At 41.8% G+C, this 144,179-nt stretch overlaps 2 protein-coding genes and 1 long non-coding RNA gene across 6 annotated transcripts; 1 reads left to right on the top strand and 2 right to left on the bottom strand.

Moving 5' to 3' along the window:
* Positions 1 to 26,729: 26,729 nt before the first annotated feature.
* PCGF5 (polycomb group ring finger 5) lies at positions 26,730 to 137,395 on the bottom strand. 4 transcript variants are annotated; one of them, XM_054728958.1, is made up of 10 exons: positions 137,359 to 137,395; positions 84,365 to 84,659; positions 60,894 to 60,990; positions 57,419 to 57,474; positions 57,245 to 57,304; positions 54,845 to 54,993; positions 48,529 to 48,627; positions 45,803 to 45,892; positions 39,436 to 39,495; positions 26,730 to 32,379 (listed from the first exon to the last, which is right to left on the bottom strand). In XM_054728958.1, the coding sequence occupies exons 2-10, from the start codon at positions 84,474 to 84,476 to the stop codon at positions 32,332 to 32,334; spliced, it is 771 nt and encodes a 256-aa protein (XP_054584933.1). In that variant the 5' UTR covers positions 84,477 to 84,659; positions 137,359 to 137,395; the 3' UTR covers positions 26,730 to 32,331. The 4 variants fall into 4 exon arrangements, with proteins under 4 accessions (XP_054584933.1, XP_054584932.1, XP_054584936.1 ...); XM_054728957.1 differs by lacking the exon at positions 137,359 to 137,395 and adding an exon at positions 87,550 to 87,702; XM_054728961.1 differs by lacking the exons at positions 48,529 to 48,627; positions 137,359 to 137,395 and adding an exon at positions 87,550 to 87,704.
* Positions 55,639 to 61,501, top strand: LOC129152020 (uncharacterized). The gene is made up of 2 exons (XR_008558735.1): positions 55,639 to 55,710; positions 61,318 to 61,501. It is a non-coding gene; the product is annotated as an uncharacterized LOC129152020 (long non-coding RNA).
* LOC103300072 (transformer-2 protein homolog beta-like) lies at positions 96,761 to 118,979 on the bottom strand. The gene is given in 2 exon segments (XM_054729367.1): positions 96,761 to 98,334; positions 118,910 to 118,979. Coding segments are annotated over 2 exon segments (1,224 nt in total). The 3' UTR covers positions 96,761 to 97,180.
* Positions 137,396 to 144,179: the final 6,784 nt, after the last annotated feature.

Here is a 144,179-nt window from a genome sequence, read left to right as displayed (position 1 = left end):
TCAGGTGTTTACCTATGCCACCATCTTAGTTTCCTCCAAGAATGCTGTAAGTTGTTATTCTTTAAACCACAGTATAGGTAATGTGATATTTTCACACTGTGGGTCATATTCATTTAATGCGTTGTGAAATTAATGGGCAACAAGAAGCTTTTTTAATAAACTAGACTAGATGAGAATGGAATGGAATGGAATGGAATCGACATATTAAAGTGAATCACACATAGTAAGAGGAAATATATTTTCTGTTGGACTTTTAGTTTTGGGAGTCTGTGTGTGTGTGTGTGTGTGTGTGTGTGCTTGTGCTCACTATGCCACAATGTAAAACTAATATCTTACTGTGGTCATTGCCAAAAAAGTTTGAAAACCCCTAGGTAATGAATTTATATATACAATAATCAAATAACAAAAAGATTAAAGAGGGGAAAAAAAACCCCAAGATTATGTTGAATGAAAATTTCTTTCTAATCAAATTCCCAATAACTGGTCACCTGAATAGAGAACTAAAGCTAAACCATGCTGACCAGTCAGAAATCAGAAATCACTGGGCAGAAGAAACAGGTTACTAGGTGTCATCTGATTTGTCAATGTTTTTTTGTGTGTATGTGGTTCTGCTCCCTATGTTTTCCTGTTAATTTTAAAAGGCCCCATGCATGTTTGTAACTGCCGTTTCCAGACTGGGATTTGTCTGTCTCTAGATGCAGCTGCTGCAATATCAGCTGACAGCAGGAGGATTTATAAGCCTGGGTAGTTTTGCAGTTGGTCCACCAAGAGCCCACATGAAGAATTCTATCTCTCTCCCCACCTACCCCTGAGTTTAGGTTATGGTAAAAACAAAGTAAGATGACATGAGTCACTCAACCACAGACAGAAGCTGCAAGAAGGATGCTCCTACAAGGTTGGCTATATGCCAAGGCCATATTTGGCCAAAGAATGTATGCCCTTTGAAATCCCAGCAGGCACATACCTACAAATTCTCAGCTGATGAAAGGCTCATCTCTTCTAACAGCCCTAGGGTAGAGAAAAAAATTTACCCCTTGCCAAATTTTTTTTAATATAAAATTTTACATAAGAACTGAGTTTCCATAATGCTCACATGCTGGGAATTTTTCATTCAAATCCTCTACAACTCCGTGGCACTAAGAGCCTCTCACTGTTGTTTGAGAGTCACTGCAGACTAGGTGTGCAGGTTTCCATCCCAGAAGGGGTAAGTCCTGTTCAAATACAGAGCACAACTAACACGGGCTGACCCCCAAGGGAAGGAAGGGCCCAGCGAGAGGGCATAACTTATCTCAGGATGGTCTGATCATTCAGAAGATGAAATGTTCAAATCCTGCCTGACTGCTGGGGTCGGGTCAGGAGGAAGCAAGTCCTAAAGTCAAAAAGGGGGTGTGGGAGTGGGGCACACATTTGGATAGGAAAGGATGGAAATGTGTTTATCGGGTGGTTTCCCAATGTGATCTCATTGGTGGTTTGTCTCTGGGCACAAAGGAAGCCCAGCCTACTGTATTGAAAGCGGGATGGCTGGGGGTGGCACGGCTCTGTGAGCAGTCACCAGTGACTCATCTGGAGGCACAGCTGGGCCCCAGCGGTGGGGAGAGAGTGCAGTCAGAGCGAGCACTGTGGTTCTGGGACCACAGGGACCCACAGCGCCAGCTCAACTCTGAGGCAGACCGGGGCATGGCCAGCCCACCCCTTCCCAGGGAACAGAGTCTGCTCAGGTTCATGTTCTTGCCTAATTGCAAATTTCAAATGAGTGATGAAGTGACTTCTGTCACATTTCCCGGCAGAGAGGGCATTTAGCCCCTCCTGCTCCTAGACCTTGCTCTCTTTTTCATCTGTTTCACCAAGGAGCCTGGCAATAGAGTGAGGCCAACCTGGTTCAAGTCCAGCCTCCCCACATGCCTGTTAGGTGGCAAGTCAATGACCTTCTCTAAGCCCCAGTTTCCTCAACAGTGACAGGGAGATATAATAATAATGTTTACCTCATTGGATTGTGTGAGGATTGAAATAATATACATGAAATGGTTTCCAACTATTCAACACTCAAGGTCAGGGTTTCGCAACCTTAGGAACTTTTGACATTTTGGGCGATAATTCTTTGCTGTGGGGGCTGTACGGTGCATTTTGAGATGTTTAGCAGCATCCCTGGTCTCCACAAACTAGATGCCAGTAGTACCCACCCCCACTCCTTACCCCCCTAAGCTGTGACTTTCATCTTGCTTTCACTTCTCTCTCTCTCTCTCTCTCTCTCTCTCTCTCTCTCTCTCTCTCTCTCTCTCTCTCTCTGCCCCCCCCTTCCTTCCCTCCTTCAGTTTTGGGAAAGCAAACTGCCTTGTTAGAAATAACCCAAGTGGCAAGGAGCTAATGTTTCCAGCAAATAGCCAGAGGAACCTGGCCCCAGCCTGCAGCCAAGGCAGTGAACTTGAAAGAGGATCATCCCCCAGTTGGTCCTTGAGATGACTGCAGCCCCAGGCAATCCCTTGATTGCAGCCCAGTGAGTCACCCTGAGTGAAAGGCGCCCAGCTAAGCCATGCCCAGGTTCCTGCCCCATAGAAACTCTGAGGGACTAAACCGTGTTCTCTTAAGGGGCTAGGACCAACAGTGCATCAGTAACATATGGGTGCTGCTTTGGGGAGCAGGGGGGTGAGTTGGAGCCTCTGCTCCCAAAGGTGTAATCCAGATGCAGCCCCACAGAGCAGACCCTGAAGGTGTTTTGTTTTGTTTTGTTTTGTTAATCCTCACCCGAGGATATTTTTCCATTGATTTTTAGAGAGTGGAAAGGAAGGGGAGAGACACAGAGAGAAACATCTATGCGAGAAACTTTGATTGGTTGCTTCCTGCACACGCCCTGAACAGGGCAGGGGATCGAGCCTGCAACCAAGGTATGTGCCCTTGATTGGAATCAAACCCAGGACTCTTGTGTCCTTGGGCTGATGCTCTATCCACTGAGCCAAACAGGCTAGGGCCTAAGGTCTTATTGGTTTTCTTTTTCCTTCCTTCCTTCCTTCCTTCCTTCCTTCCTTCCTTCCTTCCTTCCTTCCTTCCTTCCTCCCTCCCTCCCTCCCTCCCTCCCTCCCTCCCTCCCTCCCTCCCTCCCTTCCTTCCTTCCTTCCTTCCTTCCTTCCTTCCTTCCTTCCATCCTTCCTTCCTTCCTCCCTTCCTCCCTCCCTCCCTCCCTCCCTCCCTCCCACACTCCCTCCCTCCCACACTCACTCCCTTCCTCCCTCCCTTCCTCCTTCCCTCTCTCCTTTCCTTCCTCCCTCCCTCCCTCCCTCCTTCCCTCCCTCCCTCCCTCCCTCCCTCCCTCCCTTCCTTTCTTTCTTCCTTCCTCCCTCTCTCTCTTCCTTCTCCCCCTCCCCACTCCCCCGCCCATCTCTCTTGTACATTCATATCCACTTCATTTGGTCCATCCCACAGGTATCACTTGACTGTCCTGTACACACTTAGTGTTTTCTCTGTACATGACTTATTCGAACATCTTAGAATTAATTATTTATTTAGCTCTTTGTAGTGTTGGGGTTTACCTTTTAAAAAATGTATTAAGAATTTAAGCAACTTTACATGGAAAGGGGGCATAGAGAACGTTAAACTAAATGTTCATTATTTTAAATTCATTTCCCAATCTTATTTAATATATAGTCATCTTTTTTTTTTTTTTTTGCTATCATCAGTGCTATACTATTTTATGTTCTCCTTTTCCTAAATGTGTTTTATTGACAAGGTAACAAATGGTATAAAGATATTAAAATATAAGGCATAAAGAAAAAGTATGTCATTTACCAGAATTAACCACCATTAACAATTTTGTGTGTAGCTTTCCAGATATTTTTTGTGAGATACAATTGTACCCCATAAATACATATATTTTTTAGATTCTTTGTTTCAAGGGATAGAAATAAAAGCAAACTGGCTTAAACAAAAAGAAAGGCTTAATTGGCTCATATATCCAAAATTTTGGGGGATTAAGGGTAGAATTGATCTTGGAGATGATTGAAACTGGGACTGGAGCATCATTGGAAGTCAATTTAAAAAAATATATATATATATATATTTATTGATCTCAGAGAGGAAGGGAGAGGGAGAGAGATGGAAACATCAATAATGAGAGAGAATCATTGATAGGCTGCCTCCTGCATGCCCCACGCTGGGGATGGAGCCCACAACCTGGGCATGTGCCCTGACTGGAAATCAGACTGTGACCTCCTCATTCATAGGTCGATGCTCAACCACTGAGCCACACTGGCTGGGTAGGAGTTGATCTTTTTTATCTCTCATATCAGTGTCTTTCTACATGTTGCCTTCATTTTTCCACATGGATGCTCAGGAGATGTGACCACCAGCAGCCCCCAGCTCTAGCCTTGCGACTTTGTGACCAGAGAGGAAAGAGGCATTGTTCTTCTGGCTTAAAAAATCCCAGGGAATGTTTCTCATTGGTTCAATCTGTTGATCAGTCACTCTCGACAAGGGCATGAGATAACATGAGAAGCTCAGCTGGAGTCACATAGTCAACCCATTGCTGGGGAAAGTGTTTGTAGAAAAGGTAGAGGCAGCCAAGAACAATAAGCTGCTATCACTTTTTTTTTTTTAAATCCAAGTAGGATCATAATATGCATAGTGTCCTTTAATTTGTTTTAATCACTAAATTATGCAAGGTGGGACAAAAGTATGTTTACAGTTGTTTGTATGGAAAATAATATAATAATCTATAATAATAAAATGGTAATATGCTAATCAGACTGGACGTCCTTCCAGATTTCATTCCGGACATCCTTTGGGGTGAAGCCGGAGCCGGAGCCGGAGCGAAGCCCGGGTCCCAGGTACCTGCTGGTGGCCGGAGGAGGGAGGGGGAAGGAAGGCCTACTCTCGCACGAATTTCATGCATCTGGCCTCTAGTTAATAAATAATACAAGAATAAACTGTATTTCACAAACAACTGTAAGCCTACTTTTGCCCCTCCCTGTATATTGTGGACTTCTTTCCATAACAGTACATATTGCAATTGGTTAATTAAACAGTCTACACTCAATAGAACAAAGATATGAAACTGTTTTAGTTTTCTCTCCAATCACTTCTTTCAGCCATATTCCATGGAATCTCCCTTTTTGACCCTTAATGAAATCTTGGGCATATCTCATAGTTTTCTGATCACTTTTCACTATAAAATGTTCTGATCTTTCTACAGTAGTTTAAAACTAAATCTCACACCCAATTTCATGTTCATTCTCTTCCTCAAACCTGCCAATGCAGGGCAGACTTCAGTCAGGGGCTTCAGAGTGGAGAAAGTCTGGGCTACCTTTTCACTTTTCCTGCTCTCCCTCTTCTGTGGTTGGGGTGAGGGAAGGAAGAAGAAGAGAGACAGCAGCTCTTATTTATGTGGTTGTTACCGACTGAATTATGGTCTCCTAAAATTCCTATGTTGAAGCCCTAACCCCCACCTCCTCAAGGACTGGATCAAGGACGGGAGGATCAGGAAAGAGAGTGGTCCTGATAACATTAGACAATGAGGGGTCTCTCAGCCCTGAGAATTGCTATGAGTAGAGCATTCCGTGGAGGGCAGGGGGGCCAAGGTGTGGTGTCAATGCACTGTGAACCCAAGGGCCGTCAGAAAAGGCTCATGAAGGTACCTGACGTGTTTTCCCTGGGAAGGACAGCATAGTTATGCACAGGGGCTCGGCACCCGCCTCTGATTTGAGTCCCGGATGACCCTCAATACTTTATTCATTGAATCACTCTGGTTAAGTTACTTAATCTTTTTAAGGTGTAGTTTCATTGTTTATACAACATGGATAATAAAGGTGCTTATACTACATAGTAGTGAGGATTCACCAATATGAGTGCCAAGCTCAGTAAATGTCAGCTGGCTATAAGTTTACAGAGTCCACACAAGAATGAATTTAATTTGTCAGTTCTTTAATTTTGTGGGTATCAAGGGAAAGGCTCAAAAGCAATTGCTTTTGAATTGGCAAGCTAGTCTTTAAAACAACAGTCACGTCTTGCAACCACGTGGGTGGGAGGATGTATAAACTCCCTAGTGGTCATGACGGCATAGCTGAAGAACATTTGTCACCTCAGCTCGTACAGTGTACTTACTGAGATGGTACATATTGTGAGGACATATTGCAGACCACAGAGAGCAATACTCACTGTGGCGTAATTGTGTGCAGATAAATCACAGGTCTGTTTTTTTGTGTGTTTTTTTGCAGTAGATGGTAGGACTACCATATCTCCAATATGTAATGACTCGCGGTAAATGTTTAGGAAATATGGTAAAAGAAAAGGTAGGATTCTATTGGCTGACTCCCTATATCACTGCCAGTAATTAGGAGGCACATGAATTCAGGTGCCTGCCCTTGCCTCCCTCCCAATATACTGCAGCCCACGGGCACTGGGCCTTTAAACCTGCTGACTGTCCAGTACTCTAGGTCTGGCCACGGTTTTTGCATTTGGCCGTGGTGGTCAGGTTTGCTCCCAGCTCAGTCCCTGAGCTTTGTCTCTGCCACATGTTCTCAACTCGGACTTTTGTAGTGTCTACACCTGGCATGCAGCACTGGGCCCTGAAGCCTCACGCTCCATGCTCCAGGTCTGGGATATCAGACATGTGCAGAGGACATCTGGGACATGCACCTGCTCCAGGAGACATCCAGGGAGGGTGAGGCTTGGTGGGAGGAAACTTCTGAATCAACAGGACCTGAAGTTTCTTGTCCTGAATGGGTCCAGACCACCAACTGTGTGAATGGCCACACTCCAGGACGCGACTGGAATCTGGGGCCCGGGAACCTAACCCAGCATGCCCCCCTTGGCCACCTGCTACCTGGATTTTAACTTCCCAGCCGAGCCAGTCAGTCCTACAAAGCAGATTCAGCTCTAGGCCACTTCTGAGTAACAGACATCATCACCTACTCTTGGCAGAAATGGAAGTGTGAAGTGTGAGTCAGCTGTTTTATTTCACTTCCTAGTGGAGAGAGAGAGTTTCTCATCCCATTTGAATCGAGTCATCCCGGAAGAAACTCTGTCCCAGAGAATTACTCAGTCAGCCATGGTGGCTGCTCCTAATGAGACGCAGGCGGACTCAGGAGCCCAGCTGTTCTTGGCCACCACACCAGGCTGGCCTCTTCCTCAGTGTTCTGGCACCTGTGTTTCTCCTGTTAGCAAATTATCACAATTATAATCACTACCGATTTAAATGTAGCATGACCAGTATTGGCTGTTATGCCGCCCCACCCTAACACACAAGCTAAATTCCGAGGAGGTGGGGAGGAGGTGGGGAGGAGGTGGGGAGGAGGTGGGCCCAGCCCCTGGAGGCATTTCTTTGCCAAGCCCAGAGATGCTGCCAGCGAGCAGGCTGGAGGCTGGAGGCAGAGTCGGAGGAGAGCCAAGCTGCTCGCCATGATGGGGTGGAGGTGGGGGACAGAACGAACATTCCAGGGGGACAACACCGGAAGAGGAAGACACAGACAGCGAGGCCCAGAGCTGCTTCAGCAAAGGGCAGAGGGCATCCCAGGTTAGAGACCAGACTTTTCCCAAGAGAATTTGGAAATTTCACTGCGTGTGTAACAGCGGGAACCGAACCCCTTCTTCCAGCTCCGGGGCAGCACCTGTGTTGCTCACGAGTGCTTTTGGTGCAGAACAGATTGTCTGTTTACTTATTGGAAGAAGAGAGGTACTGTGTCCTACCTCCAGGTTTCATCGTTTTATCAAGAGAGGCAGCTTGCAGGGACAGTGGCATCTGAGTGGCTTGTATAATTAGTATTCGTTTAATGTCCGTTTCTCCCCGCCTCACCTATGAGCTGCATGGGGATAGAACTGTGCCTCTTGTTAGCATATCGCCCCCCCCACCCCCCGTGCCTAGCACAATGTTGGCACATAGTAGGTGTTCAAATATTTGCTGGATGAATACACAAATGACTCCACTCAGTGGCTCCATGCAACTTCTGCTCCCAGCTGAGCAAAAGTCTAAAATGTAATGCTTCTTTGTCCCTTTGCCCGAGATCTGCAGGGCAGCTTCCAAGCAGTGCTTCCAGAAAGACACTTCGCCCTACAGGGGGTGCTGTTCAGACAGCTGGAACACCACCTGCAGGAAAAGTGCAGGCCGCCAAGATACCCACTTTATTTGCAGTGGAGGAGGCCAATCTAATTTCCCTAAGTATTATTGTCACAGCTTACGATAGGACTTTACGTGCTGTTTTATAAGGAAAAGAGAAAGCTTTGCTAGAAGAATCGCCTGTGTTCTTTCCCTCTTTACCCTCCGGGAACTTCCATTGTAAAGAGGAATTGAACTCCCAGTTGAACTCATTGTGACTTGTAGGAAGAAAATTATGTATATGTAGTTACCAAAGCCTTCAGTTTTTTCTTTAGGCTAAAGTGAAACGTATTAAATTGAGAAGGAGACTCCACGGGCTGCCATGTGTCGGCTGCCATGTGTCGCTAAAGGGGAATGGTGTTTTGAATCAGAAGATGTGGGTTGAAAGCCCAGCTCAGCCACTCCCCAGTTTTGGGAGCGGTACACTGGATGAAGGCTTGGGGCTTCAGTTTACCGTCCGGAAGACAGGAATATTACTGCGATGTGTGTACCTAGCATTTTGATGAAATAGTTTTTAAAATATATGTTTTCATTGATTACAGAGGGAGGGAGGGAGATGGAGAGTTAGAAACGTAAGTGATAAGAGAGAATCATTGATCGGCTGCCTCCTGCACACCCCACACTGGGGATCAAGCCTGAAACGTAGGCATGTGCCCTGACCAGGAATCAAACCACAACCTCCCGGTTCATGGGTCAACCCAAAACCACTGAGCAACACTAGCCGGGCAGAAATAGTTTTGATGTAGCTGCTTTGGCTTACCGAATTTCATGTGGCCTGCAGATACAGTAAATCCTTCACACTTTTGAGGGTTTTTTAAAGCCATGTGTGTATGAGAATCCCTATCTCATTCATGTGTTCCACTCCACACCTGGCCCAGCATGGAAAATTAGGAGGCAAAGATGAATTAAAAGCCATGGTAACTACTACAAGTAGAACTTGATAATTAAGTGAGGAAAAATAATTGTTTCTGGCCCAGCCAGTGTGGCTCAGTGGTTGAGCATTGACCTGTGAACCAGGAGGTCACAGTTCGAACCCAGTTGGGGCACATGCCCAGGTTGTAGGCTCAATCCCCAGTGTAGGAGCCAGCTGATCAATGATTCTCTCTCATTGATGTTTCTATCTCTCTCTCCTTCTCCCTTCCTCTCTAAAATCAATAAAAATATATTTAAAAAAAATCATTGTTTCTGGAAAAAAATAGCTACCGTATTTTCTGGCGTATAAGACCCCCGACTTTTGAGAAGATTTTCCTGGGTTAAAAGGTCGTCTTATATGCTGGAAAATTCAGTATTTATTACAAAATACCAACAGGAGCAACTTCCATATACCTAAGTAGTGACATCATTTGTATTAGGGGAGATGCTTTCTTTAGGGAAATGTTCTGAAGGCTTCTTTGGGCTTGTTCTGAAAGGAGGGAGAAAAAGAGATAAAAATACAGAGAGAGAAAAGGAAGGCTGAATTTTTCTGCAAAATAAATTAAGGAAATTGTGGGGTTTCTCAGGGGCATCTTAGAAGGGGGAAAACTGTCTTAGATTGGCGAAAAAAGAGAAATGTAGGATGGAAGGGGTGTTGGTTTTTCTAGCCATATTTCATGGGTGAGACAGCTTTTCAAAATTCTTAGGGTTTTTTTCCCTTTTTTTTTTGTCAGAAGCATGGTTCTAGTTCCCCCTTCATGTGAGCTTCCTACACACACAGGCTTTTGAAATTATCTCTCAATATAAACAAACAAACAAACCTTCACTACTATGAGGTTTGATTTGCCAGTAGTCTTCCATGGATCTCCACAATTCCCACACCTCTCCTGTTATCATAATGTGGGATTATGTCATGCAGGTAGGCCTTGGTATCCAACCTTGATGTCCATGTAAAGCTCCCTTCTATGAACTGTTTGGGAGATGCTGACCAGTGGTAGTCAGCAATGCCAAGAGCAGTCAAACTTGAATTTGCCAATGTTCAGCAGGGCAGGAAAAACCCTCTGTATGGGGAGGGAATCTGGAACCTTCCAATTCCCCTGCCCTGTGGTCGTTTCCGTTGCCACCACCAGGCTGACTTAAGGGGTGGCTGCTACTATCGATAGGTCTCTGTAGATGCACACTCTTCATTTAAAACAGGGAAGAAAAAAAAGTCAGGAACATCAAATGGGTCTAGGAATGAGCTATTACAAGAATGCATACTGAAAAACCAAGATGGCGGCATAGGTAAACACCTGAACTTGCTGCCTCGGACAACCACTTGTTCGAGGGAGCAAGTGGTTCTTTTTTATTCTGTTCATCAGAATAAAAAATCTGAGGAACAGAATAAACTAGTGAATATAATAGAATCAGGGGCATAGAAAGGGAGTGGACTGACAATTCTCTGGGGAAAGGGGTGTGGGGGGTGCTGGAAGAGACTGGACAAAAATTGTACACCTATGGATGAGGACAGTGGGGGAGGGGTAAGGGCAGAGGGTGGGGTGGGAACCGGGTGGAGGGGAGCTATGGGGGGCAAAAAGAGGAACAACTGTAATAATCTGAACAATAAAGATTTATTTAAAAAAAAAAAAGAAAAAGAATGCATACTAAAAGTCCTTAAACACTTGCTAGGGGAGGGAACTAAGTTTGTCACTAAGATTTCCAAAAGCCAATTCAAAGAGGAAAACATAATTGGTTACCCATTTCATAGCGACTAAGCAATGATAACAAATAACGTTGCTCAACGGAAGCTTGGGGTTGCCAATAAATAAGGAGAGTTCATGCGAGGGGCAAGTTGAAAGAATATTTTGCTTTGGGAGTGTTTTCTCTTCATCTTACACCCCAACTCTTCAGCTTTGTGCTCAATAGTTCAGTGAGTTTTAAATGAAAATGGTGATGACTGGCACTGATGAGTAATATATAGAATTAACTCCTGAGATTGCTCTTTGATTGTCCAGACTTGATTTTAGTTGAGTCAGAGAGAATTCTTTCTGAGTTCCTTTTAGCTCTAGGATTGCTTTCTATTCTAATGGGACATAAGGCAGAGTCACGGGTTTCGGGGTGACCATAAGATACTTCCTACATTGTTTCTGACGCCAATCTCCCATCTTCCCCAACCTCAAATGGGAAGATTCTTTCTGATGAAGTAATAGGCAATTTCCAAACACTGAAGCTTATTTACAGTCTTCTGTATCCAGAGAGCTAAAAGCTGCCGACCAATTCACTCTTGTGTAGATGATGGCTTCAAATCTTGTTTGATTAATAAAAATGTATTGTTGCCTTTAAAACGTAACCAGTAAATCAATCCAGTGAAACTTAAAATGATTCAGCTTTCTCACCACAGCATCCCATTTCTTTTGGGAGATCAGCAGCCCTAAGAAACATGCATTAAGAAATTTTCATCCTGAACTTTTCAAAAGGATTCTTCAGTTTTGTTTTACTTTCATACAGATTTACCCCGAGTTTTGGGTAAAAACATTCACTTATTGGTTTACTCTAAGATCCCTCATTCATATTGGCATGAAGACCACTAGGACTTGAGTTATCTCCAGGCCTCTCAGGTATTTTGCATCTTTAAATGAGATTGGGGTTTACCCCAATCCTGACTGGATAAAATACCTTCCCAGTTTAGAACTGGGGAAGAAGCTAAAGGCTGGGCCTTTGTCAGCACAGCAATGCAGAGGCCATTTTGCTGTTGTTCAGAATTCATTATATGCCCCCTAAGTAGGAACAATTTTCTTCAACAGAGCTCCTTGCTGGACCTACCTTCCTAATCAGGGTTATTCCATAAATCGAGAAGCCGTTGCCTCTAGAAATAAGGAAGATAATTTTCCATAGAATTCTGTTGTTGGTTAAACCCCTCAACTCTAGTTGAATCCAGAATGACTTTCCTATTAAAAAACTCAATGCAAATTATATTTGTTTGAATCTTTTAAAGAGCAACAATACATTCTACATACTCTTATAGGATCAGTTGCTTGGATCTAAGTGCATCTCTGGAATTTATCAGCTCTATGACCTTGTGGTGAGTTACTTAATCTTTTGTTTCCTTCTCTATAAGGTGGGGATTATAATAGAACAGAGTTCACAGAGGTGTGGTGAGGATGAAAAGAAGTACAGGCCCAGTCGGTGTGGCTCAGTGGTTGAGCATCAACCTATGGACCAGGAGGTCACTGTTCGATTCCTGGTCAGGGCACATTCCAGGGTGGGCTTGATCCCCAGTAGGGGGCATGCAGGAGGCAGCCAATCAATGATTCTCTCTCATCATTGATGTTTCTATTTTGTTTTTCTCTCTCTCTTTCTCTCGGAAATCAATGAAAAAAAAAAAAAAAAGAAATACAGAAAGTAAAGCAGTTAGCATACTGCATGGCACACAACTCAGTAAAAGCTCAACAAATGGTAGTGACTGTTTTCATTCCATATGGCTTTTTGTTCAAATCCATGGAGTTTTTGGAGATAAAAAAAAAAATTCTGAGCAATTCTTAGTTATAGAGAACCATCACCAAATCTTTTAAGCCTCTGCCCTTAGAAATACTGTATTTCTGTTAAGGCCTTACTGTCTACCATACAGTTGGAGTTGCTCCTTCTCCCTTGTATCCCACAGGTAAGACCCTTGTCCATTTCTCAAAACCAAATATGGCAAAACCCCACCAGCAGAAAGCTAGGAATAGGAGGTAACAAGGGAACGAGACTAAAATAAACGAAATCATCTTTGTTTCTTTTCCAAGTATTTCTGGCAACTCAAGACTAGTGTTAATATTAGTTAAATTGAGTGTATTTAGAGAGATCAGGGGACATACTTATCTTCACACTGTGTTAAGATTTGCATCTCAGTTGGGAATACACTCATTGAACACTGTGACATCAGGGTGAGCTGTTGGTACCCTTCCAGAATTAGCCTTCATGTTAAAAGAGGCTGAGGACTTGTTGTAAAAGCCTTTTTTTATCTGCAGAGATTCCAGGCAAGAAACACCCTGGGAGGGTGAATAGAAATACTCTATGACTCGGGGCAGAGAGCAAGTTTTTGTATGACTACAGAAGTGAAATGTACCAACTAAAAAGCACCCCTGGAAAATTATTCCAAAGGCTGCCCTGACAACAGATGAGTGACAAGGCTTATGTCACATGGCCCAGCAGGTGTGTGAAGTCTGTCACGTCCTAGGACAATCATCCCGGATGAAGACACCAGTGGTGACCTGCAGCTCTTACATGTTACCAGTTCTCACCAAGCAGCATTACAGCATTATTCATTTTGACTAGAATGGGATTTATCCATCCTTCACTTTGCAACAACATATCATCAACAATAACACACACACACACACACAGCTTGTCAAGTGATGGCTATGATTAAATCTGGTGAATTTTCTCTTTGGATACTTTTCCAGTGGATACTTTGCTCTTCAGTTTCTATTTTACAAAATGTTGAGAAATCAATGGTAATGTTGACTGTGACCTATGGAAATGACTAGATTTATTATTAGGGCAAATGAAAATAACAATAAAATAAAAAGATAATAAATGGTATGATTCGCAGTTGTGCAGTGAACAACATGTGCAACTGTACATTTCAGCTCTGGGTGATCTGTCTGTGAGTGAATTTGAGAGAACTGAGTATCTGTAACATAGCCTTTTCCTTCTACTTACCTATTTATTTGGGACCAGCCTTTCGACAGAGAGATTCTTTATGTTATAAATTATGCAAGAGAGCCATCCCTCCCCTAGAGGGATTTCCAGTTCTACCTGGGGGTGAGTGGTTAAGTTTAATTCTGGGACAAAGCATTGGAAAGCCTGTTGTTGCCACCAAGCTAAACCTCATTCTCCAAACAGTTTGCTCCTTTGGGCCTTTATCAATCTGATGCTTATCTTTTCCTCAATTGATCCTGAACTTTGAGAAAAAGAAAGTAATATTTACTGACCCTTAAAGCTCCAGCCTTCATCATTAATTGAGCAACTACTATGTACCAGATTCTGTGAACACATCATCTCATTCAATCCTCCCTATGCCTGTGAGTTTTGCGTCATTATCCCCATTTTACAGAAGAATTGAGATTAGAGACATTCAGTGTGGGTCCATAGGTGTTGAGCTGGGATTCAAGCTTTCAGCCTTCTGATTCCAGAGCTCTGCAGTGGTTTCCAAGTAATTTTTAGGGGCAGCATGTTTTTTCCAAAAATAAAATATTTCAAGCCAAATATGTGAAACAAAAAAGATGAGCTGCTCTGCTTGTCATGTGGGTGGGTGGCTCAGAGCTCTACTCGCCTCATTCTCCCATCTTCCATTCTCTGTGGCGACCCCTGGGTGTGTCCAGTGTAGCTTTTCAGAGCACACTTTGCAAGCAGCTGCCTCTCTGGATAGCTAAGGGATCTTTGCAAGGAGGTTGCTCAAGTTGGGGGCTGCCAATAAGTAGGTTACAGTTCTCAGTTGCCAGTCCTGGGGCCAGCTACAGGGAGCTAGCTGCTCGCTAAGCAGGGGGCATTGCTGGGAACCAAACCCCGATTTCATGTGCTCTTTTTTTTTTTTATTGAGTTATTATATGTGTACATATCTTACCATTAACCCCCCACCCCACACCCATACATGCCCTCTTCATGTGCTCTTGGCCTGGGGCTGCTCTGGCCTGCCAGGCTGCGGGGACAGATGAGGGAGAACAGCTCAGCTGTCTTTTAACTGCCCCTCAGGCCAGCTGGGCCAGTTGTTCTCCAATGTGGGGAGTGCCGAAGGGCTGAACAGAAAAGGGCGGGCAGGGAAGGGCACAGCCTCAGGAAGCCGCCGCCTCAGCTGCACGTGGATGGGGTCCGTTTCTGATGGGAAGAGGAACAAAGCGAGAAAGCACACGTGGTCACGTGTGATTCTTTCCTTTTGTGCTGGTGAAAGGTTTAATTTGCGAAGCCTGCAAACCCTCCTGACTGTGCCATATGGGAAGGTTTCCTACTGTTGCCTTGGCTGGAGAGAGTATTTGTTACATTTGCACTAATTGTCAGAGATTGGTCACGGGACTGTGTTAGGGGACGGAAGTCAGCATCGCTGCCCTACGTGGGGGCAGAGCTGGTTCAGTCACAAGATGTTTCTGTGAATGTTCCCCCCCTTCATTTCCTTTCAAAGGAGAGTAATTTTGGAGCTTTTCTAGTAACCAAGTCTTTGTTCAGTAACTAAGAGACATCACTTTGTTTAAGCCTCTAGTAATTATTCTTGTGACTCTCACCTTAGACAGGTTTTGCATTGCTTGCCTTAATTAAGCAGAGACTGCTTCTATTCCAGAATTCCTCCGTGATTTTACTTTACATTTGACGGATCCCACGTGCCCAAGCTCTGGATGTTGTTTTTATCTAGGGACAGAGACATTCACTGATAAAGTGTGTGCATCTGTGTCCCTGTGTATGCTTGCCCTGAATATGACAGATGCTACACTGCCCGCTTCAGGAATATGGGAGAAACACTCAAGGATTTATTTTTTTTAATGGTAGCAATCGCCAGAGGTGATTGGTCCAGTTATTAGTAATGTGTAACAAGTTGCCCCTGCATTCAGTGGTTTAAAGCCATCATTTAATTTTGCTTATGACTTTGGGAGTCAGATTTGGGAGCAGTTCCGCAGCTCTCACTGAGCTCTCTCTAGCTGTTGCTGGCAGATACTGGCTTGGGCTGCAGTCATCCGAAGGCTCAACCGAGCAGGGTATCCAGGTGGCTCATACACATGGCCAGCAGTTGACGCTAGCTGTTGACTGGGAACTTCGTTGGGGCTGACCAGAGGCCTACATGTGGCTGTGTGGGACCAATCACTGCAGCAGCGTCAGGCCGGACCTCACAGCCACCTGGCTCAGAACCAGGTATTTGGCCGGGGGGGGGGGGGGGGGGGGTGGGGGGGCGGGTGGGTTTGGAGGAGGAAGAACAATTTAGAAAGAGATTTGTTCTGGAAATTTTAACTTCCTGCTTTCTGCCTAGAGCTCTACCTGGAAGAAAGTATATGTTGATAGACACTATTTAACGAGAAAAGCAAGACTCAAAATGTAATGAAATGATAAACAATTTCAAATATGCAATCTGGTTTCTCCATGTCTGGCTCTGCTCCTCACTGTTAGTAAACTGTAAACAACTCAATGTGACCAGGGAACTGTTCAAAGCCAGTGCTGTTAGAGCCACTGAGTGGGCATGGCTGTTTTCATGTATTCGTCTATGCAGTAAGTATTTATTGAGCACCTACCATGTGCCAGGAATGTTAACCATAAGGAATGAACTGGTGGACATGATATACCATATCAACCTTGTTTTTGGAACATAGTTCTGTTCTGGTCAAATGTGCTGAACTTGTGTACAGAGAGCTGGTTAACATTCAACCCCACACCAAATAGGAGTAGTCACATTTGGAAGGATATTTGACTTGGCTTAAATAACATCAAAAATGGCAAACCCTTGCATGGTGACAATTATACCACCAGAACCATGTGGTGAGTCCCAGGATGTTGGTGTTAGTGCTGGGACCACCAAGACCGCCCAGCCCCACAGGGTTCAGTGTGAATTCCCTGCTTGTGCAGCGTGTTGCCTGGTTAGAATGTTGACTTTGAGCAAGAGCGCAAAGTTAGAAGGCTCAGAGGTACACGGGCACGAACCCTCCTCCCAGAGGTCCTGGAGGAAAACCAGCTGCCCGTTAGTGGAACACTGATGAGGACAGGCATCCTACCTTTAAAGAAAGTTAAGAGGGACCATCCATGATGGACAGAACTTCATGTCATGATTTCTGAAAGTAAAAATCTCAGTGAACAAAGAAATTCTTTTTTGTTTGTTTGTTAATCCTCACTCAAGGATATTTTTCCCACTGAATTTTAGAGAGAGTGGAGGGAGAGAGAGAGAGCAATATTGATGTGAGAGAGACACCTCGATTGGTTGCCTCCCACTCGTGCCTCCACCCAGGGGCTGGGGATTGAGCCTGTAACCAAGGTACGTGCCCTTGACCAGGAATAGAACCTGAGACCACTTGGTCTTCAGGCTGATGCCCTAACTACTGAGCAAAACCGGCCAGGGCAATGAAGAAATTCTTAATGTTATACTCCCCTTTGTTCTTCTGATTAAACTATGACATGCCTCCTTTTATAGGAAGGGTGTATCTTAATCTCTTTTCAGATACATATTTTACATTGTTTGCTGTGACTCACCTTGTTTTCAAAATGTGCATTGAAATCCCTTTTCAAATGCATGTTTACTTGTGAATAAAAGTGCTTCCCTTTGCTGTAGATTCTAAAACACTTTCTGGAAAGGGGGCGGCAGGCAGGGGAACTGGCGTGTACACATGGGTTCCCCTGCCTGCTGCCCCCTTCATATAAAAGTAAAACTGGTGTTTCAAGAACTGAGGTGTGATCGTTCCCGGCTTCTACTGGCGGTCAACTCCTTCATTTCCTCCTTTATGAAGCTCTTACGCATTTTGTAACAGCAAAAGCCATGTTTCAGAATTTCTGAGTCTGGCAAGTTGTCACCTGTTGGACCTCAGCTTCCTAATCATATTCCTGCAGAGACTGTACAATTGGAGATAAGGGTAGGAGAATTGGGGATATTGGCATATGCTGGTTATTTGTTGCAACTTTCCAAAGAGAGATAGTTTAAGAAGCAAGTTTAGATGAAAGTGGCCTGAATGCAGAAATGGAAGAAAATAAGAGTTTTGCAATATGGACTCTTTCTACCTATAATCTGCAATCCAAACTGATTTAAAGTTTCATAATTTGGAGATTTTCAAGGTTAGAAATGCCACATATGTACAAAGTTGATGCAAACCAAAACAGGTAGAAAAGGAAGATATTTAGCAAGAGGTGAGACTGATAGGATGGGGATAAAAGCAAATCTGCTCCCCACTTACTAGTATGTCCTCTTAATATCTCTCGTCAAACATGCTTCACGAGCAAGAGGCACAGTCTGCCTTAGATACCCTGGGAAGGCTGGGGTCCAGGCGGCTCCTCCCCGCCTCCCTCGGACCCTCTCCCACCAGGTAGCTATTGTATCACTTGCCTCAAGGTGGAGGCCATTAAACTTTGGCCTTGAGGGTGGGCAGAGCATAGAGAAGAACTGTGAGGAGATCGGAATCGTGGGACTCTCAGACCTCATTCAGACAAGATTGTTGGCCATTATGGGTCCCTGGACTCAACCAGAATTAATTCCTGTGGATAAATTAGTTTGCTTGCTTGGTAAAAAATTGGAAAAATGGTGTTGTCTTCCAGCAGTCATGATACAATTTCACTTAAGGGTTATTTATCATAAAGCCATTATTTATTATTTATCGGTAGAATGCAGTTTGCTGAAATAAACAATATGCCGCCTGATTAGGCGTGGAAGGGGTCACTTTGGAGGAGAGCTGTGCCGAGTTTTTCTTTCAGAAGCTGCGTTCTGAACAGGGAGGGGGCAGGCCATTTGTTGTTTTTCCTCCTTCCCGAGAAGGAAGCAGCCTGTGCCCTCACTTGAGCTGAGCAGTGTAATTTCTCAATAAAACTCCCAGCGTCATCAAAGCGATTTCTCCTGCTGAAAGCTCCAGGCACTCACCGTCAGGAGCCATGCATCCCCAAGAGAACGAAAGGCTGGGACCATTCAAGCCTTAAGGTGGTGCAGAGGCCATCGAATTTGTACCTGTAGGAAGTGGGCTGCTGAATCCAGAAATCATGACACAGTTAGCTCCTTCTGCTAGGTCCCCAGGACTGACTGCCAGCCTACTGTCCATAAGCAAAGATAAGATTTAAAAGACAAAGCTGGGGATATGACTCAGCAATGAGAAGGCTCTACAGCCACATGCAACGACGTGTATGCGTCTCATAAAGGAGAAAGAAGCCAGACACAAGACAGAACATGCTCTCTGATTCCTTAAGCACAGAAACGGGCAGGGAATGCTCTGATTTCATATATATATACATACGCGCGCGCACACACACACACACACACACACACACATTGATTTTTAGAGACAGAAGAAGGGAGAGGGAGATAGAAACATCGATGACAGAGAAACATCGATCAGCTGCCTTCTGCACGCCCCAACTGGGGATTGAGCCTGCAACCCAGGCATGTGCCCTTACCTGGAATTGAACCGGCAACCTCTTAGTTCATAGGTCAACACTCAACCACTGAGCAACACTGGCCGGGCTGATTCTTGATCTGGGTGTTGGTGACACAGGTATGTATTTTGTGAAAAGTTACGATTGCTCAGTGCTTTGTTTGTGTGTGTGTGTGTGTGTGGTTTTTTGTATGTTATAATTCCATAAAGTTTGCTTAAACATTACATAACTGACCCTAAAATTCATGTTTAAGGAAGACACGAGGCAGCAAAAAATGAGAATTTAGAACCATTGCTTGTTTTCTCTTTTGTTTTCAATTTAATTGCCATAAAGCTGTTCCAACACCTGCTTTGGTCAGGGCTGTGGTTATGAGGGACAGACCAGAATTCCAATGAGCTCCATGTCAAAGGGGAATTGGCTGAGTCACAAAATCTAAGGAAATGTTGAAACACCGAGCATGGGAAAGAGCAGGGATGCAGACGCATCCAGGAATAACTGAAGCCGGGCTCCCCAAGAGCAGGGAGGGCCTCGCCCTGGTCTCCTTGCTCTGCATGGCTTCGGCCGCCTTCTCTGTCCTCACAGACCGATCCCTCCACGGGGCTGGAGACGCCCACCCAACTGCTAGTACCTTCCAGCTTCAGTCACCAGAGGGAGGCTGTCAGTGTCAAATCCCAAAACCCCAAACAGAGAAGCCAGTGGCCCACCTTGGGTTGGGTGTCAACTCTGGGACAAATGAACTGTGGTGAGGCCGATGGGTCATGTGAACAAGTTACATATGTGTACCCGTTAGCCTCCTGTTCCCAAAATAAAACCCGTGCCATTCAAACTGTTGTTCCAGCGTCAGCTGTAGCTCAGCCCTCCAGGTGAATGCAATACACGTTCAGAGTTCATAACCCCTGCATTACATCCACCAAGACAAATGCAAAAATTAAGGGGCAGAGAGAAGGGCTTGGGGAGAGCCCCATCCCGATGGAGGCTGACCTGAAATTCCCATGTCAGTCCATCGCGACCAGTACTGACTGCCAAGGAGCAAAAGAAGCCCCAAGTGTTTAGGGGAGGCGCTCAGGTGAGGAAGCCAGGGAATTGCTCACTTGGGCTCATTCGGGGCAGGTGCGCGGGGAGGAGCCTTCAGTATAATTGGGAAGCTCCTGGGCCGGCGGCAGTTACTGCCCAACGGCAGTGAGGACGGAGGGCTGGCTGGGCCCAGCGCTCATTCTGGACTCTGCCAGAGCGGGGCGGCTCGGGCCGGGGACCCGAAGATGGGCCTCAAGCCTCGTGGAACTCCCTGCCCACGCCTGCAGCTCCGGGCGCCGGCGGGAGACAGCAATTGCGTTGCTTGGTAAGTGTTTTATTTTTATGTCTTTCTGTTAAGTTTCCAAATGTACTTATTTGATGAACATTTATCTCTGGTTGATGAATAATAGCCCACGTTTATGGAGCACTTAACATTTGTTGATGTATTTTTTGTGTGTTAGTTGACGTAAGCCTCTAAAAGCCAGTGGAGGAGGTGCTGTCAGTATTGCAGCTTTCCAGGAAATGGAGCTCAAGGTGGGGAATAACAGGCCCCAGGTCACGTGTTCAGCAAGTAGCAGAACCCAGATTCAGGTGCAGGTACTGGCTTTGGGGCCCTCACTACACGGACAGTGCTCACGGCAGCGGGGTCTGCAGCCGTGCGGTCTTGAGACCCTGCGAGGGGTTCTACAAATCAAAGCTATTTCGTAACAAGACTAAGATGTCATTACATTTCACTCTCATTCCCACACACACGGGAGTTTTCTGAGACTCTCTGGTGGGTGATGAGATCATTGCTTTGTATGTGTACTTGGGTATTCTTGTTTTCAGATGCTCTCTGTGTTAACTTGTCATGCTTTTAAGGGCGGTGATGGGGTTCTGAGAGCAAAAAGTTTGATACTGTTACCTCTAAGGTGACGGACATCACTCTCATGAAGTGCTGACCTGGGGAGTAGGGGAGGGGTGCGCTTGGGTGCCATCTCGCCCAGCTCCGTCGTTTCACAGATTAGGAAACTGAGGTTCAGATTTCACATGGTTTACAAAGAGTTCACAAAAGGACAACACCAGAGTTAGCACTGGGCTATTTCCATACTTTCTAATTCTGTTAAATGATCAACTGAGGCATATTAAGAAAACCTTAAGAGTTTATTTGAATAAAAATTGGCTTAAATAGGGCAGTATTACATCTAGCAAGTCGAAGGGAACTCCAAGGAGCTGTACAAAGTGAATGACTTTTATAGGCACAAGGGAGCAGAAACAAGCAAGTTATATTGGGCAAAAAAGCCAGTTGGTTATTATTTTCCTTTCAGGGATGGCAAGGGTCTATCAGACAGATGGCCTAACTCTGTGGTCGGCAAACTGCGGCTCGCGAGCCACCTGCGGCTCTTTGGCCCCTTGAGTGTGGCTCTTCCACAAAATACCACGGCCTAGGCGAGTCTATTTTGAAGAAGTGGCATTAGAAGAAGTTTAAGTTTAAAAAATTTGGCTCTCAAAAGAAATTTCAGTTGTTGTACTGTTGATATTTGGCTCTGTTGACTAATGAGTTTGCCGACCAGTGGCCTAACTCATGCTGACCAGGTGATTCCTGACTGACGGGTGTAAGATTGCATTTCTGGGAGGGCTGAAGCTGTATTTGAGTTGCCTCAGTTTGATGAAATGAGACTTAGCCTACCCAACTCCTTTTGGGGCCAGCTGTGTTGTCTTTAACAATTCCCACTAATTGGTTTGAGAGGAGGAGACCAGGGTGGTCCTTCCTCACAGGTGTTCCTAGATTATCAGGATGCTGGAAACGCCCTCTGCATCCCGTGGCACGTTCTGATATAGAAAAAAGGCTCACCCCTAGTGGTTTTGGAGTCTGGCCTGAAGGTTGGCTGTGCTCATACAGATCTCTCCTTTTTAGTAACTGTTCTTTTCTCAGAACATTTCAAATGGAATAAATACACATCAGCCAGCGTGGAGTGAAAATCGGCAATCAGCTCCCTATTCATGTGAGCGGTGACCCCGAGGCCGCGTGCCTGTGGAAGCATCCAGGGGACAGGGACACCGTGGGGGAGGCCGGCCTCGCTATGACGTGCTGTTAACAGCCTTTCAGAGTTCTTTCTCCTGGGATTCGGTTTCTCATTCATTCCAAAGTAAAGGAGGCCAGCAAAGCTAAAAGCGGGCATAAAAGAGCCTCAGCTGTCGGAGGCCAGCCGAGGTGCTTATCTCAGCCAGAGTTAATGAGAAGGAAATTCAGGCCCTCCTCTGACTTTAAACACCTCATTCTTTCCTTCTTGCTCACCCTCCCCTGAAGGTGATGGGCCGCATCTTCATCTTCGCAGTCTTCACTCTCAAGGTCCACCTGCTGCCACCTGACTTGCCCTAAAAGGCAACAGAACTATTGCAGGCTGATGGCGCCCCCTAGAGGCCAGCGTGGGGAACTGTGTGCTGTCTTGGCAACCACTTCAGCCTTCAGCCTTCTCCCAACCTTCCAGGGTCAGCTTCTCCTCTGCCTTGTGTTCTCTCTTCTCTCTCTTCTCTCTCTTCTCTCTTCTCTCCCTCTCTCTCCCTCTCTCTCCCTCTCTCTCCCTCTCTCTCTCCCTCTCTCTCCCTCTCTCTCCCTCTCTCTCCCTCTCTCTCCCCCTCTCTCTCTCTCTCCTCTCTCTCTCTCTCTCGTGTATGAATGAGATGGTAGTTGTTTTTCTCTGTCAGAATTAATTCACTTGCCATAATGCCCTCAAGGTCCACCATGTTGTCATGAAATGGCAAGGTTTCCTTTTTATGGCTAATATTCCAGTGTGCGTGTATAACATTTTCTTTACATTGATGGACACTTAGGTTGCTTCCATATATTGGCTATTGTAATTAATGTTGCAATAAGCATGGGGGTTCATCCTTTTTGAGTTAGTGTTTTCATTTTCTTTGAATAATTACCCAGAAGTGGAATTGCTAGATTCTATTGTAGTTCTATTTTTAATTTTTTGAGGATTCTCCATATTTTTTCATATTAGCTACATAAATTTACACTCCCACAAATAGTGCACAAGGGTTCCCTTTGCTCACATCCTTGCCACCACTTATTTCTGATCCTTTTGCTAATAGCCATTCTAATAGGTGTGAGGTAATATTGCCTTCTGGTTTTGATTTGCATTTCCCTGATGATTAATGATGTTGAACACTTTTTTTATATACCTATTGGCCATCTGTATGTCTTCTTTAGAAAATGTTTATTCAAAGTCTTTGCCCATTTTAAAAATGGATTGTTTTTCCATTGAGTTGTAGGAGTTCTTTGTATTTTTGGATATTAACACCTTATCAGACATATGACTTACGAGTATTTTCTCCCATTCAGTAGGTTGACGTTTTATTTTGTTGTTTTCCTTTGCTGTACAGAAACTTTAAATTTGATGTAGTTCCACTTGTTTGTTTTTGCTTTTGTTGCCTTTGTTTTTGGTTTCAAATCCAAAAAAAATTGTTACTAAGATTGATGTCAGTTAGCTTACTGCCTTTGTTTTCTTCTAGGAGTTTAATGCTTTCAGGTCTTATATTCAAGTCTTTAATCCATTTTGAGTTAATTTTTGTGTATGGTGTCAGATAGTGGTTTGGTGTCATTCTGTTGCATGTGGCTGTCCAGTTTTCTCTAAACCATTTATTGAAGACTTCTTTCCCCATTGTATATTCTAAAATACACAATCCCTATTATATATTCATTGGGTATTCTTTATAATCAATTGACCATACATGCATGGGTTTATTTCTGGGCTCTCTATTCTGTTCCATTGATCTGTGTGTCTGTTTTTTAAATATATATATCAAAACAATACTGTTTCGATTACTATTGCTTTGTAATAGAGTTTGAAATTAGGAAGTGTGATGCCGCCAGCTTTGTTCTTTTTTTCCCCTTACGATTGCTTTGTCCACTTGCAATCTTTTTTTCTTTCCATACAAATTTTAGAATCGTTTGTTTGTAAAAAAAAAAAAAAAAAGAAATGCAATTGGAATTGTAAAAGGGGTTGCATTGAATCTGTAAGTTGCTTTGGGTTAATGACTACCTTTTACTGAGTACTTTCACATACTCCTCAGGACATTGTCTTTTTATTATACTCAAATGATAAGAAAACTGAGTCTTAGGTTGATAACTTGCCCAAAGCAAATGAGAGAAACATTTGCACCCAGGTCTTTCTGATCACAAAGTCTGTGCTCTTACCCATGCATATTTGATTTGTCTTGCATATAAGCTTTTACCTTATCAAAACAACACATTGCTTGAAATTTTATAAGCATCTCTCTCCACTCCCGTCTCCCCAATTTTTCATAGTCTGTAATTTATCCCCATCCAGTTTCTTCCCTGTGGCTTAAATTTTGTTCTATGACCAAGTGCAAATGTCCCCTATAAATTTCCCAGTTTGCCAGGAGAGCGCAGACTTAAGCTGCAGTCAGACCTGGAGCTGATTCTTACGGGGGAACCAATGGAGAGAAGACACAAGCGCTGGCCGGCCCTGACGGGGCAGGGGTATGACTTCCTGAGAAAGTCCCTTAGTGCCTTATGGGGCCACGTTAGCCACAGCAGTTAGAGAAAACGATAGGTTCTATCCTTTCTGAATTCACTTTTTTTATCCCTTGGTGTTAGTATTTTCTGATTCTTGACATAAATCCAAACACTGCAGAACAGAATGGACCTAAAAGTTTCTCCTGTTCATCTACAGCCCTCCTCCTGGAGCCTTGACATTTTATCTTTCCTTTTCTGAGAAGGGCTCTTCATTTAATTTGTCACAGATAACTTTTACTGCTGTTGAATTTGCTTGATAGGTCTTAGCAGCTGAGGAGTCTGGTATGTGTGGGGCTCTCCTTTTCAGAATGATTGCCAGGAAGATCCTTTTGCATGCAGGACCCAGAAGAGTGCTGGGCATATGGCACGTGCACAGCTGTTGCTTACTAAAAGCCCTGGTAGTTAAAGACATAGGCTCTGGAATGTGATAGACCTGGGTTCAAATCCCAGCTCTGATGGTCACTAGCTCTGTGGCTTTAGGAAAATTACTTAACCTCTCTGAGCCAGTTTCCTTATCTGCAAAATGAGGACCATGATGAAACCTCATACAGTTTCTGAGGATTGACTGAGATAATACATGTAAGGGACTTAGCACAGTGCCTGACAAAATAAACACAAGAATTATAGCAGCAGTTTCTTCTGCTCTTGTATTTTCATTGGCCTTTTTTTGGTTGGATTCTTCTGGTTTTTCCAGGAAGCACTTGGAATTCCAGATTGGCAGTCTATTTGTCCTCCATTTGTGGCTGAGGGAGGAGCTTAAATGTAAAATAAGCTGACATCTTCCCGCTTTAGTTTTCTCTGTTCTCCCAAATAGCCTGTATGTATGTATCTATCACTGCTCTGAGCATACAGCATTATCACTTACTTGTCCATGTGTCTGTCAACTTTGCTGGGCAATGAAATCCTTGAAGGACTATGTATCAGCACAATATCTAGCACATAATAGGAGCTTTAACAAAAAAAGGTTTATCAAAGGCATACAGGAGTGATAGTGCATGACTAATGAAGCCGGAGCACAGAGCCACCATGCAGACACACCTCTAAAGTTGCAGGGCTTGAAGCAAGAATACAAATGGAGGCCACATGGCATGTCCCTGAATATGTTAAGTCACATGGCCATCCTCTGTTCTCACCTGGGGCCTTGCAGCCTAACCCCAGAGGATCGGACTTTCCCTGGGCAGCCTGCTGCCTGTGAGCTGGAGTCGTTTCATGGATCTGGTGGGGGGTAAGGGGCGAGCAGCAGAAGCTTGGCCTTGGCACAGGTGCCCAGGTTACCTGGTCCTTCTGGAACACACCTGAACCCAGCATGAAGACTGACTTGCCAAGATCCCCAGGGAGCCAGGATCTCCCCAAACTCTCCTACCCGAACAGAGGTGAGGGAGAGGTGCCTTGGGTGACCTGGGGTCTGTGACTTTAGCCAAGGAGCAGCCCTTTCTGTAGTCTCCCAGGCCAGGACACTCCCCCCCCCCCCCCCCCCCCCCATTATAGGGCATATTCCTCTCCCCTAGTTCCTGTTTATTTAATAGGTTGTTGAACATTTCAAAAAGTTTCTTAAAAGACTGTAAAGGAAAAGAAGAATGTGTCATGGAGCGAGCTTTGGCCAGTTCCATGTTAGGAAAGTGATGTCACGTCTTTGAGCACTTCACAGGCACCACACTCCGCGTTCTTTCCCATTTGCCCTTGAAGAGGGTAAAGCTCACTGACATGGAGAGTCAAGTCTTGCTGAGAGGATGTGCCTCTCCACCTCACTGCATTGCCTGGGGGTCCAGCCACCTCATGGCACCACTAACATAAGACAGAGCTCCAGGCACCAAGGTAACGAGGGGCTATGAACCCTGCAGGCCCTCCTGGGTGGAAGGCCCTACTGCAGCCTACGTGGGATTCCCGAGGCCCGTGTGCAGGAGGTGTTGTTACCTAACTGGCTGTGGAGAGCAGCCTTCCAATCCTCTGGGGCCTTGCTATGATACCAATTACATCCGAAAGGCTCCTTAGATTTGATTAACATAACAAAGGAAGCAACTGTACCTGTGAGCACACTCCAAGTACTACTTCAGGGACAGTCTGCCATCTTAACAGCTCAAACTCTAGAAAATGTTTATGATCTCATATACTCAACAAATGATGACAGACAATAAGTTAGGCAATCAAAATTTTAATAACAAAGATACTATTTTTAACATGGTCAAGTATACTTGGCTAAGTCCATATTTTAAAAAACACAAGTATCTAGCCCAACAGTACGACCATACAGCTTTGTACAGAACATTCCATAGATCAACAGAAAATACATTTGAGCACAAAAATAAAAAATATTTAAAGATAATCTCTAAGCAGCATTTTATTTCTGCAAAACAGACATATATCTTGTACTGATTAAATATCTACAAGTGCTTTTCCTTTACAAAAATACATATATTCTTAATAGACTAAGTCATTAACAATGACCTGGTAATCTTTCACTTCAATTTGAATGATTCATAAGCTAAATCTTACAACCACAAAAAGGTTTTTTATTTGTATTAAGATGTTACCACTTTTGACAAAAAAAAAAGCTTAAAATATCTTATATTTCAAAGGAAAATCAGCAACACAACTGTACACTGTACTCTACGATGGTTTTGTTTAACGTGAGGGCTACTCTACAACACTGGTGCTCGCTGGTGCTGCCCGACGTGAGGGCGCAGCAGGACCCGGGCTCCCTCGCGGGCGCGTGTCGTGGACCACAGCTTCATAAGGACACTTGGGCCCCCACCCCATTCTAAAAAAACACAGCAAAGGAAAACTGACCCCAAACAATATGAGGCTGATCCCATTACATTTCCAATGTGCTGAACCCCTGCTCCAGTGGACTGACGTGTGTCTGTGGATAAATAATCTGTTTACTAACTCTACTGTTGCCCAGAAACATTTAATCTTCATTTGTACTAGATTAGTTTCTTATTCAACGAAGCTCTGGAAGATGGAAGAAAACTAGACCCAACATTTAACAGACATCAGTTGCACTTGATGCTAGGTTTAAAGATAATGAACATTAAAAAGCATTGCTGAACAATGTCTCAGTGCTGGCTCCTAGGAAAAGGGGCATAACAGGTACACAGACACATTTTAATGAGCATTTAAAATTAAATTATTTTTAAGTTTAATTTCATAACTTTCTGAAAAGGAAGTGCTCAAGCATTTTAAGTGTTTGAAAGATAGTAAAAGACTAAGAAGTAAACACACTATATGTGACAACTACATTATACTGGGAAGAGAATCACTTTTAAATTATTGGGAAAATGCCATTGCTGTAGGAAAAAAATGGTGAAAACCTTGTAATGCATATTTAAGTACATTTTAATGAACTTTCAATCTCATGTTTTTCCATCAAAACACTACTGAACTAGGTCTCTCAAGACAATCAGCATTGGTTGGTTATTTTGTGCTTTCCAAGGGTTTCGGAGTCTCTAGTATATTTAATATTTTTCAACCTTTCATATGCCAGATTGGCAGACATGCTATGTTCCTTATTGAGTGTGTGTGTGTGTGTGTGTGTGTGTGTGTGTGTGTGTGATTTATAATAGCGTTTCACGTTTTTGTGGTTCTAATCCAGGTATTAAAAATTATGGCAAACACATTCACTTTTGCAATTCTCCTACAACCAACATCTTGAGTATCAAGCTTAGCCTGTGGGAAATTCCTTATGATAAATCACAGTATTTAACAGAGGCTCACGTATGGCCTATCAGAGAGACTTCAGGATGCGAGCTTTACCTTTGAGGTAGCCCACAGCCTGAGCTCCCAAGGAGAATGGTGTAAGAAGAGTGCTTAATTTGATGTATGTATGATCTAGATCTGAGACCCATTTTGCTAATTTGGCTGTGTGGCTGAATTCTAATAACAATAGAGCAATCACTGAGAAACAGGACAGGGAGGTGAAACAGGCCTTTATGAAAATTTTGCTTTTGAATATGAAAAAAGCATTTATGTATGTGAGTCCAATAGAATGTACTATTTTTTTATACAAGTAAGCATGTCAACACTTTACCCAAGTCTGTCTTTAATAAAATTTATCATATTACTAAGAATTCAGGAACCAAGTAAATGTAATTTTTGTTTCTATTTCCTTCATGAAAGAAAAAGCTTCTCAAATTAGAAGACTTTCAAAGTATGTCTTTTTCCCACTTTTCATCCAGAGGAAGGCTATTTGTTGTGTTTATCTCTTTCTCACCTTTGAGGATTTCCTACGACCTGCAAATGGTGCAGAAAAACGAGCGAATTTGAAAAAGTGTGCTCTGCTAATTATAAGAAAAAACCTCCATTTGAGTAATCTCACCATGAAATTTCAATTTAAAGTCTTTCTTTGGTGATATTTTAGCAATTAATCAAGGTTATTGCCTCATAAAATTAAATTGCAATAAAAAAATTTCCAAAGTCCAAACTGTTACAACTCTCTCTCCCCAACATGGTTGTTCCTTAGCAGTAAAGTGTCTTTGGTGATAGGTATTTTCTTATGAAAATCTTTAAAAAAGTGATCACTTTAACTTACAAGTGTCTATTTAGATATGAAATAATAAGAGACAGGTACAGATAACTCAAACTGTATGCAGTAAATCTAAAACAAATGCACAGTAGCAATGAGGCACTTTCTCTTAAATATTTCAATAAAGCTAAACAGTTCATAGTATTATATAACATACCTTTTTTCCTCTTAAAGAATCATTTAAATTTAGATTACATTTGAGCATATAACATAGTTGAGCAAACTCATTACATTTATAAAATGTGGCAATTAGTATGGGACAGGTTTTCAATGAATAAAGAAATAACACATCTTTCTAAAAGTAGTTAAAAGACATCACCCAAGGTAGCTGTACCCCAGATTGAATGAGCTAATGAGCCTTTTAGTTTCTTTTTTTGTACTTCCTGAAAGTATTTTGTCAATCTAGAGAAAAGGCCATATTCTGATTTTTTTCTATTAATGGATGTGATTACCTCAGAGTGATGTGTATAAACTATGGACCTTCAAATCCCAGGTTCCTTGACCCTTTTACTAATATAATATCTAAAGCAGAGAAAACAGATTACAAAACCTTTTATGAAAGTAAAGTTCTTTCAGGTTGTTGCTTAAGAAACAATAGACTAAATAAAAACTTAGTTTTATTTATTCTCCCAATTTTGCAGATTCAGATGATTATTCCTATAGGTTATTTATATAAAGAGTTTGTTTTACTACTACCCTAAGTTTATAAAACTAACCACAAAAGTTGTCTGCATATTTTTTCTATTTCTGGTTTCTTGCAAATTTCACAACCTAATAATTACCTGGGATTTAGTGTATTACTAGATATGAAAGTAGTCCCATACTTATAAAATCATAGTTGAATATATAAAAGAGGTTGGCTGAAGAAGTCTGTGGTTCTGTAGTAATACAGCATTACTCAGGACCATCACAAAGTGTGTACCTTGCCCCAACGACAACTTATGTCCTTCTTTATGTAAATTTTTCACATGTTTTGGCACATATTCCATTGCATTTCAATAAAAATACACAAAAACTATTCTAAATTTCATAATTGCTTCCTATGTATTTCCTTGGAAAATAATGAAATTACATATGATGAAGCAATAGGACAAATGTAAAGAGACTGTATCCATAAAACTCACTTAAGGTTGTAGGTTTTGGCTGATGCCCCCAAAATGACCAGGTCTCATTTGTGGTTTTTAAAATGTACTCTCAATGCAGTTTGCATTAAGTCAATTAAAATAAATTCCCATATGTAAAACATTATTTTAATTACTGACCTAGATGTAACAAATTTCTAACAAGTTTTAAAACCTTTTAGGGATGCCAGGAAGTTAGCTTTTAGGGCATAAAATAATTTCTGTAGCTAAGGAATAAATTCAGTTTTTTGGTTGAGTATAATGGCAATGGTCTATTCCAACCATTTTTATAGATTTTTAACAAAAGAATCTGCCTTTTAAATCTGCTTGTGAGCCCTTCCAAGCACAAACACAATTTAACAAATGAAATTAAAGTACTGCCCTAACCTTTTTCACAAGTCAGAACAGAAACAACAGAAAGCTTTAATATAGGCTATTTGACTTGAAACAAAGACATATGGAAAAAAATTATGATATTTCAGCCTTTTATATTGTGAAATGCATCAAGACTTAGTTGTATTTTGTATGTGTTTGAGTTCTACAATGTTTTATTTCTAAGAAGCATTTTGAGATTTAGAAGGCATTAATTTGTGATATAATTTACTGGAAAATGTAGCACATCTACCATGTATACAGTATAAAAACCGTGTGTGTAACACACAGATTGTGCTCATGTCAGGTTTCTAAAATAAATATTTTTCCTAACTTTCAAGGTTTTTCCTAAGTTTCAGAGGTTAACTTGTTCTGAAGCAATTAATAAAACAATTGCCAATGAAGTTTTTGGAAAACAAATACACATTTTAAAACATTTAAATGAAGTTCTTCATATAATTTAAGGTAACAAGACTTTCTTTGACTTGCAGACTAATCTCAAAATGAATGGAAGACTTAACAAAACTACAAAATCAAGGCCATTCCCATAGCTCTGACTGTAATAAACTTATGTATGAACAGTAATCCCACCCCTCTGATTGCTACAGGATCTAAAGTGAAATATCCTCAGACCACTAATTGTGGTTAGCATATTTATCTACTACACTGCATTTATTCTATTTTATGCAAATGGTTTGGAAATGTGATAGGTAACAGTTTTAACCTATAACTGTTTTGAGACTTGAAATCCATAAAATAGCTAATGTTATCTGCTCTAAAGATCCTAATATTTAAAATCATCATAACCCTCTGCATGCCACAGCAACACATACCTAAGGCCAACTTAAAAAGAGAAACAATGTACTCATTAAATGAGACCAACAATATATGATGCATCCATAAAATGGGCTACACAAAGACGGTTCACAGCAGTACCCGCTTGTCATAAGGCATTATGAGGGAAGAGGAACCTTACTTACACAGTCATTTTGTTAGAAGTAAATGTGATCAGCTGCCAACACTTTGAATGGTTGTGAATCCAGCTTCAGTTCTCCCAGAATCGCACACATTTTCAACCTGGAGGGCTAACGGGCCCTCCTTGTGCAGTTGGTAGACTACACTGACAGATGACTTAAAATGCCTACAATTACAATGTGCTCTAATGTTAAAGAATAATTGGAATTCTTCCCAAAAGATGAACTATGTTACACAGAGAAAGCTTACTGAGAATAGGACAGTGGCTCAAAAACCATTTTTATAAACATATATGCCATATAAAGTAATTTCCAGATATAATAATTACCAGTTTCTTATACAATACTCTATTTGAACAAGAGTAAAAGCGAAAGTATGTGAAAACTGTAACACCACAAAGATTGAGCCATATTACTAGTGTAACTAAACATTAGAACAGTCTTGGGACAACAAGCAAAGTATTCCAAAGGCTGCAGCAGGGATGCACACCCAGCTGACCTCAGTGTGACTTGTACACTGTGAGACAGCACACATAACTTACAGGTGGTTCAGTAGCAGAATGGCACTTGGTTTGCTCTTAATAGAAACAACATAAATGCAACTGACAATTTAGAGACAGACAATGGCCTTATTTGCATGCTGAAAATCTGGTTGTGTCCCTTTAGTCCACACACCTCTTGCTGTGCAATCTGTCCATGAGTAAACAAATAGTGCAGGATTCATCTCAGTGGGGTCCAGGCCCCTTGGTCTAACCGAAGTCAATTCTTGGTCGATACTGCAATACCATGGGATATGACTACAAATAAAAACAAATGATGAGGAAGACTTTTACATGAAAACAATATAGATCATATACCAAAGATTTTAAGGAGTTATAATTTCCAATATTTGCTGATACTAGTTATTATAACAAGGTGACGTTAAAACTATATATTTTTTAAAATTTCTTTGATTAAAAAGTATTACATATATCTTTTTTCCCCCATTGACTTCTCCTCAGCCACTCCCACCCCCCAACACATGCCCTCCCCCGCCTCCCCAGTGTCTTGTGTCCATTGGTAATGCTTATATGCATGCATACAAGTCCTTTGGTTGGTCTCTTACCGCTCCCCCTCCCTCCCGCCTTCCCTCTGAGGTTTGACAGTCAGTTTGATGCTTCTCTGTCTCTGGATCTATTTTTGTTCATCAGTTTATGTTGTTCTATATATTTTTAACTTATTGAGGTAACAACAATGGTTAATATTATGTAAATTTCAGGTGTACAATGGTATAATTTGCTATCTGTATACTCTATTGCTTGCTCACCACCCAAAATCTAGTTTCCTTCCATTACCATATATTTGAACCCCTTTATACAATTTGCCCTCCCCTACCTCACTTCCCCTTTGGTAACCACCATTCTGTTGTTTGTATCTATAAAAACTCTATTTTTAAATTGCCATAGTTTTTCTAGAATCAGTAAAGTTTTCCATAATATATGACAAAGGTCAAGTTTAAAGTCCTATAGACCTTGCACTGGTTGCACATGACTAGTACAAGTGAGGCAGGGCCTGTGGGCCCTGAAAGCTGTGATGCCTCCTTAAAGGTGTGCACCTGTGGGACTGAACAAGCCAAGGCTGTAGGCTGGGTTCCAACAGAGCTGGACTCGGTGAGAACCTACTGAGTCACAAATTAACACACACCTCCTCTTAGGAATTTATGAAAGTGGGAGAGTTTTCATAAATGACATTTTTTAAGTCAGTTCCACATTTTCTTTTCAGCTTTTAAAAAACACACCAAGTAGCTGATTTGTTACATGAAACATTTAGGTTACTGCCTCCTTTCAATAATCAGTTGATCCTATATTTCAATTTGATTCTTATGTAATTGAATGGTTCAGGTTGTCCTTCGTGTCACTATGTAGAAAAAGTGCCATACACCAGCACATGATACTAGAGAGGAAACAGCTTCCGGTAGACAAATGTATGTGGCACAGTGCTACTTTTCCATCTGCATTTACCCTGTTTTACCACATGTATAGAACCCAAGTCAGAAAGGGTCTGGAGAACCAATGGTTTTCCTTTTCTTAAAGCTGCAGATTCTTGCTTTTAAAATGAAATTTTGAGGAGCTACTTTTATGAAACCAAGAAAGGGCTGAAATGGCCCTTGACTGTTTCCCCTTCATCTCAGTGTGGGTGAATGCACAAATCCAGTACAGAGAACTGTCTTCTTTGTGCAAATCAGAGGGACAGACTGACAGTCTGTAATCCTGACAATGACCTGACAAAGGTCTCAATATTCAGCATAGCTGTGCTACACACTGAGAAAACCCAGGGGTGGATTCTCTTCTGCCATTCAGCCAGGATGGGATTGAGAGTGGGAATGGGAATTCCTAGGATCGTTCCTCCCAGCTGAATAACGTGGCACCACTACCAGTTTTCTAGGGGCTGGAGTAAAAGTCAGTCTTTCAGGGTTTCCACGGTCAAAATAATTTTTGGTCTAAATTTTGTTTGCTTGTTTTTATTTTAAAATTTATTTTGTTACCTATGAATCAGAGTATCTGGGAGTGGAGACAGAAATCTGCGTTTTATAGAACTTCCTGCGTTTTTGAAGCTCAGCCAGATTTGGAGACCTGTATACTCTATTGCTTGCTCATAGACATCCAGCTCTGACTTTATTGCTTCCCATTCTACCAACACCAGCCTACGGCCTGCCCTTCATCCCAATATGCCTCCCACCTCTGCTTCCACTCCTGATGCTGAATCTGCAAATAATTAAGTCATTTGTTCTAGAATCCACTCCTAATACACAGGAGAACCCATCACCGATTTCAGTGGCAGGAAGGTAGACAGGGAAGTAAAATGGCTTGGTTGTAAGTGGTTGGGACTTTCTCAGTTTTTGGCCAAAAATGGTTTTGCCTCAGAGTAACTATTTGTGTTTGTTTGATCTATGAAAACATATGGAGGTTAATAAATTTATTGAAATGTGTTACAATACTGGAAATTAAGATGAACTTTAAGTATTATTTGTGTTTGTTGCTTTCTTACTCTAATGAATTATGGCACATCACTCACTCCTCCCGATGTTGTTAAGTGATTGCACTGAATCAACCCAAATTTCGCAAGGTTGCTAGTCCCCAGTCTCATCAGGTACTAAAATAAAGAACAGATACTTCGAAATATATTTCAAATGTGATAATGTTAGAAAATCCTAAAATTAACTTCAATGTACTCTTTTTCTTAAAGTTTTTATTTATCATAAAAATAACTTTACTGTAGATTTGGAAAATATAGAAAAGCACCATAAAAAAAAGAAATCTGATTTAAATGCTACCATCCAAAGATAACACCATAATCATATCAGTGTATATCCTTCTAGTCTCTTAGCTTATGTACTTCGTTTTTTAAAACTGAAATCATACGACACATATTGTTCAGTAAATAATTTTGTCCATTAAAAAATTCCTTAACTTTGTTTCTACTCAACTTGATCATTTTTAAAGGCTGTATATAATGCCTTTACAGAAATGAACCCATAAGTTATCAACAAATATCTTTTTGCTATACATTTTACTTAATTCATTTTTTTCTATTACAAATTAATGCTGACCCAATGATCTATGGTCTAGTCCCTGCTTTCTACCTCACCTTCTGTCCCCCGCACCCCCCGCCCCAGGTTGGTCCTAGAAGTGGAACTGCTGGTTAAAACCGCACACACACTTTTAGAGCTTTTTGGTAAATGTTGTCACACAAGAGAGTGGCTCCAAGAAAGTTGTTCTATTTTTACATTTCCAAAAGAAATATTCCATAGCCTCATCAGTAAAGAGCACTACCCCCTTTTCCTCTTAATCTGGCAATTTAATAAGCATAAGAATATTTTATTTCTTTTCTTGGCTTCTAAAGAAGTAAACCATTTTTGTTTGCTTATTGGGCAATTTCCTTCTGTGATTTGCCTAATCATAGCTTTTGCTCATTATTCTATGGAACGCTGAACTTTGTCTTATAGATTTGTATGGATTCTTTTTTTAAAAAAATATATTTTATTGATTTTTTACAGAGAGGAAGGGAGAGAGAGAATTAGAAACATCGATGAGAGAGAAACATCCATCAGCTGCCTCCTGCACGCCCCCCACTGGGGATGTGCCCGCAACCAAGGTACATGCCCTTGACCGGAATCGAACCTGGGACCCTTCAGTGCGCAGGCCGATGCTCTATCCACTGAGCCAAACCGGTTTCGGCTGTATGGATTCTTTATGTGTTAAGGACATTAAACCTTTGTGTCATATTACTGATATCTCCTCAACTGTGGTATGTTTGTCATGTACTTTACAATATTAATAGTCAACTCAGTTTGTATTTTTTTCTTTCGCATGTACAAGGAGAAAGGTCATCCCCACTCTGAAATTCACTATTCAACTATATTTACTCCTTTAAATACTTACTGTTTTAAGCCATGAGAAACTCGGATGTGAAGTATGGATTGAATCCTGCATAATCCTACTAGATCACACCCACCCCCAACATCTATGTTCCGAGTTCACCGATTAGCCTCAAACAACCAGATAAGACCCTCTTCCAGATCTCTGCTCTGTGTTCCCTCAGCCTGGAGTGCCCTACCCCAGATACATACATAGCTATTTCTCTCACTTCTTTGTGATCAAATATCATCACCAAGAAATCTTTCCTTGGCAAGCTTATCTAATTCTATTTATTAACTTTAATTTTTATTCTAACATTATATATTTTACTTATTTATTTTTCATCTGTTACCATCATTAGACTGTAAACTCCATGAAAGAATTTTTTTTTTCATTTTTCTGTATCCCTAGGACCTAAAAGAATGCCCAATTAAGGGCTTAATATTTGTTAAATGAATCTTTTTTTCCTCCATAATTTAAAATACTCTTTATAGATTCATACAAACTACAGTCTGTTCCTAAGCTACTCTTTTTATTCATATGTCTGTGTGTAAGTTAGTCCTCTATTTTAGTTACTCCAGCTTTAAAATACATGTCAGTATGTGGCATTGCACATGTCCCCAGGTTGCTCATTTAAAAATGTGACTGATCAGAAACACTGATTTATATTTCCTGATGAACTTTAGAATGATTTTGTCAAGTTAAACAAAAAATTGGTAAAAATGTGCTTAGAACCTCTCTAAATATAATAATTTAATTATGGGGAGAACTGACATCTCTAATATTTAGTATACTAGAGGCCTGATGCACGAAATTCGTGCAAGGGGCTCGGCTCTCCCAGCCCCAGCTTCGTCCAGAAGGTTGTCCGGAAGGATGTCCGCAGGTCGTTCAGCTGTCCGGTCTAATTAGCATATTGTGCTTTTATTATTATAGATTATTTAAACTTTTTGTGAGTGTAGTGGTATTTTGGTTCTATATGAGAAGGTCTTTGATTTTAGATATTATATGCTGAAGTATTTAATAGCCTATTGTCATGATACTTGCAATTTACTTTCAAATGGTTTCACAAAGAAACAATAGGTATATGTATAAAGATTGATAAGATAAGGAGAGAGAAAGAGAGGGCAGAAAATGTAGCAAAATGTTACTTGGTAAATCTATGTGTAGGTAAAGAATATTCCTTTGTATTATTATTTCAACTTTTTTGTTTTGAAACTTCAAAATCAGAAGCTGGTAGGAAAAAGTAGGACTTTTTGTCAAATGCCTTTTCATCATCTGATGATTTTTATTTCTTTTTTTAAAAATATATCTTACTGATTTTTTACAGAGAAGAAGGGAGATGGATAGAGTTAGAAACATCGATGAGAGTGAAACATTGATCAGCTGCCTCCTGCACACGCCCTACTGAGGATGTGCCTGCAACCAAGCTACATGCCCTTGACCAAAATTGAACCTGGGACCCTTCAGTCTGTATGCCGACCCTCTATCCACTGAGACAAACCAATTAGGGCAGATTTTTATTTCTTGCATTACTGATAAGAGTTCTATTTAGTCTTGGTTTCATTCTTTTAGTATAATATTTAGTATATTATTTATCATTTTTATATTTATATTCAAAATAAGATTTGAATCCTGGCCGGGTAGCCAGCTCAGTTGGTTAGAGTGTCATCCCATACACCAAGGCGTATGATCTGGGCACATATAAGAATCAACAATGAATCCATAAATAAGTGGAACAACAAATAGATGTCTCTCTCCTTCTCCCTTCCCCTGTCTCTCTAAAAGAAAAATCAATCAATCAATAAAAATAAGATTTGCTAGTTTTCTAATTGGGAGTCAGTTTTTGCTATCATGATTGCGTTACTTTTGTACAATGAACTCGGAAGAATTTGATCTTTTTCAACAACAATTTAGAATGGGAATGATCTATTCCTTGAAAATTTGAGTTTGTGACCATAAAACTATTTAGGTATTCTTTGAGGAAGTAATTCTTTAATAATTTTTTTTATGCCTTTCATGATTTAGTGATTTAAATTTTCTTTCTTCCTAGGTAAATTTTGGTCCACTTGTATTTTCTACAAAATTGTCCATGTCAGGGACTGTATACACACACCCCCACACACAAAATATGTGTGGATTATTGAAAATTTGGTCTTACTCCTACTGTTCTCTTAATACTTTACATCAGTGTTTAGGAACATATTTATTTCTAAGGAAATAGACATTAGTGCCAACAAAGTGTTCCCCTGATATTTCCAGTACCCACCTGGTACCATACATACTTATTATAATACTAGAGGCCTGGTATATGATATTTGTGCATGGGTAGGGTCCCTAGGCCTGGCTGGTGATCAGGGCCGATTTGTGGGGCAACTGGCGGGGTGTTCGGGATCCCCTGCTTGCACCTGCATTGAGTGTTTGGCCCCTGGTGGTCAGTGCATGTCATAGCAACCAGTCATTCTGCTGTTCGGTCGATTTGAATATTAGGCTTTTATTATATAGGATTATTGCCTATGTTCCCATGACTATTTTGTGACTCCCATTTTGTACTTCTTAATGCCTTCGCCTTTTTTTGCTCAGTCCCCCAACCCCTCTCCTCTCTGACAGCCATCAGTTTGTTCTCTGTATCTATGAGTCTATTTCTGTTTATTTACATTGTTCTTTAGATTACACATATAAGTGAAATCATATGACATTTGTATTTCTCTGACTGACTTATTTCACTTAGCATAATATCCTCTAGGTCCATCCAAATGTTAAGATTTTATTGCTATTGCAAATGTTAAGATTTTATTCTATTTTTATGGCTGAGTAATATTCCAAACAATGGGGATTTTAAAGAAATGCTATAGCTAATCCATAGATCATCTCTGTACAGTAATTCTTACTATACCATCCTTAATCCCTTCTGTTTTCCAAATTTATAAAATGTACTTTTATTGATAAACTTTCCTCAGATCCATGTTCAAGTTTTCTCAGTGCATTATTAAATTAGTTCACTATCATTTCTATATTAAAAGAGATAACTCAAGTAAAGCACTTAGGGAGGGCCTAGTAAGCCAGCTCACAATTACATTTAGCTTCACCTCATCTGGCATTTTACCTTTCATTGTGGGTGAATGATTAATTTTAAAAAAGTAATACACAAAGAAGTATTATGTGTGGAGCAGAGATTTCTCAAGGGCTAAAATTGGTAATTATTAAAAATCCCTAACGCATAAAAAATGGCCTTAACATTAATAATTTCATTTTTAGTTTAGTAAAATTAAATGGATATTTCAAGAGAACTAAAATAATGGAAAACTTTGGGGACATAATTTGAAAGGAAGTTTTGTAGCTCAAATAAGTATTAGTTTCACCAAGTTACGTGTCTTAGGAACTTGAGTTTGGGATGAAAGCAGTCCCCATGGTGGCAGCATCGTCAGGGTCATATGTACAGTCGTGAGTGCCTCTTACCTGATACAAAGGGCCATCCTGAGGGCAGACTTGCGAAGCTGAGCAGTTCAGACACCGAAACTGCGGAGGAGATGAACTCATCAGATAAGAGGCATCCACAACTGGATACATATTTAAAACTGATTATTAAAAAAATATAATTTAACGTCAAACATGAGTCAACATGATTAATTTTAAGTAAACACGTTTCAAAATAGGGTAGAGTTGTTTCTTTAAAATTGATTTTAATAATAGTGACTGGTAAAACTTAGCTTGAAGTAATTTTAGTGTCTAAATAAGAGTTTGGCTAATATTATGCAAATATTTTACCAAAATATTTTACTCATCCTTCCCATCTCCTCTTCAAATATTAATGCCTAGGAAAACCCTCACCTCTTCCATCCGTCTTGTCCTATGATTAATCTCCTAGGTCTCCTCCTCAACTACCTCTTGAAAGCATCACTTTTAAGGATATTGGAGCTCTGACAGGGGCATGAAATTTGCCTCAACTTGTAAGGGATCCATTTCCTGTTTTAAATTTGGTTCCTTATATTGTTAGCAGGTTAGATTCTTAGTCTCCATATATATTTTAATAACATCGGACGGCGAGCTCCTTGAGTCTCTATCTTATTTATATTTGCAATATTAATAGCTAAGGCCCACAGAAGCCACTCAAAAAATTTTTATGAGTAAATCAATAAACATATTTTAAAACTATTAAGTAAATTCATTTGCAAACTCACTAACTTTAGCAATTTAACCATTCCTATTTTTAAAAAATCATCTCCTAATAATGATTTTTCAACATTATGCATATGTGAATTCAACATTGCATGCCTATTCAAGATGAAAAAAAAATATGAAAGGTGTAAATTAACCAGGAGAAATCTAACATCCCCGAGCAGCTTTTAAATATATATATTTTGAAAGAACACTTAAGCAATAATTAAAACAAATATATTGACAGCCTTTAAAATAAAATTTTAGAAATTTTCCATTTCCCCAAAGACTTTAGCAAGTTCCCCCCTAAAAGTTAGTCCTTGCATTTCTGTGTAGGGCTCATTAACATGTCCTGAGATATGCCCAGCACTGCTGTCCTTGGCAGCCTTTTCCTCTCTTAAGAGTCTTCAAGCTCGGCCTGGCCGGACTGGCTCAGTGGATAGAGCATTGGCCTGAGGATTAAAGGGTCCTGGGTTCAATTCCAGTCAAGGGCATGTATCTTAGTTGCAGGTTGATCTGACCCCTGGTCCTGGTCAGGGCTCATGTGGGAGGCAACCAATCAATGTGTTTCTCTCACATCGATGTTTCTCGCTGTGCCTCTCCCCTCCCTTCCACTCTCTCTAAAAAATCAATGGAAAAATATCGTCGGGTGAGGATTAACAAAAAGAAAAAAAAATCTTTAAGCTTTATCTATCAGATTTGGACTAACTACACAAGTCCCAGATAGCACTTATTTTCCCTCCATTAATCTCTCTGGTATTAGTTCAGATAGATGTTTGCTTTTTCTAAAATTGCTTGAAAATTCAAATAAAGCAAAGCAAGGTAAACATGGTGTAGTAACTTTAGATATGGACTAGCAGAGGTTGCTGGAAGGTAAAACCGACCAGGATCATCTGGGAAAGACGGGCTGTCCCAAGAGTGGGTACTCAACCCTCCGAAGAGGTGAGCAGGAAGAACATGAGTTCATGATGAAAGCGAAGGCTTGAACAGAAAGAGATAATAACAGTGAGCTCTCGGATGAGACCAAGTGTAGGAGGAGAGAATTATAATAATAATAAAAGCTAACATAAGCTATTAGTAAAACAACTAACAGTATGCTAGACACACTACTAAGTACTTTATACTATCTCATTCTCACTAAAATTTTTGAGATAGGTAGCATTACCCAAATTTTAAGGCTTAAAAAACGGAGGCAAAACTAGAAACCAGGACAAAACTGGAAGGAAACAGCTTCAACATATATAACAAAAGGTTAGTATCCAGAATACAAAAAGAGGTCCTAGAGGTCAATAAGAGTCTTAGCCTTGTTGTAGGTATGTGTGTGTAATTAAACAAATCCCGGGTGGAATAAAAAGTTTAATATAAAAATATACTAGAACAGTGATAGGCAACCTTTTGAGCTTGGTGTGTCAAACTTCGCCAAAAAACGGAGCATAACTCGGGTAGTGTGTCACCTTGAGGAAAAAACATTATTTCGCAAATGTTTCATCCTCAGGAGCAGCAAATGTTTCATCCTCGGCATGCAGCCGCCTCAGCGGCCGCGTGTCATCAGAAATAGGTTCGCCATCACTGTACTAGAAGCAAGTGAAGGAACCACAAGGTAGATACTAGTTTAGAAAATAAGCTGACTCCAGCCCAAGGCAGAGTGAGTGAGCAATGCCAGCAGGTAAAGTACTGCAAGCTTTTCAGACATCCTGGCATCTTGCTGGCAATGGAAGGTAGAGATGGAAAGGGTATGTGTTTGCTAGTAGGAGTTTAATCAAGAAATGATTGTTTTGCCCTAGCCGGTTTGGCTCAGTGGATAGAGCGTCAGCCTGCAGACTGAAGGGTCCCAGGTTCAATTCCAGTCAAGGGCACATGTCCGGGTTGCCGGTTTGGTCACCAGTAGGGGGCATGCAGGAGACAACCGATCAATGATTCTCTCTCATCACTGATGTTTCTATTTCTCTCTCACTCTCCCTTCCTCTCAGAAATCAATAAAAATATTTTAAAAAAATAGAAATGATTTATTTATAATTTGTCCATTCATTTCAAAGGTCAGAATTCCTCAATCACTATTATAACTCAAAATTAATTGGAACAAGACAAATATTTAAAATTTATTTAACAAAAAACAATTGGGAAATTGAGAATCAAATAAACAGAATGATCTTTAGGGTATATTTTACATAACTACTAACCTTATATAAGAAAAATTTTTATTCAGTTTACTCTTTAAACAAATATTTTTTGAGTATCTGTATTAGGCACTGCTCCTGGTGCTGAGACTCAGCAGTGAACAGAGACAAGCCCTGCCCTCGGATATATTTTAACAAACCATAAACAAGAGACAGGATTTCAGATAGTAATGAAATACTATGGAAAACAGTAAGGCATAAAAAAGGATTCAGAGTGTCGGAGTCAGAGGCCTCACTGAGAAGGTAGAGAAACAAAATTCTTTGAGCGAAGGGGTAAAGGGAACAAGTCAGGTGGACACTGGGGAGCCGGAGCAAGTCTGGTACGTTAGAGGAAACGGGCCAGTGAGGCTGAGTGTGGGGGAGCCGGAGGGAAGGAGAGAAGGTAAGATCAGAGACATGTCTAGGAAAATCACTTGGGTCTGTATCTATAGGTCCCTGGGAGGATTTTGGCTTTACATGCTACTAGATGTTACTGGAGAGCTCAAAGCAGAGAAATGACATGTTCTAACTTGTTTTAAGAGGATTGTTCCAGCTGCTCTACTAGACAAAGATGGGCGGGGCGGGGGTGGGTAGGAGACTTAGGTAGAAATTCCGGAGGATGGGGCCAGGGGCCTGGATCAGAGTTGTACAGTGGAGGTGGTAAGACATAATGGGATTGTGACTATCTTGTATACTACATAGGTCACAAACTTTGCTAAGGATGACTAGAAAAAAAAAGAAACTAACCACGACTGACTTCAGGAATTTAGTCTGAGAGACCAAAAGGGAACTACTGAGATTGTGAAGACTAAGGGAGAAACAGGCTGGAGGAGGGGATCAAACAAAAGCAGGTTTATCATACTGAAAAATGAAGCAGGCTAATAATTACTTTACTGTTGCACTAATTATAAAATGTGGTAATTTATTTATTAGTTTTGTTTTTATGTGAATGAAAAATCATATGATACTGAACCACTATTTGAACCACCTTTTATTAAAGTATGCCTTAAATAACTAAGAACTTCGAACTATTCAGAAATGTGGTCAAAAACCTAACTGTAGCAAGGACTGATTGATCTTAGAGTCTATTAGTAACAATTTTTATGAATTAGCTTTCATGCTTTGACCTTGAAATAACTGGCAGTATGGGTAACCTTTGGGGAGGAATCTCAGGAAGGACAGCGAGTGCTATCAGAGATCTTGTGGTGGGTGACTACTTACATCTTTTCAACCTTAAGGCAAACCTATTCATCATGATGGCTTCAAGCACACACTGAAATGTCCAAAGAATTATCAAAGGAAGCTAACATTATATCAATATGACATTAATATTATATGCAATATCACCATACATAGGCCCCAACAGAGCTGGGGAAGAGAGAATGGACTGTCTCTATAATCTGTGCTTGGAATTGGAAGCATTAAGTGAGGGTGATGTATGCACAACCATTTAAAAACTAGAAAATGTCATATAAGGGCAAGTAGTAATTTACCAAATATAATCAGATTTTTATTTTCTTTAAAAAACCCTAGAAAGGTTTAATGAGTTCTTCAAGGGCAACAACTAGTTGGTGACTAGTACTAGACTGTAATTTTCCTTCTGGTCATGAGAATTCAGCCTCACAAGGAAGACTTTACCCAAGTGAGACTCAAACAACAAAAAAAAAGCTAGGTACTTCATTTATTGTATCATATCAAGACACATTTCTTCTTAAAAATAGCCAAATATCCTACCCATTGAATGACACATCTAATCTAATAATAGACAAATATGCAAATTGACCGCACCTTTGCTACACCTAAGCCACGCCCACCAGCCAAGCCACGCCCACCAACCAATCAGGACGAGTATGTAAATTACCCCAACAAAGATGGCGGCTAATTTGCATATCAAGACAGCGTCCAAAGAAGCCAAGAGCTGCAGAAGGGAGTAAAGCTTCGAAGAAGCAAGCAAGCCGAGGGGGGGGGGGGGGGGAGGAGAAGGGCGGGGCGGAGGCGGGGCCAGGGGCGAAGGGAAACGCGGGCTGGAGGAGAAGGTGGGGCGGGTGACAAGGGCGGGGCGGAGGGAAACGCGGGTGGGCTGGAGGAGAAGGTGAGGCGGGGCGGGGGAGAAGGGAAACTCGGGTGGGCTGGAGGAGAAGGCGAGGCTGGCGACAAGGGAGGAATGGAGGCGGGGTAGAGTGCAGCAGGAAATCCTATTGCAGGATTTTTCCTGCAACGGGAAAGCTAGTAAAGATTATATTTTGAGGTTTGTTTCACAGAAGTTCCACAGATGTTGACATTCAATATAAGTATGTTTTTGAACCATAATGGCAACCCTCATTAGTTTCTATATTATCTACCTTAGTGTGAGGTTACATTTCTTAATTATGTGATTGTTTTTATAGTTAATTTATATTTTCATAATAGCCTGGCCAGTGTTGCTCAGTGGTTGAATGTCGACCCATGAACCAGGAGGTCACAGCTGGATTCCTGGTCAGGGCTCAATCCCAGGTCTCGGGCTTGATCCCCAGTAGGGGGCGTGCAGGAGGCAGCTGATCATTGATTCTCTCTCATCACTGATGTTTCTATCTCTCTCTTCCCTCTCCCTTCCTCTCTAAAACAAATAAAAACATATTAAAAAATATAATAAAACCTAGCTTATAGAAAGGTTAAAATTACACAGAGTTTAAAAACATGACATTTTGTACCCTAAACACCATAAAATCTTAAGGTCTAAATGGAGGTCATTTAGTCTAACCTTCTAGTCAATCGGAATGTTTATTCATGTGATCAGATTATAGAGAGAATTCTGTTAGCATTACTACTATATTTACTGTTATATATCAGCCTTATAATTCCTAGTCCCTAAAATGTCCCTAATACTGTTACATACAACTCAGATAAGATGTGCTTGAACCTTCTAATTAACCCTAATCAAAGATACAGTTCAAAATACAAAGTTCTCCTTTTAAGTTTTTTTTATTTTCTTAGTTTTTCTCCTTATATTGCCTATGGCCCAAGGAACAATAATCTAACCTGGCATCAGAAGCCACTGCCAACCTACTTATTCTTCAGTCTAATTTTATACTTCAATAAAGGTACCTGAAAAAAAATTACCTAGATTCTACTCTAGCTGCCTCCTTTACCATGACCAAAAAGTAATATATTATCAGCCATTAAACGTATTAGACAGGGCAGAACTTAGTCTTCTTACCCCCACTCCATATAGTTATGTAAAAAAATGTGAGTGCCACCTTCTCCGTCTTGAGGTTAGCAGAGCTCGGAACATATTTAGTTGGGGTTTTAAACTCACCTTGATATAACACAACTGCATTTAACACAGACCTTGGTCTTGTACTTGGGACTAATTATCATCGAGTAGTTGAAAGAAACAGTAAGAGGAACCAGTTTTTTTCTCTTTCCCAAGCTAGTTTGTTCTTTGAGTTTCTAAGTACTAGTAATACTGTAAATTTGAGTAACATATGGTATATAACTAAATATACACATAGGTAAATATAAAAGCAATTTACGTTTTCGCCTCTTAGTCGCCATCTTGTCATATAGATGAATTCCATAGTGTGATCCTTTCCCATAATTTCACCATTGCACAGCACATCCAACTTGAAAAAGAATACAGACCCATTAACATAAGTAAATTTTGAATATGTGTTTTACATGTTTTTTCAAATTTCAAAAAGGATTGAAATAGTTATAAAATGTAAGTATTATCCATTTATTTAAAAAGAACACTATTTTTATTAAAAGCACTGATCCATCTCATAAGTATTCAGACATAAGTACCATGAAGTACTGTCTTGTCCTACTAACCTGTATCTCAAGTTCAACAGATAATTTTGAAATGCAATGTAGAGTTTCTTAGTCCATGTCTGTGCAACCTTTGAGCTGAGACATATTTCTGATTGCCTCTTATGAAATAAGAAACTGTGGAAACCTTAGTTCTTCACAGCAGTTTTGCCTTATAGACTCATCTTGCAGAATCCTTTTATCTTCACAACCCAAGATTTGAAAGAGTTACTTTCCTCTCATTAGTTTGTATTCAAAGAGCTTAAATGAATGAATGTGGACGCGTGATTTATGGGCCCTTCAAGGCATCTGAGAATTTTGAGTAATTACCTGTAGCTAAATTGACAGCACAGTTAGGACCATGCCACTGGCCCCTGTTTCTTATGGCTCTTGGCTTCTCTGCTCTGCTTGGTTGGTCACTTGCATTGATACCTACAGGACTCTCTTCTCACCTTGCATGAAACTTCAAAAAAGGGTTGTACTTTTCAATGCTCACCTTAGCTCTAGTGTTGCAAGAACCAAACAACCCCAGATACTTAAGTCTGTAAAAACTGTGACTATGCTAATTCAACAAAGCACAATTAAATGTTTATCATAAGTGTCTATAAATGAAACATTTTGGTTCTCTAGCTATTGAAAGCAAACTGACAATTTAATTTAAAGGATGGAAAGGGGGAAGAAAAATGGGTTTTAAATAATGGTTTGGCTAGACAGCGAAAAGTTTTGAACTTTAAAATGAGTACAGTTTTAATTGTATTAGGCAAGTTATTAGCTAAAATATATTGATTTTTTGATGATTTATGTGGACTTATATGGAGCTCCAAATGTTTTTGATCATTTTATGTTTAAAAGAATAAGATAATACTTTCATTTTATCTAGCCTGTAAAATAAACTCATAAGCAAAGAAGTAAAGGGACTTACTTAGGATGCTATTCTTAACCAGGTATACTGCTTCTATTGTTAATTAATAACTGAGCTATCCTGCCCCAACTAATAATGCTGTTACAGAATCTTCAGCTGTAACATTAAGTCATCCCCCTGCATGTTGGGCAGCAAAGTAAGGGGGGGACCAGTAAATATTTCTGAAAATCCCAGGAAAAGTCCTTTGCACTGGGATAGACAAGGAGCTGTCAGCACACTCTCTCCCCTTCCACCCTCTCCTACAGAGTAGTGTAGGTGCCAGCAGCAAGGCCGTAGGAGAGGAACAGTTCTCTCAGCTCTAACAGCTTCCTGAAAACTAGAAAAGCACGAGTCACACTTAAAAGAAAGGAAATAAAACTGCACGTGGTACATTGCAAGAGGGAAATAAAGTGCAAAACCAAAGCATAAAAAACAATTTTACTTTCTATTTTTGCTATTGTTGTATTTATAAATTGTTATTACCTCTTATTTTTACCAAGTACATAGGGCTTTAACCCTTACAATTTTTTCCCTAATGTAAACTTGTTACTGGAAAATTTTTTAGTATTTGTAGAACCAAACCATAACCATTTTTAATCCATAGATTAATCAGTCACTTGAGAGAATTTTCAAAAGTAATCACTCTCCCTTCCTTTCTATAAAAGAAAAGTAAGTTCAGGATCAGAGGCTTCCTCAAGATAGAGATTTAATCCCTATCAATGCCTATGTTCAAATCTTATTTCTGCTGTGATGACTGTTCATGTTAATGTTACTGTCCATCAGTCTGGAAACCTGTTGCCTTTAATGTCTTTGTTCATATAGGAAACTAGGCTTGGTCTGTAGCTTTTTGATGCTACTATCAGAAACCAAAGGGGAGGAAGAGGTCATTAATACAAGTTGAAGACTGCCATTTGGGCAGGGGAAAAATAGTAGCTTTGTTTCCTTATGTTGTTATAGCCACACTCCTAGGATTGCAAACATTCTCTAAACATTGAACACTTCACCAGCTGTGCTGGGATCAATATGAGGGGACTTTATCTTTCCTGCAAAAAAACTGTTAAACTGCGTATATGCAGATACAATACTAAAATACTAGCTTTCACCTAGTGCTAAACAACTACTACTTTTACGCACCATGAAATTAGAGAGACATTATTTACAAAATCCCTTTTGACAATGTTTCACATTCTAAAAAATAAGTCTATAAAGAATTGGTAAAAATGGATCCCAAATGTCTGATTAAAAATAAAGACACACACTAAAGCACACTGGCATAAAAAACAAAGAATCCATTTAACTTGGATATTTATTTTGAGAATACTTAATGTTATTTAAATATCGCCTCTAATTATAAAACACTAAATGTATTACATGTTTTAATCAGGATGTTAAATTAAAAAAAAACATTACATAAATGGAATATTGCATTAAAAATTTTTTAACGTGAAAATAACCCAAAGTTTCCACAAATTTTAATTTAAATGTGTTCTCAGTTAATTTTTACTTCATATCAGAATTATCAAATTGATCAAGGTTAGATTATTAACTTACCTCATATGAACTTGGAAGTTTTAGTTTTAAACTTAGAAATTTTTTAATAGTTCCCACAGTTACACGTGTAGAACATCGAATGAATTTCTTCATTAAACCCTAAAGGAAATAAAGATTACTAATTAAAATATTCTACCTTGTTTATAAAGAAACCACAGATGTCATTTCCACTTCGAGTATTTTCAAAATGTATTCTGAAAATGTTTTCAGTTCACAGCTCTTTAGTACTTGTGAGTAAAAATGTTCCTAGGACATCTTGCTTCCCCACATGTCATCAGTTTGGCTCAAATAAACTTATAAAATTTTTTTTAAATGTTCCTAATTCTTAGATACATGATATTCTTCGAGAATGTGTGTACTAAGAAAATCCTGGCAAATAGACAATCTGCATACCTCTAGACATTTTGGTAAAGAACAGATCATTAGTTTAATTGAAAGTAAAGAAAGGTCATAAAAAGCATATACATATTTTATTATACAATATTGCTTCTGAAAGCAATAGGGACATTTTAAAAAGTCTCAAAACCACTATTTTAAAAAGGAGCACTAACTTCAAATGGGGCTCTATGGAGCCCTAGGGGTGAATAGAGAGAGGTCAGTCTACAAGAGCCCTAGCAACCAAATCATGTAAAATGGACTCTTAACTGGATCTTTTAAGGATATAAAGTATTACTTCTACTTATATGTACAGAAAATTAGGTAGACAATTTTAAAATGTTCTTTTTTAAAAATTGATTTCAGAGAGGAAAGGAGAGGGAGAGAGAGAGAGAGAAACATCAATGATGGAAGAGAATCATTCATCTGCTGCCTCCTGCATGCCCCCCACAGGGGATGGAGCCTGCAACTTGGGTATGTGCTCTGACCTGGAATTGAACCATGACTTCCTGGTTCATAGGTTGACACTCAACCACTGAGCCATCCCAGCCAGGCTTGAAAATGTTTTTAAATCCACTAAGTCAAAAGTAGAACTATCCAGTCAATATGTATTTCTTAGCAAATGTATTCCCAGGAAAACATTTCCTAGCAAAGACCAACAGAAACAACTCTACAGATGATAGTCTGACATCAATCTAACAAAATTCCAACCTGGAATTTAATACTTAATTTGCAGGCACTTAGAAAATAAAAATATAGCAATTATGCATTCTCTCTCTATATTATTATACTAGTGACCCAGTGCATGGATTTATGCACATTGAAAAAAAATTAGAAGTGGTTGGCGGGCTGGGACTGGGCAAGACAGGCCGGACATGCCCTGGAGCCAAACTCCCACAGTCCTTCCTGGCATCTATGGAGTGAGCGGGGTCCCTCCAGCAGGTGGGGTCCCTTAGCCTGGCCTGCAGGGATTGAGCCGAAACCAGCTCTCTGACATCCCCAGAGGGGTCCCGGAGTGTGAAAGGGCACTCTGCAAAGTTGCTGTGTACAGGGTGTAGAATGCAAATGCAAGTGTGCAGTAAACCAGATTCGAGGCCAACAGTGCCCCAGCAACAACATAACCCACGGCCAACGGTGGAATTGTGCAGTGGGCTCCCTCCTCTCTGGTTTCAGGGTGCGCCACCTGAGAACTGCCACTGCCAAGTCCCTGCAGCTCGGCAGTTCCTGTGCTGAGTGTCTGCCCCTTGGTGGTCAGTGTGTGTCATAGCGACTGGTCAGACAGGTAGAGGGACACTTAGCGTATTAGTCTTTTATATATATAGATCTCTTATAGACAGCCTATAGTTGTACCATAATTTTTATCCATTTTACCAATCTCTGCCTTTAACTGGAGAAAGTAATCCATTTCCATTTAATGTAATTACTAATGGGGTCGGATTTATATCTGCCATTTGCTATTTCTACTTTAAATGCCTTAGTTCTTTTTGTTCCTCTGTTTCTCAATGACTTTTATTTTTGTTAAAGATATGTTATTTTAATTGCCTTATAACTTCTTTCCCTATATATTTTAAAGTTACTTTCTTTGTGATTTCCCTCAGAATTACAATCTAGTTTGGAGTAATACTATCTTGAATTTCAATAGTTTACAAAAATTTGCTCATATATATCTCTGTTCTGTTCCCCATCTCAAGCAAAGTTTCAAATAAAAAATACATTCTTTTATATTTACCTGTGTAGTTACCTTTACCAGTGCTCTTTACTCATGTAGATTTGGGTTATGGTCTGATGTCTTTTCATTTAGGTCTGAAGGATGCCCTTCATTATTTTTTTTTGCAGAGAAGGTCTGGTGAGTGTTCGGTTAGTTTTTGTTTATCTGGAAGTATCTTAATTTTCCCTCCCCTTCTGAAGGATATAGATTTTTGATGGACAATATTTGGTTGACAGTTTTTTTTTTTTCCTTTCATCTGCATATGTCATCCAACTGCCTCCTGGTAAGAAATCAACTGCTAATCTTACTGAAGATCACTTTATAAGTGACGAGTCACTTCTTTATTATTGCTTTCAAGATTCTTGTCTTTCAGTAGTTTATGATGTGTCTCGCTATGCATTTTTTTGAGTTTACCATAGCTGAAGTTTGTTGAGATTCATAGATGTTTAATATTTTCATCAAATTTGGGAAGTTTTTGACCCTTATTTCTTCAATTATACTTTCTGCCCCTCTTTTGCGACTTTCATTATGTGTATGTTGGTAAGCTTGATGGTGTCCTACAGGTCTCTGAGGATCTGTTCATTTTTCTTCATTACTTTTCCTTCTGTTACTCAAACTGAATAATCTCAATCTATCTTCAAATTTTGAGGTTCTTTTCCTATGACTCAAATATGCTGTTGAGCCTGTCCAGTGCATTTTTCATGTCAGTTACTATACTTTTCAATTCCAGAATATTTAAAAAGTAATTTCTATCTCTAAAAGGCTAATACGCTAAGTGTCCCTCCACCCTCTTTAATATTTTCAATTTTGGTGAGATTGTTCTTGTTCTTGTACTTTACTCTAGGTGTTTAGAGATGGCTTTTTTTAGTTCTTTGCACATATTTTAAATGAATGATTTAAAATCTATTACCTAGTAAGTCCAATGTCTGGACTTCTGCAGGGACAGTTCTATTAACGGTTTCTTTTCCTGTGTATGTGTTATACTTTCTTGTCTCAATTTCTTGTTGAAACTGAAAATTTTAAATAATATTATGTGACAACCTTGGAAAATCAGATTCCCGCTGACCCCTGTTTCTTTTTGACTTACCTAAACCAACTCTGTCAAGTCTGTATTCTTTACATCTAGGACTGGCTAATGATTGAACCAAAATTTCCTTATACACTTGGAAAAAATAAGTTTCCCAGTCTTTGCTGAGGGATTCTGTACTTGTTTTGGGGCACACCTCCAACACTAAATAAGGTTGTTGAAAATTCTGCCTTAGTTTTTACTTCCTGGTGCAGAGCCTCTAGGTCAGCCATGGGGGAGAGCCTCACATCTATTTGTGTCTTTCTGAACATGGTTGGTATATAGTCTTGTGTATGTGCTTGGCCTTTTATTAGAATCTCAAGAATATGTCAGAGCTTTTCAAAGCCCCTTGTAAGTGGGGTATTTCAGGAACCACCAGATAAGGTCAAATAAAGACAATTACTTGGCAATTAGGTTTTGAAAGAGTTCCACCTCTGTTTTGTCCCTTTGGTACCTGAGAGGCTGCAGTGGGAATAGGGCTGGAGAGTGGAGAATGGGACCAATGCATGTGAAAATGGCCCAAAGTCAGACATTTTACTTGATTAAATGATCCATAGACTTCTGCAAGCCTAATTATTAAAATTCTGGAAAATATGATTTTATAAGTTTAGGCAAGTTTTTTTCACTGCTTTTATGGAGGAACAAATTTTTGGTGATCTTTACTATTTTCACTGCCTTCCTGCTCTTGGCACTGGCTTTTAAATTGGCAGAGCAGTAGCCATACTGTGTAAACTACTCTAACACTACATTTGAGAATCATATCCTACTGCAAAGGAATGAGATGGTTGAGGAGGCTATATCGGAACATAAACATTGCTTCTCTGTCTTGAAGGGTATAATCATGTTTCAAGGACAACACCAGAAAAAAATAAAAAACAGCATTAATGCCTGGTGCCTAAAGGAACACAATAAATGCTGACTTAATAAGTTATAAACTAAGGCCTAATTGAGTGATAAATGCAAGTCTTACATAGAATTTCAGGGAAGGAATTCACTAGGGTGGAAAAAAAAAGCATCACAAAGAATAGAGGTCTCTGCTTGGGTCTTGACAGAAGCATAGGAAAGTGGTGAGAAGAGGGAGGAACATGCCAAAAAGGAAAGCTTGTTCAAAGTTTTAGAGGGTTTTAAATCTTAATACAAGCCTTTATATATTCTGATGCCAGTCCCCTATCAGGTATGAGTGTCAGCATATATGTTGGTACTAATAAAGAAAGCAATAGTCGCTTGTCTTGAGAGGAAATTTCACTGATGGGTATAATGGGAGATACACTTATTAAGAAAGGGACTAGTTAAAGGCCATGAATGCTATTGGAAAGGAGTTAAGACGTGATTCTATTGGCTGAAAGATTACAAACTATGACCACAGCTCTCAAGCCAAATCTGGCTGGCCAACTCTTTTCTTGTCAAGTTTTATTGGAATACAACCATGCCAGGGCATTCACTATTGTCTATGGCTGCTTTAGGGCTACTATGAGTAAATTGAGTAGCTGCAACACAGACCATATGGCCCACAGAGCCTAAAATATTTACTGTCTGACCCTGATATTGGCCTTGACTCTGACTTTCACCCTCTGCCTTGCACACATTCAGGCTGTGGCCTCAACCTTGGATAAGAGAGAAATTAAGGATACAGAAAAAACTGAAGAGACTGCTTCAAAATATCTACATATAAAGTGAACAGCTAGGATGGGGAATTATTCAGGACTTATGACAGGCTGAAGAGAAAGAGTATAAGGTCCAAGATGACTCCCAAGGTTGTGAAGTTGTATGATTGGTTGAAAGATGGTAATAATAACTGAAATTGCAGGTTTGGAGTACAATTAGGTGAAAGTATAATGAATTTGTCTTTAAACACCTGAAGTTTCAGGGGTTAGGGAAACTCCCAACTGGGATACTTACTTTCATACTAGAAATCCTGCAGAAAAGTAGCCTTTACATTTACTTAAAAAGATATTCAATCTACTGTATATTATAAATATATTCATATATAAAATATCGACTTAATTTTCACTATAAGATAACTCATGTATTAGAGAGCTGAAGGATGATCAAAATCTCTATTAAGAAGAACCTCCCCAAATGGGAATTACAGGAATGATTCAATGAGAGAGAAAGTGAGGTCATTAAAAACCCTGATGGAAAGAAAAGGTGCTCCACCAGAGCAGAAAAAGCCATAGAGAAGCCTGGGAAGGTCAATGGCCACATCTTTAGAGATTTCTGCACTTGATTACATGCTTCACCCAAGTGATAATTAAACCAATTATCGTATTGTATTATAACTGTTTATTTGTGTAAGACCTCACCAAAGTTCCTTGAGTGAAATTTTTTTCAGTGGAAAATTCAACCCACTGGCTTATAGATAACACAGTGGAAGTGAAGGAAGAGACACTGAATATAGGTATTTGAATAAAACATGGACTACAATATTCTCAGGGGCTGACATTTGCTAGGACAAAGAGAAAAATCTATTTAACCGGTAAAGCAGTGAACCTTTATAATAAAAACAAAAGTTCCTTGTAACAAAAAAGCAAGTAATAGGGTGTCTGAAACTCTTTAGTATAGAGATCTTTACAAAAAGGTTCAATTAGTAGACAGATACAGGGTTACAAATGGAGATTCTATAGGAAACATCTGGGAGCCTTCAAGGACTTTAAAGAGTTCACAGGCATTTTATGACACCAATTTTATTTCAGAACCAATTAATTATATTCAAAAACATGAAGAGGTGGTTTTTTTTATTTAGTTACTAATAAAAATAGAAAAATAAAGGAAGAAATTAGAAGAGGATGAACAAAGATTGGAGATACTGCCCAACATGAAATGGTCTGAGTTGGTTACCACTCTTAAAAAAGGAAAAACAATGTATATAAACTCCCAACAAAGGTATAGAAGGAGGTGGCAAGAGAATCAGTGGTGTGATTCTCTGATGAACCACTAGGTGGTGGCATTGGCCCAGGACAGTTCAGTTGTGGGGGTTGGAAATCAGGTGTGTGTTGTAAGCAATTGCTTGGCCATTTGTAGGCATGGGTCTGTTAGAAGGGTATCCAACTTGATTGTTAGTAAAAACTTTGAAAGAAAACATTTTCAAACAGGAAAATTCATCAACAAATTATCAAAGGTTTACAATAAAATAATTGTAAAAAATACAACTGTACTTGTCCACTCACCTTTACTACATTGTCCCCTGACTGTCCGTTATTTCGTAAACAATCTAGACATATAGCAATTTGTGGGTCACTTCTGTGATAGTCTTTATCATCCTGATTTTCATCCCCTTCTTCATCTACTTTAGGTTTGTCAACTTTTGAAGTATCATCTGTACAATTTAAACAAAACTCAGATATAACCCAAAGTTGATACTGAAGTTAAGCAACAATATTTATCAAAACAAAAATCAAGTTTGAAGAATAACTGAAACTTTCAATACTTTTTAAATGATCCAACTAACTCAACAATGAAAATACTTTTAAAAAACCATCAATGACTTACTGATATAGCCTAAGATGTCTAGGCTCACTGGGGCATCCAAATGAAAGATTCAGGACTAGCTACATTTTGTCACAAAAATAATTGCAATTGGTGATTAGATCACTTAGAATGCAGACGGTATAAAAATACTTCCAAATTCTATATATATTCTAATTTAAACTGAGTACTTTTTCTAAGTTCTCAAAATTTCAAATTATTAGATATTCATAAAATTAACTAGTTAAATATAATGAATAAAATGAATTCTTTTTAAACATGTTTACAGCTATAAAATGTTAAAACTCCATTAAGGAAATCTGAATAATATACTTCATATTATATCCAAATGTTTTAACCTATGAAATACCTGCAGCCTACATATAGTTTTACTGAGTGCCTGTAACTCTGTTAAATATGCATTGTGCTAGGCTTGAGGGAACAATATTGAAACTAGAATTATCATCCGCATTCTCACAGTGGTCAAGGTACAGGAGGAGAAATAGAGAAGTCGGATAAGGCCTTTGATGGAAGAGGTAAAAGAGACTATGCAGCCACATAAAGAAAGGTAATAAACATAAACTGTGGGGTGAAGTAGAGATTCAGGGAAATTTTCCAATGGAAAGAATTAGCCAGCCAAGCATTAGAGTATGGAAAAGCCCCGGAAAAAAAGACACATTAGCTCCTATAATGACTGTATAAGCATTATGGTAGTATCATAAAAAGCAAGTGGGTTCTCTTCTGCATTCTTTCTTCTACATATTAATATGGAACCCACATAGACAGTGTCACCTTTTAAGAACCTAACTCCCAGCTCCAAGAAAAATCCAAACTCTCCATCTAAACTAAAAACAAAATACTTTAGAGAGGGAGAAAAACAAAATAGGTTGTAGTCCTTCACAACTCAACCTATAAGATACATAGAAACATGAACTAAATCTAACAGATAGCTTCTGATGACATTCCTCTGGAACCACTCCTCTTGAAAAGGTAGTCAAAACTTGGGAACATTTAGTCAACTTTATATCACCTATGTTTTTACTATAGTACTACTATCTAAATTGTACTTTACACTTGGGTAAAACAAGCCTTTAGTTAAGTCATTTTTTTTTTCCAGACCTGGTTTCTTTGCCTATTTTGTTGTTATAGAGCAGAAATAATCCCTTGCTATCTTCTCTATGATTCAAAACTATGCTCAAACCTCCCCTACTACAGGAAGTTAAGTTAAACTAAAGAAACTATGATCCCAATTCTATAGATGAAGAAAGAGAATTTTCTGACCCATCTTAATTATTATGTGCAATTGACAATCCTGTGATCTTATGGAAAAGCCAGAGATGGGAAATTAAGCTCACAATGAGCCTATAAAAACACATGTACATATTTAAAGATTTCAGTGGTACTTAGGTCATCTTGAAATCAATCTTATATTAAATAATCCTGAAAGGATACTTTCTTATAATTTTAGGTATGTTGTACTTTTTTTCTTTGTGTGAATTATATACTTACCAAAAGCCTTTTCTCTGCTCAGTAATGTTTATTATTTTGCTAAAATTATTAAAAATTTACTCATTGCTGAGTCTCCAGGCACCCAGAAGAGAAATTTGGACACTTAGCACTGGTGATGGGGAAAACTCCCAAAAGCATCTTCTAGATATATAAAAATATATTCATTATATAAAAATTTGTATCACTTGAGCTCTACCCATGAAAACTTCATTCCAAGATCCCCTTGCTATGCTGTCAGCCACATCTCAGTTCCTTCTCCTATTCAAATGTACAAACTAAAACAAAATCCCTCACTGTTTAGTTGCAGACTATAGTGCTTTCTTTCCTTCAGTTTCCTTTAGCTCTCTAGCAAATAATGCAATCAGTAGTCGGTTTTCTGTTTTATCTCCTTTTTCTCTTCCCAAAGTCCAATTTCCTATTACCTTTAACTGGAGTGATCTCATGATTTTATATGAAAGGTTCATAATATAAGTAAAAGAGTACATGAATTTTGTACAGGAGACACTTGAGCTTGAAGAGAGATACTAGTTGACCAAAGCTATTAAAAGCTAATTTGTGAGAAGCTGTCAGATACAAATGTAAGAAAAAGTCACCTTGTCCATTTTCTTGAGGCTTATTTTTCTTCCAAAACTCAGATTCACGCTCAAGTTCTTCTAATTTAAAAGAAAAAAGAAGTATAAACATAATAGAAACAGTCATGAAATGTGTAATAGAAATGTTGATTTCATAAAACACAGAATTCTGCAAGAAGCCAAAGAGTAACTTACGTTCTCGTAGTCCAGGGACCAGTTTAAATATGATTTCCTCTAATGTATTATCCAACCTTCCAAAGGGGAAAAGAGAACAAAGTAACAATGAAGATGTCAAAATCCAATACATAAGCAGCTGGGGATCTATCTTATATGTACTGCAAATGTAGAACATGCACAGTTTCAGCACTACTACACCAAACTCCTCTGCATGCGGAGCACACACCCCTATTTCTAGCCTTTCCCACAGTGGTAGGTTGATAACAGTCCTAGTCCCCAGCTCTCTCTACATACACACCAGTGGTTCCCAACCTTTTTTGGCCATGCCCCACCTAAGCATCTCTAAAATCCTGATGCTCCCCCTGTGACATATTTCACGTGGAGGAAGTAGGCCACTAACTTGGTCTAAACAAGCTTCCCAAGGACATGGCATCCATAAAAGAGAAAAATAAAAGAATGACAGGACAGTTGAAATACTGAGGAAGAAATCACTAAGAAATTTTTAAAAAAAATATGAAGTGATATGAAATGCATAAATGTCACAATATATATTTATATACTGTATATGAGGCCCCTAGAATGTAAGAAATGCAAAAAATTCACTGTTAGTAACTCATTCTCGAATTGTCCCCTGTGGGACATGTGCCCCATTATGGGAACCACTGATCTACACCCACTGAACATGACTCCATCCCTTAATCAAGGGAGGAATTCAATCTCCCCACCCCAAGAATATGGGCTGGCCTTGAAATATGCTTGAAATATTGTGCTTAGTCCTGAGCCCAAGCCTAAAGAGGCACTGCATGCTTTTGTATGCCCTCTCTCAGAATCCTGCCAACCATGAGAACAAGTGTGGAGAATGAGGCACCATGTATAAGAGAACCCTGCTGAGGCCACCTCAGACTAGGTCACTGACAGCCTGTCCCCAGTCTGAGAGGCTGCTCTCAGCTGGGTCTACCTACCTATCCAGTCAACTGCAGTACCATGAGTGAGCCCAGCCAAGAACAGAAGAACCACCTAGATCTGTGAACTGCAGAACTGTGAGGAATAAGAAATGTCTTTTTTTTTTTTTTAAGGGTGGTTGGTTTTGCAACAATAGTTGATAAACTCACTCTCAAAATCTCTACTACAATTCTGGCTCTTTCCTATGAAGGAAATAATCTCCATTCTTCTCTTCTGAGAGATTTAGACCATTTAGTCATTCTATCTTCCTAGATAAAAAATGTAAATATTTATCTTGACATTACGTTAGTTTTTTCCTGATGAGAGTGTAACCCTTCCTTTCCTTTACTTTCTCTTGCTCCCAGAACACCCTTTTCTCTCTTCATACCGTCATCCTGCTCAGTAGCATTACTCTTCTCTAACTACAAACATTTATACTTTCCTTGCATCTTAAAAAATCCAACCTTTATTTCAAGCTGTAGGCTGTTTAATTGGAAAAACTTTGAAAGCCAAATCTACACTATTTGTCACATACTCTGTGTTTTGATAATGTTTCCCCAAATTATCCATATCTGCCAACTAAGTAGGTTTAAAAATTATTTTAGAATTAAAGTTTAAAATTATTTTTAAAGTCATTTTTCTCCTATATTGCTCTGCAACCGTTTCATAGGGTTGTCTAAAACTGCTCCTTTCAGGAAAGAACAATTGGGTTTTCTTTTTTTCTATTTACTCTCTCTTGGTCCCTAAGTATTTTTCTTTTCCAATGATCTGCTCTCTTGACCTTTTCAGTAGGCTTTTGTGACTTCATATAAGCAAATAGCTTTTATATATATACACACACACAAACACAAACTATACATCTCTGCTGAGCTTAAGTGCCACATTTCCAACAGATGCTTAATATCTCAAGCACCTCCTTTTGTTCATCTATGTCAACACTATCTCATCCATCTCCAACAAAACATTGAATACCACCGTCATACTTTTCAAAAATTAAATTTAGAAATGAGACCAAAGACTCAAAATGCAAGAATTATCTTAATACATGCACGTGCCTCTCCCGACCCCTTGATTCACACGTTTAAGTCACTATGCTTCACCAACAGTTCCTTCTCGATATTTCCCCCATATAGCCTTCATGCTTCTCACCCTTCTACGTCCTTAATTACCACAGTACTTAGAGGACAGAAGACACCTATTTTCCTTTAACTGGACATACTCATAATGATAAAATTGATGCTTAAGGAAGATTCACCATTTGCTCTGCTCAAGAACCAATTTCTTCCCACCGCCTGGCTTCAAGTGATTTTATAACTTGAGTCTAACCTACAAACCATAACTAGTGTTATTCTCTATCTCTCTTCCCTAGCCAATAGGCCTATGCAATTTTCCATAAGGATGCCTTGTCTTTTTGCAATCTGTTTCCCTCATGTTCTTTATCCTGGCTCAATTACTCTTTTCCTACCCTCCAACCAAACCAATGTTACCTTATTCTTCAAGACTTAACTCAAATACTAACTTGTTCACAAAGTTCCCCTGACCATTTAGTAGTAATATTTAAAAAGTAGCATTTCTCAATTTAATATTTTCATCAAAGTTATATATATGTATAATATACAAGTCAAACTTTCCTGTAAATCTTGTATTAAAATAGAACATTCTCATCCTGATTCCTACAACCCCAGAGGAAACCACTTTCAAACCCAACCAGTTTCTTCTAATATTTACTTTTAGCAAGTCAGAGGTAGGGTCTGAGAACTGTCATTTCTAACAAGAGACTCATAGTTTGGGGACCATACTTTGAAAACCACTGGGCTAGACATTTACCTGTAGATAAATTATTCAAACGACAGCCACTAAAATAGAAAAAACAAGTCTGAAATATAAGACTTGCAAATCCAGATTCGATGGAATGATGGCAAACATCACACAGAAATGAACATTACATAAGGCTATGAATATCTAGTACTGTTTTTAGATGTGTACTTTCCTAAGATCCCACAATTATCTGTGATAGAGCTATGGTAGGAACAGTGGGGGAAAAATAAGTTTAGTGGTAGGGACAGCTGGCTTGAAGCTGGGAAATGACATTTGAGTTTGCTGAGACCTTAGGCAAAGTCATGGTAAATTTCAATTTCCTAAACTGGAAAAAGGGTTTGGATTAGGATCTTATAGACCATTTGCAGCTTTAAAAACATATGATTATATTTAAGTAAATGGCAGTCATTTTTAAAATTCTGAGTTTAAAAAAATTTAATAGTACCAAGATTAGTCTTCCTCACTATTAGGTCTGCTCTCTTTCTACTGCCATGTAGTTCAACAAAAGTGGTGTATTGTGTAGAATATTAAAATACTGAAGCAAAACTACAACTAAAGTAACTCTGAGAGCCTGAAATAGTTATAATTTTAATTTGGAAATGTATTTCTTAAATATTTAATATGTACAGTCGTATTTTTTCTATTTCTTCTTAAAATCTGTATTAATTGAATCAAAGTGCCAACAAAAATATTACAATGCATAATAAAATTAAGCGTTTATGTATTTACTTACCTCAACATTTCTAATGGGTTTGTCTCATGAACCTGGTTGCCGCACCTGGGACAATCATTGCTATCTTCAAAGTGCTGAACAATACAAGTCTTACAGACTAAGAAGAAAGAAAGTGTTAGGTTAAAATGCATCATTTAAACTGAATAGTCCTTAAAAATTACCTACTATAGGTAGAGTACTATTCTTTAATCACACTTTATAAAACCTTAAAAAAATTGTAACACTGGAAAAAAACCAACTGAAATAAAGCCTGCTGTCACAACATAAAAAGTATATACCATTTTGTTGTTTTTCTTAAAGAAGTAGGGTAGAACCAAAATGAGGTTTTTACCTTAACTGAATTTACTTCTTTTGAATGCAAAATAAATATTTCTTAAAAGAAGTTGTGAGTTTTCAACGTGTTTGGATTACTTTTCATTGGCAGGGTGCTCCTGGATCAAAGCAGGGATTACAAGGGAACTTCCGGCCCTGGTGGAGCATGAGGGTCTGTCTGCACTCACAGGTCCCATGATTCCATGGAGCACAAAGGCACGAGAGGCAAAGTGAAAGAATGACTGCAAAACTGACAGGGAAAATAAAGATTCTAAACTAAGATAATAGAAACATGACTTGTGGTGTTTTTTTTTTTTTTTTTTTTTTTACCACAAACCTATATATAGCTTACATTTCCTCCAAAAAGTACTAATCTCTCTCACCTTTCCCTAAGATTCTATTACCTACTATACCAACTATCTTGCCCAAAAACCTTAGACAAACTATTAAAAATGTTTACGCACTTCCCTATCCTAATACCGCCACCTCCATTTCACTACCCTTTATAATAATCTGAAAATACAGATAGGCTTCCCCAACCCCTACTTGACAACTCGATTACAAAATATTTCTTTTTCCACTGCTCATGTCCCACACTGTCTAAAAGAAGTAAAAGTTTAAATGACTGAGCAAGAGTAAACTAAAGGATTCCTACCACTGAGATTAGGTCTGAAAAGTTCAAGCAAATTACATATACTAGTTAGAGCAACAATGGTCAGGGAAGAATTCTACTGGGTATCTAACTTTAAAATCATTAATACATATAGGAATATCTTGGCACTTCCTTTCATTGATCCAAGGAACATTTATGGAGGGCCAGACTTTGTATTAGGAGTTGGGGTGCAAGAGTAAACAAAATTCATACCCTTATGGAGCTTATATTCTACTTGAGAAGACAAACAATTTAGTAATAAGTGAGACTAAAAGCAAAAAAGAACGGCTAAAAGAACTGGGAGCTGGCAGCTATTTTAGACAGAGTGATCAAGGCAGGACTTTCTAAGGTGACATCTGAGCATATTTTTTTGTTAAATATACTTGAATACTTGAATCCCATATTACCTACCTCTTTATACCATTACATACAGTTATTAGGGAACACCCTTCAGCATAGTTCTCTCAAAATTTGGATAAAACACAGTATTAGAAAACATTAAAAATAAAAATATTTAGATACGAATATAGCCTCCGTCCTCTAAATCTCTTGGTCCCAGTCCAGCTGTCGTGGCTCAGTGGTTGAACATGGACCTATGAGCCAGGAGGTCAGGGTTCAATTCCCTGTCAGGGTACATGCCTGGGTTGCAGGCTCAATCCCCAGTACGGGGCGTGCAGGGGGCACCCGATCAATGATTCTCTCTAATCCTTGATGTTTCTATCCCTCTCTCCCTCTCCCAAATATATTAAAAATATTTTAAAAACCCCCACAAATCTTTGTCCCAAAAAGGTTCTAAAAGTCTTTTAAAAAGTCAAAATAACGTTTGGGAAAGGAGGGCTGCCTTGTTAAGCTGCACTGTAGTGGAGGATTGAGAAGCAGGATTCCTGGTATTTGCTCTTTTCCCAGGGACAATAGGCAAGTCTGAAATTTGGGAAAGAAGGCAAAAAAAAAAAAAAGATTAGAGCAAGAATGAAGGGGTATTACAAAGTCTAATCCTGGTGATTCAAAAGGTTTATCATTCTCAAGGATTCGGGAATTCCTGGTTGTCTATCAGCCTAGGCCAAATAGAGAGACACGTGATATGCTCAGAGCAAGCCCTATGCTGAGTCAGCCAAAAGGCTGAGGGTAGGGGCCTGTCCTCCCAAGGACAAAATACTAACCTATGTTGCTGAAGAAAGAAATGGAAAGCTCATCCATCCAGAGGTACACAAAGTTTCAAGAATAAGGCTGTGTTAATTGCTTAAGGCCGAGACAACACCAGTGCCCCAGGATGCTGATGGAAAATACTAATCTATATTCCTGATCTGGACTGTCCAATATGGTAGCACTAGCCATGTGTAGCTACTGAGCACACGAAATGTTGCTAGTTCAACTTGAGATGTGCTTTACATGTAAAAAATACAGCAGATATCAAAGGCTTAGCATGAAAAATATCTCAATTTTTATATTAATTATATGTTGAAATAATATTTTAGACACATTGGATTAAATAAAATATTAAAATTATTTTATTTGTTCCTTTTTAAAATGTGGCTACTAGAACAATTTAAATTACACAGGTAGCTCACTTTTCTTTCTACTGAACAATGCTGTTCTAGAGGAAGATAAAAAGTCCCATCTGGAGGTCAATTTATATTTCACATCGTTTGCAATAACCTTATGTTATTCTAATTTTGCAGATGAAGATGAGTTTCCTACAGGCAAATAACCTGTCTACTCTGATGAATGGCATAGAGATTTGAATCCAGGTTTTCTGACATGAAATCAGAAATTTTATATCAAATTTTAAAGATTTTAACTTTACAAAGGGGGAAAAAAAGGTTATATAGAAATAACATCTCTTCCAGGTATGAGCTCGATCTCCGTCTCCCCCCCTCTCTCTAAAAAATCAATAAAACAGCTTTTTAAAAAAACAACCCTTGTAGTAAATACATCTCCCGCATGATTTTAAAAGCTGTTAATAAAGCCCAACCTTATACAAAGTAGAACCTGAGAAAATCCAAGGCAGAAGTTCAGTAAAGATTTGCTTTCCTTAAGATGTTTACAAAATCATCACTGCAAATCTACCCTTTGATTCTTAGCCTTTAATTTGGTTTATACCAGCTATAAAACATATTTTTAAAATATCTTAAAAGATTTAATGCCAAGCTCTTTAATTGCTCAACTGCTATACATACTGGTTAACTCAACAGGTCCAAGATAAAAAGGTCCAGGACTGGGTTAATACTCTATGGAGACTAATTACAATCTCCATTCTCACCAGCCACCTACAGAAAGATGCTGTGGCCACAAGAAACACCTGGGTCAGAACGGGAGTTAGGCTCACCAATGATATTCCCAGTTGAAAAACCACTTAAATAGCAACAAGTGCTAACATTTCCTGAGCACTAACCTAGTATCAGGCTCTGGGCTCAGGGCTTTGTATAGATTAAAATAAGGACTGTTACCATCCTCCTTTGGCAAATGAGAAACACAGTACTGGAGAGCCTGAGTAAGCTGTCATGGCTGCTCACAGCTGCCCAGCTGGGTAGCAGAGATGGCATCCACTCCCAGGCTTGTGCATCTCCAGGCTTAAAATCCAACTACTATTCTAGGCATAATAAAGTCAATAACACTTGATCCCTGGCATCAAGATTTGTTATTTTTAACTGATCTTTATATTTAGCCCAACACAACCATCATAAAACTTCTGCCTAAAGCTTACAAACTGAAATCCTTCCTTTTACCATTTCTTAGATTTGAACTAAGCTGTTGCACAAATCAATAGAGTCATGTGTCATCTAAAATGGTGGTTCCCAAATTGAGATGGGCACCACAATCACCAATGAGATTTTTTAAAGAACAGATTAATGGGCCCCATCCCAAAACAACTAAATCAGAATCTCCAGAAGATCAACAACAGGACTAACTTTGCAAAGCTCTCCACCAAGACGGTCAAAGAGAACTGGGAAATCCTGGCCAAAGGAGGCTAAAGCTGGCCACAAAGTCCTTACCAGTGAGTACCTCTGATAGGTGGTATAGGATTTGGCCCTCTGCCAAATCATAATCAGAAGTCACTTTACTATTCACTATTAGGAAATCAGTCATGGGACAAAACAATCGAAAAAATATGGGATGAAGATACTCTCCCTGTAATGCAGAGGCCAAGGTAGGACAGCATAATGCTCTAGACCAGTGGTCGGCAAACTCATTAGTCAACAGAGCCAAATATCAACAGTACAATGATTGAAATGTCTTTTGAGAGCCAAATTTTTTAAACTTCTTCTAACTCCACTTCTTCAAAATAGACTTGCCCAGGCCATGGTATTTTGTGGAAGAGCCACACTCAAGGGGCCAAAGAGCCGCATGTGACTCGCGAGCCGCAGTTTGCCGACCATGGCTCTAAACAAAAACAATCTGGAGGCAGACTGCCTGGATCTGAAACTCAGTACTACCACCGGGCACATTAATTACTCTATGCTTCTATGTACAAAGGAGATAACAAGGATACCTATCTCACAGGGTTCTTGTAAGGATTAAATGAGATAATACATGTCAAATGTGTAAATAAGTATATCGTAACAAATATTCAACGAATATTTGAGCTATAACTAGAAATTAGATCACTAGATGAGCATAAAACCATAACAAGGAGAATCAGTAATTGAATACTGAATGGCAACAGACTATGATTAGTTTGATGCGTCCATCTGAAATAACAGATGATCTTGTTAACAGGACTTTAAATGTCTATTATGTATTGGTATTAATCCTCTGAAGCTATGACAGCCCTAGAGATAGTCTTACAGCTCAAGTAAGATATTTTTTACACATTGCTTCACCTGAATGGGAACTGCCTATCTTTGCATGTATGGTACTTCTTTTTCTGGGGTGAAGCGTCCAAGATTGACCAATACTTCTCTATTATACATTCCTTCTTTAACTTTATATCCTATCCTATATAATAACGAGGTAATATGCAAATTGACCATCACTCCAACATACAAGATGGCCGCCACAAGATGGCCAGCAGGGGAGGGCAGTTGTGGGCGATCAGGCCTGCAAGGGAGGGCAGTTGGGGGCGATCAGGCCTTCAGAGGAGGGCAGTTAGGGGTGACTGAGCTGGCAGAGGAGAGCAGTTGGGGGCAACCAGGCCTGCAGGGGAGGACAGTTAGGGGCGACCAGGCTGGCAGGGGAGGGCAGTTAGGGGCAATCGGGCTGGCTTGGGAGGGCAATTAGGGGTGACCGGGCCAACAGGGGAGGGTAGTTGGGGGTGACCAGGCCTGCAGGGGAGGAAAGGTAGGGGTGACCAGGCTGGCAGGGGAGGGCAGTTAGGGGCAATCAGGCCACCAGGGGAGCAGTTAGGCATCGATCAGGCTGGCAGGGGAGTGGTTAGGGGGTGATCAGCTGGCAGGCAGGGGCAATTAGGCAGGCAGGCAGGCAGGCAAGCGGTTGGGAGCCAGCAGTCCTGGATTGTGAGAAAGATCCCAGATTGGAAAGGGTGCAGGCTGGGCTGAGGGACACAAACCCCTGCCCCATGCATGAATTTTGTGCACCAGGCCTCAAAATTCCAACACAGTCCTACTGGTTTAGGAGCTACTTTGTTCAGTCTTTACACTTTGCATATAACTGCTCTGAATTACTACTGCATGTTGATTTCATAGTTTAACTAATAAAGAGCTATTCTATATCCTTATTTTTCAAGTTCTTGAGAGGTGGGTGTGTTCTTCACAACAGGTACAAGAACCATTGTTGTTGCTATCTTGTATGTATGGTCTACCCACATCTCTATGTATCAGAGAGCTAGCTTTTCAGCTCTGATGACACAAAGTAATCTACACAAATTTCTCTTCTTGACCACTAATCCTGCTCTTATCCTATATAATAAAGGGTAATATGCAAATCAATCTAACAGCAGGACGACTGGTTGCTATGATGTGCACTGACCACCAGGGGGCAGACACTTAACACAGGAGATGCCCCCTGGTGGTCAGTGCACTCTCACAGGGGGAGCGCCGCTCAGCCACAAGACCAGAAGCCGGGCTCACAGCTGGTGAGCGCAACAGGAGTGGTGGAAGCCTCTCCTGCCACCAAGGCAGTCAAACATCCCCCGAGGGCTTCTGGACTGTGAGAGGGCATAGGCTGGGCTGACGGACCCCTCCCTAGTGCACGAATTTCGTGCACTGCGCCTCTAGTTGATAATAAAACAATAGTCTTTTCTCTCATGTCGTTGGTGTTATCACTCATTGGTAATGTGCTATTTTTTTTAAAAATATATTTTATTGATTTTTTACAGAGAGGAAGAGAGAGGGATAGAGAGTTAGAAACATCGATGAGAGAGAAACATCGAAAGTTGCCTCTTGCACACCCCCTACTGGGGATGTGCCCGCAACCAAGGTACATGCCCTTGACCGGAATCGAACCTGGGACCCTTGAGTCCGCAGGCCGACGCTCTATCTACTGAGCCAAACCGGCCTCGGCGGTAATGTGCTATTTATTAAAAGTGATCAAATGCTGACTCCTTTGGTAAAATCATCCTAAGGTGTTCATTTTATCTGTCAACACAGAAGCACTTTCCTTCCTTCCTTAGCACATTACTATCTTTATGTGCCCTTCTTGAGTAACACTCATTTGATACAGTTTGCTTCAAAAACTTTATTATCTACTAACAGTTTTTAAGTAAACTGTGGTCATCTACAAAGAGAAGAGGCGACAGCTTCCTGATTTTGATACATATTCTTATAGGTGAAACTGACAATATTAAAAAAGAGTTTTCCAGTATTTGCTTCCATGAGACAGTATCTCTTGGTTTCACTTATATAAGGATCTAATAAACACCTTCCTTCTGTTATGTTATACATGGTACATTTCTTTTGAAGGCCCACGTGAGTTGCAATTTCATGAAGAACATTTAGGATAATATTACTTCCCACTGAGAAGAATGCTATATGATTTCACCAACACAGAGGATCAGGCAGCAGCAAAGAAGAAGGATCTTGTGTCAAGCAGGCCAGGAGACCAAAATGTCCTAGAAGGTTGTACTTCCATAGACAGACTTACAGAGTCAGGGTAGAGTTTGGTAGCTCAGTGAGTGCAGCAATGCCCTCATAACCACCTGATCAATATAAATTCTTATCAATCATAATGATCACTTCTCACACATACTCCTGATAGCTTTGTTCTACTATACTTCAATTTTTCTACCTGTCTCTTCTTTCATTATACTTGCTCAGTTAAACTATTAACCCTGGCTAAATCCAACATACTCTGTTTCTACAGCATTATAGCTGTGGGAGAAAAACATGCACCTCGCTGATGGTATCTCACCTTAAATTCATGACCCTGAACCTAAAGTGGGTCCTTCATCTGCCAGGCGGTCATACTCAACACCCCACGTCCATTATACTTCATACCTTCTCCTCTCTCCTCAAATCCTCAACACATCCTCCCCCAATCTCACTCTCCACTTATGACCTCACTTCCTCTTTTACTGAAAACAAAAGGGAAAAAAAACCCGAAACAAAGAGAATTTACATCACCATATGACTAGCATCTGTACTTTGTGCTCTTGCCTGTTTCCAGAAGTTTCATGTGCCTATCTACAACCAGTCTCTGCTCTGTGCACTCTATCCCCTCCCGATGACCTAAGAACACTGCTTCAGTATTCTCCCCTTTCACTAGCATTGGTCTTTTGCTGTCTACTGAAGATTTAAACATATTCCTCATCTTAAACAACTGTTGACCCTACTTTCCTTGTCAGCTGTCACTCCATTTCAGAGCTACTTATACTCACTCTCTCCAATTCCTCTCTTCCCATTTGTTTTTCCCCACCTCTTTTTTAACCTTCATTAACATGAAATACTTACATAATCACAGTATAATGAGCAAAACTAGGGAATTTTCCATCCTCTCACACTTATCCAGACTTTCACTCTTTACCACTCCATGAAACTGCTCGACAGGATTATCCATGGCCTCTGTGTTGCTAAGTCCAGTGGTCTATTCTCAGTTCCATCTTACTCAACACAGTTGACTCAGCTGATCCCTCCCTCCTTCTTGACATTATGTGTGCTTTGCCTCCCAGGATCCTACCCTGCTTTCTCCTATCTTACTAACGACTCCTCCTCAGCGCCCTGGAGCTTCATCCTTGGTCCTCTTCTCTTCTTTGTCTACACTCGCCCCCTTGGTACTTTCATTGTTTAAATATGATATATATGCTGATAATCTCCAGACTCACACATCTGATTCCCAACTGACATCTCCATTTGGTGTCTCCAAAAATAGCCTCCTGATCTTCCACCGTCAGCCTTTTCTATATGATTGGATGGCATCTTTATCCTCAAGTTTCTCAGACCAAAATCTCAAAGATATCCTTTAAGACTGACTTAACTCCTTGACTCTTTTTTCTGTTATGACCCACACACAGGTCATTAGCAAATTTGGCTTTACTTTCAAAATAGAACCAGAATCTGACCACTTTTACCACTACCACTGCCTTGGTGCAAACCATCACTACTTCTTGCCTGAACTATTGCAACCACCTCTTAACAGGTCTGTTTTCAATAGTAGTCTGAGTGATGCTTTTAAACATAAATCAGATAATGTCATTCCTCACTCAAAATCCTGCCTGAAATGGGTCATTTCTGCAGTGAAAGCCTAATCCTTACAGTGGCCCTCTGAGAACTGCACATTGTGCCTGTGGCTCACATCCACCCTATCACCTCCTGTGCTCTCCTCTGCTTACTGCTGTCTAGCCACACTGGCCTGACCATTTCTCAACATGTCAGGCACATGCCTGCCTTAGACTCTTGGCTCTTTCTATTCCCTCTACCTGAAATATTCTTCCCTCATTCGTGTAATTGGCTAACTCCTTTATCTCCAGAAGTCTATTCAAATATCACTTTTTCTTTTCTTTTTTACAAATGTCACTTTTTTAACGAGGCCAACCTAGAACACAGGCTTATTTTAAATTGTAATACCTTCTCACTGACTGCCCAATTCCCCTTACCAGCTTGACTCTCCCTTTTTCAATACCATTTATCACCTTCAAATATACACTACTAGAGGCCCGGTGCACAAAATTCACGTACAGGGGTGTGTGTCCCTCAACCCAGCCTGCATCCTCTACAATCTGGGACCCCTCGAGGGCAGTCAAACATCTCTCTCACAATCCAGGACTGCTGGCTCCCAACCGCTCACCTGCCTGCCAGCCTGATCACCCCCTAACCACTCCCCTGCCAGCCTGATCGACGCCTAACTGCTCCCCTGATGGCCAGATTGCCCCTAACTGCCCTCCCCTGCTGGCCTGGTCGCCCCAAACTGTCCTCCCTTGCTGGCCTGGTCACCCCTAACTGCCCTCCCCTGCAGGCCTTGTCCCTCCCAACTGCCCTCCCCTGCAGGCCTTGTCCCTCCCAACTGCCCTTCCCTGCAGGCCTGGTCCCCCCCAACTGCCCTCCCCTGCAGGCCTGGTCACCCCCAACTGCCCTCCTCTGCTGGCCCGGTCACCCCTGACTGCCCTCCCCTGCAGGCCTGGGTTCCCCCCCAACTGCCCTCCCCTGCAGGCCTGGTCACCCCCAACTGCCCTCCTCTGCTGGCCCGGTCACCCACAACTGCCCTCCCCTGCTGGCCATCTTGTGGTGGCCATGTTGTGTCCACATGGGGGCTGCTATCTTTGCCCACGTGGGGGTGGCCATCTTGTGTGTTGGAGTGATAGTCAATTTGCATATTACTCTTTTATTAGATAGGATGATTTACTTATTTTCTACTGTGTCACCTAATGTATCCCAGGTGCCCAGAATTGTACTTGGAGGAGGAGGTGCTCAGTGAATATTTATGGAATAAATGAGGACAGGGTTAGGAACAGTAAAGGGAGCCAAGTGCACTATTGTAGTCAAATCAGAAACCTGCCTACGCTTTCAAATAAAGGGAAGAGATTCTGAGTTTACTAGTAATCTTTTTGACAACTAAAATGAGTTAATTCAATATAAACTAAAATCTGTTTCAGTTTTCTAAAATGTTGAGTAAAGAAATGTCAGTAATGAAGCCTCTGAGGGAACATAGCTTTTGTTCACTGGTATTTAAATTTTTGATATAATATAGTACTAGTAGTCTGGGAAAAACCAGTGTTATGAAGCCTTGGTACCTATAAAAAGTCTTCAAAGTATCGAAATGGAAATTACCTTTTGTCTTTTTTACAGTTTAGACTGTACTTATCCTTAATGTTTATATTCAATCCTTCTGTTAGATTGTTTTTCAGATTTGACTTTTTTTTTACCCCATGATGGATGATGGTCATTGCCACGCTTCCAAGCCCCAAGACCTCTACCTTCACATTTACTTTCACTCTATAGCTTAGAAAGAGCTCAAGTTTTGGTGGCTGACTTGTGATGGGTCAGAGTGGGTGCAGAAGGGTCAGTGGCATTAATCCACCTGGGAATCCAGTAATGGGTCAGCCAGTCAGTCCGGCCTGGGTAGTGGTGTGCAAGGACTCGACAGTAGTAACAGCCTTCTTTAGTTTCAGGTGTTGCAGGCCATGGGCAGCACGTTGGATCTCAACAGAGGGCATCAAATAGAGTTCCTTTAGAAGCCTCTTCCTCTCCTCCTCGGCTTTTTTCAGGAGAAGGTGCCTTGTGAAAATAATGTAATCCTGCATCAGTTCATCTGGACCTTTTCCATGCTGTGTTCTTCTAATCTACTTGGAAAGTGGGTACATACCCACTGAAATGCGAACTATTGTAATGTCATAAGCTTCTAAGGAAAATATGACTTGCCACCCTTCTTGCAGCTAGAAAATCAGAACTGTCTTCCATGCCAATCACAAATGTCTGAAGAGGATACTGGACTTGGGCCTCTTTTAGCTGCTTCAACAGGGTGGCAACAACCAAACTGGAATCCAAGCCCCCTGATAAAAGATACCCAATCCTTCTGTCTATCATCAAACATTTTAGAGGCAGTGTCAAAAAGGACCTGGAGGCTGCTCTTCATGGTTTCTATCCCAGAACCTGGGAAGTTTCTCCACACTGTCACAGAGGGCGTGCAGAGGTTCCCTCTGCAGTGATTATATTTAACCACTTCCACCGACGCAACTTCGCCATTTGGCTTTAAATCCAAAACTTCAGTGTCCCAGAAGAAAAGGCTCCACTTAAAAAAAAAAATTGTGGAGTGCTTCAAGTTAACAAGACCTTTAGCTTCTGAACACATAGCCAAAAATCCATCTTCAATTACAGCTTTAAACAAAGGTCTTACTCCATAGGTATCTCTTCCCAGGAACACTTTCTTATTGGCTGTATCCAGTAAAATAAATGCAAATACACCATCCAACATACAAATCACATCTATTCAATTCTTCCTTTGACATAAAGATGGATTATTTCACCATCCACGTTAGTGTGATATTCAAGTTCAAAATGGCATTGTAGCTTCTGGTGGCTGTAGATTTCTCTGTTGTAACATAGCCACAAATAAGGATATTCTTCACTCAAATTGGCTGCATTCCAAACAGCTGGTCAACCACCACCAACCGGGGAAAGTCCAAAGCAGCAGTTGGTATGTCCATTGACATTCTCAAAGCAAAATGCATCTGGACCCCTGTGTGCAACCTTCATAGCCTTCAGACACTGAACAGAAAGGCATTCATTGCTGCCAAAGAGGGCCCAAATGCCAAGCATGGTGCAATGGAGCTATGGGCTCTCTGGGAGTGAGCAGTTCGGGTGAGCAGGTGGTACAGCGTAGCGATCCAGGCTGGGGATAGCAGGCAAACAGGGCTTCTGCTAGACTCTTAAACATACCTGTGCACTGACCATGAGTTCTAATTCTGAATACATATTGTAGGTTACATATTTTCTTTCAAATAATCATTGGTATCAGTTCCAACTCATTATGACATAAATATAATTTCTTCTCAGAAGCCAATATAACAGTTTTATTTTTTATCTATCTTTTAGTGTCCACTATGATGTTTTGCTCAACTGTTTAAACATTCTTATTTAGTGCAGCAAGTTTTCAACCTTTTATCTTATGGCACACACAAACTAATTACTAAAATTCCATGGCACTCCAAAAAAACAGATTTTTTGCTAATCTGACCAAAAAAAGGTATAATTTTGATTCATTCACACTGGATGGCTATTGTTGTATTGGCTGTTGTGATTTTTTTAATTTGACAAAGTAAGGGAAAAGGGGTCAGTGCCACTAATAGTAAGTATTGCATGTTTTAAAAATTCTTGTGGCACACGCTGAAAATTGCTAATCTAATGCATAGTTTCAAAAGCTAAAAGAACCATACATCTCATATAATTCTTCTTTAACATTAATAATTGATGACATCTAGATTAAGACCTATAATTATTCTTCCTTATTTAAAAAGAATCATCAAAATGAGCACTATAATCACTTTCATGAATGAGTGACTAGTTTCTGCCAAAATACTGTTTGAAATATGTATTATCAGTATACCAGTGATCTCCTTTCTAGTATAACCCTAAAAAATTATATCTGTACCCACTGAGACTTTAATATAACTTCTTAGGCCTTTGATTTTTTCCCTAGTCTCTTAAAAAAAAATTTATTTAAACTAACAAAGAAACACACAAAATAAAACCAAAAACAGTTCATCTATTTCTCCCCTACCTCTGGTAACCACCAATTTATTCTCTGTATCAGTTTAGGGTAAAACAAACAAAACAAAACAAAACAAACCAAACCAACTTATTTAGATTCCATCTATCAGAGAGATTATACGGTATTTTTCTTTCTCTAACTTATTTTACTTAGCATAATGTTACTACAAATGGCAAGATTTCATTCTTCCTTATGAGTGAATAATATTCCATTGTGTGTGTGTGTGTCTACCATATTTTCTTTCCCTTTTCATCCACTGATGGATACTTAGGTTGTTTCCGTATCTTGCCTATCCTATATAATAAAGAGCTAATATGCAAATGGTTGTCACGCCCTCGCACCGGGCTAGAGGACCTGAGGCAGGGCTGGGGCACCTGAGGCCATGCCAGGGGACCTGAGGCTGAGCCCCCTGTCCGGTGGGGCTTGACTGGGGACCTGAGGCTGTGCCCCTGCCCGGTGGGGCTTGACAGGGGACCTGAGACTGTGCCCCCTGCCGGGTGGGGCTTGACCGGAGACCTGAGGCTGCGCCCCCGGCCCAGCAGGGCTTGATGGGTTGGAGCTGACTGGGTCTGGGTCTCGAGCGATTTTGAAGCACACGCAGGTGGGCAGGGACTTGACTCTGGGTCCTGCGGCACTCCCCTGACTCCGACAGGAGGGAGATTTTCATATACATTTTACTAATTTTCTTTAATCTTTGACACTTCTATTATAGAGAAAGGGCAAATAGCAATATTAAAATATTTCCTCTAATTAATTCCCTTTTAATGTGCACGAGTTTCGTGCACCGGGCCACTAGTCTATATATATAAAAAGCCAGCGACTGGAATGCTATAATGACCAGAACAACTGGTCGGTATGATGCCCACTGTGGCCAGCAAACTGGCCCGATCTGGGGGTGGGGCTGGCCAGCCAACCTCCCATGGCCTCTCCCCCCCACTGGCCCCACCTGATAGCCCCCCATACCCCAATAGGGGGCAGGGCCAGCCAGCTAACCTCCTGCAGCCCCTCCCCCCACCAGGCCCTGTCCCTGATGGGCCCCCACCACCTCGATTGGCCTGCTCCGCCCTTGACTGTCCCCCCCTACCTGAATAGGGGGCAGGGCCAGCTGGCCAACCTCCTGCAGCCCCTCCCCCCAGCAGGCCCCACCCCTGATGGGCCCCCACTACCCCTGATTGGCCCGCAGCCACTCCCCTCAGCCTGCCCCACCCCTGATCGCCCCCCTACCTCAATAGGGGGCGGGGCCAGCCAACCAACCTCCTGCAGCCCCTCCCCTCACCTGGCCCCACCCTAGATCGGCCCGCAGCCCCTCCCCCCAGCCAGCTCCATCTCCGATTGCCCCCCACACCAATTGGGGGTAGGGCTGGCTGGCCAACTTCCCACAGTCCCTCCCCCCAGCTGGCCTGGCCCTGATTGGCCCTGATCAGGGGCGGGCCGGCCGTCCAACCTACTACCATCTCCTTCTCCTGACAAGCCCGGCCCCGATCCGCCCTGATTTGGGCTGGGCTGGCCGGACCTCACCTGTGCATGAATTCGTGCACTGGGCCTCAAGTTGTAAATAATGCTGCAATAAACATGGGGGTTCATATATCTTTGCGAGTTAGTGTTTTTCTTTTCTTCTGATAAAGACACAGAAGTAAAATTGCTGGATCATATGGTGGTTCAATTTTTAATATTTTGAGGAAACTTTATACTGTTTTCTATAATAGATGTATGTACCAATTTATATTCCCATTAACAGTGCACAAGGGTTTCTTTTTTTCCACATTCTCAACAACATGATACTTCGTGTGTTTGATAATAGCCATTCTAGTAGTTCTGAATTTTATTTTGCATTTCCCTGGTGATTGGTGATGTTGAGCACTTTTTCATGTACTTATTGATGGCCATCTGTTATGGCTTCTTTGGAAGAATATCTATTCAAAATTTCTGCCCATTTTTTAATCAGATTTTTTTTTTTTTTTTTGCTATTGAGTTGTATGAGTTCTATATTTTGGACATTAGCCTCTTACCAGATATATGATTTGCAATTATTTTATCCCATTCTGTAGGTTGCCTTTTCCTTTTGTTGGAAGTTTCCTGTGCTGTGCAGAAGATTTTTAGTTTCATATAGTCCTTCCTACTTGTTTATTTTTGCTTTTAGTGTTAGATTCAGAAAATCATCACTCACCAAGGCCTATGTCAATGAACTTACCATCTACGTTTTCTTTTAGGAGTTTTATGGTTTCAGACATGTTTTACTTTCAAGATTTTAATCCATTTTGATTAAAGTATGTATGGTATAAAAGAGAGTCCAGTTTCATTCTTTTGTTGTGGCTGTCCAATTTTCACAACACTATTTATTGAAGAACTTGTCCTTCGCCCATTTTATACTTTTGGCTCCTTTGTTGTAAATTAATTGACCATAAATGCATGTTTATTTCTGGGTTCTCTATTCTGTTCCATTGATATATGTGTTTTTATGCCAATATCACACAGTTTTAATTACTATAGTTTTGTAATATAGTTTGAAATCAGGGAACATGATGCCTCCAGCTTTGTTCTTTATTCTCAAGACTGCTTTGGCTATTTGGGGTCTTTTATGGTTCCATAGAAACTTTAGTATTGTTTGTTCTATTTCTGTACAAAATGTCATTGTGATTTTAATAGGGATTGCACTGAATCTGTATATTACTTTGGGTATTAAAAATTTAATATTAATTCTTTTAATGGTATTAATTCTTCTAATCTATGAGCATGGAATATCTTTCCATGAATTTGCGTCTTCTCCAATTCTTTCATTAATGTCTTCTAGTTTTCAATATACTTTCAACTCCTTGGAAACAGTTATTCCTAGGTAATTTATTCTTTTTGCTACAATTGCAAATGAGATTTTCTTCATTTCCCTTCCTGATAATTTGTTGTTAGTCTACAGAAACACATCAGATTATTGTGAACTGATTTTGTATCCTGCAAGTTTACTGAATTCATTTATTAGCTCTAACAGTTTTTCGATGGAATAAAAAGCTTTGACAGACCTTTGATTTTTATTCTAAACATAGGTCTTTGCTCTAAAAATCAAGTGTTGTAAAGAGTACATTATTAAAAAGTTTGATTTATATCTTTTCTTCATTATAATGGCTACTTATTCAGAACCAATAATAGATTCAGATCCTGACTGGCTATATAAAGACAGGTATACAGTCAGGAAAACAGAGTTAAAGAGGCTCATTATATACATATACACTAGAGTCCTGATGCACAAAATTCGTGCACTCGGGGGATCCCTCAGCTCGGCCTGCGCTCTCTCACAGTCTGGGACCCCTCGGGGGATGTCCACCTGCTGGCTTAGGTCCAATCCCCCTAAGCCGGCAGTCAGACATCCCTCTCGCAGTCCAGGGCAGACTCCTCGCTTCTTACCGCCTGCCTGCAGTGGAGGCAGGAGAGGCTCCCACCACCTCTGCTGTGCTCACCAGCCATGAGTCCGGCTTCTGGCTGAGTGGTGCTCTCTGCTGGCAAGCGCAGCAGCAGTGGCAGGAGCCTCTCCTGCCTCTGAGGCAGTGCTAAGGAGCAGCCAGCCCAGCTTCTGGCTGAGCACTGACCACCTGCATTGAGCGTCTGCCCCCTGGTAGTCAGTGTGTGTCATAGCGACCAATTGTTCTGTTGTTCGGTCAATTTGCATATTAGAGTTTTATTATATAGGATTTTAGATTCACAGGTTAAAGAATTTTTAGAAAATATAGCCAAGCAGAAAGAAAAAAAATTAGGAATATGACAATTTAATATGAAGATGTGCCCGAGTCAGCTCTCCAGGAGGCAGAACCCAGGTCCAGCACTTATTAGCTGTGTCACTTTACCTTTCTGAGTCTTTGTGAAAAACACTGGAAAATGAATCTGAAATACTCTGCCCGCAAACCTTCTCATAGCTTGCTCCTTCTTATTACTCCAGTCTGCTCAAATGGTAACTCCCAAGAAAAAACTTGCTCTGTTTTATTTTTCCTCATAGCATTTGATACACACAGCATCTGAAATTGTTTATTCATGTATTGTCTGTCTCTCCTATTAAAACATAAATTCTAGGAGGGCACATACTATACCTGTGTTCTTTACTGTTTTGTTTCCACTGGCTAGAATAAAAACTGATAAAATGTAGATACAAATCTGTTAATGATTAAATACTACCACCTAACTAGAAGGATCCTTGGGAAGATTACATAAGACAATGAAAGTAAAGCTCATGACCTCAAATATGACATTCAATAAATAACAGCTATTAGTTTAATCTTTCATTAGCATTTATTTTAATTACTCTATGATTAAAAGTACAAGCTGCCTAGTTCAAGAGATGCTAGTATTATAAATGTCTGGTCCAGAGCAGTGTTTCTCAAACTTTAGTGCACCACAGAGTCACCTGGAGACTTGTCATTATACAGACTTCCAGCCTTATCCCCAGAGATCCTGACTCAGCAGGCCCACAGTGAGGCCCACAGATATGCGCTCCTAACAAGCTCCCAAGTGATGCTGTGCGTGGATGCTTCTAGTCAGCACCTTGCATAGCAAGTATATGTACCACAAGATTTTTAAACACTGAGTATCAATGCATCAAAAGTTCTCTATAACTTAAAATACTTGTGTATTTATAATAGTTGTTCAAAAACAATAAATGGTTGGTAGTACTTAAATTTTACCATTTTATGATTAAATTTTTCCTCCATTTTCCATATTACCACATAAAATCATGTCACTTAATTGTCACATCAACTATATTTAATTATCAATTAACCCTTGTTCTTTGCTTAAGTCAACACTAAGTACAACGTTGTGTTTTTCCAAATAATTCATTCTTAGGGGATTAATGCAATAATCTCTGAAAGGGCAAAAAGTACAAAAAGAATAAACTTTCCTATATTATACCACAGAATTCTGTGTCTACACCTTCCCCTTTTTCCTGAGAAAAGAATAATCAGATTCTTATAGCATGCTAACCACAGAAGGGTTAAGAACCAATGCACTGTATTCTCTACACATTTTAACTATTGGAAAAAAGGTCCTTTGTTCTTCTTAAGTGAAAAGTCTTGCATTTTAAATCAACAACCTCTACAGCCTCTATGTAACCTTAAAAAGCTCCTCAGAACCCTAGTGCAAAAGACAGAGCATACCTTAACTTAGAGCCATCAATCTCCAGTCCTCAACCCAGCATCTCTCCCTCTCTCTGCCTAAGGCACAAAAGACTCCCACCTATATTTTAAAAGGTAGTTTTTAAAAATTTGTAAGTGCTAACCAACACTATCTTACATGCCTTTCAAGCTACCTATCATTGCATTTGAATCTCTGAAAGGAAAAACACACAATAAAATAACTAACCAACTGGCTATTTACTTATTCATGTAAGCCTTTATTGAGCACTCAAGTATCAGGTACTAAGAATACACTTAACCCAAATCTGTCTGTGGTAGCAGGTGGATGGCATATCTTGGAGAAAATGATTTCTGAAGAATGAGTAACTGCTAGCCAGGTATACAAGAGAAGTGCATTCCAAGCCGAGCAGGCTGCTAAACAAAATATTTGCACATGGTGTATGTTGGATGGTGGGACAGAAACCGGTCATACCTAAGTAGCTTTAATTTATCCTGAGGGCATTAGGGTATCTATAGGAAATTTTGGGTCAGCTCAAGAGTGAGTGATGAAGACAGCAAGATGTTTAAATGATCACCACTATGACAGTGGTTAGGAGTGACTGGTGAGAAGTAATGAGGACCTGGATAAACAGTCATGGGGGAAGGAAGTGAAGGGGCATATTTAAGAGATACTAAGGAGAGAGACCAGTCAGGACTTTGCCCATTTTGATAATGAGGGTAAAGGGAGTCAAGTGTGGAATACACCTCTTGTTTGGACAACTGAGTGTTAGAATCTCATTCATTCATAGTTAGATATGTTGAGTTCCACCGACTTTAGATCATCTAAGTGGACATCTGGTTGGATTCTGAAACTCAGAGGAAAGGACTATGCCAGAAATAAAGATTTGGGAGATATCAACAAGGTAACTGACATCTCAGAGTAGATGAGCTCACACAGAGAAGAAAAAGATCCAAACACATGTGTAGAAATTTTTGTCTTATGAGAAGTTTTGCTTGATAGAGTTTTAAGTTCCCAATTATCTTTTTTTTAACCAATCTAACCCAGAAGCTAGCAAAGTGCTAATTATTTATTTTTAAAAATTCAATAATTATCTGTGAGAACATATTTATTTCCTTAGGTTTGTTGGATTACTAAAATTATCTTATAGACTTATAACTATAGTAAATGCAGATTTAGTTCCTCTAGTATTTTCTCATTTAAAACTAAAAACTCATATTTATATTTTAAATTTTTAAACTTTCATCTTTTTATAGAATGTCATTGGCCTGCTGAAGAGAAGTGATGTTAGTAAGCTTTTATAAGTCCCTCCCCTCCAACTTCTTGCCAGGATCCTGGGGCACATCTTGCCCTGCCATCTCTGGCTCCCCCTTCCTTCTGATTGGCTTGTCCCTTTCTCCTCCTTCTACCGAGCTGAAGTGCTAACAACATCAAGAGCTGCTGCAGTCAGCCATCCTGCTGGTCCTTCTGGCCCTTCTTTCTACATCTAACACAGAAGCCAGTCAGTGTTAGCTCCAGAATTTTTCAATGGGAGAATAGGAGAGCAACAACCTCTCTGATCTGAAGAGGGAAAAAGAGCTGACCTGCCTTTGTAGAGTATTTTGAAAGAAGAATAAAGCAACTTAATTTATCCATATCAAAGCAGGGAGAGCCACTCATGATCCCTACTTCCCACCCCAATGCACCTCTAACCACCCAAAAATTAATGTCCCTGCCTGAGAAGACCTAGGACCTATGGCTTTAGGAATTTCAGAAAACACTTTAGTTCCTTCTTTTGCATTCCATTCTACTGCAATAACCTGACACATACCTGTTATTTTATCATTCTGTTTCATTCGTAGTATTTTCATCACACTTAACACCCAATTTTATTTTATACATTTCTTTTTAAAAATATATATTTTTATTGATTTCAGAGAGGACGGGAGAGGGAGAGGGAGAGAGAGAGATAGAAACATCAATGATGAGAGAGAATCACTGACTGGCTGCCTCCTGCACGCCCCCTACTGGGGATCGAGCCAGCAACCAGGCATGTGCCCTTGACAGGAATCGAACCCGGGACCCTTCAGTCCGAAGGCTGGCGCTCTATCCACTGAGCCAAACCAGCTAGGGCTTTTATACATTTCTTAACTTGATTACTCTATCTTTCTTCACTTGACCAGAAAGTCCAGAAGGGCAGATTCCACGTCTGGTTTTGCTCACCACTAATAAAGCTCTATTTACATATTTCAAACTTGAACAGTAAGACCAAAATCTTTTATTTATAATTAGCTTCATAATAAGAATTATTCTTTACTTATAGTATCATACAAGTATAGTCTTTGTACAAAGTTGCCTTATTAAGATATTCTTTTTATATGACTAAGTCAAGACTGAAAATATTATGGAGTATCACAATGTCATTTAACACTTCTCACTTTCTTCCTGTCCCATTTGGTCATCTTACTTTTCTATTTTATACTGCTCCCAAATCACAATGCCACTCTATCTGTCCCACATTATACATAAGAAAACCAGGTAATATCAAAGACCAACCAATGACTGAAAAAAACACTACTTTGTGGTGCTATTTATTTTATCAATACTAATAAGAGGGTATTTTACTAGTGAGATAATTTTTGCCTTATATAAGCCCTATTGTAACTACAAAGAAAAAAAATACATAGAATTCCAAGGACTGGATGTATATAAAGGTTAGCACTATGGAATCCTCAGACACTGGGTTGAGTACCTGACTCCATCATTTACTCTGTTCTTTGTTCTCTGTTGATAAAAGGTCACATTTGTTTTTTTCCACTGTCTTTTAATTACACTGCTGTCATTTTTATTCTCTCTCAGTAAAGGGGCTTGTTAACTTCCAAGTGATTTTTCAGGCCAGAATGACTGAAAATGCAGTTAAACTGTCACTTACCCTTTTATACCTTAAATTGTTGTTGCAAGCATAAACATAACACTTGCTTATAAATGGATTATTTATACTTCTAGAATCTTTTGTCTTTCCTCCCAAAAAGTTACATTTAAATTGGGATTTCATTATGCCCCAAATATTTTTTGAGAAGAACAGATATAAAATCTATATTATATAGGTAGAAAATGAAAAATTTGTGCTTTCTTATTTTCTTCCAAACGATTTGGCAGTTATTGCTGGAGACATCCAAATATAAAAGCAATGCACACATGTTAGAAGCAGAAAAGCAAAACAGACAGTGGACCATGTCCAGGTACCATGCTTGGTATAGTGGTAAACAAAGAAGTATAAGGTAAAGTCTCCACTCTAGAGCAGTGACATCCTGTTGGCTCTTCCTCCAAAACACATCCACAATCCAATCACTCTTCCCTACCTCCATCTCACACCTCATTACTCTAGGTCAGTGGTCGGCAAACTCATTAGTCAACAGAGCCAAATATCAACAGTACAACCATTGAAATTTCTTTTGAGAGCCAAACTTTTTAAACTTAAACTTCTTCTAATGCCACTTCTTCAAAATAGACTCGCCCAGGCCGTGGTATTTTGTGGAAGAGCCACACTCAAGGGGCCAAAGAGCTGCATGTGGCTCGAGAGCCGCGGTTTGCCGACCACGGCCCTAGGTGAAGGCCCTGTAATCTTCCACTGACCTGAGCAATGGTCTTCTCATTGATTTGCTCTTCCTTGAACCTGCCAAGGACATTCCTACCTCAAGGCCTTGTATTTGATTTTCCCTCTGCCTAGAATGCTCTTCCCATGTATTCAGAGTTCAATCCCTTCAAGTTTCTGTTCAAATGTCATCATATTGAAGAGGCCACTCTGACATTCTATATAAAATAACCCATCTCTCCTATCTACAAACTGCCTTTGTTCCTCTTCATAGCATTTATCACTAATGTGATACATATTTATTATTAGTTTTCCCTAAAACTCCTTGAGAGCAGAGATATTTTACCATCTTGTTCACTGCTGTATCCTCTGTGCTTAGAATGGTGCATGGCACACAGTAGGTATTCAATAAATATCTGTTGATGACATTTAACTGGTAATTGTTCAAGTTAAATAATTATATAGGGCAATAGTAAATTAGTACTTCAAGCCAGTTCATAGTTAACTGCCAATTGAACAGCATGGGCCAGTAACACTCAAGGAAATACACACCAGCATCACCTGGAAAGATTCTTCAAAATATACCTGCCCAGACCTCACAACATCCACCAAACCTCTCCAGGTGGAATTCTGAATATGAGAATGTTTAAACTGCTTCCTAAGTGATTCCATTTTTTACAAATTGTGATAAAATACATATAACATAAAATTTGCCATTTTAACCATTTCCAGGTGTTTATATTTTGCACTCTTGTTTAAAACTACAGTATAATATTTCAGTTCAGCAGAGGTAATATAATTGAAAGGAAGGATTAAAAAAAAGAGACCTTTTTATCTTAGAAAAAGCATGGGCTTTGGAGTTGAATACAGGTCCACTACTCATTAGCTGTGAGACTAGGCAAATTACTTAACTCAAAGTTTCCTCACCCACAAAATAAAGATAACCTTTTACCCTCTCTTTCCTCCCACTCCAAGGTTACTCTAAAGCTAAAATGAAATCTAGTAGATATATAAAATATCTAGTTTTGTGCAAATAAGCTTTAAACTAGAATTAATGGAATTACTTTCATTGAAATAGAAAAATAAATTCATATTGGCAGAACCACAAAAGTAAAATCCTGGCATAAGTGGCTATAAAAATTTTTCTTTCTCTATTGATAGGGCAGATGAGAAAGAAACTTGGGAGTTCCACAGATATGATCATCTTAGAACAGTAATTCTGAAACCTGAGTGCCTCAGAATCCCATGGAGAGCTGGTTAAATGCAGATTGATGGGTCCACTCCCAGAGTTTCTGATTCAGTAATTCTGGGCGGGGCCTGAGAATTTGCATTTCTAACAAGTTCCCAAGTGATGCTGAGCTACAAGTTATTAGTCCAAGGGCACAAAGTTTTGGTTATCCTAGATGAGGAAGTCCTGAGATCTACTGTACAGCATGGAGCCTATGGGTAACAATACTGTGTTGTATACCTTACATTTGTTAAGAGGGTATATTTAACTTTAGGAGGTGATAAATGGGTTTATGGCATAGATGTGGTGACAGTTTCACAGGTGTATACTTGTCTCTAAACTCATCAAGTTGTATACATTAAACAGGTACAACTGTTTATATGTCAACCACACCTCAATAAAGTAGTTTAAAAATAACAATGATTTAAAGTATGCATATTCTAACAAAGCCTCTGAGCAGATTAATTCCTTCAGTGTAATTTTTTTAAAATATTTTTATTGATTTCAGAGAGGAAGGGAGAGGGAAAGATAGAAACATCGATGAGAGAGAATCATTGATTGGTTGCCTCCTGCACGCCCCCTACTGGGGATCGAGCCGAAACCCGGGTATGTGCCCTTGACGGGAATCAAACCGGGAACACTGGTCCATAGGCCCTTGTTCTATCCACTCAACCAAAACGGCTAGGGCTTTCAGTATAATTTTTAATTAAAAACCTAAAACAGTTTACTTAAAACTATAACCAATAATATGCTTATTATTTTTAGAACATTTAAATGTCAGCTAAAAACCAACTAATTTAAATAATACAAGAATAATTTCATGCCACTAGTATCCCAATGACAAATTCAATCCTGAAAATATATTTAAAGTTAAGATAATTATTAGAATACTCATTGTTTTAAAAGTTAAAAACTGGATAAAAACAAAAGGTGCTAATTTTAAAAGAGCAAGTGTAACCCATAACTTCTGATGAGTACATGACAAAATTACTTACAGGTATGGAGGCATTCGGTCACTGTAGTTGGCTTGATCAGATACCCTTTACAGATGTAGCAGGTGATGTAAGGATTGAAATCTTTCACCAAGTGTTTCCTTTGGGTAGCCATTCGTAGTTAGCTAGGGCTGGCTTCAGTAGTTCGGGTAACGAAGCGTTTTAAGTGGATAAAAGTCTGATCCCAAGAGCTGGTATGGAGTTCCCAACTGGATATCCTGCGGCATGAGAACTAACATCCAGATCTATCACGAGATTGCTGGTCATCACTCCTTTTGGTGGTTCTGCTTTCCCATACCTGTTTCCACAATAATTTAAGAGATAAAACAGTATAGATTTGTCATACTGTATTAATACCATTATATTAGCAGCAAGTGTTACATGTTCTAAATTAGGTAAACAGGTGAAGAGAACATTGCCTTACTGTAACATTAGTCTGTAAACCTGCTACAATTTAATTCAGAATAGTGGCAAAACTGATCCACTCCTGAAGCCTCAACTATCCACCTCTATACCAATGACATTAAGGCTATTAACTCCAGTTTTGCCATCTTTACCTCTTTAGTAATGCATTCTGTCTGCTTGACTGCTCTATTAGGAGCTCCTGGCGATACAAGTTAAAGGATTAAAAATTAAAATCATTATTGACCCCATCAAAATGGTCCGTTTCCATTTTGTACCCCACAGCCAGTCAGTAGTCAAATCAAGTTGATGTCCTTTTCCTTTCCATCCACATCCACCTTCACTCCATCTTATATTCTGCTACCAGGTTAGCAAAGAACATCAAAGAGTGACAAAGAATGTCAGTGTCTCCTCTTTACAACCAGAAAAACGTTTAAATTTCTTAGCTTCTGGAGGCTCTATGCCCTCTATCCAACAACCCCTTCCTCTCCTCTATCTAGATCATCGGTTTTCACCTGCAAGAGGCACACTGGTGTGCCACAAGAATTTTTAAAACATGCAATACCTGATCATTATCAGGGGCACTGCCTTTTCTCTTAGATTGTCAAATTAAAAAATGACAATAGCCATCTGGTGTGAATGAATCCAAGTTACCTATTTATCTTTGTCAGATCAGCAAAAAAATCTATTTTCTGGTGTGCCAGAGAATTTTAGTAATTAGTTTATGTGTACCATGAGATGAAAAAGGTCTAGAGCCTACTTATCCTTCAAAACCCTTCTCCAAAGCTATCCTTGGTGTAATCTCTCCATGGTTTTTAACCCTTAATTCTTTCCTGTTACATTTTCCTTTTACATATTTTTAAAATATATTTTTATTGATTTCAGAGAGAAAGGGAGAGGGAGAGAGAAAAACATCAATGATGAGAGAGAATCATTGATCGGCTGCCTCCTGCATGCCCGCTACTGTGGATTGAGCCTGCAACCTGGGTATGTGCCCTTGATGGGAACTTAACCTGGGACCTTTCAGTCTGCAGGCTGACGCTCTATCCACTGAGCCAAACCGGCTAGGGCTCCTTTTACATATTTTGATTTATAGTTATACTAGAGGCCTGGTGCACAGATTCGTACACTGCAATCCGGGACCCTTCAGGGGATGTCAGACTTCTGGTTTTGGCCCGATCCCCGCAGGCCAAGCCAAGGGACCCCACTGGTGCACAAATCCTCTAGTATGCATATAAGATCTTTGGTTAATCTCTTCCTGCCCTCCCTGCCCCCTTCCCTCTGAGATTCATCAGTCTGTTCCATGTTTCCATGCCTGTGCGTTGAGCATCTGCCCCCTGGTGGTCAGTGCGCATCATAGCTACTAGTCCAATGGTGGAACAGTTACTTAGGCTTTTACATATATAGAGTCACTCTTTATCTCCTCTATTAGACCACAAAACTCTGTGCTAGAAACTGGTCGAATTTAGTAAATGTCTATATAACCTGGGCCAGTGGTCGGCAAACTCATTAGTCAACAGAGCCAAATACCAACAGTACAACGACTGAAATTTCTTTTGAGAGCCGAAAACCGACTTCTGTGCATGGGCCATGAAGTTTCAATCACACTGTATGTGCGTGCCCGCACGTGGTATTTTGTGGAAGAGCCGCCTGTGGCTCGCGAGCCGCAGTTTGCCGACCACTGACCTGGGCAATGTTACTTATCCTCTCTAAGTCTGTTGTTTTTTTTGTCAAACTGTAAAATGAAAATAAGACTGCCAGTCTCCTAGAATGAGGAGGATTAAATGAGACAATATACATACAACTAGCACACAGTAAAAGCTGAAAACCATTAACTTTTTTTTCCCCAGGCACGTTTAGCATAATTGACTTGTACAGAAGATTACTTAAAAAAAAAAAAAAAAAAGCTTTAAAGGTTTCTTGTAACAAATGTATCCTCTTAGGAAACAAGCATGAAAAGGGTGATTTCCTAAATTTAATTCTGTCAACAGGGACTTTTTTTCCTATCTTGGCTGTTCATTCATTGGTAAGTATGCATAAGGCAACTAGGAAGGTCAGAGGCGTCATCGCCATTGAGAATGTGCAAGGAACAGGCTGGGGAGACCGAGCGGCGGGGGCGGCAGCAGGAGAGCACTGACAGGCAGGGCTCTGGGTCCTGGTCCTTCGCTCGGCGTGACCTTCAGCCCGGCACTGACCATCCGAGCGACCATCCGCGCGGGCGTCCTCCGCGCCTGCCCCTCCACACACGGGCTAAGGGCCCGCCTCTCCCACAGGTAGGGCTGCTGCTGGGAAGCTCCCGGTAAGACAAGTTCTCGGAAAGGGGAAGCGCACGTCCGGACCCGGGGCGGAATGGAGATCCGGAGCCACGCAGCCCGGTCGCCACGGCAGAAAGGAAGCGGGGACGGGCAGTGACAGCGCAGGGGCGGCAGGAACTTTTCCGCGTCCTCCAGCGGCGGGACCGGCAGTACGTCCCCGGGCGCCCCACGCACAGTCCGCCCCGCCCGCCCGCCCCGCAGGTGCCCGGCCCCGCGGGCGCGCCGCTCGGCCGCCTCCCCCGGCCGGGCGCCCGCAGCCCTCTCCGCCCCGAAGGGGAGGCCGCGCCTCTGAAGCCCCCAAGCCCCGGCCGCCGCCGCCCCCGAAGGAGTCTCCGGGTCCAGACGGGGCGGGCCGCGGCAGGTGCCTGGAGGGGCCGGCGCTGCCCCCGCTCCGGGCCCAAAGTTGGACGGGAGCGCGGGGGCGGCGGGGTCCCGGCCCCTCGGCCGCCCTCCTACCCGCCGGATACCTACCAGCGGCCGCCGCCGCCGCCGCCGCCGCTCCTCGCCCGCCAGCGCGCCGGCCTCGCAGGAAGGAAAGTGAAAGAGAAACAGCGCCCGCCGAGGCCTGGCCGGTCCCGCCGCCCCGTCCGCCCTCCCCCTGCAGGCGGGAGCGCGCCGGCTCCGCGGGGCCACTCGGCTCGGGCACGATAGGGCGCGACGGGCCTCGGGCCCAGGGCCGGTGCCGCCCCCAAGGGCAACTCCACCCCCTTCCAACCGCCCGCGCCAGGGACTAGCCCCGCCCCTGGCCACGCCCTCAGGCCACGCCCCGGCCACGCCCCCCCCGCGACACGCCCGCGGGCCCGTGCTCCACGCAGGTGCGGGGCCGCCCCGCCCGTCCCGCCGCGCGCTGCTGTGCGACGCCTAGCTTTGGCCCAATTTTTATCTCCGTTCATCTCTCCACCACCAACCCCTCCCGGCCGTCTTTCATCATAACAATGTCTGCTATAGTTTTCCTGGCGGGTTTAGCAACAAAGGTCAGTGCTGAGAATGAGTCACCCTGCAGAACTCTACTGGGCTGCGTCTTCCCCAAGCCAGCCCCACCTGGGCCAAGAGGGGGATGAAGACATCCTTTCATTTGTGCCTTATTTTAAAAAATCATTAACGAACTTGCTACTGCGGGGTGGGTCCCGACAGCATGACTGTTGACAAATGTAAGCACTGGGGAGCACGGTGGGGGTGGGGGTTTTAGTGGAAAGGTAAATAGTTAGGACTGTAAGGGTCATAACTTCTAGTGGACTTTGAGATCTTCAAAGATCTTCAAAGGACCATTCATTGCAAAAAAAAAAAAAGTATTCAAAAGCATGCATGAAAAGATTCTTCAAAGTCATTCAATCCTATTCTGCATTCTACAAACTTACAAATTTCTACTACAACCATTATTTTGCGAAACATTAATTAGATCTCGTTCTTCGCTTCTTAGAAGACTGCAATCCAGTAATCTCAGGGTAGCAGGGAAAACAGTGTAATCTCCACCCGTAAAACAAAAGGTAAAACTAACATGACAAAGGGAATCAGCAAAGGGCAGCTTTCAATCTTGTGTAGAATTAGAAAGAGGAAAAGGTGTTGCAATTGCATTATCTTTGCGTCTGTATAAATGAGAGCAGTGCTGGTTGGTTAGGGAGGTGACAGTAGTGAAAGGCAGGGGAGAATTAATGATAGTATTTGCTTTATCTCCAAAGTATTTGCTTTACCTCCAATTGACAGGAGTCACCTTGGTTATTACCAGAGTGATCAACTGTGAAGAGGGCTCTAGTGACAAACCAATGAACCCAATGATCACTAAGCCAGCAACCATCTAGGTATTCAAAGATTCATTTCAAATTTAAAATACACCAAAAAGTAGACCAGGACAACTTCTTAAAATATCCCATTTATAGTTAAACTTATGTAGACTGTACATAACATTTAAAAATTACCATTTGTAATATAGCAGGAGCAATACATTTTCAGAAACAGCATTCAATTACCACATTTTTAAGGCAAAGGTGATCTTTTTTAAGCTAACATGCCCATTTCCAAGGTCAATCAACTTCAATAACTCACAGCAATCACAATGAGAATGAAAAACAAGTCAGGTCAAATGACTTTATAGCTGAAGGGTTACTCTTCAAACCTCTCATCTCGGAGACTAAACAGATCAATATGTGAAAAGTCACTCTATTTCTAGTGTATTTAAGGTACGTAATGGAAGATATTACCATACATACTACAACATATACAATATGACCTGGGATTTTCCTACTCTGCATGTGAACCTACTTTAAGTATATATTTTAAAGAATAACATTTCATGAAGTCCAGGAGGCTTAAATGTGATTGGTGATCAACATTGAGTGGAGTTAATTAGCATTCCCTGAAGAACTGAGCTTGAGGATGGATGTTAGGAGGATTTACATTGACAAAGGAGGGAGGGGGGTCACAAAGATGCTACAGAGCAGCACCCCACAATAGACGTGGAGGTGGGTTGCCATAATCGAAAGTGCAAATGGTGGACTTGAGGGTGGAGGAAAGAATTACAACCTTTGTAAGGAAATGTGTCCCTAGAGGCAGCAGGGTTCTTTAAAAAATGTTCAGTGGTCTCTTCTTTCCCCTCTTTCACCCTACCTTTCCCATCCCCCACCCCAGAAAAGCCAAAAATGCATAAGCACAAAAAAGAAAAATAAAATAAAAAATTCAAACATCTGTCTGATTAAAAAATAATAACAAGAGAAGGCAAGAGAGAATGTTACCAAGGGGTAAGTTTCCTGACCTACCTGCAGGTTCTTAGCATTTAAGCATAAGACTTTCAGCTGCTGTGCTGCCTCCTCTTCTCCCCTGGGGCAGCTCTCTAGTAGCTCACTCTTTAGTTCCTTGGTTCTGACAGTGGGGGCTGTAACAAACCTCTGAAGCCTCAATATGAGGGGTAGCTCTGATAACAAATCTCAAGTACCAGTGGGACCCTCAGTAAACAAAGGCCTGGAAGCAACTGGATATGCAGGGCCAGGAAAAAGAAAAGGCAGATAAAAGAATCATAGCTGGGAGTCCCCTTATCACTAATCTACTTCAGCTTTCTCGTTTTACAGAGGTAGAAAGCAAGATCCTGAAAAGTGGCAAATTCATAACCACAGAGCTGATTTTGGTAAAGCCAAGAACAAAATAAAGGTACCAGTTCCATACTGTTTTACACCTCTCAAGAGAACTTCTCAAGTCCAAGAACTGAAGGGCGGTCTGGTAAGAAACAAATTAAAGGAACAAAGGGAGAGAAGAATGGATGAAGAGAAGGCAGGAATTAGCTGTGTGGATGGTATTTAGGAGTGAACTTGGTGATTCCCTATCAAAGAAGCATAATCCCAAAGCAGTAACTTGTTTCACTTGAGCACTGATCGACATTCGCCCAGGGAACCACATATGGGGCTCTTGATAACCCTTGGAACTACTTGAAATTATCTACATACCTAGCGAATGTTTTCATTCCTTTATATTTTATGTCTAGATTTTTATTCCCATTAAGGCTGGGCAATGGATGGGTAATTCTGTACTGAAAAGTTCAGATTCCTTCCTTATCTAATGAATATATCATCAATGAACTGCTGAACTGCTGTTTAATGGCATAGCATTTTAAAAATAGGGTTATATCTTTACATTTGCCTGAAATATTAAATAATATGACTTTTTTCTTGTGAGTTATTTTATATATCTTAAGTATGCTATTTAGTCTTTTAACATGGAATCTCTCTCACAGAAAACTACCCTTCGTATTCTAAAAATCTTCTTACAGAGATTTTAGAATAGATTAAAATTTAAAGTGTCCTACTGGGTCCAAGTGTATTTATTTTATGCCTACAGATATTACAGCTCAAAAGTCTATGATTTGCTTAAAATCAACGGTGGAGGAATGGGAGGGGAACAGAGAACTGAAAGACTTCCAATCACCCTTGACCATGTCTCATTTTTCTCTTTTTTTAAAAATGTATTTTATTGATTTTTACAGGGAGGAAGGGAGAGGGATAGAGAGCTAGAAACGTCGATGAGAGAGAAACATCGACCAGCTGCCTCCTGCACACACCCCACCTGGGATGTGCCCGCAACCAAGGTATATGCCCTTGGCCAGAATCGAACCTGGGACCTTCCAGTCCGAAGGCCGACGCTCTATCCACTGCGCCAAACCGGTTTCGGCTCATTTTTCTCTTATGCAGCTCTCCCCTGCAATCAATAATTCTCAAGGACTCTCTCTGCTAAATGTCTCTTGAATCCTTCCACTTAACCTACCCTGGTTCAGATCACTCTCATCTCTACTTTCCATTACTTCAAGGAACTCTTAAGCAGTCTCCCTACAACTCTTCTCTGCCAAGACATTCTCCACAGCACACACAGCCAGAGGACTCTAACTACAAATTTGATCGTGCTGCTCCCTGGCCTTAAAAAAAAAAAAAAAAAAGCCCTTGTTCTTAGGATAAAGCCAAATACTTAATAAGCCCTTTCTGGACCCCCGTCACTTCTACACAGCCTCTCCCTTGAACTTCATGCTGCAGCCATAATGAACCTTTTTACCCTCTGGCTAGAGAGAAGGGTCTTCTTGCAAATGAGCACCCTGTCTCAATCTCCCCACCCTTGCTAAAGTTGACCAACTGCTACTTACCCTGTTCGGTATCAGGTGATCTCAAAGGTCACCTTCCCAGACACCTCAAAGTTGCTTAAGAGTTTCCTCACTATACATATACCACATACATACCTAACAACTCATACTAATTCTCTCAAGTCCCACATCACACTGTCTTGGATTATCTAACACAATTGTCTGGACAAACTACTAGTGTAAGCCCAGTAGGCACAGTGCTTGACTGTACATCCGCAGCAGAGTGGATGGCAAATGGTAGGCATCCAAATCAATACTGACTGAAAAGCTGAATGATTGCACCCAATCTAAAACGTATTCTGTGTACTCTTCCTTCAGTTTCTTCTTAGAGGGATCTTTACAAAGGATGGGCTGCCTCTAGGACTACTAATTAAAATCACACCAGGGAGTACAGACTTATCCACGAACAATTATAGAGCAATGCACCAAATTTATTAATAAAATGTTAAGTGAAACCTGATCAAAAGACAAAAACTCCAGTTGAAAGATGGAATACCAAGGGTGCTTAAGAAATTAGTCCCATATGATTGAGACTCTGCCAGTTACAAAGAGAGCAAGGTAAAACACCAAAAGCTATGGTATTAAATGAGAAAGCCAGAAAAAAGGAAGAGAAATTAAGTCAATATACTAAAAGTGGGTACAGATAAGTAGCATAAGTACAGGGACAAGATTAGTCTGCGAAAGGCTGTGCAACTAGCGAAATAAATATTTCAAAGTGCTTGAAATACATTATGCTAAAGAGACAGGTCGACATTTTTTTTCGCCTTTGAGAGTCAGAAAAACTAGCTGTATTTTCTTTACTGTGATGTCAACAATTGGCTGAAGCTAGTTCCATTTATACTGAAAGAACAGAGACTATCACTAAAATAGGTACAGACTCTAAGGAAAAACTGGATTTACTCCAATTATCAGGGCTGTGATATTTTAAAACATTACTATAGAACCACAACTGTTATTCTGGGAGATCAGATTAGATCTCTGAGGATCATAAATGAACAAATAACTCAAATGCAGACACTAAGAATATTCCATCAAATCTGAATGTGGATGACTCTAAGTTAGGAGTGGCTGTAGAAAAGTTAGGGAAAAAAAGTCCTCCCTTCCCTTCCCCCCTCCCCCCCCCCAAAAAAAGATGTGAAATTCATTTGGAGCAAATACAGTACAGAAACTCAGTAACATAATCATTCAAGTATCAAAGGAGACTAGGCACAGGGAGAGAACAGGTCCTGATTTTACAGGTAGCTATGGCTTAGATTTGGAACAAAGGTTCCCAGACTCAATCAAGAGAACGTGGTTTTTAGTCAGGACAAATCACTTACCGTAACTTCCTTTGGCTTCATGTTCTTCCTATGGAATTGATATTAATATCATCTTAGTCACTGGTCTACAGGGAAAACCTTTATATACTTGTATGTTGTTATAATGAGCATATAGAAGATTAAATGAGATGATAATTAAGAAGTTTTTTTTTTTTTTACATTGCAAACTTTAAAAAATACAAGGTCTAAGTGGTAATTTTGTGAACCACCAGAGTGGAATAGTACCACCCAGCAGAGGTCCTGATACTAAGACATATCCAAAGATTATTTGTAGAACAAATGAGATACTCCAGGCATGACAATCAGGGGTCCGGGACACAGCATAAAATAAGGCATGCAATGGTCAGAAAGTACTCCTTCCTCTGCACCAACATTCATCACACCCATTTAAAAAAATCAAGATGTGTGCCGAAACCGGTTTGGCTCAGTGGATAGAGCGTCGGCCTGCAGATTCAAGGGTCCCAGGTTTGATTCCAGTCAAGGGCATGTATCTTGGTTGCGGGCACATCCCCAGTAGGGGGTGTGCAAGAGGCAGCTGATCGATGTTTCTAACTCTCTATCCCTCTCTCTTCCTCTCTGTAAAAAATCAATAAAATATATTTTTTTTAAAAATCAAGATGTGGAAACCTAACTATTTCACTAAGCAATTCAAAATCACACAAAGAAAACCAGTTCCCCCAAAATGTTTAATAATTTGGGTTAGTTCAACAGTGTAGACCAAGCATGTTAAATAAACATAAACGAGGCATGCGGCCCACCGGCAGAGAGTTTGACATGCTTGGTGTAGACTTAGTGTGTTAAATCTTTATCCACTCCCCTCAAATGAAGGGGTAGCAGAAATGTTTTCCATTAAAATGCAAATTCTCCAGGCAGGGTCATAATTAAGCCCTTATGAGCCATCTCTTGAGCTATCTATTCCCAGCTCACCAGGATTAGTAGACTTCTTATTCCATAGGAGAACAGGAGGTTTTAGTTATAACACTTTAGCAGGGTATTAACGGAAACATTTTACTGGCTGGGAGGCCAGAAGGATGAAAGAAAGAGTATCTGAAAGAGGCTGGCAAACCACCAAATATGCTTCATAATTTTGTCTTGGATCAAAAACAACAATAACAACAAAAAACTTATTGAAAACAAAAGGGCAAGTTAATATGTCCATACTGTCTTCAACTTGACTAAGATACTGGTTGATTTTTAAATATGTTTGCAGAAAAAGCTAAGAGAAAACTGGCATAAATTAGAGCAGTGGACAGTAGCAATAATATAAGCTAGACATCCTTAATTCTTGACCTGCAGGGTGATAAGCTCTACAATAGTCTCAGATGCCGTGATAACCTGTCATTGATAGTTCAAGAAGAAAGAAACAATATTTGTCTTCAATTGTGTCTTTAATTCTGCCTGTTGAAAGAAGTCATCCTAGCTGACTGGAAAAACTGCCATTTACCAAACCTTCATGTGATACCTTCCTTAATGAGAAGCTGTAAAAAAGCACCAGCATCGAAGCATCGTAAGAGAGGTAATGAATGAGAAGACAAGATGGCTTTATAGAAAAGTGGTTAACTAAGTATGAGCTCTGTGAGGACAAGGTATTTATCATTACTGCTGTATCCCTGGGATCAAGTCTAAAACATAATAGGCGCTCATTAAATATTGGTTGAATGAACAGACAAAGGAACATGCAAATAAATGAAATCTGAATTTGCAATCAAGATTGCTCACATTCAAATTCTGGCACAACCTCTTACTGGCTAAGTGTCATAGGGCAAAGAACTATTTTGGGTCTCAGTTTTCTCATCACTTAAATGGATATAATAAAAGTACAAATCTCAGGAGTTTTTAAGAAGATTATAGGAGCTAATACAAGTAATGCAGTTAGTACACAGTAAGCAAACAAATGCTTGCTGGATTGATCTTAAGAATTTCATATCCATACCCTTTCCTGCTATTGGGACAAAACAGCAATAAAAATAGGATATAATTTAAGGCCTGATGGCCAACAAATACTTAGACAAATGCCTTAGTACAATTTATTTTCTTTTAAGAAGTACATGGAGGCAGCATTTGGTCACCTAACTTTCCTGCCAGGTGCCCTTCCTCCCTCTACAAGAATTTCACAGTAAGCTTATCTCTAAGTGCAAACTGAGTAAAATATGAAAAGCATGGCTTAAATTACTCATCTCAGGTTGAAACCAGGAAATAGCATGTCCCTGGGAGTCTAAAGAGTTTTATGAACACTCAGAACTCCAGCTGAGTGACCTGGGTATCGTCTTAGAAAGGCAGATCTTAAATGTGACATAGTAACCTAAAATGTAATCAATTCTATTCTACCCTGTCTGAAATAAGTTTGTGTAGATAGAAAAAGAAGGAAGAGTATGAAGCTCACAAAAGGGAAGTACAAAGCACAAGATGTGGACAATGTGTAGGCAACACTGTCTTGGACAGGAAGACACTGAACTTGACAAACTCAGAACTAGTCACCAGAGAAGTATGCTTGATCCTACCCAGGAGTGGGTCATGAAACCAGAGTTATCATCCTTCATCTTTGGCTCGGATTCCCAAAGTCACTTTATGAGTATTATTTTGTATTCTCACAAATAATACCAAAATACCGGAAGCACATACCTGAGCTGCAAAGTTAATATTTTGTGACTATTCCACTTAAATTTTGAGATATTCCTTTGTAATTTTAATTGACTAACATCATGATATTGTGTTGTATTCTTCAGGAAAAGATGTATCATTTTAGAGCTGAGGACATTAAGAAAATTTGATCAGCTTACTCTGGACCAAATCCAGTGGTGAATCAGTCAGGGCTGGACTTTTCCTGTTTCTGTAAAGCATATTTCCTTCAACTAAAAATGTTATGGGTAAGCCAGTCACAAAAGGACAACTACTATATGACCCCACTTATATGAAGTACTTGGAGTAGTCAAATTCATAGAGACAGAAAGTAGAATGGAAGTTCCAGGGACTGGGGCAGGGGGAACAGAGCATCATTGTTTAATGAGTACAGGGTTTTAGTTTGGGAAGATGACAAAGTCCTGGAGAAGAATGGTGGTGATGGTTGTATGTTCATATTACGCGCAATTTATTCATATTGTTGTACCAATATATTCATATTGTTGTACTTAATGCCACTAAACTGTACACACAAAATGATTAAATGATGAATTTTTTGTTCTGTGTATATTGAAATAAAAAAAAGTTATGGGGAAAAAAATCATCTCTCTCTCTCTTTTTTTTTTTTACTTTTCATTTGCTTTTATTTAACACAGTTCTCAAAACATTTGAGTGAAACTGGGCCTCCTCTGGTATGCAAAGGACCTAAAATAATATTTAAAAAATGAACAGGCAGTCTTCAGTTCATCCACAAAACAGTAGTGTTTCTTTCTCCAAATTCTGAAGCATCCAGTTTCTTTCATGTAGTCTAAAAGCTAGAACAAGAGTACATTTGTGGTGGAATGTATTGTCACTTGCTGATAACCAGTTGAAATACCATCATTGAGAAATAACCTTTTAAAGCCATACATTGTGCCACTCTTTCCCTGCTATATAATACAGATTACATAAACATTGACAAATTCACACTAATATAAGGATTAAGCATTTGCTGTATTGAAAGATCATTAGTTCTAATACTAGCAGTACTGAGTTACAGAGCATAATTTTTAATATTTAGTTATATTAAGTAGGGTAAGTTCCATGGACTAAAGGAAAATGAACATTTTTGTCTTCAAATTTACTATTGACACCCTAGTCTGAACAATTCTGCTAAGCACTGATGTTAGAAAGAAAAGTAAAAATCAAACTTTACTGTTGCTTTTTGCCATTTGGTAGCATTTTACCCACAGGCTTCGATCTTCAGAATATACCCTGGATTCAGTAGAAAAACCCTTTAAATGAAGTTTTGTACAATAAAAACTTCTCAGCAGTCAAAATTTAGACTGTAAAAAAATACATGCAAAACATACTTTTCTGAAAACACTTAACTTGGAACAAAGCACCAAACTACACAAATGCAGAATGAGAACAGCATTTCAAATCCACCAAAAGTAGTCATTATAAAAGGTGTAAAAGTCATCTAACTTCACCAGGCACTGTTCACTTTTTAAACAGGAGACAATAAAAAATATTGTCCACAAACAATATCCAAACTCTAAGGTAGATTTCAGAAAGCCTTCCATTTCATGCTTGAACAGCGACGAGGTGAATATGATCGAGATCTGGAACGTGATCTACATCCTCTACGACTATAGTAAGGAGAAGGTGGCCGCCTTCTGTCAATCTGATCCCTGTCTTGAGCAGCTCTCCATCCTCCTCCTCCTCTGTATGATCGGCTATAGTAGTCCCGATCATCATAGCCTTGATTGTATCCTCTGTCGTAGTAATCACGGCGGCGTGAGCTGCCATAGGTAGGTCTCCCCATATAAATTCCTAGTGTTGGGGTATGTGGTCTTTTTGTTATAGAGAAATCAACTCTGATTCTACGTCCATCAAGTTCCATTCCATTGGCATACTCTTTTGCTTCCTTGGCATCGTCTACATTTTCAAAGTATACAAAGGCAAATCCTCTTGAACGTCTAGATTGCTGGTCATATACGATAGACACATCAGCAATGGGGCCATATTTAGAGAATACTTCTCTTAGATCTCTTTCTGTAGTGTACAAGCTCAATCCAAATACTCCAAGACAACAGTTGGGATCAGGATTTGCCTCCGTTGCAGGATTGATCACCGGCACCGGTCGAGGCGTGTGCGGGAGGCAACCAGTGGATGTCTCTCTCTCACATCGATGTTTTTCTCCCTCTGTCTCTCCCCCTCCCTTCTACCCTCTCCGATTCCCGACATGATGTCTGCGAGTAGACATGGGAGAATGACTGTGGCTAGGACGCCTCCGATAATCTCGACTATAAGACCTGCTACGGGATCGTCCATGGGAGCGAGACCGAGATCGTGATCTTGTATAATGCCTCCGAGAACTTCTTCTGAATCTAGACCTGGATTCAGATCTGGACCTGGACTTTGATCTGGAACGTCTGGAATCTTCTTTGGAGCGAGACCTTGCAGGGGTATGCCTTGCAGATTTCCCAGATCCACGAGCACTTCCACTTCTGGCAGCAGAACGGGATTCCCGCTCGCCGTGGTTCTGCTCGCAGCTCTGGCTAATGACTCCGAGCTGCTGCTGCCTCCGCCGCTCGGCTCGATGTGCTTCAACCGAAGCTGCCAACCTCTTTGCACCTTCTTTGCAGGGGTTCGGCCGCAGCCTGTCAGCGCCCACAAGTTTCCATGCTGCTGAGAACCCAACCGCTCCCAAAATCTTCTCTTTTAGAAGAAGTAAGAGAAAATCACCAACAAACAGTAAGACCCTTGGCAAGTCGTTTCATGAGCTTTGACCTGCCGCTCTATAAAATCGCTTTAGACTTGAAGTACATAATCTCTAACAGGCCTTGAAATTCTTCAATTATATAGTTGCACAATTATGAAACATTACCTAAAGTAGGGGTCAGCAAATTTTATCTGTAATGGGTTAGATGGTAAAAATTTTAGGCTTTATGGACCATAGTTCCAACTATTCAACTCTGCCCATATGGGGCAAAAGCTATCAAAAACTGTATATAAAGGAACGTATGTAGCTGTGTTCTAAGAAACTTTATTTAAGAAACAGACAGTGAACCAGATTTGGCCCTTGGGATAGTTTGCCAGTCCCTGACCTGGAGATGATCTCTGTGAACAAGCATAGACAATAGCAATTAGAAGCTTCCTGTAGCCCAGGGTCAATCACTTCTACAATTCCAATAGCTTAACTACCAAAAGAGGGTGGTATCCTCTTCCTCCACACCATCACCATCATCAAATGGCTCAGAGAATTAGAAACCATCTTTGATTCTTCATTGTAAAGATCTGCCACGATCTTTTTTAAAAAAAATATATTTTATTGATTTTTTTAATAAAGGGAGGAAGGGAGAGGGATAGAGAGTCAGAAACATCGATGAGAGAGAAACATCAATCAGCTGCCTCCTGCACACTCCCTACTGGGGATGTGCCTGCAACCAAGGTACATGCCCTTGACCGAAATTGAACCTGGGACCCTTGAGTCCGAAGGCCGACGCTCTATCCACTGAGCCAAACCGGCTAGGGCTGCCACAATCTTATCTTTCTCCTATGTCACAATGGAGACAGTCTACCAACAAAGAGAAAGGGAGTATTAAACCAAAACATTCTCTCCTGTTTGTCAAGGAGTAGGCTTTGTCTCTGCCTTCAAGACACCAAACAGTCTTAGTGGCATTTAAAGAGAAAGTGTTTTCCCATTCTACCTGAGATTCTAGAATTGTGGTCTAGAGAAAACACAGGGCTTCAAGGGATAAGCTACCTGCTCACTTAGAGATAGCGCTGCACACTGGCCTGGCCTGGGAAGTCAGGCTGGAGGCATGTGTATGTCCGCTCCAGCCTCACTGTGGCCATTCTCAGCAGCCTCACTGCGTCCTGGGCTGAGAAGAGGCCCTGGAGGACAGAGTGGTGAGAACTCACCATCTCCTCTCCTCTGAAGGATCGCAGCTGCAACAAGAGAGGACACACTTGTAATAAGAAAGCTGCAGCTATGAGAACTAGACGTGACCTGACAAACTAAGGAGACAAAAAGGATGCTTTTAATTCTCTGATGCTTGAAAGGAATTTATGCAATCAAAGACAATTGATGTGACAATATTCTCCCCTTTTAGATTTTTGGATGACTGTTTTATGCAAATCAAGAATAATCTGTGAAGAAGATAAAAGAGTTTCCAAGTAGACTTTTCATACAAGTGATCAGACTGAGGTCCATTCACTACCTATATTGTTGAGTTACAAATGAGGAGCTTTTGATATTCAGCATTTTGATTTACTAACTTAAGAACACTGCAGAAAAAAATCCAAGGGAGAGAGGTAATTACATGTATTAACTTATTTTTTAAAAAAATAAGGTTTGTCAAGAATTGTTCTTGATTTAAACAATTTATAATGATATTTCACTTCCTAAAAAATTTAGAAGGATGATGCTTATCACATATACTGACAAGGGAGTTAATTGGAAGTTGATGATTATAAATTAGTAGATCACCATTTCCTTTACAGTATTTCCCGAACAATTTATTCTTTAATCCCTTTTACCAACGAAGTCTAAAAGTTTTAAGTGGGGTGCTCATTTCTACCAGAAAAGGAAATAATTTTTGTAATTAGAAACTGAACTTACAAGCAAAGGCATGAGTACCTGATTGAACACTGTGCTATACACTGAGTGGCCAGATTATTATGATCTCTGAACGCATAATAATCTGGCCACTCAGTGTGTGAGAGAGTGTGTGTGTGTGTGTGTGTGTGTGTGTGTGTATTAGAGGCCCGGTGCATGAATTTGTGCATGGGTGGGGTCTGGCCAGCCTGGCCAGGGGGAGGGGACATGGGCGGTTGGCTGGCCTGCCTGCTAGTCGAACTCTTGGTGGAGGGGACAATTTGCATATTAGCCTTTTATTATATAGGATATACACTGAGTGGCCAGATTATTATGCATTCAGAGATCATAATAATCTGGCCACTCGGTGTATAAGTTAATTCACTTTAGAAGTATCAAATAATAAACTAGTCATTAATAACATTGAATATGTATAAGACAGCTTTTAAAAGTTGACATTTTTAATACCCATACTCAACAACAATGTGAATGTTTCACACACCTGTATTCTGATTAAGTTCATTGTTTCAATATGCCACATTAAACACACATACTTCACACACATGTTTATTACATGTTACATATTGCACAGATTTATTCTACATGCCTGTTATGGGTTGTGTCCCCCCCCCCCAAAAAAAAAAATGTTGTTGAAGTCCTAACCCCTGGTACCTGTGATAGTGACCTAATTTGGAGATAAGGTCTTTGACAGTATAAGTAAGTTATAATGAGGTCAGACTAGCGTATTTGGGCTCTTCATCTAATAGGACTAGTGTCCTTGTAAAAACAGGAGACAGACAGCCAGGGAGAATGCCATGTGAAGACACAGATGCACAGAGAGAAGATGCCCTAGATGACAGGGCAGGGATGGAGCAGCAGCAGTAGCAGCAGAACTGCACGCTGAAGTGGGGGAGTACCCTTTACACTGCACGTAATTCTATATATTCTTTTGAATCAGTTCAGAGGAACCTGATATCCATGAATACTTACACTATCTGGCATAGAACTAATATGTGCTATGTTTAGCTGAACAGTTACAGAGATGACTGGTACATATATGCATAAATGTATAGTACATATATACATATATATCCATGCATATGACAGTATATTTTCAAGACCACATGTACTAAGAACTAGAGAGATATATGTTGGAGGGGGGTTGGGGTTTTTTTGGTTAATCCTCACCCAAAGACATTTTTTCCATTGATTTTTAGAGAGAGGAAGGGAGGGAGGGAGGAAAATAGAGAGGGAGGGAGAGAGAAACATCAATGTGAGAGAGATACATTGATTGGCTGCCTCCTGCACCCACCCCGACTGGGGCAGACATGGAACTAACAACCCAGGTATGTGTAACCCAGGTATGTGTAACCCAGGTATGTGCCCTTGACTGGGAATGGAACTCTAGGCCCTTTGATGCACTGGCTGATGCTCTAACCTCTGAGCAACAGTGGTCAGTGCAGAGAGATATGTTTCAACAGTACAGCCACACTCACTTTTCTGTTTATAAGACACAGACATCAAGACTTAATTAACAATTAATGTCAGTAAATGCATGGCATTATCTTTGGAGCGCTATACCAGAACTGTTAGCATTTATAAGTCCTGACCCTTGAAACCATTTAAATGGTACATATGGACACTCCATACCGTATATGGAAACATCTATAGTATTCAGACTCAAAGTGTAGACAAGCAGACCTTAGGAAGTAAAACTTACTGTGATAAACAAAAAAATGTGTTTGGTAATGTTATCCGTTGAAGATGCTGTTTCTTCATGTATTATAATGCTTGTGCTATAAAAATGGTCATACAACTTCCACCATGAAGATAGGACTGAGGTACAACTTACTCATATCTTTACAAAGACAAAAGCTTACTAAAAATTCAAACCTTCTACTGGATGAATACGAGTTCCTTTCAGCTCAAAATCGCATAGTTTAAAAAAAAAAAAGCTTCGAGGAAAGGTCTGAAAAGAATTCCTGTTTTTATATGGAGAGTTGCCACCCATTTTCTTATCCACACAGAGGGTAAACACAACGGAATTAGCATGCACCTGTTATCTAAGGCAGGCACCACCATTCTTACGGGGAGAGTCATCGTTATTTTCCACTTCCGTCCATTCAGGTTCAGTTCTCTATCTCATCCCTGTCAGCACAGCAGTCTCTGGGCACAAAATATAAGATGTTAACCAAGAAACAAGAAGGCAAGCAAACAAACTTCCAGTTACTTCTGGCCCAATAACTCACTTCCTCTCACTGACCAGCATGCGAGTTCTCTGTGGCTATTAAGAAACACTGCTAATTACATTGACCAAATCATTCCTGAATGACTGTCAAGCATGATCATTCTTAGAATCTGTGAAATGGAGACGTGAAAACAGACCTCAACACATCACCCTGTCCACGTTCCTGTCCCCTCCTGTGGAGTCCGGAAGTGGTGGTGACACCTCTAAATTCCTGTCTTCAGCTCCATCCAGGTAAAAGGCACCGCCACAAAGCCTCCTGAAGATCCAGCCCATGAAGTTTCCAACAAATGGAAACCCGCCCTCCATATCAAAGTCGGCTTCCTAAAGCAAAGCTGCCTCTGCTCCCTTCCCTTGCCTCGTAATGAGGATGTGAGGACCTCTAGCAAGTACCCAGCTCTGTGCTAAGAGATTTACGTGATTCTTGTTTCTTTTTTTTCCCTACTGCAACCCTGCGAGACAAATAAAATCCTTGTCCTCGCTTTACACACGAGGAAACCATGCCACAGAGAGCTTGTATGACAACCTAGATCACGCAGCTCATGAGGAATGGAGGCAGGAGTGGAACCCAGCGAAGTGGCTCCAGGACGGTCCCTGTCTGTCCCACCGCCTTCCAGACCACTTTGATCTGCGGCAATGCCCCCGGGGCCTGGCACCTTATTGCCACTCTTTCCAACTCAGAACCTCTGCTCCACAACTAGACCAGGCTCCTCACGGTCCCGCAAACTCAAGGTGAACACCAACCTCTAGCCTTTGCTTATACTGCTTCCCAAGGAGTGGAATGCCTTCCCTCCTCATCATTAACACCCATTATTATACAATTCCACATCTTCCCAACCTGTTCCTCCTTCCAGCCTTTTCCCCTCCTCTGAGTCTTTCCTGCGGGAGATGAGTGCGCCTGCTGTTTAACCAGCACAGTGTCAGTATTGGTGTTTCATGCTCTCTATCAGTGCAGGCGGCAAACGACCTGAAGGCAGGGACAGAGAGGGCTCCGCACACGTCAGTAACTGCGGCCTGAATTTAGAGTATCCCCTATGGCCACACGGTAAGTAAAATTAATGCGGCGAACCGTCATGGAGTGACCCTCAGTCTAAGACATCATCTCAAGACTCTCCGGGTAAAATTAACGGCGCACATAACTTCCAGAACACTCTGCAACCTCCCACCCAATCCCCCCAGTTAAGCACGTCAACTAAGTGGGCACTTCTATGTTTGGATATAGCCAGTCAGCCTGTGCGCATGTGTTCAAATGCAGCCCTGGAAATGTAATGTGGAGTCAAAATGTTGTTTTGAAAAAGCTAGTAAGATGGGGAATGAAAAAGAAAATGTGCCCAGTTGCCATTCCTTTTTGCTTTGGATCATTTATTTAGCGAACGCTTCCTAGTACCTACATGTTAAACACTGTGTGGGGCACTGTGAAGGATGCCACCATAGTCCTCCCGAGGTGTGTGCGCATGTGTGTGCATGTGTGTGCCTGTGTGTGCACCTGTGTGTGAAGCAGCTCGCCTGTCTGAGAATTTTTAAATGTCAGAATGATATTCTTGTACATCAGAAACAGAGAATAGAGGAAACTTGCTCTCTTACTACTATGGCCAGATTTTGCACACAGTTTTGAGAGGTTATAAAGATACGTAGAGATCTGGGTCCGAATCTGAAACATTTCTGATTTTCAGTGACTTTTTTTAAAGAGAGAACAGCAGAAAGCAGGTGTGGTCTAACTGGTACCAGGTTCCTAGCACTCAAGGCACTGAGACAGCCTTTCTGTTTCCACAGAGGCCTGGCCCCCCGCCATGGCCACACTCCTGAGTACCTAACAGTGGCCTGCACAGACCAAGCCAGACCAAGGTGTGGCCTGAGTTCCCCCGACCTAACACCGGCCCCGTGCTTCTATAGCAACCATGGAACCTCTGTGGGGCAATCAGCTAACAATTGCCCCAATGTATAGCAACCATGGAACCTCTATGGGGCAATCAGCAATCAGTTCCCCCGACCTACCACCGGCCACACCTAACACCGACCAAGGTGTGGCCTGCACAGACCAAGGTGTGGCCTGAGTTCCCCCGACCTAACACCGGCCCCGTGCTTCTATAGCAACCATGGAACCTCTGTGGGGCAATCAGCTCTCACCAGGCCAGGCCCATTATTGCAGTTTGATATGAGAAATCTTCAGGTGGCATCTTCTAACAAAGAAAACATAGAAGGCATCTCCTTGTTTATGCATCTAACTAGGAGATTTCCAGGGGAGGTTTTAGAAGGAATGTTTTCATAGCGTATGTAACACACACATCACTCGGAGAGGGAGAATAAAACCCCTCCTAACTCCACACAGTTCCATGAGCACTAGGCATGTGCCGCGATCAAGAAAGGGATCACAAGAGCTCCGCGCTCCCTGGCAGAGAAGGGCTGTAGAGTCTTTGCAGAAAGGGGAAGGGTGCCGAGCACCCCTCGGCAGGGAGGTGGGGCCAGGGCAGCTGGAAGGAAGGGGAGCCGAGAAAGCACTGGGGCACGGAAAGCTGTGAATCGTTCATTCCTAAGTCAGACACTGCCCACGCTTGACTCAAGTTTAATACTATTATCAGCTATCTATCTTGATGCTAGAAACCGCAAAACATACAAACGGTAGAGATTAAAACAAACACACACAAACAGAGCCTTCATTTTGGAAATCTTCCAGATGCAGTTAAATGAGTTGGTGTGTGCACCACTGGCTGGTTCCACACGCCTTCACTCTCCAGGGCTCACTAGTAGCTGCTGAACTAGGATGGTTACATCATTTTACCTCAACAGCTGTCTCAGTCAGTCCAGGCTGCTGTAACAAAACGTCATACGCTGGGGGAGGGGGAGCTTACGGACCACAGAAATTGATTTCTCACAGTCCTGGAGGCTGGAAGTCCTATATCAGGGTGCCAGCACGGTTGGGTGGTCGTGAGAACCCTCTTCCAAACTGCAGATAGCAGACTACTGTTGTAACCTCATGTGGCCAAGAGCAGAGTAGATGTAGCAAGGTCTCTAGTCCCTTTCATGAGGACGCCACCCTTATGACTATCTACTCCTAATGACCTCCTAAAGGCCCATTTCCTAAGGACAGCATACAAGGTAGCAGGATTTCAACATGAATTTGGGAGGGACACAAACATTCAGTCCATAACATCAGGTATCCTCTGATTTCTTTATATATATATGCTTTCAGAGAGGGAGAGAGAGAAAGAAACACCAATGATGAGAGAATCATTGATTGGCTGTCTCCTGCATGTCCCTGACTGGGATCGAGCTTGCAACCCAGGCATGTGCCCTGACCAGGAATCGAACCGTGACCTGCTGGTTCATAGGTCGATGCTCAACCACTGAGCCATGCCAGCTGGGTGGGTATCCTCTGATTTCTAATGTGTCCTCTGAGACCTCCACAGAAGGATTCCCTTGATTGTAAAGTTTTCTTCTATAAGACCCCATCCATTTTTAATAGAACGAAGTAAGGGAACATGTAAAAGTCAAATGACAGATGGGTAAGGGAAATTATGTAAGGAAATAAAAAGGATTACTGATTAAAATGTAAACAGATTAAATAAGATCACCAAGCAATGCAAAACACCATGTACATTTGGAATTTTTATGAATGTAGTGGTCGCAAACTGCAGATGCCGGCATGCCAGCAACAATCTGTCTAGAAATGGCTTTAAAAGGGAAAGAGAAAATTATTTGCCCAAAAGCAACTGAAATCTGCCAATGACAGAAAGCTCGTAATTCCCACAGAGCAAAAACATTGAACATTTATTTTTTGATGAAGAGAGCTCAAATTGCCTGTCTTCCCCCACTCCCACTCCCCCCCCCCCCGCCCCGCACCCCCACCTTGCCCAGATATCACTAAAGCTCGGTCTGACCAATGGAGAGTGCTAGTAGAGACGCATCCTCTGCTCTGGGTGTCACTATTTCCCCTGGTCCCAGGGGTCAGGACCTGGAGGCAGAAAGGTCAGGATTTCTAGGAAAATGTAAAAACAAGCCTGAGGGAGGGGAATACAACCCACCTCATTATCATGATTTCTGAGAATTAAGTAGCTGGGTGTGGCTATTCTCTCCCCCCTGCCTACCAGAACTCATATACTTCAAAAGATGAGTCTCTTCTATGTAAATGAGGCAAAATTTTCATCCTAATAAAGCAAGACAGGTTTTAAGTCTTCCAGATCAGCCTGCAGACTCTACATCTTTGCTACTTCAGCTGCAGTCCACAGGCCATCAGCATCAGTACCACCAGGGAGCTTGATAGGATGCAGAAACTGGGGCTCCAGGTGATTCATACACAATTAAAATTTCAGAAGCATTGTGAACGTACAAAAAATATTTCTTACTCCTGGGATTAGACATTTCTCTCCCCAGATGCTAGGGATCAGTTAAGTTAGATAGGCCAATCTGACAATCTGGTGCTATCATTCATAGCATCAAAATGAATGATAGTTAGGGATTATAACACACTGATTTTAAAGAAAAGAATCCATGAGTCATTATTTATAACTAGTGACCCGGTGCACGAAATTCGTGCACATTAAAAGGGGGTTTATTAGAGGAAATAATTAAATATTGCTATTTGCCCTTTCTCTATAATAGAAGTGTCAGAGATGAAAGAAAATTATTAAAATGTATATGAAAACCTTCCTCCTGTCAGAGTCTGGGGCTCACCACGTGACCCAGAGTCAAGTCCCCGCCCACCCACATGCACCTCAAAATTGTGTGAGACCCAGACCCGACAGTCCCCCCCGCATTGGGCTAGATCCAGACCCGGCCAGTCCCACCCTTGTCAAGCCCTGCCAGGCAGGGGGTGTAGCCCTGGCGCCAGGACGGGGGGCTTGGCCTGAGGTTCCCAGCCCAGACCAGGGCCGGGGGCGTGCCTTTAGGTCCTCTGTCAAGCCCCGCTGGGTGGGGGGCACGGCCTGAGATCCCCTGTCAAGCCCCACTGGGTGGGGGGCATGGCCTGAGGTCCTCTGTCAAGCCCCACCTGGTGGGGGGTGTGGCCTGAGTTCCCCCGACCCAGCACTGGGGGTGCACCTTGAGGTCCTCTGTCAAGCCCCGCTGGGTGGGGGGCATGGCCTAAGGTACCCTGTCAAGCCCAGCCAGGCAGGGGAGCACAGACTCAGGTCCCCTGGCCTGGTGCTGGGGCAGAGGGGCGCAGCCTGAGGTCCCCCATCAAGCCCCACCAGGCGGGGGGGGGGGGGTCTGAGGTCCCCAGGTCTGGCACTGGGGCAGGGGGAGCAGCCTGAGGTCCCTTAGCCCAGCACCAGGACGGGAAGCACACCTTGAGGTCCCCTGTCAAGCCCCGCCGGGTGGGGGGCATGGCCTGAGGTCCCCTGTCAAGCCCCATGGGGTTGGCGGAGGTCGTAGCCTCAGGTCCCTGCTGATTGCTCGTTAAAGCTCCTTATGGGAACTTGGCCTCAGCTATGGGTGCAGCCATCTTTGTGATGGAGTGATGGTCAATTAGCATATCCCCTCTTTCTTAGATAGAATAAGGAAATAAACAAATGGGTAAAGCAAAAGCTCTTCTTTTTTCTTAAATTTTTTTAAAATTGATTTCAGAGAGGAAGGGAGATATGTTTTTATTGACTTCAGAGAGAGATAGAAACATGGATGAGAGAGAATCACTGATTGGCTATCTCCTACACACCCCACACTGGGGATTGATCCCGCAACCAGGCATGTGCCCTTGACCAGAATTGAACCTGGGACCCTTCAGTCCACAGGCCGAAGCTCTATCCATGAGCCAAACCAGGTAGGGCAGCAAAAGCTCTTCTTTATAAGAGAATGCCAACTTACCTATAATAATAAAAGCGTAATATGCTAATTAGACTAGACAGCCGAACGACCTTCCAGACGTCCTTCTGGACAAAGCCAGGGCTATGAGGGCCGAGGCAAGTCATTGCAGCTGCAAGGGCCGAGCCCCTTGCACGAATTTTGTGCATCAGGCCTCTAGTATATATATAAAGAACGCAAGTTAGAAAATCACCATTTTGCAACCACCATCGTTATAATGGATTCAGGCTAGAATTTCCAGAGATCCTAAAACCATCAGGTGTAAGTTTGTTGGGGAGTAGGACAGTTACATAGCTTTGTAGCTGTCCTACTATCTCTCAACAGACTATTTCTAAATTACAAAGGGGAAAAGGGACTTTTCCAGTGAAGAAATCCGTTGGATACTACCTAAACCAAGTGACCAAATTCAATGTCATTAGTGATGTGAGCAGACATCATGTACCTGCTGAGGTGATGCACTTAGAAGGTTGGGATATCACTTAGGTGGTATTTCTGCCCAAAATGCATACCCTAACTCTAATCATGAGGAAATATAAAATAAGCCCACATTGGGAAACTTTTTATAAAACAAATGTCCTATATTTTTAAAAAATGTTAATGTCATGAAAGGCAGACAGAAAGATTAAAGAGGCTTGACAACTAAATATGGTGTGTGATCCTAGACTGTTTCCTGGATTGAGACTTCCTCCCGGTGGTTATATGTACATTGTTGTTAGAAAGGGCGTCATTAAGGCAGGTCTGACATTAGATAATACTATTGTATCAAGGCTATCCTTCCTGAGTATGGTAACTGTATCTCCTTTTTAGATGATACAAACTGAAGAACCTAGGAGGTGAAGAGTCATAGCTGCAACCTTTTTTATTTTTTTTATTTTTTATTTTTTATTTATTTATTTTTAAAAATATATTTTATTGATTTTTCACAGAGAGGAAGGGAGAGGGATAGAGAGCCAGAAACATTGATGAGAGAGAGACATCAACCAGCTGCTTCCTGCACACCCCCCACCAGGAGATGTGCCCGCAACCAATGTACATGCCCTTGACCGGAATCGAACCTGGGACCTTCCAGTCCGCAGACCGATGCTCTATCCACTGAGCCAAACCGGTTTCGGCGCTGCAACCTTTTTTAAAAAAAAATCCTCACCTGAGAATATGTTTTATTGAATTGAGAGAGAAAGGAAGGGGAGAGAGGGAAATATCAATGTGAGAGAGAAGCACCCATCAGTTGCCTCCTGCATGAGCCCTGATGGGGATCGAACCAGCAATCTAGGTGTATGCCCTGACTGCGAATCAAACCTGCAACCTTTTAGTATACTGGCGACACTCCAACCAACTAAGCCACCCAGCCAGGGTTGCAATTTATACTTAAATAGTTCGGTGAGAAGGACTAGGGTTATAAACCTGTAGGACATATAATTTGATTTACCCATAAAATTTTAAGTTGTTTTATATAGATACAAATTATAAAATTTTAGATTATATGTATATACTAGAGGCCCGGTGCACAAAATTTGTGCACTTGAGGGAGGGGATCTCTCAGCCCAGCCTGTGCCCTCTCACAGTTGGACATCCTTAGCGCTGCCACAGAGGCGGGAGAGACTCCCACCACAGCCACTGCGCTCACCAGCCGTGAACCTGGCTTCTGGCTGAGCGGCACTCCCCCTATGGAAGCACACTGACCACCAGGGGGCAGCCTCCTGCATTGAGAGTCTGTCCTCTGGTGGTCAGTGTGCATCACAGCAACCTGTCATTCTGCAGTTTGGTTGATTTGCATATGAGCCTTTTATTATATAGGAGGATGTTATAACACACACACACACACACACACACACACACACACACACACAGTTTCTTAAACTTGGTGACCTACACAGTATCAAATCAATACCAAAAGTACTCATTTTCAGCAAAAGAAACACAAAGAGGAGGAAGAAATTTGAGAAAGAGAAAAAGGGCAGACCAACAGTGAATTGGGGGTGGGGGAACTTTTGCGATGACTAAGTGGCTTTATCTTCTAAGCTATCCCTCTTAGCATTTTCTGGGTTCCTACGTTTATCATCTTCTGAGGCTTTTGAGAGTGTGAATCAGGAGGTCAGGGTTCGTTTCCTGGTCAGGACAGGCACCTGGTTTCAGGCTCCATCCCCACCTAGTGGGGGGCGCGTACTGGAGGCAGCGATGGATGGTTCTCATCACTGATGTTTCTATCTCTCCCTCTCCCCTCCTCTCTGAAAACAATAACAAAATTACATATTATATATATGTATTTATATTTTAAACAAAACAAAAAAAAACCCAACATACTTTGTGAAGCAGCATTCTCTGCTAAAAACACCCCTCCCCTCAAAAACAAACAACAAAAGACCCCCCCAAAAATAGCTCTACCATTTCATATCAATTTATTCCCCATTATTTCAAGCAGGATAATTAAAAAAAACAAAAGGCAAAAAACAAAATGCTGCAGAGAATGGAAGTGTTTGGCACAGATGACTAATAAGAGAACTCAGAGGATCTGCTATGTCCCCGTGAGTCTCACAGCTTGGTGAAGTCCCGGATTACACATGCAACCACATTCAGCATTCACAGCATTTGAAACCATCTGTCTATTGTCAAGTTCTTCACGTGTCCTTGTTGTCTGATGAAGTGACAGTGAGCAGGTAGTGGTTCGGTCAGGCCAGAAATAATTTTGCTGAGGGCCCACCATGTACCAGGTACTAGGCCAGGTGCTTGGAACCCAATGTGGATTAAGCAGGCATGACTATCCTCACGGAGTTTACATTCTAGGAGAATTAAATATTAATAAAATTAAATTAATATCTATTAAGTAAATACTAGTTAAGACTACCTAAAACAGTGGAGAGCACACCTCTAACCAAAGGAGGGGAGACTAGTACAAAAAGTTTTCCAACCCTAGCCGGTTTGGCTCAGTGGATAGAGCGTCGGCCTGCGAACTGAAAGGTCCCAGGTTCGATTCCAGTCAAGGGCACATGCCCAGGTTGTGGGCTCGATCCCCAGTGGGGGACTTGCAAGAGACAGCTGTTCCATGATTCTCTCTCATCATGGATGTTTCTATCTCACTCTCTCCCTCTTCCTTCCTCTCTGAAATCAATAAAAATACTTTTTTTTTAAAAAGTTTTCCATGACAGCCTTAGGATCACATAACTTCAACAACCCGAGTGACTTGAAAGGCCACATGTTCGGTTGATTATCCAACGCTGACTCCCCTAACAAACAGCTTTCCTCCCTATTGCAAGACTTGTCAGAGTACTTTATAAGGAGTAAAGATGGACAGAAACGTATACAAATTAAAAATTATATTCACAATTCTAAAAAATGTCTTTATAAAAGCAAATAACTTCAAAACTGTCCTCTAAAATTATCACTGTCTCATTTGTAGTTGTGGTTACAGGAAATGGGACATTTTTACAATTTTTGATGTCACACTCTGTAGGTCTTGCTGAAATCATTAGGTTCACAATGAAACTTAGCCTAACACAATCAGGTTTAAAACTTTTAACGACCTGTGTTTAGAATAAAAGACCTATAAAATATATTTCCATTTTGAAATTGCAATGAAAAGCAAATGAAATTTTTAGAGAAAGTAGAAAACAATAAGAAGGAAAATTTCCATTAACTGGTAGTTGGTTTGTTGGCATACAGTTTTTAAAAAATTAAAAATATGACTCATACAAATATTAACTGGGCATGTGTCAAAAATTTGTTGAAATCATTAATGAGGAAACCAGCAGGATGATACGTCTGGTTCAGTGGATGACAGGAAAGACTGAAGTGTGTATAATCAGTGAAAAACTGAATACTGAAATAAGATTGCTAATTTAGATACAAAGTTGGTTGATGTCCTATAGTCTGTAAAACTCTATAAGCTTTGGGGGTTCTCTTCTTTACCAGACAGAAATCGCTTGCAAGTCATCAACCTACGATTAACATTTAACTACAATGAGTCTGGGTCCTAATTGAAGTAATTAGTAAGTTACATAAAGGTACATTGCCCTAGAGAATTATGTGATTCTGACGTAACACTGAAAGGACACGCGATCATTCTTGTGCCCTATTCCTTAGGATTCGGTACTTTTACATCAATACGCAACAAACACTCAGCTATACAAAACCCTCTTGCATGGGTTAGTCTCGATGGGGGCATGCTCCGGAGACCTACATTAGCCCTTAAAATGCTTCGCACCAAGGAGAACGCTGATGGCTGGTGCTGAACATCTCCCCACACACACACCAGGGCTGCAAAATCACTTGCTTCCCTGTTTATTTTTTTAATCCCATTTGGCCTCTACTCTTCTCTATCAGAAAAGCAGCTGTCTACCCTGTGTTGTTTCAAGTCATTCCCATCTATCCCCTTGTATGAATACTAACCCTGCCAACCTTTCACTGGTAACCCAAAAAATCCACTCCTCCAACATAAACACTAGTACAAGTTCTGAGTCACACTTTGATAATAAGCATCACGTGACATAGTATAAATGGCCAAGCCCTCCACCACCACCCCTTGTTCCAATAGTAAGAGGCACACTGAAAATATTTATTATGTAAGTTCAACGCCTTAACCTCTGCTAACTGAAAACCAATTAAGTCACAAGAAGGAACTTTACAAAGCCTTCTAAGGAGTCAATCTGGTAAAAACTTCTGGCTCTATATTACATCACAGCTACAGTATCCCTCATTTAGAGCTGCAATAATTAGTAATAATGATGGCTGTGATACAATGTGCCAGATACTGTGCTAAGGGCTTTATAAATCTTACCCTATTTAATCCTCACAACTAGTTTGTATGATTAGAGCCATTATTCATATGAATAGACTAAATCACAGAAGATTTAAGTTAACTTTCCCAAAATCACAATAGTGGTGGGTTTCAAATTCAGGTTATTTAGCTTCAGAGCTCACAGGCTTAACCACCGTGCTACGAGAAAACAGAAAAATTATAAAAACAGGAAGGAGAAGAAGAATACTTGTATGTCACTTTTTTTTTTATAGGCAGGCACTATTCTAAGCAATAAACGTATAAAATTTCTCACAATAACCCTATGGATTAAGTACGACTATTATTCCCAATTTATAGAAGAAAAAGCTGAGGCAAAGAGTGGTTAAGTACTCGTTCAAGGTCACAGTGCTAATAAGATGCAAAACTGGGACACAAACCTGGACAGTCTGGCTCCCAAGTCCTTGAAGCCACGCTGCTGCTTGTTGCAATTTGAAAAGCACAGTGTAAGTAAACAGTCCTAACTCTTGAGAACCTCTGAGGTTGGAAATCACCACATTAAAGCACAGAACCGTAACTAAGTGTTCATTATGATAATCAAAAATCATCAAGAACAGATTAAAAGGTTTTCATTCAGCCTTGTTAAGAAGGCAAAAAAAAGGAACACTTAAGCAAAATTTCATCCAAGATGAGCTTCTAAAAAAATAAATAAATAAATAAAAGTGTTTTTCTGGAAAACCAACTCAATACAGAAAAAATGAGGTGTTACAGTAGCTTTTACAAACCCTTCTAAAAGAAACTGTTTTTGTTCCTGCAGCTCTGGGGTTTCTCAGAATCCCTCAGGGGCTGTGGGTGGTTGAGGAGGAGGGGGAAGACAGGACCCCTGCTTCCCCTCGCCACTTTCAAGCGAACAGCTCTGTTTATATGTTTTACATGTTGGGTTTCCCCATAAACTTTCGCTTTGATGGGATCGAGGCTCCCATGAGAACTTGGTCTGAGTGGGCAGACCTTCTCGACTTATAAAGCCTCCCTCGTCCTCCCCCAGCTCCCCAAAGTGGTCCTTCACAGCCTTTCTCCTCTTGCTTCTCAGATCTCGTACCCTAGTCATTCTCCCACTTGACTCTACCTTTCCCTTCTCTACCAACACGAATCATGACCACAGCTAAAGACCAAACTCCCGCACACAGCCCGCGTTAGGTCAGATGGGGGCGCACTGAATTCGTTTCTTTTACTGGCCCTACTTTATAGAGGATCAACGGGAGCTTAATCCACCCACTGTCCAAGGACCCCTGCATGAGGGAAGTAGGATGGAAAGCTGGACTGCTCACTCCGATGGCCCCCAATTCTTAACCAGTGTGCTGTTCACCTCTCGGTCCACACCAATCCATGTTCAATGGAGACTCTGTTCCAGACTCAATCTCTTGAAAACAAAGGAACAAAAAACAAAACAAAAAACACCTTTCCTTCTGGAGCAGCCCTTCACAGAAGCACCTCAGCACTCACGAGGCCACACTCTGCCTTCAGGGCAGTATCATCCACCCAGCTGAAGCGAATGTGTATGACATCTTCTCTGTGTTCTTTCAGACACGAACGTGCGCTTGGCTCTCCAATTAGACTGTCTCCCAGAGAGAGGGACTATATCCCCTGCTCCTTCTGCAGCCTCCCTCTCCTCGCTAGTTACTTAGACAGGTTTGAGCACAGTGTAGGGAGATGCTCAATAATCAGTGTTAAGAGCGCTGGCCGGTAGTCGGGACACCTGAGTTCTAGTCCCGTTGTGGGCAAGGCCTTGTGGGAGACTGTCATTGTCTCCCACCCCGTCCTGTGTCCTCAAGGCTCACCTCCACCTGTGAACACCTGTGGCTTTACCTCTGGCTCTGGGAGCAGGCCAGGCCTGCAAAGAGAGCTAGGATGGATGGGAAAGTTGCTGGGCAAATATCCCAGCTTCCCTGCCCTGTGGGTAGGACTCTAAAGTCTGTGGACTGTCTCCCTGAGTTCCCTCCGGGGACTCAGCTCCACGTGTCCACAGCAGTAATTCTCCTGAAGATCATCTTTACTGGCTTCCTCTTCTTCCCTCCCATTTGCCCACTTCCCTGGGGGTGTGGGGGAATTCTTCTCCCTGTTTCTGGGGAACAGCTCTCAGATAGATCACTTACTCTCAAATCCTTGTCTTGGGCCTGTTGCTGGGGAAACCGAACTGAGATTTCCTCCCCTTTATGACTCCTTTTGTCCACCCATTAAACCAGAGGGCTGGATAGAGGCTCTCTATGGCCTCTTCAGGCTCTAACATCCTACGCTTTCAATGAAAAAAAGCAAATTTCAATATCAAACTAAAGCTGACAATGGAGGTTACTTCTTAACGACAACCCTGCATCCTATCTGGGAGCCGTAGCTGCACTGCACCTACATCAGTGCGGAAGAAGCGGGCGAGGTGCTGCCCCGACCTGCCCAGATCCCTCATCACACACCCTCTTCAGCACTTGCCGGGGATGCTGCTGGCCTCAGCTGTAGAGACAGATCCTTGTTGCCCAAGGTCATGCACTTTCCCAAGGTAGCCAACGTGCAACGACGGGGGGATGCTGAAGTATAGACACCTGCCAAGTAGTCATCGGCCCAAGCCAAGACTACTCTGAGGAGCAATTCCAGCTGCAGGCTCCCCATGGGGCCAACCAACGTCACCTTGGGCTTGCACACCCCTAAACTTTTCTTCTGCCTCTTGCTTCCTTCCCCCGCTTTGAAGATGACACCCTAGTAAACATCCTGAGCGCCACATCAGCGTCTGCTCCCCAGGGAACCCAACCTGTAACAATTACATTTTAACGTTTGTTTATTGTGTCATGGAAATCACAGACTCTGGAACTCTGCCGAGGAAGCCGGGCTGTTCCTTTTCATGCTGGAAGACCAGAGAGTGGCCGAGACGAGGGGGAAAGGCTACGTTTTCAACAAAATGGAAACGAGGCAGATATAAACCAGCTATGTATGAAATGCAGTTTCAGTTTCTGAACAAGAGCTAGAAATACATAAAAGGGCAGCATAGTTAGTGAAACTGAAAGCCGAGAACTCGGATGAGGCTGTCACAGAGGGTGCAGAAACAGAGAACGGTCCAGTGGAGAAGGAAAACAAGAACGGCCCTGCCGAGGAGGAGCAGACTCAACATACCAACCACACTCAGTCAAGTTCACGGGGGAGAAACACTCCATCGGGCAGAGGGCCCTTTATTCCAAGAAGCTACATCCAGTCCACAGGAGACATCAGACCGTGTATGACAAAGGCACATGCCATCCAGGCACTTCCCACTCACTCAGTTCCGGGCTGGACCATGGGACTGAAGAGGCCGGAGATTCCCATGGTGCAGCCATGAGGCGGGGCCTTTCCTGAGAACTCTCCCAACCAAACTGTAAGACAGACACCTCTCCAACCCACAGACAGACCTGCCCCCAGGAGGAATGCTGCTCTGCCAGTGGTGGTGCCCAACTGGTGGTGCCTGGCCACCTCCTGTGCGGGGCTGTGACCTCCGGGAGAGTAAGGAGTGCTAGGGGAAGGAGAGTAAGGGACCTTCAGAACAAGGTGGTCAGGAAAGGCATCCCTGACCAGGTGCCACCGGGGCAAAGACCAAAAAGAGGTAAGGAGTTCATTTGGTGGTTATCTGAAGGAAGGGTGGCCACGTAGAGAGAAATGAAAGTGCCACGGGCAGAAATGATGCTGATGCCAAGGAATAGCAAAAAAAGAACAGCAAGGAGGCCAGCGTAGCTGAGAACTGGGCGCTGAGGTCAAGGGGATGAGGACCAGGTCTGTATGACCTTCTGGAGCACTGTAAGGGCTGTGGCTTCTACTTGGAGAAGATGGGAAGGCATGGGAACATAACGGGGTAGAGTGACGTGATCTGACCCCTCTATTTCCCTTCTCCAGACTGGTTTTTCTCCATAGCATTTCTCACCATCTATTTATTGACTGTCTCAACCCATCGGAAGATAAGCTCCATGAGGGCAGACATTTTTGTCTATTCTGTTCACTGCTGTCGATTCCCCCAGTGTCTGGCACCCAGTAGATAATCAACATTTATTGAATGAATGAATGGATCACCTTGAGAGGAACCTGAAGAATTCTTTTCCTTAAAAAAAGAAAAAAAAATATAATATATATTGATTTCAGAGAGGGAGAGAGAGAGAGAGATAGAAACATCAATGCTAAGAGAGAATTATTGATTAGCTGCCTCCTGCACGACCCCCACTGGGGATAGAACCCACAACCTGGGCAAATCGAACTGTGACCTCCTGGTACATAGGTCAACACTCCACCACTGGGCCACACTGATGGGCCTGAATAATTCTTTTCTAAATGGCGATATGAATCCAGGGAAGGAGAAGAATGTTTCTTCTTCCTCGGAAGGTCTGTGCTTAAATCAATGTTGAAGCCAAAACAACGAATACCTAATTATGATCTCTTTCAGGCACCAGGAGAGGGCCTAAAACTAAACATACTTCTAATTTCTAAAACTGGATGCCTCGATGCAGGGGAAATCACAGAAGCCGCAGCAGTTTGGGAGGTATTGCATTTATGGAATTCGTTCATTAAACACATTTTGAACAACAGTGTCTTCCAAAGGCTCCACAGTGAGATTTAAAATGAAGAGGATTTCACAGATATTGCCTTTCTGAGTGCTACAGTCTGGCCATTCCCAAGGCAGGAGGGAAGAGGATGGGGAGGAGGAAGGAAGCATTTACAAACTACTCTAGTTCCCTCTTTATCAGGATGGAGAATCCCCTTTGAAAATCACTGACCTAGATGATTCTCAGAGGAGCCTTCTGGGTGCATCTTACTTAACTCATTTGCAGCATTTGTCACAAGCAATCATTCTCTCCTCCTTGATCTGCTTTCCTCGCTTGCCTCCCAGGGCATCACCCTCTCTTCCTTTGCCCCCTACTTCCTTGCCTGATCACTCCTGAGGTGCTTTGCTATTTCCTTCTTTCTTCCTAACCTCTGGATGTTGACTACCAAATGGTTCAATGCTTTGTCCTCGTCTCTCTCTCTCTACTCATTCTATTGCTGATCTCATTCAGTCCTTTGGCTTTAAATGCCATCTCTATGCTTTCAACACCCACCTCTCTCTCTCCTCACCTCCAGATTTATCTCCAACCGCTTCCACGGTGTTAGTTTTCTATGGCTGTAGTAATAAATTTTCACAAATTTAATGGCTCAACACAATGATTTCCAACCTTTTTCATCTCAGGGTGCACACACTAATTGCTAAAATTCTGCAGCACAGCAAAACATATATTTTTTGCCGATCTGACACAAAAATACAGGTATAATTTTGATTCATCCAAATCAGATGGCTATTGTGTTAGTTGTCATTGTTTTTTATTTTTATTTGACAATCTAAGGTAAAAGAGGTCAGTGCCCCTGACTAAATAGTCAGGTATTAAATATTTCAAAAATTCTTGTGGCACACCAGTGTGCCTCTTGCGGCACGCACACCAGCTGAAAATCGCTGGCTTAAGGCAATGCAAATTTATTGTCTTAACGTCCTGCAGGTCAGACATGGGTCTCACTGGGCTAAAAGCAGATGCTGGCAGGGCTGTGTTCCTTTCCTGGGACCCTAGGAGAGGATTCCTTTCTTTGCCATGCCTCTCTTCTAGAGGCCACCTTCATTCCTGGGCCCAGGGCCGCCTCCTCGATCTCCAAAAGCCGGCAATGCTGTATCCCTCTGACAATCCTCCCCGAGTTGTATTTCCCTCTGGCCAGTGCTGGAAAGATTCTTCCCTTTTAAGGATTCAGGTGGTTTATATGGGGCCCCCCCAGATAATCCAGGATAATCTCTCCATCTCAAGGTTCCTTAAATTTAATCACATCTGCAAATCCCTCTTGCTGCCTAAGATGACATATTCATAGGTTCTGGGAATCTGGGGGCCATAATTCCACTTACCATACTCTGCACCTCCAAAGGGATCTCTCACGGACACCTCATCCCTGGTACGTCCAAATTTAACTCCCATTCTCCCCTCTACCCTGGATCTCCTCCACCCACAGCTTTCCACATTTCAGTTAATGGCAACTTCATCTTCCTCGTTGTTCAGGCCCCAAACTACAGATCATCTTTGACTCCCCTCTCTCTCCTATTCCACAGCAAAGTCACAAAGAAATAGACTTGGTCTTCAAAGTATATTGTGAATCTGACAATGTTTCACCATCTCCACGACTACTGGTCTAAGCCACCACCATCCAGAGTAGAATTTCTGCTGTCCCTTCCTAATCGGCCTTCCAGTTTCCCCTCTACAGTCTGTTTACAGAACAGCCAGCATGACCCTTAAAAAAATGAAGTCAAAAGACAATGCTTTTCTGATCAAAATGCTGCAATGTCTCCCTAGCTCGTTTGGAATAAAAGCCAAAGACCTCTATGGTCTCCACTCTCCACCCAAATTGCCTTTCTGACCTCATCTCCTGCTACATGTCCCCTTGCTCTCTCCGCTCTAGCCACACTGGCCACACGCGGTCCGTCTGCCAGTCCAGGTGGACCTCACTTTAGGACTTGGCTCTCCTTGTTCTGTCTGCATGGGATACACTTCCCCAACACCCTCGGCTCATCTCCTCATCCCTCGTATTAGTTTTCTATTATTGCCGTGAGCAATTACTACAGATCCAGGGACTTGAAACAACAGCCATATTGTCTCATAGCTCTGTAGATCAGAAGTCTAGGTACAGCGTAGCTCAGCGGGTCCATGGCTCAGAGTCTACAGGGCCAAAATCACGGCGTCAGTAGGCCTGCCTTCCTGTTTGGAGGTTCTGGGGATAAACCTGCTTCCAGGCTCATTAGGTTGTTGGCTAGATTCAGTTTCTTGCAGGACAAGCCCTGTTTCCTTGCTGGCTATCAGTCAGAGGTTGGTCTTCACTCTTCCCGTGCTTTGCTCAGGTCCCACCCACCCACTTCAGTATTAGGAGGTTGAGCCTCTCCGTGTTTTGAATCACTCCAACTTCAGCCACATCTCTCTGCCCCAAACCACTACCCACACTTTTAAGGGCTCACTTGATTAGGATTGGACCACCAGGATAATCCACGATGATCCCCATATTTTAAGGTCAAAACTTTAATTAAAGCTGTAAAGCCCCTTTTACTATGGAATTTGATTTATAGGTTCAGGGGTTAGGGCATGAGCATCTTCAGGGCCTTTCTGCCCACCTCACCTACTTCCCTGACCATGGTATTTCCTCTGCAACCCAGCTCTCCACTCCCCACCCACCTTTCACTCCCCTTTTCCTGATTGCCTTTTTCATTTTTCTACTAGCTCTTACCATCTTATAACAAACCATATAACTAATATTTAATATTGTTTGTCTTCCCCTGAGAGAAAATAACTCCATTACATCAAGGAGCTTTGTTCACTGATAATCCAATGACTACCCAGTAGACACTCAAAGAGTATTTCTTGAATAAACAGATAAACCTAACCTACCCTAGAACATTCTCTAACCCTGTTTCCACAGATTTTTTTTTAGTTTCAACAGTTTGAAAACACTAATTTAAACAGATTCCTGATTGATGATGAGGAATATGGGTAAATATCAAAGACCTGATATTTTAATATGCCCCCTAGCTAAGATCAATAGTAACTATTGATCTAAATTCCCATTAATAAAGACTCACAGCAATGCATGCTGGAAAAAAATGTTTATTATTTCTACAAAAATGAGAACAATTTATTTTTATGTTATTACCCAGATATACAAGTAAAATAAATTGAGTTGTTGAGTTGATCTGGTCTCAAAATGTACAGAAAAATAAATGGAATAAAATTGTCACACAAGCCTCTACAAATGCCTGTGGGGTGGAAAAACTATCCATAGTGGCTTGAGGAAATACCAGGAGAAGAGACAGAGATTAGCTGAGGTTTAAGATGACCAATTGCCATCAGTCACGTTAGGGCTGGATAGAGGATGACAAAGTTATAAAGAAAAATAATAGAATAACTTTGGAGCCAAAGGCAGTTTAGAAATCAAATCCCAACATTATACAGAAGGGAACTGAAGCTCAGAGAGGGTAAGTGATTTGTCTAATATCACACAGCTAGTCAGAAAAAAAACAACAACTGTTACTTAAGGATCGTGACAAAAATCTGTATTTACAGATATGGACTTGTTGCCAGCAGAAAGGCAAAAATGAAGAAAAGCATATTTTAAGGGAAGAATAAATAAGGCATATTTGGAATAGGGTTCTCACACAAACTAGCAGGAACTGATGCGTAATAGTTTCTAAATCACCACCTTCTGCCTTCCGAATACCTACAACAGGAATGCAAAGGCGCACAATAATTCAGGTCTATATTTAAAACAAGAGATTGTTTATTTGGTATTTAAGGCAATCTTTCATTCACTTTTGATAACTCTTCATTATGGGGAAAAAAAAGAGATTGGTTTATTAAGGCAACACACACGGAATGATTTACTCAATGGGAGAGCATCAATGTTAGGCAGAGGGAGAAAATAAGTCTATTTTTGGAGTCACCAATCAACTTTCCTCACCATGGTTACCGGCTGTGTTTCATAACTTTCCAGAATCACAGATGATTCAAAATGACCTTGGTAATAATTTAGACCAAACCTCATATTTTATACATGGGGAAACTAAAGCTTTGAGAGGTGGGAAACATTGTCTGACACAACAGCCTTCTAATGACACATCACGACAGAACCCAAGTCCCCTCCCCTCCTACGGAAAAATCATTACCTCAGAAAAAAGGTACCCTGAATTTCTCTCTGGGTTTTATTCATTTGTCAACTGTATGAAGTTGTTTTGGCAGTTAAAATCTCCGTATGTTTCTACATGATTGGGAAAAACCTTTTGAAAACTCCATTTTGATACTGCTCACTTCAATACAACTTGAAGATAGAGATGTGTTCAATCCTGGCTCATACGTTTCTTAGGTTTTAACCTGTGTCCTACCAGACGAAGAGGCCCGCCTGAAGGAGAACAGATAAACCATGGGCACTATTCAGTCCCCCACGAAGTTTGTTATCCCAGACGTTTAATAGTCATATTCTTTGATCTCTCTAACTTTCTTCCACTTTCATGTAGATATATATGTATGTGCATATACACACATACACATACATGTGTATATTTGGAAAGATCTAACTTGGATATTTGGTAGGGGTAAATCAGACTAAAAAATAAAGCCCTAAAAATTTTCACGCCATATATTACTAAGTTGAATTCACTTTTAAAATGACCCTTACTCAGTAAGAACAGATTCTCAACACTTCACAGAGAAATCCTGTATTGATTCATCCAGCATTTATTATACTAGTAAGTGCGTACTCCATGCCAGGGACTGTGTTATGAACTGGGGTACCAAAAGATCGCACCCCTGCCCTTGCTGAATTCACAGTCTAGCAGGGATGGCAATGAATGGACACTTGTCACAGCAATGGTAAGTGCAATCACAGTGGCTGGTTAATGGAACAATGGGGATGGAATGGAGGGGGATGACCAAATTCCACGGAGGTGGCAAAAGACCATTTGGAAAGAGAAGAAAATTATCAACAGGGCTTCTTAAGGGAAGAGAAGGATTTTTCCAGGCAAAGAAGATAAGGGATGCATTTTAGATGGAGGACCCAGCAGGTACAAAAGCAGAGACAAATGTGGAATGGCTTAGTCAGGCAGCTGACAGAATGCCGGCTCCACCTCCTCCACACCTGTATCCCTGAAGCCAATGCCAGGTGGTCTCCCTTTATACCCAACACCTATCTCAGGGGACCTTCACTGCCACCAGGCAATCGTACTTCATGTCCTTGTGCTACTTACCCTCCCACTCACCTAAGCCACTCTTTCATACCCTTATCTTTCTACAAAGCCTCCAGCATTTCCTCCCCAGTCCTCAGCCAAGAAGTGAATAAACTGCTACGTAGGGAAGTGACAGGTGGCAGAGTGGAGAAAAGGTAGGGCCAGGTCAGAAGGCTCTAGCTGATACCCTGGAGATTTGAACTTTATCCTCAGGCGCAGAGGACCATGGAGACCAGAGAGGACTCTGGCGGAAGGACTGTAAAGGGCAAGGCTGGAGGGAGGGAGGTCCATTGAGGAAATTAACGTGAATGAGAATTAACTCAAGTCAGTGGCCAGGAGGGAGACAAGATAATTCTAAGAAAATAAAATCAAAGGCCTATTTTATCATTGAATGGTGAGGAGACAGAGGAGAGGATTCCAATTTCTTAGCAGCATAATTATATTTAATTTTAATCTGCTAGTTTGAAAGTTTACTGCCTCCAAGAAATTGTAATTAACAATTTTTAATATACATAAAATTGTATTATCTGATTCTAGGAACATCTTTGTAATAATAACAAAACAAGTAACCTTCGAACTGAGCTAAGCCCTATGATTTTTGAGAAAATCGAATCATCAATCTGTCATTAGCATTGGAAGCCCCTGAGAATAAACAGCCCCTTCGTCAAGAGGATTACATTATATATATATGTATATATATATGCATATATATATATATATACACATACACACACACATGCATACATACCCACATGTGTATATTATGTGTGGGCCCCACCCTAGATCAATTAAGTCAGAAACACTAGGGATGGTTCTCAATAACATATTACTGATAGTTCTTGCTAAAGAGCAACCAGGGTTGAGAACTATTAGCTAGACCCTTCCTTCCCTAAGTGTGATCTGTGGAACAGCAGCATCTCGTGGGAATTCAGAGAAATGCAGAATCTCAGGCCCCACCAAGATGAATGAATTGGAATCTGCCATGTAATGCCATCCCTAGTGATGTATGTGCACGTTCAAGTGTGAGAAGCACTGGCCTGGAAGAGTCAGCCAAGTGGGCAAGCTCTAAATAAGACTTATTGATGAGATGAATCAATCCCTCACCTTAAAGATCTCAGATTGGCCCAGCTGTATACATGTATTAGGTGTAAAGCAATTCCTCAGGAACTGTCAGGACAGCTCCCTACATACTGGACAGAAGGCTAGAGGCCAGTGCTATCGCAGTCTGGCGTGATATGTAACTGTCACAAGGAGATCAAAGATATACCCCATTCATGAGAACGGAAGAGTCTAAGGAGGCAGGAAATGGGCCCAGGGAAAAATACAAAAGAAACTTGAAGTATCCCTGTAATTATTGATGTTTTTAAAAATCTGAAGTTAGATTTTAAAAACAACAACAACAACAGTTCTTCTCTGAGGTCTTAAATATTTCTCTCATCCACACAACAACCATTTTTTCTTTTACGTGTACAAAATCTCTAGTCAAAGGCCAATATAACAAGATGTCTAACCTTGGTAAATACGTAATTCCAATATTCTTTCTTGCTAATCAATTTGGCTAAGAATTGCTTCACAGAAAATGCGGCAACTATGAAAACTGCTCGTGATTCCAGGTCCAAAACCGAAATGCTGTTATTGGCGTACATCTGGTAGATCACAGCTAGGAGCACCAGGGCCAAAACCAGAGGTGAAAGATCTTGAGGGCAATCTGAGGGTGCAGCTGATTTAGTCCCAGGAGGCAACACTGAAGACAAAGACACAGCATAATGTTATTAAATTCAAATTTACTTGAACTTGAGCTTTAAAATTGCTCCATCGGAAATTCAAGATAAGGTCATCAATTAAAGTAGTTTCTGAAAAATAGAAGGAAACAAATATTGGCTCTCGGCACAGCCATTCTCATTAGTCATGGTCACCCCAATGACCTCTCCCTTTCTCTCCTCCTACTCTTCTGACCCCAAAGAGACCATATTAGTTCAGAATTGAGAGACAGAGAAGATAGGACTTGAAGCAGAAGCATGAGAGAGGCGAGGAAGAACACAAGAAACATTTAAGAAACAAAGGTGTTTAAACCACTGGGCTAGTAGCTAGCCCTACCTATACATCAGAAGCAGCTGGGGTTCTTTTAAAAATTACTGATTCCTTGGGGTCTAATGAAAACCAAGTTAAGTCAGAATCTTGGGATGGAGGAAATCATCTGAATTTTTAAAAAGCATATATTAAAAGTTAAAAATGTTGTTTCGAAGTTAGAATCCTTCCTCACAACTGTGATTCCAGCCCTCACTCTGTCTCAGAATCATTTGAGGGCTGGAATCACAGTTCTGAGGAAGGATCCTCACTTTTTAAAGCTCTGGACCCATTCAAAATCATTCCCTAATCCAGCTGTTTCCAACCTTTCGGACCTCATGAATCACCAGCTGGCGGCCACTGCTCCCAAGGTTTCCTTTTGGACCTCACAGACCACCAGGGGTCCACGGACCACAGGTTAGCGACCACTGCCCTAATCCACTTTTTAGCACTGCATCACTTTTTTTTTCATCTCATTCATTTTATTTTTATCAACATGACCCATGCAAATTATGTAAAAACTCAAACAGTACTACCAGTACTACTACTGCTGTGTTAAAATGAAAACACAGCAGTAACCCACATCACCTCTCCACTCACCTCCAAACCCACTTCCCAAAGGCAACCTACTTTAAAAACATTTAGCTATCTCATTTGATATTTAATTATATATTCCTAAATAATACATTACTGATAGTTCTTGATTTATTACCTTTCAACTTTAATTTTGTAACTCATAGAACTGCTGATGCCCTGTTATGTACCAGCTTACTCTCTTTCAGTCGCCGCACATAGTTATATCAGCATTGTTTCCCAGCCTCTCTTGCAGTCAAGGTTGATATTCAGTCTGTATGTTCCAGTGCTGTTGTACTAATTGTTATTAAGATACTTCCACACTGGCTGGTAAATGGCTGCTCTCAAACCCTCCAGGGGCCCTTTTCTGCCCCTATTTGCCATAATCTGGCAAACAAAGGGCTAACGTTTGATACAGCAAGGAGCTTCCAGAGCACTTTTTTTATTTCTTAAAATTAATTAATTTAATTAATTTTTATTTTTCAATTACAATTTGCACTCAATATTATTCTGTATTCATTTCAGATGTACAGCAAAGTAGTTAGAAAGTCATGTACTTTACAGAGTGGTCTCCCGATGCTTCAAGGACCCACCTGGCCCCCTATTATTAACTACTAGAGGCCCGGTGCACAAAATTCGTGCACTCAGTGTGTGTGTGTGGGGGAGCAGTTCCCTCAGCCTAGCCTGTGCCCTCTCACAATCCGGGACTGCTGGCTCCTAACTGTTCACCTGCCTGCCTGCCTGATCACCCCTAACTGCTCGCCTGCCTGTCTGATCACCCCTAACCACTCTGCCTGCCTGCCTGCCTGGTCCCCCCTAACTGCTCACCTGCCTGCCTGCCTGATCCCCCCTAACCACCTCTGCCTCAGCCCCCACCACCGAAGCTTTGTCCAGAAGCACGTCTGGAGTGACATCCGGAAGGTTGTTTGGCTGCCCAGTATAATTAGCATATTACACTTTTATTATTATAGATTCCTTGTGCTGTAATCTACATCTCTGTGACTGTTCTGTAACTACCAATCTATACTACTTAATCCCTGTACCTTTTTCACCCAGCCCACCCACTGTCTGTCTTCTGTATCTATGAGTCAGTTTCTGTTTGCTTGTTTATGTTGTTCTTTAGATTCCACATATAAGTGAAATCTTATGGTATTTGCCTTTCTCTGACTTCTTTTACTCAGCATAATACCCTTTAGGCCCATCAATGCTGTCACAAAAGATTTCCTTCTTTTTTTATGGCTGAGTAGTATTCCATTGTGCATATGTACCCGAACACTCCTGCTCTATAGCAAATCTGTGTTAGGACTGGTCAGTGTCTGGGCTACCATTTGTTGAACATTTTGAATATTGTCCCTAAGTGTGGCCTTGTGATTACATTTTTGCCACTGGAATATGAGGGAAAGTGATGCGTACCACTTACAGGCATGGGCCTTAAACCTTTGCCCCTCATTGTTCTATCCTCATCTTATGAGCTGGAACATAGATATGCTACCACCAGGTTTTAACTAAGCAGATCAGGACAGTGTCTCAGAGGCTGGCAGAGCAGCAAGATGGAAGGAATCTGGGTTCCGTGGAGTCTCTATTATAGCAGCTTAGTCCTTTATGATAGTACAGTAGTGATGTACACTATGATCTATGTACATATTATCTGTAAATCCAACCTCATTCTATGTGTCTTTTCTTGTGCTATTATTTTTCTAGAGTTTATAATCATCCTTTTTTAATTTGCTAGGTTTTCTGGATCAGTAAATTCATCCCAAATGCTCCACAGGAACTGGAAAGCCCCTCTGAAGAATATTTTGCACTTGGCCAAAGGGATCAGATTGTCTATCAGTTTTGTAGTTGTTTACATCTGGAAACTACTGGCGGATCTTCCCCTATTCTGATCTGGACTGGCTTCTCTCTAGGGCTGCTGTGCTACCATCACCTTGAAATTTCTCTTTGCTGTTTTCCTAAAATTTTCTTATGCTTTTTTCCTATGTTTGACTCCCTGTTTCCAGAATCCCATTTATTATTCTTTCTTGGTTTATGCCCACATTTTGGTAAAATATACCATCTGGTGGTTTCCTGTAAAATGATGCAGAAAGATAAATTTTGAGACCTTTCATGCCCTCAAACTGTCTTTTTTCTATCTTCCAATTGATAATTTGTGTAAAATTCTAGATTGCAAATAATTTCCCTTGGGATTCTGAAGGAATTATTCCATTGTCCTCAGGTTCCAGTGTTAAGAAATCTGGTACCGTTTCAATTTCCAATCTTTTCGCATGTGATCTGGAGTTTCCAGCTTCCCCCGACCCCTGACCAGATTTAGGATATTTCCATTTATCTTATACTAGTGTTCCCGTTGCAGGAAAAATCCTGCAATAGGGTTTCCTGCTGCACTCTACCCCGCCCCGCCTCCGCTCCTCCCTTGTCCCCCGGCCCGCCTTCTCCGCCAGCCCACCCCGCTCTCCTTCCTTCTCCCCCGGCCCAGCCTCCGCTCCTCCCTTCAGCATCTCTTGGCTTCTTTCTATGCTGTCTTGATATGCAAATTAGCCTCCATCTTTGTTGGGGTAATTTGCATACTCGTCCTGATTGGTTGGTGGGCGTGGTTTGGTTGGTGGGTGTGGCTTGGGCGTAGCAAAGGTGCGGTCAATTTGCATATTTGTCTATTATAAGGTATGATCTTGAAATTTTACAATGGTATGTCTTACACATTGGTGGTATGGATCTTTTTTCATTCTCCTGGCTATTTTGTGAATCCTTTTAACCTACAAATGTATGTCCTCCAGTTGTAGGAAAATTCTTGCATTACTTCTTTGGTAATTTCATCTACTTTTCCCTGTAGTTTCTTTCAGGAAGTCTTATTAGTATGACATCTCCTTGCTAAATTGATCATCTAATTCTATTGTTTTCTCACCTCTTTCCTTTTGCTTTTATTTCTACTTTATTTTCTGGTCCTTCCAATGAGTTTTTTTGTCATGTTACTTTTAATTTCCCAGATTGTTATTCTACTATTACTTTTTTACAGCCCTGTCTAATTGCATTAATTACATGTAGGTTAGTTTTGATTTTCATTTTTATTCTTCTCCTTGCAGTCTATTTCCTCCAGGAATTTTTTTTCTCATTGTTCTGGTTTCTGTCTTTTAAAAAAATGGAATGCTTCCTTTAAATGTCTCATACTCCATACTCATTGGCTATCTATTTGTATTTAAGGGTAAGACACTAAAAAGCTCTTTGCGAGTTCCATGTTCATGGAATAGAGCAGGGGTCCTCAAACTTTTTAAACAGGGGGCCAGTTCACTGTCCCTCAGACTGTTGGAGGGCCGGACTATAGTTTAAAAAAAACTATGAACAAATTCCTATGCACACTGCACATATCTTATTTTGAAGTAAAAAACAAAACAAAATGGCAAAAACACCTGCATGTGGCCCGCAGGCCGTAGTTTGAGGATGCCTGGAATAGAGTGAGAATGGGCAGTGAGTCAGTTTTGTTATTGTGGGACCTCAGATGTCAGAATCTATAGGATTTTTCTCTAGGGGGGCTTCATTTTATCCAGAGAGGGATCCTTTAATATCCTGCCTGGGTAGGTAATTACTTAGCTATCCTAAGATCTGGATAGGTGAAAAGAACATAGGGTCTCACTGTTTGGTATACATGTAAGTTCATTAAGTTCCTGTTTTCAGTTGAGCATTTCACCATTCCTCTCTTTTTTGCCTGGTATCCCTAAATCTGGGATACCGTTCATTTACCTCAATTTCTCCAGAGAAAAAATGCCCCGTCTCTGGCAAGGACTTCACCTTGCTGCATGCGATGGGGAAAGTTAACTGAGGGTGCGGTTCCATTTACAGACTTTCAATCAATTCCTTATTGTCAGCCTTGTGCCCCACTTCAAAGCCTCTAATTCTAGAGCCTTTCTGAGACGGGGGGGGGGGGGGGGGGGGGGAATGAACTGGCTGTTCCTTCCCAGTGTCTACTCCCAATCTCCTTCTTCAAGGGCACTTCAGTATCAACTTTCTTTACTACACTAAGTCAGTTGCCCCAGGTCTCTTTGCTTTTCATCCTCCAAAAATTAGTTGGCATCTCCCATCTGCTGTTGCCTCTTCTCAGGTTCACCATTTCTATAGTGGTGTTTCGGGACGGACTGACAGTAAACACATGTTCGGTCCACCAAATTCTAAACTAAAGTCCCTATAACTTAAGTCTTACAACCATAGAAACTGCCCCAAAAGATAAGCCTTTGCCAATTTTTTAAACACTCATAATTTTTCTGTTTTCACAGACACACCAGATTAGCTAAGATAACTTTTCCAATTATTTCAATGTTTATCATTTTCTTTTTTAATATAAAACATGTATCAGGAAAACCTTTTTCTGGGTGCCCCAAAAGACTTCTGATTTACTAACCCTTTTAGTTTTAAAAGATGGTAGAATTTAGAACATTAGATTACAATTAAACCAAGAAAATACGGATTTTCATGCAATAAAGCTGCTTCCTTTGACTCCTTTCTTGCCACTTCATATCTCGTCGGTGGTGGCCTGAGCTGAAAGGTATTTGCCTGGATAGTGATCAAGTGCTTTCCAGGAAGATGTCTGACTCCTGCACCAAGTCATCATCAATATTGGAGTCTTAGCTGTTTTGCTTCCAAAGATAGGCAAAGGAGAGATGATCAGAACATTTAAAAAAAATAATTAAGCACGAGGCCTTTTCTCATATCCAAAGGATCACAACTTTCCCCCTCCCAACCAGAGGATACAAAAGTGAAGACTCTTAGCCTGAAGATTTTGATCTTGAAGGCTGAAAAATCCAGGACTTGTCCTAAACACCAAATTCATAGTTATAAAAACAAGAAATAACTACAGAGTAAAAGTAAGAAAAAAAACGATTATTATACCGTTGATGTAATTCCACCCAAAAGCACATATTTTGGACCTGTCAATACTTATTTTGGCCTCCGGCTACTACTCATGACCTCCCTGAGAAGAAAACCACGTATCTAACAAAGAAAAGCGATTCCTAAGGGGAGGGGGAGATTAAAATGTTCTATTTCTTAAGCTGGGTGGGTAGTTACATGGATGTTCACTTTTTAATAATTCGCTGAACTGTACATTTACATTTTAGAAGTTATATATTTGTCACATTTTACAATAAAACGACTTAAAATATTTTTAAAATATATTTTTATTGATTTCAGAAAGGAAGGGAGAGGGAGAGAGAGATCAATGATGATCGGCCTCTTGCATGCCCCACATTGGGGATTAAGCCCACAACCTGGGCATGTGGCCTGATTGGGAATCGAACCATGACCTCCTGGTTCATAGGTTGACGCTCAACCACTGTGCCATACTGGCCAGGCAATAAAAAGACTTTGAGCAGTTAACAGAAATAAATGAAAAGGCAGAAATTTCATTTGTGGTGAAAGCACAGGGCTTTCATCTCACTTGGCCATAATTATTAGACACACTGACAGTGATAAAAGGAGAAAAGTCATTCTGATTTACCCTTCAATGCCTAAACAAGAGTCCCACCAAACTTCAATAGTCATCTCAGTTGTTTTATTTGAAACACATTAATTAAAAGAGTTCTTAAACTCCATAGTTTACCTTGAATCCCTTAAGGTAATATGGATAACTTTGCATAAGACTGTTTATTTGCAAAGAGCTTTCACGACGAATCCCTGGAAAATAGAACAGGTATTATTTTCTCCCATGCTGCAGATGAGGAAACTAAGGCACTGAATAGTTATTAGCAAGGTCACTAATAGTGACAGAATCAGGACTGAATCCAGGTGTCCCATGTCCAATACGGGTTCCTTAAATATTTTATGAGAAAGAACTTTCAAGTTCTGAATCCAACAACACAATATCAAAGCTGGTGGTTTCTATGACATCTGTGGGTCTCCTGGCATTCTCTGGAGGGAAGGGAAGATTCACTGGGTATGGCTATGAAATCTGAGTCATTAACTAACCATTCTGAGTCATTACACTCATTTCTAGTTAAAATAAAAATTCACCTGCTGTTTCAGAAGTTTAACTCAAATGCAAACAGGAAGCTTAGGAGTGGTCACTAACTTTATGTTTAAGGGGAACGAATGCCTCTTTCCCTTCTCACAGTTTCCAAAGGAGGCGCATTCCTGATGCACGTCTGTCTGCTTGCCCTGCACCATCTCCTTCCCCATGAGGTGGAGCCGTTTATTTGGTTGGTGTGTGGCAGCCACGGCTCTGTTTCTCAGTTCTTTAATGGATGGAGTTTTTCTATCAAATATACTAGCCATGAGAGATTTGGCCTCAATCTTTCTCTGTACCTGGACAGTGAAAGGCAGAAACCTGGGTATTTCTGCTCTGCAGACTCAAACTTTCCATCAAATAGAACTGAAGTCTAGACTAGGCTGTAGATGGCGCATGAGACTCTTTTGGGCTTCACACCAAGCTATGCTTTCTGATCCAACCTTCATCAATAATGAAGTTAACATTTTGGCTATTGGCCAAATTCTTATCTGTTCCTTGATTGGTGAGGAAGAACTGGTGCTTTTCATGAGTCCTCCTCAAAAAATGCCATCACCTGCCTTCGGTTGGAAGTCTGAACACGTGGACTGGATTCCTCAGCTCTCCTCGGCGGAGTTCTAGGCCCACAAACAATGGTGTGGGCAAGCTGCATGGTGAGGAAGCTTTCTAAGATTCTGTGCAGTGGGTACCTTATTCCTATAGAGGAATACTAAACTGAGGGTCAGATTCTTCCCAGAAACAGCTCTGCCACACTTCTGTGACCTGGGTAAGTTGCAATCTTTCCAGAAAGTCTTTTAAAAGACGTTAGCTTCCTCATTCTTTTAAATGAAGGAATAACTTCCCTATCTTTACGGTACTTTCCACTCCATGGTCTAAAAGCTCAGAAAGGCTTTAATAATAAATGTATTCCAGCATGTTTAAAAGACACTAACATTGTTATATAATCATTTTAACACCTTGGCTCAATTTTAACACCTGAGCATCAATGACCTTCTACCTCATGCCTTTGTCACTTCACCATCCTCAAATTCAGCCACACTTAGAATTGACATAATTGCTCATAACTGATCCCTCCATGAGGATAAGATACTCTGAAAGTTCCTCAAACCCTTTGTCACTAGCCTCAGAATCATCCCTCCACACTCCCATTTCTCTTTTCCTTGTTCTCGCTAAACCAGCCATTCACTACACTTCCCGCCATCTCCATCCAAAGTTACTGTTTCATTCTTTGACTTCTCCCTCATCCAATTTGCCAACAAGCCCTCTCGCATTTACTTGTACAATGTCACACCCAACCCACCTGCCCCCCACCCTAATTTAGATTCTCACTGCTTTTCTTCTGGAGACGATTTTATTTTATTTTATTTTTTTTTACATTTAAAATTATGGGAGAAGCCAGGGAAAGCTTAACTGTAGTAGCCAAGTTCCACTGAGTCTCTGTTCCCATCTGCTTTTTTTTTTTTTTTTTTTTTAATTTCTTTATTGATTAAGGTGTCACATATTTGTCCTCATACCCCCATTGGAGACGATTTTAATAGCTTCCTAACTGGGACTACTCATTGCTCCTCCAATGCAGATTAATCTTCTCCAAGCACAGCTTTACTTACTAGTACATCATTCCCTCCACTTCAAATACCTTTGATGGTTAGCTACTGCCTACTGAACAGGCTCCTTAGCCCAGCATTCAAGGTGTTCACAATACGATCCTAACCTTGCCATGCAGCCTTCTGTCCCACTATCCTGACCCCAGCTTTTTGTCCCTCCATTTCTGGATATCCTTCAAGTCTTAATACAGGCTGATCCTTACATCACTGCCAGTTGAAGTCCTACCAATTCTTTACGGCTTTGCTCAAGATTCCTTAATTAAGTCTTCTCCAATTTTTCCTTCTCTGAAATCACAAAGCATTTTTGCTATGCCTCTCTACCAGTTCTTCCACGTAATTCATTCGGCTTTTGGTTTCCTTTCTTATGCTCCCTACAAGCTTCTCACAGAAAGGTTGTCCATGACTTATTAATCTGTACACTCCGTATACTGCCTTGTATATAAGCTGAGAGGTTGAAATACTAAGTTAACTTTGTATCCATTTTATAGCACATAAAATAATGAAAATGTACTTAATATCACCAAAACTAATTATGCTAAATTCTTAGGAATGCCTAGAAACTATTTTTGTAGTTACTCTTGTTAGATCAATATAAATCATTTTATTTAAACTAAAATTACAGGAAAGTTGTGCATTCTTATTGGTTTAACTATAGAGATGGACAAAATCTTAGAGATCATTTTATTCCCACACCCTCATCTCAACCACCAATTCTCTAGGTAAGAAAACTGAAGCTTTGAGAGTTTTGCTATTCCCATGATCACATAAGTCAGAAATCATAATGATAGCTATCACCATTCATTAAGGGCCCAGTGTACACCAGGCACTTTACCTATGTTATCCCACTCTTACAACAATCCTTCAGGGTAAGTGGTATTACATCCATCCTCCTTATAGATGAGAGAATGCTCAGAAAAGTTAGGTAACTTGCTACAGAGAGCCAGCCCTGTCTGTTAGGGCCAGAGCCGAGCTTCAGGCCCAATTCTATCTGGCTACAAAGTTTAGGCTTTTCTAATTAAACACTGTGGCAGGTGTCTTTCCTACTGTTTCTCCACCAGTGAGTAATTATGCTAAGCAAGCACGCACGCACACTTGTAAGTCGTAAGCCATTTTATTTGAAATCCTGGAGGCACGAAAACTCAATAGTAGCTTCATGGCTATCAAAGCTCTAAGGTTAATTACCGCCAACATTGTGCCTCTGTCAGAAAACCTCTTCGATTTGGAAAAGATACATGTTTTCAATGCTTAAGTATACTTTCCATTTTAAACACTCTGTTTGTCCTACCACATTCAGCAAGTATTCGTTGAGCCCCTAGATGGCCAAGACACATGGGAGGGAACAAAACTGAGTAAGATATAGTCTTACTCTCTGCGAGTTCATAAGCAAGAGGCAATCAGTCAACGAAAGGCAGGAATCACTCCTCCCCCACCTAGGGGAGCTCTGGCTAGTTCAGGGACAATCCTTGGGTCTCCTCTCCACGCTGCACCTTGGGCAAGTCATCTCGCGGCGTCTTCATTTCCTCAGAAAGCAACGGGTAAAAAGCAATGACTTGTGCCAAGCAATTTCAAGGTCCTTTTTGGCTTTACATTTCTACGATCTCTGAGCTCACGCTTGAGATTATGCTTCTGTAGGTGACCACGGCCACTGTGAAGGGAAGGGAAGTGCTGGATGCCCAGCCTTCTTTAGAAGTGACTTTGGAAGTGCCGGGCTCTAAAAATACCACCACAAGATTAAGGCAGACTAATATGCTTCCCAAGTTTAGTATGTATCACAAAACCAAGTTTACCCTCTAAGGAAGTAGAGTAGTAAGCACTACATTCAAATCATTCTCCCATTATATCGTTGGCTTAGTATTATAGCTTTAATTCTCTACAACCCCCGTAAGATGCTTAAAATATTAATTTTAACTAACTTCTATCTAGCCTTCTGTGGAGTTAAGTTAGCGACATTAACAACAGAGTTAAGCGCTCCGCAGAGATGTAAATCCTGTACTCATTTAGTTAAATTAATACTTCGTAAGTTCTGTCTGCTATGGACCTTCCCAAGTGGCAGCTAAATGTGGGGTCGGTGCACAAGCAGTGGGAAGAGGAGACTGTGGAAATACCACTATTTTAAATACTAGCGGAAACATACACTACTGTGGGAACTCGACTTTGCAGATTTCATTTCAATATCCTCGCTTTTTTTTCAACTAGCACATATAATATTTTTAATCGTCATCACTGACTTATACAGTAACACACTTTCTCTTTGACAAGGCTCCCCATGCCTTCTCTTTCTTCAGACTCAGCATCTTAGGAGGTATGTGCAAACCCATCCTGTGCGGTAAGTTAACACAGCACAAAGGAGGAGATCAACCAACCAAAAAACTTAGATGAGAAAAAAAATTAGAACGGTACCCTCTTAGTGCCTGACCCAGAAAGGCTCTGAATTTCAACTGTCAAGGATATTCCTACCAAGAAATCAGGAAAAAAAGAATGTATGTCTTCACTAGTCAATAAATACTAAGTGCTTAATATGTGCCAGGCACAGTTCTCGGTGGTAGTTACCGCAGTGAACAGAACAGGCAAAGAGATTCCTGCCAGAGTGGAGCTCCCGTTCCAATGCAAAGAAATGGGATTTAAAGAACAGCACTAAATAAAATCGTTCCATATAGCGATGGAATACTATGAAGAAAAGGAAGTAGAACTAGGAGGTGGTTCTTAGAGCGAGGGATATAAAACTACTTAAGGTGACCAAGAGGGCCTTGCTGAGTAAAGTCCTAAGTGATGCGAAATTTTTATTCTTAATCCCACAGGGAGGTCACAATGATCAAGTTTCATATTAATGGCAAAATATTAGGATTTGGCTATTACCGCCCCCCCCCCCCCCCCCCCAAAAAAGAGCCCACAAACAAACTCCCACCTAAACCTTTAAGTAGGACTTCTCTACTTAGGAGCCACTTCTTTTTCTCTTAAGAGCCACTAACTTTTAAAGTTGCTAATTATTTTAGAAGGACTTAAGTAGAGGCAATTACTAGAAGGATTCTCTCAGAGCCCAATACCTCATTTGACGCCATCCAAATACTGAATGAGACAGGTCCCAGCCCTGCAGCGAATCAGCGCTCCTCCACCGGCTCCTTAATTCAGCCAGGTGGAGTCTTGTAACCCTTCCAAGAACGTGGCACAAGCCTTGGGAAATCTGGGCAACTTGGCACCCCCAAAGTTTTCCCCAAATTGTGAAAGGGGATTAAAAAAAAAAAAATGAACCGCCCCGGGTTTGCAGGAACTCTTCCCCGCCCCTCCAGGCGTCGTCGCTGCAGGAGGGCCGCTGTCCGCGGGTCAGAGGCACGCGGCGGGGACGCGCGCCCGAACCTTCCCCGCATGAATCATCGGTGCCGGGTCCGCGGGGCGATGATTCATTCACCGCCCCGGCGCCCGCGGCCACCCGCTCCCGGCGCACTCGGGCGTCCGCACACGCAGCTCCCTTCCTGTTCAATGAACGTTTCCCAAAGTACAAACGCCTGGAAGCCGGCGACGTGCAGACCCAGGCCGGGCGGCCGAGAGGAGAGGCACCTTTCGGCCGCTGCCCGAGTTCCCGGGCCCGGGAGGAGGGCGGCGGGCAGGTCCTTGCGCCCCTGCGGGCCCCACCTCCCGCGCGCGCGGGCAGCGCCGCAGGGGGCGCGGAGGGCGCACAGGTGGGTCCCCGCCCGCCGTCTGCCGCCCCTCCCGCCACGCGCGGCAGGCCGACGCGCCTCGCCGACGCGCCTCCCGCTCGCCCCTCTCCTCTCCGTGACATCTTATGTAATAACTCGAGCGGATCCACACGCCAGCAACGCGCGCTGCCGGGCCCGTCCCCCGGGCGGGCCCCCCCCCCCCCACCAGCCCACAGGCCCCCCGCACGAAGCGCCCGGGAGCGCGGCTTCCCGGCGGGGGAAGGGCCGGAGCGGCAAACCCGGCTGGTCCCTTCCTCGGAGAAGGCGCTGCTGTGGCCGGTCCCCGTCAGGAAGCCGCGAGCGTCACCAACTGCGTCAGCTTCTTCAAACACATTTCATGGTCTCCTTCCAGCCCGGGAGCCGGCTGCTCCGGTGGCGGGGCCGCGGCCGGGGGGAAGCCCTCCCGAGAGGAGAAAGTTCCTCGGGGCCCTCCCTCCGCCCGCCCCGCGCCCGGCCCCGCCGCGCCCCCCGCCCCGCCGCGCCGCCCGCCCGCCCGCACCGATGTCAGGTTGGGCAACTTGTGACCCCCCGGGAGCCGGGCCGCCTCCTCCCGCCCGCCGGGCTCGCCGGGAGCCGGGGCCTCCCCCGACCCAGCGGAAAACAGCGACGTCAGAAACTTCCCCGGGCCGCGCCGGGCAGAAGAGGCGCCGGGTCCCCGCGCATCGCCCTTACCTTGCTCTCCAGAGGCCACGATCCGGGCGGGCGGGCGGCGCGGGGCGCGTGGTGCGTGAGCGAGCGCGCGCGTGGGGCGGTAGGTGAGGGAGCCCGCGCCGGCGGGGGCGGGGCGGGGCGGCGGGGGTGCGAGCCGCGCGGGGCGGGGGCTGGGCCGGGCCGGCCCGGCGGGCGGGCGGGCGGGCGCGAGGAGCGGAGCGGGCGGCGGGTGCAGGGCGAGCGCGGAGGGGGCGGAGGAGTTGCCGCGGGTTTGTTTACGCATTGCTGCCCGGCTCGGGGCACAGCCCGCACAACCTGATTGGACACAAACTGGGGCACAGCCTCTGGCGGCCGGCCGCCCGGCCTCCTCGAGCAGCCGCCGCGCGGCTCCCGGAGCGCCCTGCTGGGCTCGGGCCCCCGGCGGCGCCCGGGCCTGGAGGGGACGAACCTCGGCGGCCGCGGAGCCACACGTTTGCCCTGAGCTGGCAGTTGCCCACCTGTAGTGGCCGATTGGCAGGGAGAAATTAGAAACTTCTGACGCTGGAGACTTCGCATCCTCTACCCGTAGAAGGGGCACTCCTCCCCCCCCCCCCCCCCCCCACAGACGAGGAAGCGTGCCCTTGAATGGATGGAAAGGCAGCTCAAATGTTGATATGCCCCTTGGACGATGGTCACGCCGAGCCTTCCTGTATAAGCCATCCCAGGGGATGCAGTTCCTTCCCCCGTCTCCAGCTTCTCTGCTTGTAATCCGCCCCCCCCCCCCCGCCTCCCTGCGCAGCATTCAAAGTTGCCACCCCCAGAAGTGACCTTGCCTCATGGTGCTCAAGACCCTCCTACGACTCCCCATGTCCTCAAGCCCCAATCCTTTCGTCTCAGAGTCCCCACGGCTGGGCCTCTCCCTTTCAGTCTCCTCTCTACTGCCCAGCCATCACCCCAATGAGCCTGGTCTTCAGATGCCTCATCAGATGCCTCTGACCTTCCACAAATGATTTTGATCCCACTCTGTCTCTGCCAGGAAACGGAAAACCCCAGGGCTCCCTCCACCTGTCAAAGCCTCATATACTCAGCATGTCTAACAAGTGCAGCTCCCCCCCGACCCGCCCCCTTCCCCCCCCCCCCACACACACTTCACGCGCAGAATGCCCCTGTGGCTGGCATCAATGTGGCTTGAAGGTCAGTCGTGTGCCCACTCTGTGCCCTCACTGTCTGTGGATCCTGAAGCACAGGAGCCCGGTTTTAACAGGGCTCTGAAGATGGGAGAGGTGAACGCTGTAAGAATGCAATTGTCTGAGTGTCTGCAGTTCTGCTGGGACTAGAAAAACTCCAGTCTATCAAGAGGGTCTCCTGATAGAGGGCTCAACGAACCTCATTTTGCAAAAAGCAAACACTTTCAAAAACTGAGAACGCCCTCCATTTCTTCTATGTCTCTGTGTCTGCCCCCTGCCCCCATCACATTTAGCTATGTACCCTCTATACACATGATGGGCACTTAATAACCTGGGAGGAAGAAAACTCAGATGTTCTTTAAGTTAAGGCTCAAATGATCAACGTGAATATAGTACATCAGGAAGGAATAGACATGCATGGCCATGAACCCAGTCATTTTATAGGTAATTTCTAGGCTCAGAGTCCCTCAACTCTGACAGTGTCACTCTGCAATCAGACACTGGAGAAGTGGACCCTGACCCGACCTGACTCTTGGGATGGCTGATTTCTTTCTTTCATGATGTGCTGCTTCCTCTGGGAAAGTTGTCTTTGGACTCTGAGGGTGACTCCAAACGAGAGTCAAGTTTTCTTGCCCAGACAATTCAGTAGTGACTTGGTTACACAGGAGTTGAAAGAACTGGAAGTGTAACCAGGGTAAGGCGAGGCAATCCTGAGATGAGCAAGTACTGGATTCAGCTCCTCCCCTAGGGCTGGAGGGACAAGGGAAGGAGGCTGCTAGAACCATGAAGGGCTTGTCCAATGGGGGTTGGAGCCTGGAAGGAAATGCATCTACTGCTGGGGCTGCCTCCCAAAGCGGAGTGGGAGAAATCCCCTGACTTCTTCCTTCCTCCAACCCTCCAGGGCCACCCAGTGGTAGAAAGCAGGAGAAGCCAATGGACAAGATGACGGAAGGCAGGGTCAGCCCCTCAAACGGAGAAGAGCAGGAAAAGGAGAATGGGTCTGAGAGAGCAGTGGCAAGTGACTAGCACTCCCAGCACGGGTGCTGCACCTGGTTACCTCTGGGACTCTTTCTCAGAGCCTGCAGGGCAACACAAACTTTTTATTTTCTTTTTTCCTCTTTGCCCTTTTGCTTCCATTTATCCATCTATTCTCTTCTCTACCATGTATCCTCATCTCTAACATGATGCCCTTATACTTCCCTTTTCTCTCTTACTGTCCTATCTCTGGCTCTCATTTTCCTCTTTGTGTTCACATATAATGCTCCTGACCTCTTTTCCCCATGGAGTCTCTTCTCACCTCTGCTTGTCCTACCCCTTCCTGGGCAGGATGGCAGCCTTCTTCAGCTGACAGAGATGAGAGGCTCCTATGGGAGGCAATGGGATTCAGAACTATCATATTGTTGTCCCTCTAGACCTGTGCTAGATAGTTAACACATTATCTCATTTAACTTCCAACTCATACCTATTAGCTGGGCACCATCTATATAGAAGCTAAGCGACTGGAACGACCAGTCGCTATGATGTGCACTGTGGAAGCTAAGTGATTGGAACGACCACTCGCTATGATGTGCACTGTGGAGGCCAACCGGCCCAATCGGGCCCAATCAGCACCCCCAACCTCCCACGTCCCCTCCTCCATGCCCTCCCAGCCCCAATCGGCCCCTATCTGGATGGGCCGGCCGGACCCCACCCGTGCACGAATTCGTGCACTGGGCCTCTAGTTGAATATAAATTTGGTGGCTTTACTATTGCCCATCATAGAGAAAGCTTTGCTAGCATAGGTTGCCTTCAACTTTGTGACAGGTCTCTACCTTTCCTCATCTATGTGTCATCCTCCATTATTTCTCCATTATTCTACATCTTTTCCTTTCATTAGCACACATCTTTCTCCTAAATCCCAAGCCTCTAGAGTCTAATACATCTCCATTCTAAATCTCCAAAGATTGAGAATAGGTACTTGGAGGAGGTCGAATTTCAGCTGGCTTTTGAAAGATAGGTAGAATTTCAGTAAATGGAGGTTGAGGAAGGGCATTCTTCATGGAACAGTGAATATTATGTCCCAACTTAACCAAAACCCAAAAGACAGCTAGCAAATAAATCCAGATTTCATAAATTTGTTTTTAGGTCCCCAGTTCTTTAAGACAAACTACTCAGAAACTCAGATTACCCCTAACTGTATTAAGTAGACATGTCATTCATACAATTAGAAGCATAGCATTTTAAAGCCAGAAAGACACTGTCTAGGCATTGGCCCAACTACCCAATTTTAAGTGAGGGAACTGAGGGCTAACTGGAGTATCACTGTAGTTAAACATGAGCACTAGAGTTTGAGTACCTGTATTTGATTACCTGTATTCCAATCCCTGCTTTGACCAATGTTAGGCTATAGGACCTCGAACTTATTTGTGTTTTAAGTTCCCTCAGCTATAGAATAGGAAAAAAATGATAGCACCCACCTGTGGAAATTAAATGTTTTTATGAGTAAAACGCATGGCCTGGTGCCTGGTGAATATTATTATGATTTCCCGTGGCTATTCAGCTAGTAAATACCAGAGCCAGAACTGGTCCGTCAAAGTCTTGTCAGCCATAACTGAGCTATCCCCATTACTGGAAGTTATGTCTTAGGGTGCTTGTTGAAGGCCACCTGTGAAAATATGGTGCCCCTCCCAGCTGCTGCTTCAAGTTCTCAGTAATCCTTCTGGCTCCCGTTGCTTACACCTCCTGCTGCCTCCTCTGCCACCTGCGCCTGCAATCCTGCTGTGCAACCAGCACCACGCTGTGACCTTCCAGAGAGAAGGGGGTCATGAAAAAATTAGCAATGGACATGCATTCCACAGTCGGCAATATGGTTTACAAGTTCTGATACAGCCATGTTTTACTAATTGAAATTTCAAAGGACCGTTCACATTTCGAAAAATCATGGAACTAAAGGCATTTGAATCATCTGTCATTCCTCAGCCTCCAGAGTCAAAACCGCCCGCTTCAATTTTGGCAGTTTCTTAGAGGAATTCGCTGGGACCAAGAAAAAGCCGTTTTTTAATTGAGTGTCCAATCCTTCAACCAAATTGCGATGGGCGAGAATCTTCATTGTCCCTCCGCCTTTCCTTTCCGAGTCCCTGGTTTCACTTTTCAGAACTCCTCAGCACCATGGTCTTCGTGCAGTCTCTCCTCTGGAGTAGAAGCCGCTAGACCTTACTTATCTCTAGAACCTAGCTTAGGATCGGGGCATAGCAGGCACCCACGTGTTGTTGAGCCAACTGACGTGAGCAATGCCACACATACCAAAAGCATCCCTCCCCCTCCCCCTCCAAATCCTCGTCTCCGCAGCAGACTGTCCTCAGCTAGTCGTCAGCCGCTACACTAGTTCACCGCAAAGCATGACAGCAGCTGAATGTGAAAGAAATGTGCACCTTACGATACAAACTACATTGAAAGGGGTTTATTTTAAGGGTGTAAATCCAGGCAGTATTTTAAGAAGGTCAGGAAGACATTTTTGGGGCATCTGGACTCTCCACACAAACTGAAGCTGATATCTCCTATAAATAAAGGCTATGTGACTTGCATTGTTACCATTTTTCTTTAGAGTTCTTGGGTTAATTTGTAGATGACTTGTTTCTACAGGTGGCTATATTAATGATCCTGCTCAAGTCATTTCTTAAAAGGCACAGTTTTCTTTGTCCCAGTTTTCTCTTTTACTTCAAAGCCAGACTGATGACCCAATACTCTGATCACTCACTGACTCTTTTTCATTTACATCCTCTATTTCATCTACATGTTTCCGCTAGGAAGCTGGAAGGAACCCAAAGGGCGAATTCTAGATTAACTCCTCATTTGATAAAAGAGAAAACTGAGGCACAGAGATGTTGGTGGCAACGCTCTCATCCCATGCTCTGTCCACCTAAAGGTGAAATTCCCATCACCAGCTGCCCTCCTGACTGCCCCATTTTTGCCCATCACCACTATCCTTTGTGCCCTTTAGGATTAATACGAGTGATGGTTGACTCTCCTCTTCAGGCCTCCTCTTCCACTTCTGGGTATCTCCTCTCTGACTTGTCTTCCTAGAGTGAACTGGCCCATGGTTCAGGGCATTTTCTCTTCACAACTCTGTCTCCCTCCAACCTTTCTCTTATTGCAGAACCATCTTAATATAATTTAATATTTTTACAGTTATAATAAAACAATTCTATTTTGACAAATCAAAATCAACATGCATTTAGACTATCAATCAAATACAAGTTTATTATTGTCAAGCCTTCCCAATTCTGAAACATGTACCAGTAACTAGCTGTGTGACCTTAGGCAAGTTGCTTAGCGTCTATGAACTTCAATGTGCTTAGTCTGTTAACTGGTGTTATTATTGGCATATGTGCCTAACTCATAGGGTTGTTTGAGAATCAGATGGAATAGTAAATGTAAAGTAATTAACAATAGTAGTTGATAATGCCTAGTATTTGTTGAGATCTTACTCTGGACCAGGCATTATTCTAAGCTCTTTAAATGAATTATCTCATATCGACCCTACAATATAGATTCATTATTATTTGTAAATGGAAAAAAAAAATGAAACTCAAAGAAGTTTCAAAACTTTCCCAAGATCAACAAGCCAAGAAATGACTGAACAAGGACTCAAAGCTGGGCAATGAAACCTGAACAAACCCGTATGCTACAGACTGGGACATAGAAAGCACTTAGTAAATGGTAGCTATTGTTGTTGTTTATTATCAGTATTATCACCTTAAAGAAATGAGAAAAACCTTTTCTCTGAGTTCCTTCCAGATTTCTTTCAGAAGTTGAGCCTTACCATCATGTTAGCAGGAGATAGGTAATTCATGATAATCCAATTTGCTGGGTACCACTTGCTTCTGCTTCCCGAAGTCAGGCTGGAAGGATGGTTAGGGGTTCTTGCATTGCTGGGGCTCTGTAATCACCCAGGCCCCCCTCATCCTCACTGGGCCCTGGAGTATTCTTGATAAAATGGGCAGTCTCTGACCCAAGAACAGTTCATAGTGATAGCCCAGAGATTTGTTCTGAGTGTGCTTACACTTACGTGTGGCCTTTCTCGTGGACGTGTGTCTAGCTCTGTTTGTTTGTTTGTAGACATTTCTGCCTCAAAAGACAATTTAGAAAAGAGAATTTCTCTAGTGGTGTCCCAGGAAATAATTCTTTTGGTCTCTATTACTATTTCAGTTCCTTCCCTTAGGGCATTTTTTGCTCCATGATCATCAAATGGTCTGATTTAACTGTCTTATTCCCTTTGATGATGCTTAAAACAAAACAAAACAAACCCCCTCATTACTGGTTTTGATGTCCCTTTCCAGGTGTTCTGTGCGTTAGTCTTTGGCCCGCTGTATTTCTAAATTGTACTTGACACTCCAGGCCTTCCATGTTCCCTTGCTTTCCTCGTGTGCCTGTTGCCCTGTGAGCATCTGAGTGTTTATATTTGAACATCTGGTCTTTTTTGATTCATAGTAAATATTGACCTTGGCCTTCTAATAATGAGGTTTTTATAGATCCTAGCATCATAAAATGCTAAAGCCAGAAAGACTTTGCAGATAACAAGGGTCAAATAATTCCTTGTATAGTAAGTAATCAAGACCCAAGAAGTCAAATGTCAGATGCAAAACTACACAGCCTGTGATGGGGGAAAGCTAGAACCAGACCCAATATTTCTGCTTA

This window comes from Eptesicus fuscus, chromosome 17 (genome assembly GCF_027574615.1).
Source record: "Eptesicus fuscus isolate TK198812 chromosome 17, DD_ASM_mEF_20220401, whole genome shotgun sequence".
Lineage (NCBI taxonomy): Eukaryota > Metazoa > Chordata > Mammalia > Chiroptera > Vespertilionidae > Eptesicus > Eptesicus fuscus.
Note: the sequence above shows the minus strand (reverse complement) of the source record. Positions and strands in the feature narration are given on the sequence as shown.

Bases quoted from the DNA above. Each gene is read 5' to 3' on its own strand.
- PCGF5 (XM_054728958.1), bottom strand. From the start codon at position 84,476: ATGGCTACCCAAAGGAAACACTTGGTGAAAGATTTCAATCCTTACATC. The intron at 45,893-48,528 runs GTAAGTTAATAA...TTCTTTTTCAAG, and splicing joins AACTTCCAAGTTCATATGAG to TTGGATGTGCTGTGCAATGG. The intron at 32,380-39,435 runs GTAAGAGGCACT...TTTTATTTGTAG, and splicing joins AGGATGGCCCTTTGTATCAG to TCATATCCCATGGTATTGCA.